At 45.8% G+C, this 127,500-nt stretch overlaps 8 protein-coding genes across 8 annotated transcripts; 2 read left to right on the plus strand and 6 right to left on the minus strand.

Moving 5' to 3' along the window:
• The first annotated feature begins 17,165 nt into the window (after positions 1 to 17,165).
• Positions 17,166 to 17,552, plus strand: LOC138352153 (immunoglobulin G-binding protein H-like). The gene has a single exon (XM_069304415.1). The coding sequence runs from the start codon at positions 17,166 to 17,168 to the stop codon at positions 17,550 to 17,552; it is 387 nt and encodes a 128-aa protein (XP_069160516.1).
• A 20,343-nt stretch (positions 17,553 to 37,895) lies between these two features.
• On the plus strand, positions 37,896 to 63,771 carry LOC138352154 (mucin-5B-like). The gene is made up of 5 exons (XM_069304416.1): positions 37,896 to 37,941; positions 38,217 to 38,497; positions 40,080 to 40,245; positions 42,890 to 43,059; positions 59,176 to 63,771. Exons 1-5 carry the CDS (start codon positions 37,896 to 37,898, stop codon positions 63,769 to 63,771), a joined length of 5,259 nt encoding a protein of 1,752 aa, XP_069160517.1.
• A 366-nt stretch (positions 63,772 to 64,137) lies between these two features.
• On the minus strand, positions 64,138 to 64,641 carry LOC138352155 (trophinin-like). Its single transcript, XM_069304417.1, has one exon. It carries the CDS (start codon positions 64,639 to 64,641, stop codon positions 64,138 to 64,140), a length of 504 nt encoding a protein of 167 aa, XP_069160518.1.
• A 285-nt stretch (positions 64,642 to 64,926) lies between these two features.
• LOC138352156 (proline-rich protein 36-like) lies at positions 64,927 to 71,778 on the minus strand. Its single transcript, XM_069304418.1, has 3 exons — positions 71,450 to 71,778; positions 65,829 to 67,580; positions 64,927 to 65,092 (listed from the first exon to the last, which is right to left on the minus strand). Exons 1-3 carry the CDS (start codon positions 71,776 to 71,778, stop codon positions 64,927 to 64,929), a joined length of 2,247 nt encoding a protein of 748 aa, XP_069160519.1.
• On the minus strand, positions 71,778 to 78,219 carry LOC138352157 (proline-rich protein 36-like). Its single transcript, XM_069304419.1, has 2 exons — positions 77,891 to 78,219; positions 71,778 to 73,995 (listed from the first exon to the last, which is right to left on the minus strand). Exons 1-2 carry the CDS (start codon positions 78,217 to 78,219, stop codon positions 71,778 to 71,780), a joined length of 2,547 nt encoding a protein of 848 aa, XP_069160520.1.
• Positions 78,220 to 78,327: 108 nt separating this feature from the next.
• On the minus strand, positions 78,328 to 86,953 carry LOC138352158 (proline-rich protein 36-like). The gene is made up of 5 exons (XM_069304420.1): positions 86,716 to 86,953; positions 85,219 to 85,376; positions 82,210 to 82,796; positions 80,238 to 81,822; positions 78,328 to 80,145 (listed from the first exon to the last, which is right to left on the minus strand). Exons 1-5 carry the CDS (start codon positions 86,951 to 86,953, stop codon positions 78,328 to 78,330), a joined length of 4,386 nt encoding a protein of 1,461 aa, XP_069160521.1.
• An 8,594-nt stretch (positions 86,954 to 95,547) lies between these two features.
• Positions 95,548 to 95,868, minus strand: LOC138352159 (uncharacterized). Its single transcript, XM_069304421.1, has one exon. It carries the CDS (start codon positions 95,866 to 95,868, stop codon positions 95,548 to 95,550), a length of 321 nt encoding a protein of 106 aa, XP_069160522.1.
• A 70-nt stretch (positions 95,869 to 95,938) lies between these two features.
• On the minus strand, positions 95,939 to 103,423 carry LOC138352160 (serine/arginine repetitive matrix protein 1-like). Its single transcript, XM_069304424.1, has 2 exons — positions 103,415 to 103,423; positions 95,939 to 96,364 (listed from the first exon to the last, which is right to left on the minus strand). Exons 1-2 carry the CDS (start codon positions 103,421 to 103,423, stop codon positions 95,939 to 95,941), a joined length of 435 nt encoding a protein of 144 aa, XP_069160525.1.
• Positions 103,424 to 127,500: the final 24,077 nt, after the last annotated feature.

A 127,500-nucleotide genomic window follows, 5' to 3' on the forward strand; every position in this document is an offset into this window, starting at 1 on the left:
TGACAAGGTACAGGCTTCATGCTGGGGCTGCATACTCCAGGATTGGTCTTATATATGCTGTGTACAAAGTTCTGAATGATTCCTTACACAGGTTCCTGAAGGTTGTTCTGATGTTAGCCAGCCTCGCATATGCCACAGATGTAATTTTTTTATGTGGACTTCAGGAGACAGGTTTGGTGTGATATCAACTCCTAGATCTTTCTCTCTGTCCCTTTCATTAAGTACATCATTTCCCATTCGGTATCCTGTATCTGGCCTCCTGTTTCCACTGCCTAGTTTCATGACCTTGCATTTACTCGGGTTGAACTTAAGTAGCCATTTGTTGGACCATTCATTCAGTCTGTCTAGGTCATCTTAGAGCCTCCTACTATCATCCACTGTTTTAATCCTCCTCATAATTTTTGCATCATCAGCAAACAATGAGAGGAACGATTCTATACCCTCTGGTAAATCATTTACATATATCAGAAATAGTATAAGTCCAAGGACTGAACCCTACGGGACTCCACTAGTGACGTGTCGCCAATCTGAGGTCTCACCCCCCTCACCCCTCACAGTGACTCGCTGTCTTCCGTTGCTTAGGTACTCCCTTATCCAAAGGAGTACCTTCCCTTTCACTCCTGCCTGAATCTCCAGCTTTTTCACTAGCCTCTTGTGTGATACTGTGCCAAAGGCTTTCTGGCAATCTAAAAATATGCAGTCTGCCCATCCCTCTCTTCCTTGCCTGATTTTTGTTGCCTGGTCAAAAAATTCAATTAATCCTGTGAAGCAGGACTTGCCATCCCTGAACCCATGTTGATGCTGTGTTACAAGGTTCTTTCGCTCCAGATGTTCCACAAGCTTTTTTTTTGCACAATCTTCTCCATCAGCTTGCATGGTGTGCAAGTAAGGGACACTGGCCTGTAGTTAAGTGCTTCCTATCTATCCCCCCTTCTTGTATATCGGGACTACATTAACAGTCTTCCAAATGTTTGGCAATTCCCCTGTTACCAGTGATTTGTTATACATTATGGAGAGTGGCAGGCTCAGTGCTTCTGCTCCTTCCCTTAGTATCCAAGGGCAGATTCCATCCGGATCTATAGCCTTTGTCACATTAAACCCTAACAAGAGCTTCCTTACATCCCCACTGGTAATCTCAAACTCTGCTAGTGGTTCCTGGTTACCTATTCCCTCTCTTGTCTCTGGAACTTCCCCTTGCTCTAATTTGGAGAACTCCTGGAATTTCTTATTCAGTGTGTGTGTGTGTGTACTCACCTATTTGTGCTTGCAGGGGTTGAGCTTTGGCTCTTTGGTCCCGCCTCTCAACCGTCAATCAACAGGTGTACAGGTTCCTGAGCCTACTGGGCTCTATTATATGTATGTGGGGACTGTGTGTGTGTGTGTGTGTGTGTGTGTGTGTGTGTGTGTGTGTGTGTGTGTGTGTGTGTGTGTGTGTGTGTGTGTGTGTGTGTGTGTGTGTGTGTGTGTGTGTGTGTGTGTGTGTGTGTGTGTGTGTGTGTGTGTGTGTGTGTGTGTGTGTGTGTGTGTGTGTACTCACCTAGTTGTGCTTGCGAGGGTTGAGCTCTGGCTCTTTGGTCCCGCCTCTCAACCGTCAATCAACAGGTGTACAGGTTCCTGAGCCTATTGGGCTCTATCATATCTACACTTGAAACTGTGTATGGAGTCAGCCTCCACCACATCACTTCCTAATGTATTCCATTTGTCAACCACTCTGACACTAAAAAAGTTCTTTCTAATATCTCTGTGGCTCATTTTGGCACTCAGTTTCCACCTGTGTCCCCTAGTGCGTGTGCCCCTTGTGTTAAATAGCCTGTCTTTATCAACCCTGTCGATTCCCTTGAGAATCTTGAATGTGGTGATCATGTCCCCCCTAACTCTTCTGTCTTCCAACGAAGTAAGGTTTAATTCCCGTAGTCTCTCCTCGTAGCTCATACCTCTCAGCTCGGGTACTAGTCTGGTGGCAAACCTTTGAACCTTTTCCAGTTTAGTCTTATGCTTGACTAGATATGGACTCCATGCTGGAGCCGCATACTCCAGGATTGGTCTGACATATGTGGTATATAATGTTCTGAAAGATTCCTTACACAAGTTTCTAAAGGCTGTTCTTATGTTAGCCAACCTGGCATATGCTGCTGATGTTATCCTCTTGATATGAGCTTCAGGGAACAGGTCTGGCGTGATATCAACCCCCAAGTCTTTCTCTCTCTCTCTGACTCTTGAAGTATTTCATCTCCCAAATGATACCTTGTATCTGGTCTCCTGCTTCCTACCCCTATCTTCATTACATTACATTTGCTTGGGTTAAACCCTAACAGCCATTTGTTCGACCATTCCTGCAGCTTGTCCAGGTCTTCTTGAAGCCTCAAGCTGTCCTCCTTTGTCTTAATCCTTCTCATAATTTTGGCGTCGTCAGCAAACATTGAGAGGAATGAGTCTATACCCTCTGGGAGATCATTTACGTATATCAGAAACAGGATAGGTCCAAGCACAGAGCCCTGTGGGACTCCACTGGTGACTTCACACCATTCTGAGGTTTCACCCCTCACTGTAATTTTCTGCTTCCTATTGCTTAGGTACTCCCTTATCCACTGGAGCGCCCTACCAGTTACTCCTGCCTGTTTCTCCAGCTTATGCATCAACCTTTTATGGGGTACTGTGTCAAAGGCTTTCCGACAGTCCAAAAAAATGCATCCTTCTCTTTCTTGCTTAATCTTTGTCACGTGATCGTAGAAGTCTATCAAGCCTGTAAGGCAAGATTTTTCCCCTCCCTGAACCCATGTTGATGGGTTGTCACGAAGTCTTTTCTCTCCAGATGTGTTACTAGATTTTTTCTCACAATCTTCTCCATCACCTTGCATGGTATAAAAGTTAAGGATACTGGCCTGTAGTTCAGTGCCTCTTGTCTGTCACCCTTTTTGTATATTGGTACTACATTAGCAGTCTTCCATATTTCTGGTAGGTGTCCCGTTTCCAGTGACCTACTATACACTATGGAGAGTGGCAAGCAAAGTGCTCCTGCACACTCTTTCAATACCCATGGTGAGATTCCGTCCGGCCCAACAGCTTTTCTCACATCCAGCTCCAATAGGTGCTTCTTGACCTCATCTCTTGTAATTTCGAACCTTTCCAAGGTCACCTGGTGTGCTGCCACCTCTCCTAGCTCCGAGACTTCTCCCTGTTCTATTGTAAAGACCTCCTGGAACCTTTTGTTGAGTTCTTCACACACCTCTTTGTCATTCTCTGTGTACCTGTCCTCGCCCACCCTAAGTTTCATCACCTGTTCCTTCACGGTTGTCTTCCTCCTGATGTGACTGTGTAGTAGCTTTGGTTCGGTCTTGGCTTTATTAGCTATATCATTTACATACCTTTTCTCAGCTGCTCTTCTCACACTAACATACTCGTTTTAGGTTCTTTGGTATCTCTCTCTACTTTCTGGTGTTCTGTTATTACAGAAGTTCCTCCATGCCCTTTTATTCAGCTCCTTTGCTTTCATACATTCCCTATTAAACCACGGATTCTTCCTTTGCTTCTCTGTTTTCTCCTGTCGGGCTGGGACAAACCTGCTTACAGCCTCCTGACATTTTTGGGTGACATAGTCCATCATGTCTTGTACGGACTTGGTTCCGAGTTCTGTGTCCCAATGTATATCCCATAGGAATTTATTCATCTCCTCATAGTTTCCCTTTCGGTACGCCAGCCCTTTGTTTCCCAGTTCTTTTTGGGGGGTGATAATTCCTAGCTCAACCAGGTACTCAAAGCTCAATACACTATGATCACTCATTCCCAAGGGGGCCGTCCAACTTAACTTCCCTTATATCCGACTCATTTAGGGTAAATATCAGATCAAGCAAGGCAGGTTCATCCCCTCCTCTCATTCTTGTCGGTCCCTTGACGTGTTAACTTAGAAAGATTCTTGTTGCCACATCCAGCAGCTTAGCTCTCCATGTGTCTGGGCCTCCATGTGGGTCTCTGTTCCCCCAATCTATCTTCCCATGGTTGAAGTCTCCCATGATTAGTAGTCTGGATCCGTTCCTGCTAGCCACAGAAGCTACTCTCTCTATTATATTGATGGTGGCCATGTTGTTTCTATCATATTCCTGTCTGGGTCTTCTGTCATTTGGTGGGGGGTTATATATGACTACGACTATAATTTTTTGTCCTCCAGTTGCTATGGTGCCTGATATGTAGTCACTGAAAACTTCACAGTTCTGAATTACCATCTCTTCGAAACTCCAACCTTCTCTTAGTAGCAAAGCTACACCACCTCCTCCTCTCCCTTCTCTCTCTTTCCTCACTACATAGTAGCCCTGTGGAAACACTGTGGTTGTTATAGTTTTCGTTAGCTTTGTTTCTATGAGTGCTATTATGTCTGGGTTTTCTTCTGGTGCCCATTCTCCGAGTTCACTTGTTTTATTTGACAAACAGTTTGACAGTTTAGTTATTTGACAGTTATTTGACAGTTTTATTTATTTCACTTGTTTATATCACTTGTGTGTTTGAACAGTCTCCGTGGTGTAGTGGTAAGACACTCGCCTGGCGTTCCGCGAGTGCTATGTCATGGGTTCGTATCCTGGCCGGGGAGGATTTACTGGGCGCAATTCCTTAACTGTAGCCTCTGTTTAACGCAACAGTAAAATGTGTACTTGGATGAAAAAACGACTCTTTGCGGCAGGGGATCGTATTCCAGGGACCTGCTCGAAACGCTACGCATACTAGTGGCTGTACAAGAATGTAACAACTCTTGTATATATCTCAAAAAAAAAAAAATTGTAATCCCATCTATGTTAGAGTACATTGCCATGAAGCTCACTTTCTTCTGTTCATTTTCTTGTCCCTTTCTTGGTGAGCATTCTACTGGTGTGGGAAGCTGTTCCGTGGGTGAGAAGATCTGTGAGGTGGTTTGCAGGGTTTCAGAGGATTTTGGGGTGGGGGGTTCAAGGGAAGGGGGGACAGGTAGGGTGTGAGTTAAGGAAATAGGGGGGACATGGAGGATACGGGGTGAGGGGGGAGGAGGGATAGGGAGGATATGGGATGAAGAGGGAGGGGAGACACGGGGGGAAAGGTGGGAGGGGGGACATGACAGGAATTGGGAAGGGGTGGTAGGGTCAGAATGGGAGTGGGGGGGGTTTGGGTGGGAGCAGGTAGGGTGAGGGGAAGGGAGGGTTTCTATGCAGAGGGGGGTGGTGGTGTTGCCCTCCCCTCTGGTGTTTCTGGGATGCTGGTCTTGGGTTCCCCTCTTGTCTCTAGGACTGTTGTGTTGGGGGCTGTGATTTCCGGGTTTGCTCCTCTCTCCCTGCGCTTCCTCCTTGCCTCTGCTGCTCTGGCTCTCTCCTCCTTCGTCCTGTCCCTCTGCAGGAATACTTTTTTGTATCCCTCCACATGCTGCAGACGACTCTTCCTTTCGAGAATATCCTCCTTCGTGGTTTCGTTTGTAAACACCACCTTTACAAGTCGGTTTCTGTTCTTGTTGTACCAGCCCAACCTGAAAACCTTTAACTTAAAAAACCTGTGTGTGTGTGTGTGTGTGTGTGTGTGTGTGTGTGTGTGTGTGTGTATGTGTGTGTGTGTGTGTGTGTGTGTGTGTGTGTGTGTGTGTGTGTGTGTGTGTGTGTGTGTGTGTGTGTGTGTGTGTGTGTGTGTGTGTGTGTGTGTGTGTGTGTGTGTGTGTGTATGTGTGTGTGTGTGTGTGTGTGTGTGTGTGTACTCACCTAGTTGTGTTTGCGGGGGTTGAGCTCTGGCTCTTTGGTCCCGCCTCTCAACCGTCAATCAACAGGTGTACAGATTCCTGAGCCTATTGGGCTCTATCATATCTACACTTGAAACTGTGTATGGAGTCAACCTCCACCACATCACTTCCTAATGCATTCCATTTGTCAACCACTCTGACACTAAAAAAGTTCTTTCTAATATCTCTGTGGCTCATTTGGGCGCTCAGTTTCCACATGTGTCCCCTTGTGCGTGTGCCCCTTGTGTTAAATAGCCTGTCTTTATGTACCCTATCAATTCCCTTAAGAATCTTGAATGTAGTGATCATGTCCCCCCTAACTCTTCTGTCTTCCAGCGAAGTGAGGTTCAATTCCTGCAGTCTCTCCTCGTAGCTAATACCTCTCAGCTCGGGTACTAGTCTGGTGGCAAATCTTTCAACCTTTTCCAGTTTAGTCTTATCCTTGACTAGATATGGACACCATGCTGGGGCTGCATACTCCAGAATTGGCCTGACATATGTGGTATACAAAGTTCTGAATGATTCTTTACACAAATTTCTGAATGCCGTTCGTATGTTGGCCAGCCTGGCATATGCCGCTGATGTTATCCTCTTGATATGTGCTGCAGGAGACAGGTCTGGCATGATATCAACTCCCAAGTCTTTTTCTTTCTCTGACTCCTGAAGGATTTCCTCTCCCAGATGATACCTTGTATTTGGCCTCCTGCTCCCTACACCTATCTTCATTACATTACATTTGGTTGGGTTGAACTCTAACAACCACTTGTTCGACCATTCCTTCAGTTTGTCTAGGTCTTCTTGAAGCCTCAAACAGTCCTCTTCTGTTTTAATCCTTCTCATAATTTTGGCATCATCCGCAAACATTGAGAGAAATGAATCTATATCCTCCGGGAGATCATTTACATATATCAGAAACAAGATAGGACCGAGTACAGAGCCCTGTGGGACTCCACTGGTGACTTCACGCCAATCAGAGGTCTCACCCCTCACCGTAACTCTCTGCTTCCTATTGCTTAGGTACTCCCTTATCCACTGGATAAGGGAGTACCACTTACCAGCTACACCTGCCTGTCTCTTCAGCTTATGTACCAGCCTCTTATGCGGTACTGTGTCAAAGGATTTCCGACAATCCAAGAAAATGCAGTCCGCCACGCCCTCTCTTTCTTCCTTAATCTGTGTCACCTGGTCATAGAATTCTATTAAGCCAGTCAGGCAAGATTTACCCTCCCTGAACCCATGTTGTCGATTTGTCACGAAGTCCCTTCTCTCCAGATGTGCTACCAGGTTTTTTCTCACGATCTTCTCCATCACCTTGCATGGTATACAAGTCAAGGATACTGGCCTGTAGTTCAGTGCCTCTTGCCTGTCGCCCTTTTTGTATATTGGGACCACATTCGCCGTCTTCCATATTTCTGGTAGGTCTCCCGTCTCCAGTGACCTACTATACACTATGGAGAGTGGCAAGCAAAGTGCCTCTGTATACTCTTTCAGTACCCATGGTGAGATCCCGTCTGGACCAACAGCCTTTCTAACATCCAGATCCAGCAGGTGTCTCTTGACCTCCTCTCTCGTAATTTCAAACTCTTCCAAGGCCGCCTGGTTTACGTCCCTTTCTCCTAGCACAGTGACCTCACCTTGTTCTGTTGTGAAGACCTCTTGGAACCTCTTGTTGAGTTCATGACACACCTCTTTGTCATTCTCTGTATACCTGTCCTCGCCTGTTCTAAGTTTCACTACCTGTTCTTTCACTGTTGTTTTCCTTTTGATGTGACTGTGGAGTAGCTTTGGTTCGGTCTTGGCTTTGTTTGCTATATCATTTTTATAACTTTTCTCTGCTTCTCTTCTCACCCTGACATACTCATCCCTGGTTCTCTGGTATCTCTCTCTGCTTTCTGGTGTTCTGTTATTCCGGAAGTTCCTCCATGCCCTTTTGTTCAGTTTCTTTGCTTCCATACATGCCCTATTATACCATGGATTCTTCTTTTGTTTCTCGGATTTTTCCTTTTGGGCCGGGATGTATCTGCTTACTGCCTCCTGACACTTTTGGGTGACATAGTCCATCATATCTTGTACAGACTTAGCTCTGAGGACTGTGTCCCAAGGTATTTCCTTTAGGAAGCTTCTCATCTCCTCATAATTTCCCTTTCGGTATGCCAGCCTTTTGTTTCCTAGTTCTTTTTCGGTGGGGATAATTCCGAGCTCTACCAGGTACTCAAAGTTCAATACACTGTGATCACTCATTCCCATGGGTGCTTCCATCTTGACTTCCTTTATATCCCACTCATTTAGGGTAAATATCAGATCAAGCATTGCTGGTTCATCCTCTCCTCTCATTCTTGTTGGATCCCTGATGTGCTGGCTTAGAAAGTTTCTTGTTGTCACGTCCAGCAGCTTAGCTCTCCATGTTTCTGGTCCTCCATGCGGGTCTCTGTTCTCCCAATCAATCTTCCCACGGTTGAAGTCTCCCATGATTAGTAGTCCAGGTCCATTCCTGCTAGCAACTGAAGCTGCTCTCTCTATTATGTTAATGGTGGCCATATTGTTTCTATCATATTCCTGTCTGGGTCTTCTGTCATTTGGTGGTGGATTATATATGACTACGACTATAAATTTTTGCCCTCCAGTTGTTATTGTTCCTATTATGTAGTCACTGAAACCTTCACATCCCTGAACAACCAACTCCTCAAAATCCCAGCCTTGTGTGTGTGTGTGCGTGTGTGTGTGTGTGTGTGTGTGTGTGGGGGGGGGGTGTATGTGTGTGTGTCTGTGTATTTGTTCATTGATATATATATCACAATAATGTGATTTCTCTGTGTAATAATAGTAATTTTATACCACTCCAAACCCAACTTTATACCACTCCACACAGTTTTATACAACTTCACACATCATTTTATGCCACTTCACACATAAATTGTGAATCATTTTATGCCACTTCACACATAAATTGTGAATCAATTTATGCCACTTCACACATAAATTGTAATAATCAAATGCCTGAAATCGTATGTTGAAAAATTAAATAAAATTAAGATGTGACACCATAATACATAACAATTGTACAAATAATAGTTGCATAATCATGAAAGTAAATAAAACAGCATGCGGAAAGTGAGTCAATGTTAAACAACATTCACCAGGGTCTCATTAAGACCTTTTGTACCGCTGGAATCCTTTCGTGCAAGAGCTTCCAGGATTACCTGGGAGCCTGACGACTGAGTGGACAGTGCTTGGGACTCGTAGTCCTAAGGTTTTGGGTTCGATCCCCGGGCCACGGGGACGTTAAGCACCGAAATCATCTCAAGAAGATAGGATGAAAATTGAGTGTGCAATAAACTAATCTCTGTCAGCGGCAACAATTTACCTGACGGTCGCCGGGTAAATTGCCAGGTCACTAGAGGCTTCGACGAGGACAGGAAGCCGGTGGCTTGTCAAAGTTTCTCTCGTTATTCCTGAGGATTTTTTTCAGATGAATATTAAATTTAATTACTGTTTTGACATTTACGGCTTCAGCGGATTGCCGGTTCTATGGATTTATTGATCTGTTGGTGAAAAAGTCCTCCTGTTTTCCGTTCTCTATTGTGGCTTGTTGAGTAATATGTTGTTGCTCCTGTCTGAGTTATAATGGACCTTTTAAACAAGTGGTCTTATGTTTGACCTTCTAAAAAAGTGAGCTGGGTTTATATCTTCCAATGTGTTAAGCATTGTAAAAGTAGCCACATAATAACTGATTTGCCACAAAAAATAGTGCAACATAATGTCTGAGGTGACCACTCAATTTCAGTGTGGATTGATGGTGCGTGTGTGATGATACGTGTGGTACTGTGGAGGATTACATATTACATGAGCGGAACGTTGGGGGGGGGGGGGTGGGTAACTCACTTCTCTGAACGATCTTCCTGCAGTAGATGGCTTCGGCACCTATTAGATGGTTCTGTTTTAGCTGGTTACAGTCGACCGTGTCGAGGGTGCTGGGGTCGAAGTGGGTCTCACCACAGCGGGGGTCGAAGGAACTATTACACTCCCAGCACCGGATCCCCAAACCTGCAATTAAATTGTATTATTAATATGTTAAACTTATATAATAATAGCATTCAGTGTCATGATTCTGAAGGCCTATTATATGGGATTGAAGGTCATTGTCCTTAAACCGTTACCTCCATTTTACTCTACATCAACAAGTTAGTCTATAATTATCGTATATTTTTGGTATCAAAGGACAATAAATTGGTGTATTAAACGTAGACGCGTTGATACCGTATCGAGATAAGAATGTAATTCCCTCAGACACATCAGTATGATAAAATATTTACCTGTATCTAACAAGGAAACGTTGGTATCTGAAAAGGTTGATTTTCCATTAGCCAAAACAAGAAATGATTTTTAAGTTAAAAACATAAGGTTAAAAATGTGAGATTTTTCGTCATGATTATTCTAGAATTACATCCGTCAACTTAAAACTGAAAGTCTAAATGGGCCTCCTGAGAAAGGACCTGCTTAGCTAACACGCTAGGTGTAGTAAACAGTTAATCCCTTACTCTAGAGACCTTAGAACAAATGACTAGGCGCGAGCAAACGCCGAGACCTCAAAAAGTTTGAGATCCTATTCACTGAGCCGTCGACCTTCGCAAATCGCCGGAGCGAATCTAACGAGTAGGTCAAGGGTTCTCACAACGTATTATTTTGTTGTGTGGTGCTATGAATTCAGCTCTAAGCTCATGAAGCAGTCTGAAATGAATAGCAATAATAATTTCAGGCAACATGGCAGAACAAATGTAAATCAATAAAGTGCAGGGGGTGAAACGAAAAGACAGCGTTTAACATAACAACATAGTTTATTCAACAAAGTACTAACTACTACAGCAACGAAAATTATCTCTAACGTTACTCGAAATCCTTCCTGTGACACCTTTACGAAAGCTAGACACAAGCCACAAATAAAACTACAGGATTCTTTCTGCAATCGCATATTGTGCAGCATAAATGAAATAACTTGAACATAATGAGTGTTCACAGGGGATACAATCAAGCAAAACATACTAATCTATAATCACTAATGCAACAACAAGGTAGGTTAGGAGACAAGTCTCCTGTAACCTTCTATATGTTACTTTACACTCTTTGCAGCTCTCCCCTGCAGTGGCAGTTGCAATGCAATTAAACTAGTAGCCTATCAATAACATTACAATGACTAATGGAGTTACTGGCAACTCCAGCAACCCTTCTTAATTAAATCCTTACGTTAACACTTCGCCTCTCGGACGATCAGCAATCAATGACTAATTGATTACGTTAATATTAAAGTAACACTTACGTTAACTTAATCTTGTCTCCCACAGACAAGTCAAACTGTACAATTGTCACTCGTAACTCGGAATTACACAAACACTTTACGCATCAAACGTTCAGTGAGAAATACCTATTAATCCCTGTACTACGGATAGCCAATTAATCCCAGCGCGAGTTACGTTATCGGTTACTATCGTCCACTCGATAGTTTACTACAATTTCTTATGTCAAACGTGCTAAGAGATCGGCAATCACCCTTGACTACTTCGAGCAATTAATTATTATCTCGAAGATCAATAATCCATTATACACAAATATGTTACCTTTCATACTGGCTCATCAATTATGACATCAACAAAATGAATTTCCTCTGGGGTCCTCCATACCCCCAGTGAACTCAGTTGACTAGATCACTATCCAACGGACCGATAACAAATCACCACGTCTATGATACTTAACAATGATTTTGCTCTCGCAAGAGTCAATCAAATTACCTGTCCAACTGACATATATTAATAACCGACGTTACATTTTTCTTTTTTGAGATATATACAAGAATTGTTACATTCTTGTACAGCCACTAGTACGCGTAGCGTTTCGGGCAGGTCCCTGGAATACGATCCCCGCCGCGAAGAATCGTTTTTACAACCAAGTATACATTTTACTGTTGAGTTAAACAGAGGCTACAGTTAAGGATTTGCGCCCAGTAAATCCTCCCCGGCCAGGATATGAACCCATGACAAAGCGCTCGCGGAATGCCAGGCGAGTGTCTTACCACTACACCTCAGAGACGTAATGCGGAGACAACGTTAATGCAACAATGCAGCCTTCGCGTGAGTCGATCAACTCTGATCGGAGTTAACTACCTTGACTTCCGTGAACCCTTAATTACCTGTCCAACTGACAGATAATATGCAACAGACAGTACTTAAATGCAAGCTTTCAGCCCTCTCGGAATTCCTACAACACTGTCTGACTTCGCCTGAAGTGGCTGCTTGGCTAGGCTCCCTGACCGACCAAAACAGCTGTTCCTTGGAAAAAAGTTAACCCAAACGTATCTTACGTTAACTCAAATTGTCTTATGGACAATTCCTTTTAAGCAATGGGTGTTCCCTTGGTTACTTTACGTTACTTTCCCTCTCAATCAACGTTCACTGAATACTGGACTTCGATGACAACCAAATATACAGAATAATAACACTAAGTACTCGGCCTACTGACGAGTTCACCCACGACACAATAAATCAACACTCGATGACCTAACACAATTACAATCCGTTTGCAATTGACAATTACTGCAGAACACCAGTAAATAACACACTTGGTGCTCTAAACCATTAGAACACAGCCCAACAGTTTATTGAACTACAGCAATAACACCCACGGTGATCTAATAACACTATTAATAATCACGGCCCAACAATCCAGTTGCAATGTCAAATTACTGAAACCACAGTAATAACACACTAGGCTTCGTGACACTATAATTATATATCGTACCTGCTGACCTCACCTGTAGTTCTCAGTTATTAAACGCTAATGTGGAACTCTAGGGAGATAACATACTCCTGATCAACTATAATTATATATCGTACCTGCTGACCTCACCTGTAGCTCTCAGTTATTAAACGCTAATGTGGAACTCTAGGGAGATAACACACTCCTGATCAACTTAGGCGATGATTAGCGATCCCAAGGATCGATAATTACATCCGTGAATTTCGTTACTCCACTGAGCTGTCAGCTGTCACTCCCGACAGCGACGTTACTCACGCTCCACCATAAATCCACCAAATTATGTTAAACAGGTCAGCCATATATATATATATATATATATATATATATATATATATATATATATATATATATATATATATATATATATATACATATATATATATACATATATATATATATATATATATATATATATATATATATATATATATATATATATATATATATACATATATATATATACATATATATATATATATATATATATATATATATATATATATATATATATATATATATATATATATATATATATATACATATATATATATACATATATATATATATATATATATATATATATATATATATATATATATATATATATATATAATTACATTTATCGCAGCCTTGGAAAACACAACACTTGTACAAAAAACAGACTGGTATCGCACCACAAAATCAAGTGCCAGGAAGTCTCCCGGTTTCCTGGCGTAAGTCACACTACCATAAAATGATGACGACCGGCTTTGGTTCTCCTCTCCTGCAAAAGACTACACAAGTGAACATGGAGCATGACATGCACAATTCACCTAGAAATGTAACAACACAAAATACCATCAGAATATAGTATAAACTCTCTAGGACGGCCCTTATGGTCCTAATTTAATACACTCTGTATGCGTTCTCGTGTGTTCACACACACACACACACACACACACATACATACGTCTGCACACAACAGTTGAAGTACTCTCCTTGACTAACAAGATGTTAAATAGGTGTGAGAATCTCACGTGCTCTGCGCTTCCCTTCACCTTGCAGGTGTTCAAGGGACAATGCGGGAGGATCACCTGACCTCGAATTCAAGCTTAGAGATATAAATCACTAAATACAGCACAGGGGGTACTTACTCAATTATACGGCTGGCCCATTCGCACAGCCTACCATGCACACACATTGCTGTAATCTCTTAGAACGGCGATGACTAGGCTAGAGTAGCCTGTGTGGAGTCTCATGCGACTTGGCTCGGTTCGTATCCCCCTCCTCACTAGGCGGCTTCGCACCTGACTCAGGGTGAAGTGTGGCGCTCGTACAAAATGGCAGCAAACACGGTGAGCATCTCTGTCACTCCCTGGGACGGAAATTTCCACGAATTTCTTTCGGAAAACTGCCCTGAACACTGGCAAAATATTTTCAGATTTCTCCACTGCTAAGTGACATTAGCAGATTCAGATGAAGTCTGATTGATGACTGGAGATAGGGACTTACGACAATCTGTTGCACTCTGCTCGTATGGCTTACCCACTTCTAACTTCCGGTTAATGCACTTCCTTGACTACGGACACACGTCGATGTTGCAAGTATATGAAGATGTACTAGAAGCCACTAGAGACAGTAGTTTCACTTGGCTGGCTGACTGAGTGAAACTACGTCTGACCAGCTCAGTGACTATGGCAGAATCACATCAGGATGCCCCGGGCGGCAAGGTGCCGGCTCTACCGGTCCTTCTCAAACTAGCGAATCAGAGAGAAGCGCATCTCGCCCTATACCTCTTGGCCAATCACAATCCAATCCTTGCTTGGCGTGCAAGGTGGCGTCCCCCAAGACGTCTGCCTTGGGTTGCCATGGGAACTGCTCGGCGTCAGCTGGTGGTACCTCACACCTTCCCTGCCGCTCGCTCTGTCTTCCTCAATCTTACAGTTATAAATGGCTACACGCTCTAACTCTTTCCATAAATGCGCTACACCGGCCATTATAACATTGTTACGAACCTGACATCCTCATCGGAGCAGGGAGTACTGACTTCAGCGCCATATGTGAGTCTGCTCCCTAATCCCCACAGTATCTGCCTCGTCATATGGACGAGACCATCTAGTGGAGACAGCCTGATTACTGTAAAATGGCTCAAGATTCCTGCCTTAGTCAATCAGTGAGGTCATAGTGAGTGACCTCTGGTGAGGTGGCGATTCACGACCAGCGTTGTCGCTGGTCACTACTGAGTGAGCTAGTGTTACTTCTTGGTTTCACCAGTACCCTATAACTGATAACGTGTCTGTATCCACAGAGGTGACGTGGGGCAGCAGTGGTACTGAGGAACGCAGTCTACCTTGGGCAACCTGAACGCTACCAATTTAGTCCCGCCTGCAGTCCTCCGACTAAGTGAGCCGCCGCCGATCAGAAGAAGTGTTGTTTCTGCTAATGGAGTAGCAGTGGAAGAATTTGGCATATCCCAGGACTGGCGAAGGGGAGAGACGACCGACCGTAAAGTGCCTGTTGAGGAGCGTTACTACCCGTCGCTAGAGGCTCCTGCCAGGGGTGCGACACCTCTGTACTTGTCTATGTAGTGGCCCCAATCAGCACGTGGCTGAGGTTCTCTGCCAGCACTTGGCTGGAGAGTGGTTGTGGGGCAGAGAGGCACTTCGTGATATTGTCGGTAGGCTGGCCCACGGCAGAGGTAGACTCGTGGGTATTTCCTAGTACTGTGGCCAGTAAGGTCGGGAGCGGTACTGTGTGGTGGGAAACCCGAAGATTGATGAAGGCTATGTTAGATTGACGTGTTAGCGTCGTGGAGTACCCGAAGATTGACGAAGGCTACAATGTGTTAGCGTCGTGGAGTGCTCGGTGTCCTATATGAGAGCAGCACTTGTATATATTTCCCCAATGTAGTAATATTTCTGCTTTTATGTTTATATTTATGGTGATGAATATATTGAGAAAAGAATAAGTTTCGTTCAGCTCCCCCTTTTTATTTTTTATTACACTACCTAATCAACTCTTTGAAAGTCACTACCGACTTGGGGTCGTATACTATGATTTTGGTTCCACCACATAAGAACCTGGTTGCGACCCATAGTGGTCTTAACAAACATATTAGGAATGCTGATGACTTGGGCTTTCCAACGAGCCTAAACACAGGATGTTTGTTACGAATTCCTATTCAAGGAATACTCGCATTAATTTACCCAGTATAAATTATTTTATTTTTCTTCATGTATACCGTTTTATATATATAATATATATATATATATATATATAAATTATTTTTAAAGTTGTCATATACTTTGGCAACACAGTTCATACAGGAGCGGGCTTGCTCTAAGTCACACGTCCAGGACCTGAGAGGTTCGTGATTATAAATTTTGATCTTGTTCAGTTGTGTAGCTGCCAGCAGTTTCCTCTTTATTATATATAAATATATGTTTTATATAAAATACGTTACCTCTGATGCATGTCAACCTGATCATTCATATTCAAGTTATTTTAATGTTTGCCTTAACCCAGTTATATTGCTCATTTAAGTAAGATAATTTTATGTAAATTCAACATTCGCTATGTTGTGAGGGAGCGAGAGCTTCAACGCCAGTTGAGTTAGTATCTGAGAGCTGGCCATAGAGGCAACTTTTCCGATAAGTTTTGTCTGTTTTTATATTCTGTATTGTCTTGGTAATTACAATTATCTGGCGAGCATACTTTATTATATTATAATACTCTAGTAGGCCATCTGATTACTGTTATAGCTGAAGGATAATATTATTTTGATTATATATATATATATATATATATATATATATATATATATATATATATATATATATATATATATATTATATATATATATATATATATATTATATATATATATATTATATATATATATTATATATATATATATATATATATATATATATATATATATATATATAATATATATATATATATATATATATATATATATATATATATATATATATATATATATATATATATATATATATATATATATATATTTTATATTACACAAGTAGTTTTATATGCATGTTTTATTTGTATAACCTGATAACCATTATTATGTATGTGACGTACTGATGAGGCACCCTGGTTGAGCGCTTTTGATACAGGGTTTACACTCGCATACCCCTAGACAACAACGTATTTTATTGTCCCTGCAGTCCAACGAGCGGTGTGAACCAGACGTAACACATACAGTGGGTGACATGTCCGGGATATTGTTTCCCACATATTATTAAAACTGTTAATCTAACCATGCCTTAAAGTGTGCTCTAAGAAACTTTGTGCAGTATTACATGCCAGTGAACTGTCCTTGTGTAACTATCAACCTACGCTACACAATTTTGGAAGCAAGTCATCATATTTTGTTAGTGTAGTGAGGCCAAGCAAATTTTCAGTACCGTGTCCATATAAAGTGAAGTGTGTAATGCAGTGCCATTCTGTTTAATTTTTTAGGTTAAGTGCCAAATGTTAGTTAACAACGAAGGATCGGGTTGAATCATTGTTGGCTAATCCTGACTTTGAGGGAATTAAGGCAGACTTTTTTAGACTTTTAAGTATGGCAAATAAGTTAGAATTAACAGCCAACAATAAAATGAATAAGGCACAAATTGTGAGTAATAATGACCCATCTTGTAGAAAATGGTGAACTAGGGGAAGAATTTCTGGATGAGGTACGTGAGGAGACAAGTGAGCAGATTGCTTTAAGGCGTCTTGAGTTGGAAACGCAAGTAGCATATGCTAAGCTTGAGGCTCGAGAGAATGTGAATTTGAAAGGTAACAGAAAATATTTGAGTGAAGCTCAAAACCAACAGAAAATATTAGAGGCTGAAGCTCAACAGAAAGAAATTGAGGCTAAGGCTAGACAACAACAGTTAGAAATTGAGGCACAAAATAGACTTGTAGCTCGGCTGCAATTAGAGGCAACAAAGAAACAGCAGTTAGAAATTCAAAAACAAATGGCTGAGGCTAATAATAGAATAAACATAGAGACTGGCAGCTGGATATGAAAATACTAGTAATATTTCTAATAGTAATGATAGTAGTCAAATTAAAGTAAATAAGTATGTCGAGTTACCAAAGTTTAATGAGTAGGACCCTGACGTTTTCTTTTCACATTTCTCTAAAATTGCAGTCAGTATGAACTGGTCAATGGACCAATGGGTAGCGATCATGCAGAGTCAACTCAGGGGGAGAAGCCAGGAAGTTTTCGCATCTTTGCCTGATGCAAACAGTTTTGATTACAATTGTTAAGAACAGCATCCTAAATGCTTACCAGTTGAACCCTGAAGCACACCGACAAAAGTTCAGAAATTTAAAGAGGGCAAGTGAACAAACAATTGCAGATTTCACCAGGTTAAAAACTAATTACTGTAATAGATGGCATAAGTTTCTTTCAATCACAGAGTTTGATGCTCTTAATCTTCTTATCACAGAAGTAGTGTTGTCATGTCTCTCAGATAAATTGTCTACTTTTATGGCAGAACAGAAGAACAACAGACATTTATGAGCTGTCTAAGCTCGCTGAAGAGCATGAGTTGTTAACTAAGGCCCAATCACCTAAGTTTAACCGTAGAGTAAATTAATTTGCTCACAGAACTACTTATTAGTATAAATCCAGCACTAGTGCTCCAGTTACTCCCATGAACTCTTCTACAAAAACTAATCCTGCTATTTCATTGTCAGGAATATCAAATCATAGTAATGTTAATTCTAAACCTACAGTTGGTTCCACAGGTGTGTCCACTTTAAGGTACTGTACCCATTGTAAGAGAAAAGGCCATGTGATTAATTCTTGTTTTAGTTTGCACCCTGAGTTACGACCAACTGGTCTCATTTATTGTAGAGGTGCAGAATAAATTTACTAATGAACATTGTCACTGTAGACCCTAATTGGGTTAAACAGTATTGTCCATATGTCTTCAGGCAAAGTTTTGTATGTAAATAGTAAGTGGAAGCCAGTGGTTCTTCGTGATACTGGTGCTTCCCAAACATTAATTTCTGCCCGTATACTCTCTAATGTTGCAAAGAGATACTGGAAAATCTATAGTTCTTCAGTGTGTTGCAGGATGTAAAACTGTACCTCTGATAGATGTTAATTTGAGATCCACCATTACCCCAGGTTTATGCACTGTTGGTGTTAGTACACAGTTGCCCATCACAGGTGTGGATGTTATTTTTGGTAATGATGTGGCAATAAATCATGTTGTGGGGGAGATTGATCCCAGTTTGTTTAAACAGCCAGTTGCAGACCCTGTTGTCTATTCTGCCTGTGCTATGTTCAGTTCTATGAATGAACGACCTGTTGTAATAGATGGGTTTGTCCACCCTACCTGTGCTGATGTCAGTACTATTATTGATCCAGTTGTTAGTTCTGATATTACTCAAGTATCCAGTACCCCTTCAGAGGAGAATTGGGATGTGGTTGTTAAAGATTCATGTGTGGCCAACCTAGTTGTTGAGAGTAAGCCTGGTACTATGACCCCGCTTTATTCCAATCCAGTAGATGATTTGGGAAAGGACGTCCATGTACCATTGTCTTGCCCGCTCACTACGAACGTTGTGCCAGAGAAAGTTGAGAGAAACTTAAAAGCCACGACTCTATTTTATTCTAGCCAAGTGTTATTTTGGACAGATGTCAAAGTTAGGACAAGATGTCGGGTTGGCAGAAGTCTTCCCGCTCACTCCAAGTTTAGAATCAGTTGACCAGTTAGGATCAGTTGTCGAGAGTAAGTCTGTTGTAGGGGCCTCGCCTCACCCTAGTCAAGGTGATAGAAAAGGGGAGGTCAAACTACCTGTTACTTGCCCGCTCGCTTCAGATTCAGACTTTTAGTTTATGTAAGTTGAGTAGAACTGACCCCAAGATTTCAGAGAGAAGCAAGGAGACAGTATGTACTGTAGTTCCAGTATTGGAGAGTGTGGGAGAGCAGCCAGAGGATCAGCTTCTGAAGAGTAGATGGAGACCCATTGAGCCTCCCTCTGCAGTTGTCTGTGAGGATGTGACCCAGCTTGGTAGTGTTATTGATTGTGAGCAGACAGTACTCCAAGCAGCTCAAAGTGTCATGGAAGGAAATTTTGGTAAATTGTGTATAACCATTAAGGATGGTAAAGTTTTTTTTGGATCTAAGTTGCCGAGTTTTGTGGCTTGTGATTCATATTCCATGGGGAGTAAGTATTTGTCATTGTGTCAATTGAGTCAGTGTTCTGTCTGCAAACTCTTTGAACGTATGGTTAACGTTCGTCTGATGTGGTTCCTGGAACACCATCACCTCCTCTCCCCTTCTCAATTTGGTTTCCGCAAGTGCCGCAGCACAACAGATGTCCTGGTGAACTTGGAGGTCTATATTCGTACTGCTTTTGCTGCGAAGACCTCCGTTGTTGCCGTCGTTTTTGACCTGGAAAAGGCTTACGACACCACTTGGAGATATCATATTCTATCTCAATTTCATTCTTTTGGCCTTCGTGGTCATCTCCCTCTCTTTCTCCGCAGCTTCCTCTCCTGTCGTTCCTTTCGGGTGCGCCTTGGTACCGCGCTCTCTGCCTCTTTTCAGCAATACGAAGGTGTGCCCCAGGGTAGCACTACTCTTTTTTCTGGTTGCCCTCAATGGTCTTCTTTCTTCTCTTCCTTCTGGTGTCTTCTCTGCTCTCTATATCGATGATCTTACCCTTTGCTGTCAGGGGTGATGATTCGCCTCTCCTTCAGCGCCGGCTTAAACTTGCAATTGATGCCGTGTCGTCTTGGGCCACCGATCATGGCTTCAAGTTCTCTACTTCTAAGACTTGTGCAATGACTTTTACGCGGAAACGGGTTGTTCTTCGTCCCTCTTTGTCACTTTATGGTCGTCCCCTTGAATACAAAGATTCCGCAAAGCTTTTGGGGTTATTCCTTGACACTCGTTTGTCTTGGTCTCCCCATATCTCTTACCTCCGTGTTGAGTGCTCTAAGGCCCTTACCCTCCTTCGGGTCTTGTCCCATACTTCTTGGGGAGCAGATAGGCGCACTCTCCTTGCTTTACATTCCTCTCTTGTCCTGTCTAAGCTCGATTATGGTTGCCCTGCTTACTCGTCTGCTTCTCCTTCTACTCTTCGCCGTCTTGATGCTTTGCACCATACTGGGTTGCGCCTCAGTTCTGGTGCCTTTCGTTCGACTCCCGTCCTTAGCTTGTATGTTGACACTGGCTTCCTGTCTCTCCAGGACCGCCGTGATCGCTACTGTCTTCGCTATCTTGCGCGGTCCTTACAACATCCTTCCTCTCGCCTCTGTCGTGCTTTAACTTTTACCCCTCCTGCGCTTCCTGTTCCTCTTCACCACCTCCCTCTTTCTGTCCGGTTATCTCGCCTCCGGGATTCTCTTTCCGTTCGTATTTCTAATGTTTCTCCTCGTGTTGTTCCTTCTTTGCCCCCGTGGAGAGTCCCTCTTCCGCGGTTTTGTACTTCCTTGACCCGTATCACTAAAGCTTTTACCCCTCCTATGGTTCTAAAACGCCTTTTCCTTGAGCACTTTTCTTCTCACTCCCGCTCTGTTTCTGTCTTCACCGATGGGTCTAAGTCGGCGGACGGTGTTGGCTACTCTGTTGTTTTTCCTGATCGCACTTATATGTGTCGCTTACCTCCGGAGACTAGCATCTTTACAGCGGAACTTTATGCTATTCTCTATGCTCTTCGTCTCCTGCTTTCTCGTTGTCAGTCCTCCTTTGTAGTTGTTGTTGACTCTCGTAGTGCCCTCATGGCTCTCGGGTCCTTTAATCTGGTTCATCCAGTAGTTGTCGAGATCCAGCATTGGCTGTTTCTTGTTCACAGTAAATTTAAGTCGGTTGAGTTTTGTTGGGTTCCCAGCCATATTGGTGTGTCTTTAAATGAGCGTGCGGATGCTGCTGCCAAGGAAGCTGTCCGCTCTTGTCCCATCTCTCGTAAAGGCATTCCGTATTCCGACTTTTACCCTGTTATCCATTCCTCAGTCCTTACCCGTTGGCAGGCTTCTTGGTTGTCTCTTACTGGTAACAAGCTACGTACTCTTAAATGTTGTGTTTCCTCGTGGCCATCCTCCTTCCACCGTAACCGGCAGTGGGAAACAGCTCTGGCGAGATTGCGTATTGGCCATACTCGCTTAACCCATGGTCTCTTGATGGAGCGCTGCCCTGCTCCTTATTGTCCTAGTTGCATTGTCCCTCTTACGGTCGTGCATGTCCTTCTTGAATGTCCTGACTTCCAGGCCGAGCGTGTGTCTTGCTTTCCGACCGCCCCTCGTGGTCACCTGTCCCTCAATAGAATTCTTGGTGACTCGGATACTTTTGATATCGTTCGCCTTATGCGTTTTTGTTCTCGTATTGGCATCCTTGGTGATATTTAGCGCCCTCTGATTATATTGCGCATTTGATGGTGCTACATAGCCTTCCCGGTTTGGTGCCTTCTTTTGATAATTACTTACTTACTGAGTCCTCTTCCCCTGGTCCACGCTGTGGCATTGATCTCATTAGTTCGTTTGACAGGTTTGTCAATTCTAACTCTAGCACTCTTTCGGACCTGTCTGCCTTTAGAGGGGCCCTTATCCCCGTTCTTGACAGCTTGTTTTCTAAAAATAACCACCTTCCTCGTCGCTTCCAGCTTGCCCTTGCCTCCCTGAAATCTAACAACTCTATTCTTATCCTTCCTTCCGACAAAAACAATTCGGTGGTTGTCCTTGACCGTGAGGACTACCTCCGAAAAGCAGATGTCTTGCTCTCTGACTCTCGCACTTATGCTCCTCTGACTTCTAACCCTTTGGATCGCCTCAAAACTTCCTTTAACCGCAAACTAAGACAGCTCTCTAGTCTTTGCCCTCCTGACTTTGATCTCATTAAACGTTTCCGTGTCATCTGCCCTTCTCTTCCTTATTTCTATGGTCTTCCTAAGACTCATAAACCTGGTGTTCCTCTTCGTCCTATCATTTCTTCACGGAGCTCTGTCAGCTATCCTCTTGCCTCCTGGCTCGCTAAAAGCCTGACACCTTACCTTGGCACTTTTTCCCCTGCCCACCTTCGTCACTCTCAGGACTTCATAGAAAGACTGCGCCTGCAACCCTCTTGTAAGATGCTTAGTCTTGATGTCGACTCTCTGTTCACTAATGTTCCGCTCGATGACGTTCTCTCTTTCCTCAGACAGAAGGCGTCAGAGGGCCTCCTTCCTCTCCCACTTCCCACTGACGTTTTCCTCGATCTCATTAGACTCTGTGTTGAATCTAACTCTTTCTCTTTCAACGGTAAATATTACACTCAAACTTTCGGCGTCGCTATGGGTTCCCCTCTCTCCCCTGTTCTTGCTAATTTCTACATGGAATACTTCGAAACTGTTCATCTTCCTTCTATTGATACTCGTCCCTCTCTCTGGCTTCGATATGTTGATGACATTTTTGCTTTATGGCCTCATGACCTTAATCTTTTCCAGCCTTTCCTCGCCTCTCTTAACAATCTGGCTCCTTCTATCCATTTCAAAGTTGAGTGGGAATCTAATTCCCTCCTTCCTTTTCTTGATGTTCATGTTCACAGCTCTGTGTCTGGGTTCTCTTTCTCTGTCTACCGTAAACCCATGCATAGTGGCATGTACATTCACTTCTTTTCCTACCATCCTCCTTCTGTTAAGAAAAGTGTCCTCGTCTCTCTCTTCCTCCGCGCTCTACGCATCAGCGACCCTCAGTTTCTTGATTCTGAAATTGCCTTTATCTACAAATCATTCTCTCGCCTTGGTTATCCTTTGCATTTCATCAACTGTGCCCACTCTCAAGCTAAACGAAATTTCTTTCATCCTAAACCTGCTTCCAACACTAGTAGCACTGTACTATGCCTTCCCTTCATATCTGAACTCAAAACTTTTACCAATACTTTTCGTCCTCTTGACATTAAACTCGCCTTTCGACAAACTAACACACTTCGTAGCAATCTAGTTCACACTGCTCCTCCTGCTTCTAATGCTGCTGGTGTCTACTCTATTTCCTGTTCATCTTGTCCTCTCCAATACTTTGGCGAAACTGGCCGTACACTGAATGACAGACTTAAAGAACACAAGAGAAGTGTTAAGTCTGCAGACACTAACAATGCTCTCTTCTGCCATGTGAGGGATTCTAATCATCCCATTGATTGGTCTTCCTCCAAAATAATCTTTCCTGCCTCTACTCTACACAGACGCCGTCTTGTAGAATCGGCTCTTATAAACAATGTACCCAACATGAACTTGAGTCCTGGCTTTGTTGCTGTGGACTCTTCCCTTTCACAGTATATACTCAAATGCTCTAATCTTTCTAACAAACGTGACTTAACATAAGCTTTCCCCCTTCCATTTCTTTCTTTCTCTTTCCTTTTCTTTCTCTCTCCTCCCTTTTTCTGTTCATTGTCTTCTCCTACGCTCCCTTGCTATCCTCTTCTTTTTCCTATTACTATCTCCTTCGGTGGTTATAATAGGAGCTGCCTCGTATGGGCCAATAGGCCTGCTGCAGTTCTCAGTACTACTATCCCCTACACCTGACTTTCCTCCTCAGCTCTCTCTTGCCTATTTATTGCCTGTCCCTACCTCCTCATCACAATCGACTTGAGAATGGTCCAGGACGGACCGAAACGTCGTCGTCCCTTCAAATTCTAGTGTGTGGTCTGGTCAACTTACTGAGTCAGTGTTCGTAGGTTGTTCTTGCAATCTATTTTTTATTCCATTCTCCCTTGAAGTAATGGACTGTGGAACATTTTTGTCCAGCCTTTTTGGTTGAGCAGAGAGAGTTTACTCAAGTAGGTTGTGCATCCAGTTGTTCTGAGGAAGTGGTGAGTCATACTAGAGCAGTGTCTCTACTGTCAGATCCAGGTTATTTTGATGTACGAGTAGTGAACAACTTGTATGTTCCACTCAAGGGTTGTGTTGACTTTCAGAAACAAATTGGTGTTGCAGGTTTTAATCAGACTTGCGAGCAGATGTTCGAGGCTCCAGGTGTGTTTTTCAAGTTGGGGGACAAGGTTATTCCACCTAGTTGTTTTTAATAAGTGTGAAGGGTTACAGATTGTCCTTGGGTTGTTCCCAGGTAATCTGCTGTGCATATTCAAGATGATAAGACCCTTAAACCTCTTGATTGTCACCAGAAGGAAATCACTTACGGAGTGAAATTCATGGTAAGGGTTGTCAAGTTTTCAGCATGTTTTTGTTATCTTTTTGGAAGGCTAGAATGTTTATGAAAGTGTGGGTTGTATTCGTGTCCACCATCAGAGGGTGTGAGCTTGTTTTTGGAGTTACGATTGCGCTATGGTGCATAGGCATAATCCTGTTTTCTTTCGCTGATTGGCATGACAAAGTTATGAGGAAATTGACTTACGTGTTCCTTGAGGGTCATCTGAGTCAGTTCGATCAGGCAGTCGTTGCACTAACCTTTGTGAGTTGTATTTATTGGATTGGAGATCAAAGATTTGCTAAGTCATTGTGTTGTGCTTCTGAAGGTTCTGCGAGTGAAGAAGTTTTATATGTAATTGTGAGGTTTAACGCTTAATTTCTTTATTTTTAGTATCAATGAGGCGAGGGTATGTGTTCCACAGAGGATCATGTGTGATGGGAAGCAGATGTCCTTGTCAGGGCATACCCAAGAGAAGTCCCTAAACAACCTTACATCCAGTCAGCTTCAGTTAAGCAGTTCAGCTCCAGAAATAGGGAGTAATGGAAAATGGAGTCTGTCTTTAACAATTTCACCATATACAAAATGGATAATATGAACATATGGAACTTATGTAAGTTTGATAGTAGAAACAGATGGAAAGATAATTTGCGGTATTGACTTTGTGAAAGCAGCTACATTTATTGACAGTTCTATTCATGAATATAATAATATTGTTGATAGGAGTGTGAAACATGATCTGAAACTAAGTGAAATAAATGAGATAGTACCCTGGAGAGATAAATTTGCATAATCCAGAGGAACAAGTGTGGAATTCCTGATATGTAGAAACAGTGATGTAGAATAAGATCACAAGACTGAACTTCTAAATTTTCATGTAAGAATATATTGTAAGTCTTATCATTTTTGTTCAGAAATATCCACATTAATTTAAGAACATAAGAACAAAGGCAACTGCAGAAGGCCTGTTGGCCCATACGAGGCAGCTCCTATTTATAACCACCCAATCCCACTCATATACTTGTGGGAAAGTTACTCGAATCTATAATAGCAAATAAAATTCGTCTTCATCTTGAAAAACATAAATTAATAATTGAGTCGCAACATGGTTTTATAAATGGCCGTTCATGTTTAACAAATTTGTTATCTTTTTATTCTAGCATTGTTGAGGCAGTTGATAGTGGTAAGGATTGCGATGTTGTATACCTTGACTTTAGCAAAGCTTTTGATACAGTGCCACATGAAAGACTGATTAAAAAAATAGAGTCTCATGGTATTGGGGGTGCTATATTAAGCTGGATTAGGGCATGGCTATACCAAAGGAAACAGAGAGTTAGTATAAATGGAATCAAGTCAGAGTGGGAAAATGTTGTAAGTGGAGTGCCTCAAGGCTCTGTCCTGGGACCTCTGTTGTTTATAATATATATAAATGATTTAGATTCAGGTTTGAGTAGCAACATTTGCAAATTTGCCGATGATACGAAAATCGGTAGGGAAATTAATTCGGAGGAGGACTCACTATCACTTCAAGTTGATCTAGATAGGGTTTTGAAATGGTCAAAGGATTGGCAGATGCAGTTTAATGCTGATAAATGTAAAGTTCTGAGGTTAGGTAATGATGATAGAGTTACAAGATACGAGCTAGATGGTGTTGTGATTGCGAAGTCGGATTGCGAAAGGGATCTGGGAGTTGTGATTAGTAAGAATTTAAAACAAAAGGATCAATGCATAAATGTTCGTAATAAGGCAAATCGGACACTTGGATTTATTAATCGCAGCGTTAGTAACAAGACACCTGGTGTGGTTCTCAAGCTATATCTTGCTCTAGTTAGGCCCCATTTAGATTATGCAGTTCAGTTTTGGTCGCCATATTATAGAATGGATATAAATTCACTTGAACGTGTCCAGCGAAGGATGACTAAGTTAATTCCCCAAATTAGAAATCTTTCATATGAAGAAAGATTAACAAAGCTTAAGTTGCATTCACTGGAAAGGCGAAGAGTTAGGGGTGACATGATAGAGGTTTACAAGTGGATGAATGGACATAACCGGGGGGATATTAATAGGGTATTAAAAGTATCAACACAGGACAGAACACGAAACAATGGATATAAATTGGATAAGTTTAGATTTAGGAAAGACTTGGGTAAATACTGGTTCAGTAACAGGGTTGTTGATTTGTGGAACCAATTGCCGCGTAACATTGTGGAGGTGGGGTCCCTCGATTGTTTCAAGCACGGGTTGGACAAGTATATGAGTGGGATTGGGTGGTTATAGAATAGGAGCTGCCTCGTATGGGCCAATAGGCCTTCTGCAGTTACCTTTGTTCTTATGTTCTTATGTTCTTATACATGTCCAACCCATGCTTGAAACAATCCAGGGACCCCACCTCCACAATGTTACGCGGCAATTGGTTCCACAAAACAACAACCCTGTTACTGAACCAGTATTTACCCAAGTCTTTCCTAAATCTAAACTTATCCAATTTATACCCATTGTTTCGTGTTCTGTCTTGTGTTGATACTTTTAATACCCTATTAATATCCCCTTTGTTATGTCCATTCACCCACTTGTAAACCTCTATCATGTCACCCCTAACTCTTCGCCTTTCCAGTGAATGCAACTTAAGCTTTGTTAATCTTTCTTCATATGAAAGATTTCTAATTTGGGGAATTAACTTAGTCATCCTACGCTGGACACGTTCAAATGAATTTAAATCCATTCTATAATATGGCGACCAAAACTGAACTGCATAATCTAAATGGGGCCTAACTAGAGCAAGATATAGATTGAGAACCACACCAGGTGTCTTGTTACTAACGCTGCGATTAATAAATCCAAGGGTCCGATTTGCCTTATTACGAACATTTATGCATTGATTCTTTTGTTTTAAATTCTTACTAATCATAACTCCCAGATCCCTTTCGCAATTCGACTTCGCAATCTCAACACCATCTAGCTCGTATCTTGTAACCCTATCATCATTACCTAACCTCAGAACTTTACATTTATCAGCATTAAACTGCATCTGCCAATCCTTTGACCATTTCAAAACCCTATCTAGATCAACTTGAAGTGATAGTGAGTCCTCCTCCGAATTAATTTCCCTACCGATTTTCGTATCATCGGCAAATTTGCAAATGTTGCTACTCAAACCTGAATCTAAATCATTTATATATATTATAAACAACAGAGGTCCCCGGACAGAGCCCTGAGGCACCCCACTTACAACATTTTCCCACTCTGACTTGACTCCATTTATACTAACTCTCTGTTTCCTTGGTATAGCCATGCCCTAATCCAGCTTAATATAGCACCCCCAATACCATGAGACTCTATCTTTTTAATCAGTCTTTCATGTGGCACTGTATCAAAAGCTTTGCTATTGGAAACGGGAAAATAATATTTTACATTTAGTGTTAACTAACAGGGAAACACAAATTAATGACATTGAAATAGGGAGTGAGCTAGGGAACAGTGATCACAAAGAAATCAGATTTAGCAAAGAATGGAATAGACCTGTAGGAGAAAATTCTGTTAAAGTGCCAGATTTTCGAAAAGCTGATTTTAATAGCCTAAGAAATTTTTTGGGTCAAATTGATTGGAAAGTCTTGGGTATGGGGTGGGGGCCGGTCTTGGAGCGAGACATGAACCCAGCGATAGGTGACTTAAATGGGGATTTCGATGTGGATTCAATATATAACTTATTTAAGAATATTCTAAACAAAGCACAGGAACGTATTATACCATACAAATTGAATAGATCGAATACTAATGACCCAAAGTGGGTAACAAAGAATTTGAAGAACCTTATAGGTAAAAAGAGAGATTGGTACAAAAGGATTAAAAATGGGGAGGTCACTTTAGAACAGGAATTCGTACAACTGGTTAGAAATGTTAAAAACGAGATTAGGAAAGCAAAAAGAAACTATGAAGTTCGCATAGCAGGGCAAGCAAAGACAAATCCTAAAGGGTTTTTTCAGTTATATCGTACTAAAACTTGGGAAAGGATAGGTCCATTAAAAACTGAGACAGGTCAAATAACAGATAGTGATGAATCCCAGTCAGTCAGGTGCAGTCACAGTGAGAGGTTGTGGTAGCTGGAGCTCCGATTCAAATAACATTATTATTCCAATAATGGAGGGATTAGTAAAGGATTTGGTGAGTCTGGTTGGCTGCTATGCGAACTTCATAGTTTCTTTTTGCTTTCCTAATCTCTTTTTTAACATTTCTAACCAGTTGTATGAATTCCTGTTCTAAACTGACTTCCCCATTCTTAATCCTTTTGTACCAAGCTCTCTTTTTACCTATAAGGTTCTTTAAATTATTTGTTATCCACTTTGGGTCATTAGTATTCGATCTATTCAATTTGTATGGTATACAACGTTCCCGTGCTTTGTTTAGAATATTCTTAAATAAGTTATTTATTAAATCCACATCGAAATCCCCTTTTACATCACCTATCGCTGGGTTCATGTCTCGCTCCAAGACCGGCCCACACCCCATACCCAAGACTTTCCAATCTATTTGACCCAAAAAATTTCTTAGGCTATTAAAATCAGCTTTTTGAAAATCTGGCACTTTAATAGAATTTTCTCCTACAGGTCTATTCCATTCTATGCTAAATCTGATTTCTTTGTGATCACTGTTCCCTAGCTCACTCCCTATTTCGATGTCATTAATTTGTGTTTCCCTGTTAGTTAACACTAAATCTAAAATATTATTTTCTCGCGTTGGTTCCTTAATGTGTTGCGTAAGAAAGCAATCGTCAATTAATTCTAGAAAATCTTCTGCTTCACTATTCCCTGTTTTGTTCAACCAGTTTATTCCACTAAAATTAAAGTCACCCATGACGTAAATACTGTTAGATCTAGATGCCCTAGATATTTCATCCCATAGATGCTTTGCTTCCATTCTGTCTAAATTTGGTGGCCTATATAAAACTCCTATTATAATATTATTTGCTTTTTCGTATAATTCTATCCAAATAGTTTCTGTGTGTGGCTCAGTTTTGATTCCCTCTTTGAGACTACATTTCAAATTGTCCCTAACATATATGACTACTCCTCCTCCTCGTCTAATATATCTATCTGTGTGAAATAGTTTAAATCCATTTATTTGATATTCAGCTAATAGTTCTCTATTTTCTACATTCATCCACGTTTCGGTAAGTGCAATAATATCTATTTTTTCTGTGCAGACAAGAGCATTTAATTCGTTAATTTTATTTCTTAGACTTCTACTGTTAGTGTAATATACCCTAAGTGAATTGTTATTTTGAGGCCCTTCTCTTTCCCTGATCATTTTGCCAATTCCTTTCTCCCACAAACACATACTTTTATTATCTCCTTCCTCCAAATCAATTCACCTCTATCTACTAACAGTTTAAACCCAAACAAACACCTCTAACCACTTCTTCCAACGAGTTGGCAACAGCAACAACCCCAGCTCTCGATAGATGCACCCCATCACGAGCATACATTTCATTTCTTCCATAGAAGTAAGTAAGTAATTATCAAAAGAAGGCACCAAACCGGGAAGGCTATGTAGCACCATCAAATGCGCAAAATAATCAGAGGGCGCTAAATATCACCAAGGAATGTCAATAGAGAACAAAAACGCATAAGGCGAACGATATCAAAAGTATCTGAGTCACCAAGAATTCTATTGAGGGACAGGTGACCGCGAGGGGCGGTCGGAAAGCAAGACACACGCTCGGCCTGGAAGTCAGGACATTCAAGAAGGACATGCACGACCGTAAGAGGGACAATGCAACTAGGACAATAAGGAGCAGGGCAGCGCTCCATCAAGTGACCATGGGTTAAGCGAGTATGGCCAATACGCAACCTCGCCAGAGCTGTTTCCCACCGCCGGTTACGGTGGAAGGAGGACGGCCACGAGGAAACACAACATTTAAGAGTACGTAGCTTGTTACCAGTAACAGACAACCAAGAAGCCTGCCAACGGGTAAGGACAGAGGAATGGATAACCGGGTAAAAGTCAGAATACGGAATGCCTTTACGAGAGATGGAACAAGAGCGGACAGCTTCCTTGGCGGCAGCATCCGCACGCTCATTTAAAGACACACCAATATGGCTGGGAACCCAACAAAACTCAACCGACTTAAATTTACTGTGAACAAGAAACAGCCAATGCTGGATCTAGACAACTACTGGATGAACCGGATTAAAGGACCCAAGAGCCATGAGGGCACTACGAGAGTCAACAACAACTACAAAGAAAGACTGACAACGAGAAAGCAGGAGACGAAGAGCATAGAGAATAGCATAAAGTTACGCTGTAAAGATGCTAGTCTCCGGAGGTAAGCGACACATATAAGTGCGATCAGGAAAAACAACAGAGTAGCCAACACCGTCCGCCGACTTTGACCCATCGGTGAAGACAGAAACGGAGCGGGAGTGAGAAGAAAAGTGCTCAAGGAAAAGGCGTTTTAGAATTGTAGGAGGGGTAAAAGCTTTAGTGATACGGGTCAAGGAAGTACAAAACCGCGGAAGAGGGACTCTCCACGGGGGCAAAGAAGGAACAACACGAGGAGAAACATTAGAAATACGAACGGAAAGAGAATCCCGGAGGCGAGATAACCGGACAGAAAGAGGGAGGCGGTGAAGAGGAACAGGAAGCGCAGGAGGGGCAAAAGTTGAAGCACGACAGAGGCGAGAGGAAGGATGTTGTAAGGACAGCGCAAGATAGCGAAGACAGTAGCGATCACGGTGGCCCTGGAGAGACAGGAAGCCAGTGTCAACATACAAGCTAAGGACGGGAGTCGAACGAAAGGCACCAGTACTGAGGCGCAACCCAGTATGGTGCAAAGCATCAAGACGGCGAAGAGTAGAAGGAGAAGCAGACGAGTAAGCAGGGCAACCATAATCGAGCTTAGACAGGACGAGAGAGGAATGTAAAGCAAGGAGAGTGCGCCTATCTGCCCCCCAAGAAGTATGGGACAAGACCCGAAGGAGGGTAAGGGCCTTAGAGCACTCAACACGGAGGTAAGAGATATGGGGAGACCAAGACAAACGAGTGTCAAGGAATAACCCCAAAAGCTTCGCGAAATCTTTGTATTCAAGGGGACGACCATAAAGTGACAAAGAGGGACGAAGAACAACCCGTTTCCGCGTAAAAGTCATTGCACAGGTCTTAGAAGTAGAGAACTTGAAGCCATGATCGGTGGCCCTTCTTCCATAGAAGTGTTCCCAGTTGTCTATGAAAGATATTGCATTTGATTTGCAATATCTTTCCAGCCGGCAATTGACACCAATTGCCCTCGACATCCATTCATTTCCCACTCCCTTTCTTGGAAGAATGCCACATATGATCGGGATTCCTCCCTTGTGCCTAACTAATTCATTGGCTGTCCTGAATCTCTGTATTAGTTCCTCACTCCTAACTCGTCCAACATCATTACCCCCTGCACTAATACAAATAATGAGTTTGTTCCCATTTCCTGTCATAATATCATTCATGCTTCCAACAATATCACCAATTCCAGCTCCCGGATAGCAAACCCTTAATCTGTTCCCCCTATCTCTGGCACAAAACGTTCTGTCTAAATACCTCACCTGGGAATCTCCCACAACCAAAATTCGCTTCGATTCTCCCTTTTCCTTTCGAACAGTTTGAGGGGCCTGCGCTTCAATGCTCCTCATTACTTTGTCTTTGCCTCCTCGTTGAACAACAGGTTCAACACAGCACTCGTCCTCTAATACGTCAAATGCGTTAAAAGTCCTTAGGTGTAGGCTATTAGTAGTCGGTTTTGCCAAGGTCTTCTTAAGACCCCTGTCTTTCACAACTTGCTAAGACGAGGACTTCTTAATACTGGTCCCGTCAGTCCTTCTTAATGAGGTCCCGTCAACACTGGCCTCCTCCTTCGTTTCCTCCCGAAGTCTCAGCCGTCGTACCTCCTCCCGCAGGGAATCCATCTCTGCTCTCAGAGCTCCAACCAGACTCACCAAATCCTTCACTAATCCTTCCATTATTGCAATAATAATGTTATTAGAATCGGAGCTCCAGCTAACACAACCTCTCACTGTGACTGCAATATATAACTTATTTGTCTGTTTTATATTCTGTATTTTGCTTAGTAATTACAATTATCTGGCGAGCATACTTTTATATTATAATACTTTAGTAGGCCATCTGATTACTGTTATAATGTATTTTATTATCTTATATTTTATTATATACGTATTTTATAGTCCCTGTAGTCCAACGAGCAGTGTGAACCCAACCCGTTCTCGTAAATTTAATAAGTCAATATTGACTTATTAAATATGAACCAGACGTAACAGTTTCGAGTACGGGTTATCAAATCTAGACAGAGTGCACGACCATTGACGTGCCTGGTGCATGGAGAGCCGCACGTGCACCTCTCACTAGTAGGTGTAGCTGGTGAAAACCCATACTTCACAAAAAATGCCATTTATGTTATCTGTGGTATATTTAAGAAATTACATGCGAACAAAAATATAAAATTAAATGAATAATTTAATCTGAAGATTTCCTTAAGGATTCAGTTTCAATAATTAGACTTATCAATAAAAATTTTAGTATGCCAATTTATATCATTAACACGATACAGCAACTCACATCGACCACACAAATATATATATTTGCACGTGCTAAATTGATAATTATGTGAGTGGATCGCAAACGCTAATTCCAATACACAATTGTTGCAGCTGTTGATATTAGAGAGGACCACCTTCCGTTGCCAGTGTCCTTAGTAAAATTGAATCACAATCCGTTATCAGTATTGTTACGAATCTTACTAGGATTCTAACATTACTCTTGATGCTTATATACTTTGTATTGTTCTATAATTAGTATAGTATCCAGTTGGATGATATTAGACTATTGTATGTTATATATTCTAGCATGCTGTAGTGTGCCTGAGTTGCATTATATTGTATGAGGCTTTTTTGTGCAAGTATTTTCATGTTGGTTTCTCCGTGTGGGGGGATGATCATATTTGGATGTGGCCAGTGTATGAACTTGATGTCAAGCGAGTGGTTTAGTTCAACCTTGATTAATTCTTATTATTGTTTGCCAGTAAATTATATTGATCAATGTAACAGTATTAAATACTATTAAGATTAATAATGATTTGAATATTAGTACTACATTTTGTTAGTAGAATTTCCACAATAGTTTATGTGGATGTTTAGTTGATATTGTGGTAGGACGCCTGCCCTGGGAACCAACGCTTGGGCAGAGGCGTGGCAGCTTTGGTCAAGAGGAGACATGTTTTAAGTTAAGTCCGTGGTTATTGTTATTTTAGCTAAATACTCGGTTAATTCTCTGGTTAGATTGTCTATTATCCCAATTAATAATTCATGTGCTGGTGATATTGCTCATTGCTCAATAAGGATTTTTATTTATATTATTGCATGCTAAAGAATATTTCTGGCTATTATATTTACCATTTAATTGTTATGTTTGTCACCCTTAGCATGGATACATTGTTTTCCCAATTTATGCAGTTTCTTTTCACCCCCTAGACACCTGTTGGCAAGGCCGATATAATATATTGTGATCACTGCAGGAAAAGAACTGTACTAAGTCTCAAGGGTTGTAACAAGTATCGTTAGTGAGGAACCTACCCTATGTTCCCAATGTCATTAGTGAGAGAATCACCCAACGTTCTCAATGTCGTTAATGAAAGTGAGAGACTCACCATCTGTTGTTATTGAGAGACCCACCCTTCGTTGCCATGGTCGTTAGTAAGATAACCAACCTCCGTTGTAAGAGTTGACGAAAACAGTGTGAGAATCAACCGGAATCAGTGACGTGGGTCACAGCTAGCCTCAAGCATCACTGTCGGTAGTGACAATGGTCCCTTTTACTTCCTCTACTCAGTTTTGGAAATTTCCAACACCCAAATACTAAACCCTAGTACAATAATAGGACTTTATTTAGTGTTAGAAAATTAAATTAACTAACTCTACTAACCTGTAGCGTTATACAGTCAAATTCTCACTAATATTGATACCGGTATTGCATCAGCCGTCCCGGCTTCTATGTAAATAAACTATGTATATATATATATATATATATATATATATATATATATAAATATATAAATTCAATATTCAATAATATATAAATTCAATATGTATTCCTTAATAAATTCAACCTTGTTGAATTTATTAAGGAATACAGATTGGCAATTGATTTAATTTAATTTAGTAAATTATATTGCTGTTTATCGGTAAAGTTTCCACAGCTACAATCAGCTGATCATTAAACAAAACTAATGAACTGGGATATCACCTATGTATATATGTAATTTATTTAGCGTCGCTTAGGTTCAATGATATTCACAATGGAAAATTGTTTGTTATCTAGAGTGCATTATTATGCCGTAAAATAACGTTCGGCAATGTTTCCATCAAATACGAAATAAAAATAAAATATTGTGAATTATATACCAAGTTTACACCATTCGGCGCTAGGTGGCGCACGGAACAGTTGAAAGAGACTTTGCTAGAGAAGCCATGTTTGATCGGTGTCCCTGAGTTGGCTATCAACATCGTCTGTTATATGGATCATCCGAGCATTACTGGACCTTAGACTGTGCAATCAGCTTCATCCTTATTGAGGACATCGCGTTCGGTGGGCTAAGTATCCCATAATTACCTTGTTGTGGCCATAATATCGTATTTGTTTGGGTGCCCTTACCGTTACGCTAAATGAAGATCAAAAACACCAGGAAATGTGTTTTCTTTATTCAGACAACTCTGCTTTCAATGAGTATTTGAGTAAACACTCACAATTAGGTAGAAATTACTTAATATTAATTTTGCAGCGTGGAGTTATCTACGAGAGAAGCGTATTCTGTTCTGGTGAATCACTTGTCTGCCGAGACAACGCGGACAAACAGGATTAGACGGGTTACTGAGAGCTGTCTGACGTATTCTACATTTACAATTAGACAGCTAAGATATTAATGTCGTTAATAACATAGTTGGTAGTGTACTAACCCGCTTATTGGAACTTATTACTGATTTATTGATGAAATAATTTTCATACTTATGTTATTGGTAGTCTCAGCATTACTGATTCTACCCCACAAAAGATGTGTAAGGGAAACACTGCAAATTATATTTAGAAATTTTACAGTCCAATTCTCTAATATTTATTTTAAATCAATAATTTATTTATTATTATATGATATTATATGCTGGAGTAAATTTCCCCCACATTTTTTATGGTCCCTCGAACCTAATTAATATAGAACCGGTTCCTACCCATAAAACTATTTTTTATGGTCCTTCAGAACCGGATAGATCAGTTCATCAAATTTAAATTACTGGTTTACATATGATCAGTATAACAAATAAACTAACAAATTACTAACACTGATAATATTATATCTCTTGATTAAGAGTATTACAGGAGTTAGGCTATCTACAAATTAATTAATATTTACAGCTGTCAGTAGACCGCCTCATATCATACCCTAACTCAAGTAATTTACAGTCACAATTCAATTAAACATCTCTATCTCTGCTAGGCGAAAGCCTGATGTATGAAGTGGCCATAGTCAGGCCCACAACACCGAGTCACATACCTAACACTGAAATGAGAATATTTAGGTCTCCTGGAGGAACAGCTCGTAATTTTTAAAATAAGTGTTAACATGAGCATTAGACTGGCCACACCATCTAACAATTATTTATCTTGGTGGCAATGATACTCGACATCCAACTCGACACCCCAACCGAAATAATTAATAATCTTAGACACATAATAAATTCCTTTAAGGAAAATAACTGCACAGTTGCTTTTACAATCGTGCAGCCAATTATATAAATTTTCGGCTAAGAAGGGTGAGATTGGAAGCTACCTACATACATTTTTCTGCTAGACCATTTCGTGAAAACATTGCTCAAGACGAAGTACACTTGTCACGAGAGTCTAGAACACACGTGGCCAACAAATTAATCACAGGAGATTGTGACAAGAAAGCCAACATTAACTTCTATATATTTCAAAGTTCTTTGTGTATTTTCTATAACTATATATTCTGTATAAACATATTCTATATAAACAAAAAACTACAAAATCCAAAAACGTATGTGAGTCAAAACACCCATTTCACTTATGGTAAAAGGAGAAATGTTTGGAGTGACTCTGTGTACATGCGGCTCAGGCTTGGGTACAAATATTACTGGGAATATGGGATAGGTGTTCATGATAATGACACGAAGTGTAAACTATGTGGTATGTTAAGGTCTCACACCCTTGCCCATTATGTTCTTGATTGTCCGTTGATTAATGTATATAGAAACACTGGGATAAGGACTGTTCCTGAGCAAATAGCCTGGATGTGTCACAAAGGAAAGGTTGATGATATTCTTGAGAGATATAAGAATTTTGCACCAAGACTGTAATATTTTGTTGAATTATCTGCATGTCTCTTGCAAATTGTCTATACAGTATAACTAGGTCATAAATGTATTTGTGTGTACGTCTGATACCATACTACTTGTGAAGGAGGAAATGTATATGTTTATCTCTCAGAATGTTTGGTAATATGTTTATTGTTTGTGATGTGTGTCTATGTATGTACTAACACGTTGTACTGAACAGGGTGAGAATAGCTTGAGCTACCTCATCCCTTTGTGTGTATTTTACCTCAATAAACTTATTTCAATTTCAATACACTACTATAACAATTTGCACATTATTATTATTGTTTCATATGCCAACCCACATAGGGTAGGATTTCTTAGACTGGAATTGTACTGAATCATGTACAACTCTAGCCTAACCTATTATTAGCTAATTTTGTTAGGTAGAATTATTATCAGACTAGTACTGTATCAGACAGTACTAGTTAAGCAACATTTAATATTTTGTAGGCCCTAAGCAGGGTGGGATTCACTCTTTTTCACGAATTGTGTACTTATATCTTATTATATATTTTATTGTGTTCATCTTTGAGTGTTACTAGGTGTCACTATACCAACCGAAGGTGAAATAGATGGACTAGCTCTAGGTGCTACCGTAGTGATACCAAAGTACCACTCAAATCTTATATATCTCATGTTTAGGTAGGAAACTAACTTCTACATGAGGTAAGATAACATCGCTTAACCAAGAAAATTACATATTAGGCTATTATAACAATACTTACATCAACCAAACGAACAAGTATCCTAGTTATATAAGTAATAGCTGTACAAGCCCTACAAGGCTTGAAATTAAAGCCACCATGGCTACTCCAGAAAAATTGAAGAGATCCCTGATAAGCCTTAAAGGTAATCTCACGAGATTGCTCAATAAGTCAGAGAACGTATCTAAAGCCTCACCAGTTGACTAATCAATAGAAATATCTCTAGAGTAGCCGATCACAAATTTGAACAAGTTAAGCCTATGATTGAGCATATGTCAGTTTGTGAACAATAGTGACACTGATCCTGATGAAATAGACCAGATCATAGCAGAAACATCTCAGTATTAAGATGATACTCAAGATAAGTTCAATCTTCTACTTAATGTATTAAAACACATAAAGTAACACCTAACATAACAGTATCTCAACACAGTACAGCTCAAGCAGAGGCACGTTTACCTTCTTTAGACTTGCCCACCTTTGCTGGACTGGATGAAGAAAATTGGGTTACCTTTTGGACTTCATTTAATGTTCATATACATTCTAAAACCTCCATAAATAATTTAACTAAATTTTCTTACCTTCAAAGTCTCCTCAAAGGGGAAGCTAAGAAGGTTATAGCTGATTTGTCCATTGAAGACAATAACTATGATATAGCTATACAACTGTTGGAAGTTAATTACTGCAACAAGGAATTAAGTGTAGCTAATCTTTTTTTTACCAATTAGTGGATATAAATCTACCTAGTAATCTACGGGCTCACCATAGCCCTTGCTACTTGGAACTTTGTTCCAAGTAGCAAATCTTTAACAACAACCTAATAATCGACCAGACTCTCTTCAAGACTTTAGGTTGGAAGTAGAATCCCTTGTGAAAGCATTTGGTGCAAAGGTAAATGTATCAGCTTCAGAATGGTCATTAAAACTACTCCTACAAAGGAAACTTTCTTGAAACATCTTAGCAGAAATCTGCTCCCATTACAAGACAGATCCTTTCCCTTGACCAGAATTTCGAGAGACTGAGAATCACTTTTAACAGGATGAAGGCTCATGATAAAATAAAATCTGAACCTAAGCAGCCTATTACTGATAAATTAGTACCCGCAAAATTTTCCCCAAACATAAATCTAAATCAACTACCCCCATATCAAGAGGGAAAGGTAGCAATGTAGGTACTATACAGTAAATCCTTCTGAACCAGGAGTTAATGTGCTTCCTAAGACTACTACTACTACTACTGCAGAAGAAAGGAGTTGTTTGTTCTGCCAAGGAGAGCTTATAACATTTAAATGTAGTACCTACCCAGATCGCATTGCAAGAATTAAACGTCTCAAAGAGTTACATCGATGTACAAGATGCACGGGATCACATGATCATAGCACTTGTACGGTTGTCTTGCATGTGTGCAACAAGTGCCATAAAGACCAACATCACTCAACACTGTGTGGAGAAACACGAACGAGGTCATCAAAACCTCAAGTGGAACTGAGTACATCCACCACTGTACAATACTGTAAGTTACATCAAGAGATTAATGTACTTGCTACTAAATCAGATAATACTACAACGTTACCTGCAGCTCAACTACGGTTAACTAATAAGAAATCTAGGATCACCACACGGTCTTTTTGACCAAGTGTCCCAGAAAACATTCACTGCCCAACAATTAGCTGGTCAATTAAAGCTCAAACCCTTGCATCAAGTAAAGTTAAACATTTCTGGATTTTTAACAAACACCGGACCTTGCGATTATAAGATCGTGAGAGCTTTAGTACGCCTAGAAGGCTATGCCAGGCCAGTACAGGCTACTATTGTATATATAATCCCAACTGACCTGTATGTTTATGGTCTAGGGAACGCAGCCAAACTTCTCAAAGGTAAAGGAGTTAAGTTGGCTGATCATAAAATAAAATCTGACCACCTCACCGATGTTAGTATATTGGTAGGGGCAGATTATTACTATAAATTTATCACTGGATGCACCAAGCCACAGGAAATATATCTGTTGTTATCAGCCAGAGGCAAATTGCTTACTGGATCGGTGCTACCTCAAAAAAATTCCACATCAGTAAACAAAGTAACTCAATTATAGTTGTGTAACTAGGCTTGGAAAAGTGCACCACTCAAGTTCAGAGACTTGGCTGAAGATACCTCTGATCCCTCTGTACATAAATTATGGGATCTAGATACTTTAGGCATCGTCCCAGAGTAACCAAGTCCAGATGACACTTGGACTTATCAGGAATATCTTAACTCAGTTATTTACCAAAATAATCAATACTAGGTTAAATTGCCATGGAAATTAAATCATCCACAATTACCAGTAAATCACTTCAAGGCATTAAGTCAGCTAAAATCCCAGGTAGCTCGTTTGAATAAGCAACCTGACAAATTACAACTGCTTCATAACTTGATACAACAACTTGACAACAAGTTTATTGAAGTTGTTGGTAATGATAACTAAAGAGGGTCATTATTTGCTTCACCACACCATGTTGAAAGATTCAATTACTACACCCATCAGAATTGTATTCAACTGTAGTGCCAAGGTGAAAGCAAATAGTGTCTCTCTAAACAATTGTCTACAAACTGGCCAAAGTCTGAGACAAAGACTGAATGATATATTGTTACGGTTTCGCCTTGGAACTTATGCCTATACGGCCGATATAAGTAAGGTAAGTCCGATATAAGTCTAAAATTTCACAATGTTCCTCTGGGTAAAGGATCCTAATGATCCCCATAGTGAAATAGTAACTTATAGATTTGCATCAAACTTATTTGGGGCTACCTCTTCTCAGTTTCTGCTTCAAGCAACATTGGATACGCATTTGAAGAAATCTGACAGTTCTCACAAGACCGAAATTAGAAATAATTTATATGTAGACAATTTCCAGGGAACTACAAGTGATAAATCAAAATGAACTAAAATACATCATGATGCTAATTGTGAATTACTGGGAGTTAATATGCCTCAACAGTCATGGGCTTCCAATGATGAACAATTAAATCAGATAATAGAAAATGAATTTCCAGGGTACCAAGTACCCCATATTTTGAAAGTCTGGTATGGAATGGAATACTTCTTCTGATGAGCTAAATATTAAATCAGTGGAAACTATTAATTCTCATTTAACTATGCTATAAGGAAGTTATTATCCTTTCTCAGTAAACCATTTCACCCTTTAGGTTTAACCCCTTAACTGTGCGGCCTCCAAATATGACCCCCCCCCCCCCCCAGTGCACAGGCAATACAATTATGGAAAAATTCATTTCTGTTTTTAAAGTGTCAAAACCCCTTCCCTGAGTAAGGGTATAGTAACAGAAGGTCGAAATTGTAAGTACTTTAGCTGCTATAGGGTCCGTAAGTTTATGCGTGACGTCATCATTCCCTGGTCGCCCTGTGGTATACACCCCCGGGGCTGGTAGGGCGCTCAGGGCAGGATGAGCGAGTTGCCGCGAATATATTTTTGTTCATTTTCTGCGCACAGTTCCAAATACATTTTATATGCTTTTACGTGCCAATCCTATGTATAATGAACACGTACACTATAATATGGCAGTAGAACATCCGTACTGTCTGAAGACACTGTGTTACGTGCATGACACATGTGTACACATATTTTCATTGTATTATGCTAATTTATGTATACATGCGCGATTGCCTAGTGACTTATGTATACATATACAGTCTATTTACACACTATATACATTCACCATGAACACACTCAGAACTCCGCGAGTGTCAGCTGCCACACCCTCACTCCTCCAACATCCAGTCTCTCCCTCACTCCTCCAACATCTTACTCGCCAACATTGCTCCTCTCACCATACTCTTATTGTTTGTATTACACTATTTACACATGTTATGTATACCTATCTACATGTTTTATTCACCAGAACTATGCAAGTAAGTCGGTATTGTGTCTTTACAGTGGCCACCATACACTGCATGAGAAATCACACAGCAGCCAGTAGACGACGCTACGATTACGTCACCTCCCTCACCAAAATAGTTCCTCCCAACATACTCCTGTTGCTGTTACTACACTATATACACACATTGTATATACCCATGTACAAATGTGTTCACCATAGAGAACCACTGAGCTAGTATGATAAGCAAAACAAGAGTGGCTGCCACACGGTGAGGCTACCTCGATTCTCTCCCTCTCTCCTTCACCACAATACTACGCACATATGTACATGGGCATATACACACATTGTATATATTCATGTACATATGTGTTCACCATAGCGAATCACTAAGCTAGTATGATTAGTAAAAGAAGAGTGGCTGCCATACTGTGAAGCTACCTCGATTCTCTCCCTCGCTCCCTCACCATAATTACTCCTCCCACAATACTATGCACAGTGCTTATTATCACCACAATCCTGCTGTTATCACAATACTGGTCACTATATCCTGTAAATACATAATTGACCACACGTTTATTTTGTAAAGGAACCTAAGAAGTCGTTTGAAGATTCCTAGATGGACGAAATAATGCTGTGGTGCTGTGGCTAGCACTGTGAACATCGTGAACAGCATTGAATCACTAATATTTGAACATTGTACACAGTCATTATCACACTCAGGCTCGTCTATACTATCATGGCTAAATAATACAAGTTATATATATATTTTGACATTATTAGGCGATGCTGTGGTCACAAGCAGAACAGCAGTGCTGTGAGCTCATGCTGCATGCGCAGGCCTTGGTTGCTCCCTCACTACTGAGGGCTCTCACACCCGGGAATGTGGACCACAATTTTTTTAAAGATGGCGTCTGTTTACAAGAGCACTGAGGAAGCTGACGTGAACCCCATGTAGCCGCGGGAGTTTTAAATGGAACGTGAAAAATACAAATACCAAGAGGCACATAGCGCACCCCAGACGTGGGCCTGCAGGCGTGTTGCGCAGTTAAAGAGTTTTTAGCCCCATTTTGATTAAGGGCAAACTCCTCATGCAGGAGTGCTGGCAAACAAAAATGGGTTGGGTTGATCTGTTGCCTAGTGATTTGCAAGACAAATTGCAGCAGATGACAGCGGATTTAAATATTCTCAGTACCCTTAAATTTCCTCGTAACGCCATAGGACTAAAACAACCCACAAATTTGCAAGTGTTTTGCAACGCCTCAGGCAAGGCATATGGCACAGTAGCCTACTTAGTGAACACAGAGCAATCAATATTACCTACTTCTAAAGCCAGAGTGGCCCCACTAAAGAAGAGGTCATTTCCACAAATGGAATTAACGGCTTTGTTGGTAGGTGTCCGATTGGCTCATTACCTGACCACGACACTAAACAATATTCACTTCTCTGAGATAGTAGTGTGGTGAGAAAATGAGGCAATCTTTCAATGGGTAAAAAACATTCACAACAAAACTCCATATGTCAGTAACCGAGTTAGGGAGATTAGAGATTTGTCAGCTGAATTTAAATTGAGACATGTTCCTACAAACAAACCCAGCTGACTATCTCTCCCGAGGATTGACACTAAGGCAATAAATCAAAACCGAGATGTGGTTTAAAGGACCTCAGTGGTTGGTCAGTGGCCTAAACAAAAGCCCCAAGTCATAATGACCAATATCACTACCCCCACTGAGGCCCCAGAACCCCCTCGATCTTTGGCTATTGATCCTAATCATTATTCTAGTTTAGGTAAATTACTAGGAGTTACTCAGGTAGTGTTTAGATTTCTTAACAAGATAGGAATCAAATACCAATTCCCTAGTCCAATCAAATATTGGGTCAAACAAGCACAGATGGAAACCTATGGGAGAAATTATGAGAATCTCCCTGATAAATTGGTAAGATCTTTAGGCATTTGGTATGACTCAGACAATAATGACATTTTGCAATGTGGAGGACGTTTATAACATCCAGAAGTCGATTTTGAAATAAAGCATCCTATCCTTCTTCCTCATCACCACATCATTAGTAAATTAATAGTATTACAATGTCATGAATACGGCACTTTACATGGGGGGAGTGTTAGACACTCTCACTGATTTTAGGCAGAAGTTTTGGCTTCCCCAGGGTCGTCAAACTGTTAAATCAATAATCAAATATTGTGTGACCTGCCAGAGGTATGACGCTCATGGGGTGTCTTTAACCACGACCTCCACCATTACCTAGAAAACGAGTTGCACTCCTCCGTCTCTTTGAGACCACTGGGGTAGATTACACAGAAACCCTTATTTTAACAGGCACTCTGGACAAAATTCCAGTGAAAGCCAATATATGTCTTTTTACGTGCGCCAATACAAGAGGTGTACATTTAGAAAAAACTTCTGACATGAGTGCAGAAGCCTTCTTACAAGCCTTTCGAAGGTTTGCAGCACATCGATCCTGCCCCAAGTAGATGATTTCGGATAATGGATCCAATTTTGTGGCAGGAGAAGCTTCCCTAAGGGAGATATGGAATCATCCAGAGGTATGAGCAGTATTAAAACAAAGACAGTGCCACTCGAAATTTATACCTCCCAGAGCACCGTGGCAAAGGGGATTCTATGAACGAGTGGTAGGCACTGTAAAACGATGCTTAAGAAAATCCCTACATCATCATAAAATTAGCCTTACCGAGCTCAAACCATTGTCACTTAAAAAGAAGCACGAGTCAGCAACAGACCACTAACCTATCTCTCAGATGATTTCTCACAAAGAGAGCCACTGAGTCCCTCTCATCTGATAAATAGTAGTCTTAATAGTCCTCTAATATCTCTAGAAGATGAGGATCCGGAAAACCCATCATATGGCGGAAGGAACGACTTGGTGGAAAGTTATCAACATCTTTCCAGGGTGATAGGCAGGTGGCATGAAGTGTGGACTCGTGAGTATCTAACTGCTCTTAGAGAATTCCATCATGGAGCTGCAAGCCTCTATAATAATATCAGTTTAAAACCAGGTGATCTTGTTTTAGTGGACAGTGCCAGACCAAGATCAGAGTGGCCTATAGGATAAACTGTTGCTGTACATCCAGATCACCAAGGAGTACTAAGAATAGTTAGGGTCCAGTGTCGAGGCACGATCACCCTAAAAACTTTAGAGAAATTAGTTCCTCTGGAATTAACCGAACAGGAATGTTCTCCAAGTAGGAACTTACCTAAGGTTTCAGAAGAAAATAATTCTACAAATACTAGCACTCGTCCATCAAGGATTGCAGCGCAGCAATGTAAACTCAAACTTAAACAGTACTTTAATTCTGCATAAATGCAGAATAGTCATCTGAGGTTAAGATGATTTCATTAGTCTGCAGGAATATTCAGTGCCTAAGTAACGTAACCATTACAAGTCATTACGACCCTAGCCATTGATCTTGCTGTAGAACTGAGAGACTCCTTGATCTTGGCTAACATCATAATTAATATTTAAAAATCTTTAACTGATGTTCACATGATCACAGACTTAGTTTCATACCTGTTCCACAGATACGGGATATCTGTCACGGACATACTAACGTACTTACTAATATGTAATGAATTTATCTCTTTGGGGAAGAGCATCAGGTACGTCAGTACAAAAACATGAACTGCAACCCGTGTTTTCGCGCCTCCGGAGTTATGTTGGAAATTTCCAACACTCACATACTAAACCCTAGTATGATAATATGAATTTATTGTGCTAGGAAATTATATTAACTAACTCTACTAACCCGTAGCATAGTACAGTCAAATTCTCACTAATATTGATACCAGTATTGCATCAGCTATCCAGCTTCTATGAGAATAACCTATGTATATATATATTAATCGAATTAAACCCAGTCTAACCTCGTTGAATTTATTAAGGAATACAGATTGGCAATTGCTTTAATTCAATTTAGTAAATTATATCACTGTTTATCGGTAAAGTTTCCACAGCTACGATCAACTGATCTAATAAACAAGTCATGAACTGGATATCACCTTTGTAATTTATCTAATGTAACTTAGGTTCAATGATATACTCAATGGAAAATCGTCTGTTGTTACCTAGAGTACGTTATTATGCCATAAAATAACGTCGGCAATGTTCCATCAAATAGGAAATAAAAATAAAATATTGTGAATTATATATCAAGTTTACACCATCTGGCGCTAGGTGGCGCGCGGAGCAGTTGGAAGAGACTTGGCTAGAGGAGAAGCCATGTTTGATCAGTGCCCCTGAGCTGGTTATCAACATCGTCTATTATATAGATCATCCGAGCATTATCGGACCTCAGACTGTGCTACCAGCTTCATCCTTATTGAGGACACCGCGATCGGTCGGCTAAGTATCCCATAATTACCTTGTTGTGGCCATAATATCCTATTTGTTTGGGTGCCCATACCATTACGCTGAGTGAAGGAAAAAAAACACCAGTGTGTTTTCTATATTCAGACAAATCTGCTTTCAATGTGTATTTGTGTAAACACAGACAATTAGGTAGAAATGACTTAATATTAATTTTGCAGCATGGAGTTATCTACGAGAGAAGCGTATCCTATTCTGGTGAATCACGTGTCTGCCGAGACAACGCGGACAAACAGGATTAGACGGGTTACTGAGAGCTGTCTGACGTATTCTACGTTCACAATTAGACAGCTCAGATATTAATGTCGTTAATAACATAGTAGTTAGTGTACTAACCCCCTGATTGGAATTTATTACTGATTTATTGATGAAATAATTGTTATAGTTATGTTATAGGTAGTCTCAGCATTATTGATTTTACCCCCCCCCCCAAAAAGATGTGTAAGGTAAGGTAAGAGAAGTATGAGGAGAAAGAGCCAAGCTATTATGACTATATAGCACTGGGAAGGAGTCAGGATAAGGATTTGGGATGGGACAGGGGGAGGGGAGGAATGGTGCCCAACCACTTGGATGGTCGGGGATTGAACGCCAACCTGCATGAAGCGAGACCGTCGCTCTACCGTCCAGCCCCAAGTGGTTGGGTAACATTCCAAATAATCTTTAGAAGTTTTACGGTCAACTTCTCTAATATTTATTTTGAATAAATAATTTATTTATTATTATATAATATTATATACTGGAGTAAATTTCCCCCACACACAGGACCCAAAACAGCCAAGGAGGTCAAGAAGCATGCCTGTGTGAGGCGGCAGAGTTCTGCAGGATGACGCCAAGAAACACTACAGGTGGCAACACACACAGAGGCTGTGTAGGTAGGAAATAGTTCAGCCGACGTTCCCCTCAACACACACACACACTCTTTCGCCCTGAGGGAAAAATACAAACCTAAAGCAGTGTCTCGAGACGATAAACTCAGTGGCACTCGAAATATGCTCAAGCCTCAAACCTCTAAGAAAATAGAGAAAGAGATGCAGGCTGGAACGAGAAAGACGTTCTCTCTATTGACGAAGAGAACGAATCTCAGTACAACTTGAACGCCCCTACTTGTCAAAAGAGCGTCAAAGAAGGCTACGTAGAGAAATAGAAACGATTGAACTAAAGCTACTGCAATCTTATAAAATCCAGAAGCAGCAGAGAGAGCAAAGGGCCATCAGCGAAATAGAGAGAAATCTGAAATACTTTTTCTTCTGAGGATGGTATCACTTATGACATGTTGCGTTTGCTCTCTTTGTACCAGGAAATCCCCTTCTTGAGCTGCATAATATGAGCCATATTACTAGAGAACTTCCTATCTCATGGACCAAGAGTATAATCATTCCAATTCCCGAGACAACTCAAGATAATGCGTTCTGCCCAATTTCCCTTACTAGCTGCATTTGCAAAACATTCGAGAGAATGGTCCTAAACTGTCTCCTCCATAGAATAAGAACCATGCTATCCCCCCAGATATATGGCTTTATGCATGGAAGGAGTGTGCATCATTGCATCACCACCTTTCTTACCCTGCACACTGAAAAGTCATATTCCACCTTCCTAGATATCAAGTCTGTCTTTGATATTGCAAACCGACATGTTATCTTGAGTGAGCTTGCAAGAATGAATATTGGTAGTCGGCTTCTTTGTTGGATCAGAGGTTACTTATCCAACAGGAAGTCATCTGTATTTTTTTAAGGGCATAGTAGTGTAACAAGAGACTTCGAAGTTCGACCCACAGGGAGGTGTCCTCACTTCTACCTTATTTAATATCTTAATAAACACGCTATTAAACTCTGTACCGAGCAAACTCAACGTGACCATCATTAGCTATGCAGATGATATAATGATACACAACATTGGGTATGCTAACACGCAGAACACTCTTAACTCTGTATTAGACTCAAATCAGGATCTAGATTTAATAGTCTCAGCAGAAAAAACAAAGATACTAAATCGGCGCCCACCCAGGCAGGGAGGAGCTGTTCGCAAGATGCAACTGCATGAAGGCTCCCAGCTAGACTATGTTAACAGATTCAAATACATAGGCCTTGAGGTGCCACTGTATGGTCTTGTTGTACACAGACTATCGTCAGTATAAAGAGAGGCTCAGAGCTCTCAAGACTTGCAGGTTATCACTCAGGCTATGGTGCCAATGTCAGAATTGTCAAAATGGTGTACCTTGCATACATCATATCTTTAGTGGATTATGCTGCACCTCTGCTTGCCTTGATGCCTGAAAGAAAGCTTGGAGGGCTTGAAAAATTGAAGAAGGAAGCCTTGAAAATAATCCTTGGGTGCCCTCGTACCACAAAGATACTTAACTAGAAAACAGAACTTAATATTCCGAGCGTCGTTGATTGTGTTATTTGAATTAACTGTCAAATTTATATAAAAATGCTTAGGCTAACTCATCCTAACCCCTGCACAAAAGCCCTCCAGATTTTCTTTATTGAAAGTCAACATTGTTCCAAATAGATAACTAGACCTAGAACTGAACTCAGAATGTATCAGATTTATCATTTGTACCAAGGAAGAGAACAGCGGCACTTTCCAGCACCGTGGGAGATTACACCCTTTCCAATTTTAATCCCTCCCTTTCCACCCAACAAGATGCAAATTAGAGATCAGCCCAAGCTTCGTCTTGAGGCAAAGCTCAACCCCTTAAGCCATATTGATGCTCTGTCCACAGAGCATTCTCTCTCTCAAATCATATACACAGATGGTTCCCTACAGCGCCCCACGGGTGCAGCTGGAAGTGCAGTTGTCCTGACAATGGGCGATGGTTTATATTTTGAGTGGGGAGTCCGTCTAAACAACTGGGCCTCTACCATTCAGACTGAACTATTTACCTTGCTTCTTGCACTGAAATGTATAAATGTGTCCACAATTGATACACTTATTGTAAGTGACTCTTTATCATCCTTAATTGCTTTAAACTCCTTACGACATATCTGTAACATGCTCGTGTCTGAAACTTGACACAAATACAACAAAATTATTAATGATCTTATCTTGAGATGATTTCGGGGCTTTTTAGTGTCCCCGCGGCCCGGTCCTCGACCAGGCCTCCACCCCCAAGAAGCAGCCCGTAACAGCTGACTAACACCCAGGTACCTATTTTAAAGCTAGGTAACAGGGGCATAGGGTGAAAGAAACTCTGCCCATTGTTTCTCGCCGGCGCCCGGGATCGAACCCGGGACCACAGGATCACAAGTCCAGCGTGCTGTCCGCTCGGCCGACCGGCTCCCATGATGGTAACAGAGTTCATTTTATGTGGACTCCATCTCATGTTGGCCTACAAATGCATGATAGAGCTGATGAATTAGCCAAAGAATCTGCCTTTAAAGGAGAAATTGAGTATAACCTTGGATTGTCAATAAGCATTCTGAGAGCAATAGTTATCTTCTTGAGGTTATCTTGAGATGATTTCGGGGCTTAGCTTCCCGGCGACCCGATCCTCGATTCTTTTTTGTTACCCCCAACCCAGGAAACAGCCCGTAGCAGCTGTCTAACTTCCAAGTACCTATTTACTGTTAGGTAACAGGGGCATCAGGGTGAAAGAAACATTTTGCCCCATTTGTCTCCGCCTCCACCGGGGATCGAACCCGGAACCTCAGGACTACGAATCCGAAACACTGTCCTTTCAGCTGTCAGGCGCTGAGACCAAGTACACCAAGACCAAGTCTTATCAGTACACCAAGAACTTCAACAAAATTTTGTACATCTGAGGCAAAGTGAAATTGACACCAGTAATTCCATCTATCATCATACTATCATGCAAGAGGAGCCACACATTTATGGATCATCCAAAAAATCAGCAGACTTCTAGATGTTACTACTGCTCGGCTTAGACTCGGTTACAAGTATCTCTGGGAATTCTCATTATCTGCTGATGTAGACCTGACCATATGTAAACTGTGTCAACAAAATTATTCGCACACCCTCCGTCACTATGTGATGGAGTGCAAAAAGATAAGTGAATTCAGAGACAACTATAACAAATGTTCCAGAGATGTGTAAATATTTCTTTAAAAATTATATGCTGCCAGAAGTCTTGGCCAAATATTCCCAGGGTGCTAACTGTAGGTAGTAATTAAGTGACTGTAACCTATCCACCGCTGCCCACTGGATGGGGGCGGTGTGCAGGACAAACATATCAATTATGACACTAGTTCTTCACGTATGTCAGTTGCTTAAATTAATAACTGTACTTGTGGTTGGGCTCGAGCCCGATGTTGATGTGACGATGTGCATTGAATTTTGTAACTAGTTCATCATGATTGAAATTTTCTTAGCTATATGAATTGTGGGGTTAAGTCCCTGGGCCCATTATGTGCCTCTGTAACACTTTCTAGTACCGTCCACAAGATGGGTATGGGTGCATAATATATGAACTAAACTAACTCCTATGCAAAAAAAAAACAAATAAAAGAACAAAAACTACATCCAGTATTGAGCCCCTGCAAGAGGGAGATGGAACTTGTACAGATGACAAAAAGAAACGGGCAAAATACAGAAGCAACAGTACGATTCCGTTTTCAGTGACCCATTAAACAAACTGAAGATTGATAACCCAAACGAATTTTTGACGAATGTGATACAAACATCAAATCATATATTACATGTCACCCTAACTCCACTTGATTCTGAAGAAGACATAGACAGACCACACACTAGAAAATGAAGGGACGACAACGTTTCGTCGTTGGGCGTGGACGACGATGACAATCGACTTGAGAATGGTCCAGGACGGACCATAACGTCGTCGTCCCTTCATTTTCTAGTGTGTGCCCCTCCCCGCTCAGCTCGTTGCTGCCGTGTGGGGGCTTAGTGGGCGGCTGCCGGAGTGTGATGCTCCTTGGGACAGTCCTCTGTCCTTTTCTAGCCTTGTGCTCCTGCTGCCGTCCTCTCCAATTCTGCTGGGCACCTTTTCCTTTTCCTTCTGTTTCGTTTTTCTCCCCCCTCTTCTCCTATCTGCTTGCCGTTTCCTGCCGACCTTTTGCTTGTTCTGGTTCTTCCCTTGGACTTCTTCTATTTTGACGCCCGGGTGCTTGAGGAGGCATACTCTTGCACCCGTAGAACTGTAGTACCCAACGTCGAGAGCGAGGGGAACCTTTTATTGTCAATCCCCCTTTCGTCACTGAACCCGATCTCGACGGACTGTCGGTTTCTTAAGGTGGCGTTTGTGGGGCGTACACTCACGACGCACCCCTAGGAGGCCCCGGCAAGATTGGCGATAGCTTCTTGTTGGGTGTCCTGCCTCTAATTGTGGCTCCATGGTGGGTGTGGGGGCACATTCATGAATGAATTTTTCTTTTCGTAATGATGATGACCCCTGTTTCGGCTGTTTCTGATTTACCTTCTCAGGCTCGTGGGGTGGGCGACCAAGCCCCCGAGTCAGTCTGTGTTGGAAGACCGGGCTCTGTAGCCTCCGCTGCATTGGGCCCCGACCTTGTTCGTCCTTTGGCCTCTCTGACTCCTTCCCCTGGCTCCCCTCCCTCCTCTGTGGTTGGGTCGAGCCCCAAGCCCCCAGTGGTGACTACCTCATCCCCTGGCGCGGCTCCTTCTCTAGTTGTAACTACTGCGCCTTTTAACCCCTCTCTCTCTGGGGGTTTTCACCGCTGTCCTCGTTACGGCCGCTCTCGCTCAATTCCTTCCAGTTCTGCTATCTATCAAGCCTTGTTTGGTCCTGCTTCGTGGGCCAAATATTTTGATCTCCTCCCTCTTGATTCTGCACCTCCTGACGATTTCTCCCTCCATCGACACCTCGTTGATTGCGTGGATGCCTCCATTACTTTCAACCCCACTCGTCTCGGTACACGTGTCGTTGCTGCTCCTTCTCAGGATGCTGCTTCTCGCTTGGCTGCCTTATCCTGCCTTGGCGAGACCCCTGTTCGGGTCTCGAAGAACGCTCAGTTGAATGCCAGTGTTGGCACTATTCTGCTCCCGCCCCATGTTGCGACCGGTGTTCGGGACCTGCGCGACTGCCACGACGATATTCGACATATCCTTGATGCCCAGGGCCATTCTATTCTCCAGGTGGACACGTTTACTCGTCCCCCTCGTGGTAGTCGCCGTCAACCCCTCCGGGTTGTGAAGATTACCTTTGATGGTAGGACCCTTCCACCCTCTGTCATTCTTGCTGGTGCCAGGTGCTCTGTCCAGGAGTACATTCCTTCTCCTCGGCTCTGTAACAAGTGCTGGAGGTTTGGGCATGGTGCCCTCTGCTGCTCCGGGACTGTCTCTCTCTGTCCTTTGTGTGGTGGCGAAGGTCACTCTAAGTCGAAGTGCACTTCTCCCCAGGCTCGTTGCCTCAACTGCGGTGAGACCCATCCTACCTTCTCCCGTGCGTGTGTCCATTACAAGCTTGAGGCAGCCGTCCTCAACTTGAAGCACCGGGAGCGTTTATCTTTTCCTGAGGCGAGACGCCAGGTTCGCCGGCTCCCGCCTTATGCTAATATCTCTTATGCTCACGTGTTGTGCTCTTCCTCTCCTCGTCCTTCCCGCTTTCCTCAGACTCACAAACGTTTCCAGGCCTTGGACCCTGATACGCCCACTGCCCCCCTTCTCTGTTCCTTTGGGTTCTCTCCCAAAGGATCCACCTCCTGGTCCTCTGTCTGGGGTTCCCCTTCTTTCTACCCGGTCTGTCGTGTCTCCTGTGTCTTCTTTCTCGTCTCCCTCCATTCCTCCTTCCCATCCTTCCCCTCCGTCTCTTGACTCTCCCCGCCGCCTGTCGGTGCGGGCTGATGTCCATCGCTCTCCAAACGGCCGTCATGTGTGCTCTCGTTCAGCTTCTCCTGTTGAGACGCTAGAATCCATTGCCCAGTACGTGGTTGCTGGGACACCTGTCTCTTTAAGTCAGAAGCGTAAACCTGGCTCCTCTCCTTCCTCCTCCCCGGTGGGTAAGAAGGTTTCACTTTCTTCCTCGGCCCCTACTTCTGCCTCTCTCGCTCCTTCCCCTCCCATTTCGGTGGTTGCGCCCCCTGTTCCTGCTATGGAGGTTTCTTTAGCCCCCGCTTCCCTCTCGGTTGCTGCCCTTGCAGAGGTACGCTCCCCTCTTTCTACCCCCCCTCTTCCTGCTGCTGTCCTTGACTGCTCCTCTCCGTTGTCTCCTCCTCTTCCTCCTCCTCCTCCTCCTCCTCCTCCGGACCCCGCCCGCCCACCTCTGATCTGTTCTCCCGTTTCCTTCCCTCCATCTTTGCTCAGTTTACCCATGCCCCCTAACCCTGACTTTGCTGATCCTGATCCCGACCCTGATATTCTTTAACGTGCTCCGTTGCTCTTTCGCCTTTGTTTCTTCCTTGTTCTCTGTTTTTGTCCTTTCTCTTCTCATCGTTGTCCATTCTTCAATGGAACGTTCGAGGTTATTACGCCAATTTCCTCGAACTCTAACTTCTGATTTCGCGGTTTTCGCCCCTTTGTGTCTGTCTCCAGGAGCCGATGCTTGGTGCTCGTCCTGGTCGTTTTCGTGGCTATTCCTTCTTTCTCTCCCCCCCCCCCCCCCCGTAGCCATTGCTGGGACTTCTAATTCTTCTGCTCTTTTGATTCGTGCTGATGTTCCCTTTGTTCCTTTACTTTTTCCTTCGCCTCTCCATTGTTCTGCTGCTCGTACCTTTGTGGGGAAATGGTACACAGTTTGTTCCATTTATCTTCCCCTGAGTGTCCCGCTTTCTCTTCCTGATTTGAAACACCTCCTAGACTCCTTGCCGGAGCCTGTGCTCCTGGATGACTTCAATTGTCGTCATTCTCTTTGGGGTGACGTTCTGACGAATACCCGGGGTCGCCTTCTTGAGCCGTTTCTCCTCTCTTCTTCTGTCTTTTCTGAATTCTGGTGAGTCCACTCATTTGGACTCTCGGACTCGCACCCTTTCTTGTCTTGATCTTTCTCTCTGCTCTTCTTCTCTTTACTTGGATTTCACGTGGCAGGTTCTTGATGACCTCCATGGAAGTGATCATTTCCCCATCCTTGTTTCCTTTTTCTCTTTTCGCCCTTCCCTCTCTTTCCCTAGGTGGCAGTTTGCTAAGGCGGACTGGACCCTATTTACCCTCAGTGCTACTCTCTCTGACCTCTCCCTTCTGCCTCTCTCGCGCTCTCCTCCTTTTTCATGACACTGTCTTCAACGCTGCCCTCCGCTCTATCCCTCGCTCTTCCTCTCGGGGTCCACGGAAGTGCATTCCCTGGTGGAATGCGGACTGTGCTCGGGCTGTCCGCTGTAAGCGTGCAGCCTGGAAGAGGCACCGCCGTAGGCAGACGACCGATTCTTTTCTTTTCTTTCGGAAAGCGAGTGCGGTGGCCCGTAGGGCCATCCGTACGGCTAAACGTGAATGTTGGGCATCTTATGTCTCAACAATTACGTCCGAAACTCCTCTGGCCCAGATCTGGAAGCGTATCTGCAAGATAGCGGGTAAGTTCGTTCCTGATGTTTCACCGGTCCTTCACCTCCATGATACTCTTGTGGCGGACACGTTGCAGGTCGCTTCCGTACTGGGTTCCCACTTTTCTTCTGTTAGCTCTGGTCTTCATCTTCCCCAATCTTTTGTTCTTCGTAAACCTGTCCTTGAGTCTCGTCCTTTAGATTTCTGCACTCGTCTTCAACTTCCCTATAATGATCCCTTCTCTCTCTCTGAACTTCGTTCTGCTCTGGCCCTCTGCAGTTCTACGGCGGCGGGCCCCGATGGTATTCATTATGAGATGCTTCGCCATCTCCCTCCGTGCACGTCTCAGTATTTACTGAGTCTGTATAATCGGATCTGGGAGTCGTCGTCAGTCCCTGAGGACTGGCTCGATACCGTTGTCCTCCCTGTTCGCAAGCCGGGGTCTCTGGGTACTTTCCCTAAGAACTTTCGCCCTATTGCTCTCACAAGTTGTCTGCAAACTCTTTGAACGTATGGTTAACGTTCGTCTGATGTGGTTCCTGGAACACCATCACCTCCTCTTCCCTTCTCAATTTGGTTTCCGCAAGTGCTGCAGTACGACAGATGTCCTGGTGAACTTGGAGGTCTATACTCGTACTGCTTTTGCTGCGAAGACCTTCGTTGTTGCCGTCCTTTTTGACCCGGAAAAGGCTTACGACACCACTTGGCGATATCATATTCTATCTCAACTTCATTCTTTTGGCCTTCGTGGTCATCTCCCTCTCTTTCTCCGCAGCTTCCTCTCCCGTCGTTCCTTTCGGGTGCGCCTTGGTACCGCTCTCTCTGCTCTGCCTCTTTTCGGCAATACGAAGGTGTGCCCCAGGGTAGTGTTCTGAGCACTACTCTTTTTCTGGTTGCCCTCAATGGTCTTCTTTCCTCTCTTCCTTCTGGTGTCTTCTCCGCTCTCTATGTCGATGATCTTACCCTTTGCTGTCCGGGTGATGATTCGCCTCTCCTTCAACGCCGGCTTCAACTTGCAATTGATGCCGTGTCGTCTTGGGCCACCGATCATGGCTTCAAGTTCTCTACTTCTAAGACTTGTGCCATGACTTTTACGCGGAAACGGGTTGTTCTTCGTCCCTCTTTGTCACTTTATGGTCATCCCCTTGAATACAAAGATTCCGCGAAGCTTTTGGGGTTATTCCTTGACACTCGTTTGTCTTGGTTTCCCCATATCTCTTACCTCCGTGTTGAGTGCTTTAAGGCCCTTACCATCCTTCGGGTCTTGTCCCATACTTCTTGGGGGGCAGATAGGCGCACTCTCCTTGCTTTACATTCCTCTCTTGCTCTGTCTAAGCTCGATTATGGTTGCCCTGCTTACTCGTCTGCTTCTCCTTCTACTCTTCGCCGTCTTGATGCTTTGCACCATACTGGATTGCGCCTCAGTTCTGGTGCCTTTCGTTCGACTCCCGTCCTTAGCTTGTATGTTGACACTGGCTTCCTGTCTCTCCAGGGCCACCGTGATCGCTACTGTCTTAGCTATCTTGCGCTGTCCTTACAACATCCTTCCTCTCGTCTCTGTCGTGCTTTAACTTTTACCCCTCCTGCGGTTCCTGTTCCTCTTCACCACCTCCCTCTTTCTGTCCGGTTATCTCGCCTCCAGGATTCTCTTTCCGTTCGTATTTCTAATGTTTCTCCTCGTGTCGTTCCTTCTTTGCCCCCATGGAGAGTCCCTCTTCCGCAGTTTTGTACTTCCTTGACCCATATCACTAAAGCTTTTACCCCTCCTACGGTTCTAAAACGCCTTTTCCTTGAGCACTTTTCTTCTCACTCCTGCTCCGTTTCTGTCTTCACCGATGAGTCTAAGTCAGCGGACGGTGTTGGCTACTCTATTGTTTTTCCTGATCGCACTTATATGTGTCGCTTACCTCCGGAGACTAGCATCTTTACAGCGGAACTTTATGCTATTCTCTATGCTCTTCGTCTCCTGCTTTCTCGTTGTCAGTCTTCCTTTGTAGTTGTTGTTGACTCTCGTAGTGCCCTCATGGCTCTCGGGTCCTTTAATCCGGTTCATCCAGTAGTTGTCGAAGTCCAGCATTGGCTGTTTCTTGTTCACAGTAAATTTAAGTCGGTTGAGTTTTGTTGGGTTCCCAGCCATATTGGTGTGTCTTTAAATGAGCGTGCGGATGCTGCCGCCAAGGAAGCTGTCCGCTCTTGTCCCATCTCTCGTAAAGGCATTCCGTATTCCAACTTTTACCCGGTTATCCATTCCTCAGTCCTTACCCGTTGGCAGGCTTCTTGGTTGTCTGTTACTGGTAACAAGCTATGTACTCTTAAATGTTGTGTTTCCTCGTGGCCGTCCTCCTTCCACCGTATCCGGCGGTGGGAAACAGCTCTGGCGAGGTTGCGTATTGGCCATACTCGCTTAACCCATGGTCACTTGATGGAGCGCCGCCTTGCTCCTTATTGTCCTAGTTGCATTGTCCCTCTTACGGTCGTGCATGTCCTTCTTGAATGTCCTGACTTCCAGGACGAGCGTGTGTCTTGCTTTCTGACCGCCCCTAGCGGTCACCTGTCCCTCAATAGAATTCTTGGTGACTCGGATACTTTTGATATCGTTCGCCTTATGCGTTTTTGTTCTCGTATTGGCATCCTTGGTGATATTTAGCGCCCTCTGATTATTTTGCGCATTTGATGGTGCTACATAGCCTTCCCGGTTTGGTACCTTCTTTTGATAATTACTTACTTACTTTCTAGTGTGTGGTCTGGTCAACATATTTCAGCCACGTTATTGTGACTTATCATCTGCAAGACATAGACAGTATGCCTATGCACTCTGCACCAGGACCTGATTCCTGGAACTCCATGTTCATCAAGAACTGTAGCACAAAAAACTATCGCAGGCACTAAACATATTTTGGAGCCGGATCTTAGATACTGGTGTTATTCCTGATATACTAAAACAGCAGAAATAGCACCACTCCATCAAGAAGGGAATAAAGTAGAGGTTAAAAACATATATAGACCGATAGCACTAATTAGCATCACACGTCAAATAAATCTTTGAAAGAGTGATAAGAAGTAAGATCACAAAAACATCACAGTCTACATTATGTAGACGAATCACAGCGTCTACATAACCCTGGTCAACACGGTTATGAACCCTTGTTGTTTCCTCGAACAATCCTCTATATGTGATATTTGGGTGACAGTTTTTTTTTGTCCAGAACCACCCCCCCCCCCCTCCCAAGATCTGTTTCTTTATCAGAATTCTTTAACGATTTTTCACATAATATGTAGGCTGTGTTTGGCATGTTTTCTCTTATTCCACATTCCTTAATGTGTATGTATTCACATTAAATTCCACTTGCCAAGTGTTGCTCCATACACTGATTTTGTCCAGGACTTCTTGAAGGGCGTGATAATTGTCTAAGTTTCGTATCTTCCGTAGCATCTTGACAGCATCAGGCAGTCTGTATGGTTTACGATCAGGAATAGTCCAACCACTTGGGCTGATGAGTAGAGCGACGGTCTTGCTCGGCGCAGGTCGGCGTACAATCCCCCGACCCTCCAAGTGGTTGGACACCATTCCTTCCCCCCATCTCATCCCAAATCCTTATCCTGACCCCTTCCAAGTGCTAAATAGTCGCAATGACTTGGCGCTTTTCCCTCCCCCTGTACACAGAGAAATCACATTATCGTGATGTATCAATGAGAAAATCCACTGGAGCCGTGATGAGGTTTCGAACCTATGTGATGGGTATTCCCAGATGCACGCCCTAGCCGACTCCGCCATGACATGGTCAAAAGAATTGCAACCTGGTGTACTACTGCACCCTCGAGGTGCCATTCTTTGACCATGTCGTGGCATACTGGTCTAGAGCGTGCATCTGGGAATAGCCAGCGCATAGGTTCGAATTCTCATCACGGCTCCTATGGATTTCCTCAGTAATATACTCAGTAACAAATCTACTTTAGTTTCAACTGTAGTCACTGAGATTTTACAGGAAAGAGATGGTTGGGTTGATTGCATTTACCTGGACCTAATTATTAAAGGGCTCTCGGTAGAGTCTTGCATAAGTGGCAGTTCTGGAAACTGAAACATGGTGGGGGACTGACCGGGAGACTTCTGACATGGATGAACATTTTTCTAACAGACAGAGAAATAAGAGCAGTAATCAGAGGTAATGGGTCAGAGTGGGGAAGTGTTACCACTGGAGTATCTCAGGGTTCTGTTCTAGCACCAGTTATGTGTATGCAGCCCAAAAGGTTCTATTATCAATGCTTGTAAAGGAAACACGAATGTTGGCCCGTGTTTGTGCGTGTCCGCGTGTCCATGTGCGTGTCCGCGTGTCCATGTGCGTGTCCGCGTGTCCATGTGCGTGTGAGTGCTTACCTAAATGTGTCTGCGAGAAGCGAGATATAACGTCCTAACTGTTAAATACTTGATGCAATTATATCTACCGATTTTGAAATATTCAATGAAATATCCTATTAAATTTGTGACTGGCGGCAGCCTCCATGACCTGTGCTGTCAGGTCACCTCCTTAACACTGCCCGCAGAGTCTCCATGTACTCATGTATTTGTATAACTTATGTATTTGTATTAAAGGCTATTAAATACATGAGTACTTATTACGGGCATAATTACTCATGTATTTGTATTATGGGTTATTCATGCCCGTGCACTTCTTGGATGGCATACTCTTCACCAGTCATCTGCACGCACCATAGACACTCATACCTTAACCTCCGGTGTGGCGTTAAGACCTTCATCCCCGCCCCATACTCTTCACCAGTCATCTGCACGCACCATAGACACTCATACCTTAACCTTTGGTGTGGCGTTAAGACCTTCATCCCCGCCCCATACTCTTCACCAGTCATCTGCACGCACCATAGACACTCATACCTTAACCTTTGGTGTGGCGTTAAGACCTTCATCCCCGCCCCATACTCTTCACCAGTCATCTGCACGCACCATAGACACTCATACCTTAACCTCTGGTGTGGCGTTAAGACGTTCATCCCCGCCCCATACTCTTCACCAGTCATCTGCACGCACCATAGACACTCATACCTTAACCTCTGGTGTGGCGTTAAGACCTTCATCCCCGCCCCATACTCTTCACCAGTCATCTGCACGCACCATAGACACTCATACCTTAACCTCTGGTGTGGCGTTAAGACGTTCATCCCCGCCCCATACTCTTCACCAGTCATCTGCACGCACCATAGACACTCATACCTTAACCTTTGGTGTGGCGTTAAGACCTTCATCCCCGCCCCATACTCTTCACCAGTCATCTGCACGCACCATAGACACTCATACCTTAACCTCTGGTGTGGCGTTAAGACCTTCATCCCCGCCCCATACTCTTCACCAGTCATCTGCACGCACCATAAACACTCATACCTTAACCTCTGGTGTGGCGTTAAGACCTTCATCCCCGCCCCATACTCTTCACCAGTCATCTGCACGCACCATAGACACTCATACCTTAACCTTTGGTGTGGCGTTAAGACCTTCATCCCCGCCCCATACTCTTCACCAGTCATCTGCACGCACCATAGACACTCATACCTTAACCTCTGGTGTGGCGTTAAGACCTTCATCCCCGCCCCATACTCTTCACCAGTCATCTGCACGCACCATAAACACTCATACCTTAACCTCTGGTGTGGCGTTAAGACCTTCATCCCCGCCCCATACTCTTCACCAGTCATCTGCACGCACCATAGACACTCATACCTTAACCTCTGGTGTGGCGTTAAGACGTTCATCCCCGCCCCATACTCTTCACCAGTCATCTGCACGCACCATAGACACTCATACCTTAACCTCTGGTGTGGCGTTAAGACCTTCATCCCCGCCCCATACTCTTCACCAGTCATCTGCACGCACCATAGACACTCATACCTTAACCTCTGGTGTGGCGTTAAGACGTTCATCCCCGCCCCATACTCTTCACCAGTCATCTGCACGCACCATAGACACTCATACCTTAACCTCTGGTGTGGCGTTAAGACCTTCATCCCCGCCCCATACTCTTCACCAGTCATCTGCACGCACCATAGACACTCATACCTTAACCTCTGGTGTGGCGTTAAGACGTTCATCCCCGCCCCATACTCTTCACCAGTCATCTGCACGCACCATAGACACTCATACCTTAACCTCTGGTGTGGCGTTAAGACGTTCATCCCCGCCCCATACTCTTCACCAGTCATCTGCACGCACCATAGACACTCATACCTTAACCTCTGGTGTGGCGTTAAGACGTTCATCCCCGCCCCATACTCTTCACCAGTCATCTGCACGCACCATAGACACTCATACCTTAACCTCTGGTGTGGCGTTAAGACGTTCATCCCCGCCCCATACTCTTCACCAGTCATCTGCACGCACCATAGACACTCATACCTTAACCTCTGGTGTGGCGTTAAGACCTTCATCCCCGCCCCATACTCTTCACCAGTCATCTGCACGCACCATAGACACTCATACCTTAACCTCTGGTGTGGCGTTAAGACCTTCATCCCCGCCCCATACTCTTCACCAGTCATCTGCACGCACCATAGACACTCATACCTTAACCTCTGGTGTGGCGTTAAGACCTTCATCCCCGCCCCATACTCTTCACCAGTCATCTGCACGCACCATAGACACTCATACCTTAACCTCTGGTGTGGCGTTAAGACCTTCATCCCCGCCCCATACTCTTCACCAGTCATCTGCACGCACCATAGACACTCACACCTTAACCTCTGGTGTGGCGTTAAGACCTTCATCCCCGCCCCATACTCTTCACCAGTCATCTGCACGCACCATAGACACTTACACCTTAACCTCTGGTGTGGCGTTAAGACCTTCATCCCCGCCCCATACTCTTCACCAGTCATCTGCACGCACCATAGACACTCACACCTTAACCTCTGGTGTGGCGTTAAGACCTTCATCCCCGCCCCATACTCTTCACCAGTCATCTGCACGCACCATAGACACTCATACCTTAACCTCTGGTGTGGCGTTAAGACCTTCATCCCCGCCCCATACTCTTCACCAGTCATCTGCACGCACCATAGACACTCATACCTTAACCTCTGGTGTGGCGTTAAGACCTTCATCCCCGCCCCATACTCTTCACCAGTCATCTGCACGCACCATAGACACTCATACCTTAACCTCTGGTGTGGCGTTAAGACCTTCATCCCCGCCCCATACTCTTCACCAGTCATCTGCACGCACCATAGACACTCATACCTTAACCTCTGGTGTGGCGTTAAGACCTTCATCCCCGCCCCATACTCTTCACCAGTCATCTGCACGCACCATAAACACTCATACCTTAACCTCTGGTGTGGCGTTAAGACGTTCATCCCCGCCCCATACTCTTCACCAGTCATCTGCACGCACCATAGACACTCATACCTTAACCTCTGGTGTGGCGTTAAGACCTTCATCCCCGCCCCATACTCTTCACCAGTCATCTGCACGCACCATAGACACTCACACCTTAACCTCTGGTGTGGCGTTAAGACCTTCATCCCCGCCCCATACTCTTCACCAGTCATCTGCACGCACCATAGACACTCACACCTTAACCTCTGGTGTGGCGTTAAGACCTTCATCCCCGCCCCATACTCTTCACCAGTCATCTGCACGCACCATAGACACTCATACCTTAACCTCTGGTGTGGCGTTAAGACCTTCATCCCCGCCCCATACTCTTCACCAGTCATCTGCACGCACCATAGACACTCATACCTTAACCTCTGGTGTGGCGTTAAGACCTTCATCCCCGCCCCATACTCTTCACCAGTCATCTGCACGCACCATAGACACTCACACCTTAACCTCTGGTGTGGCGTTAAGACCTTCATCCCCGCCCCATACTCTTCACCAGTCATCTGCACGCACCATAGACACTCACACCTTAACCTCTGGTGTGGCGTTAAGACCTTCAGCCCCGCCCCATACTCTTCACCAGTCATCTGCACGCACCATAGACACTCATACCTTAACCTCTGGTGTGGCGTTAAGACCTTCAGCCCCGCCCCATACTCTTCACCAGTCATCTGCACGCACCATAGACACTCATACCTTAACCTCTGGTGGGGCGTTAAGACCTTCATCCCCGCCCCATACTCTTCACCAGTCATCTGCACGCACCATAGACACTCACACCTTAACCTCTGGTGTGGCGTTAAGACCTTCATCCCCGCCCCATACTCTTCACCAGTCATCTGCACGCACCATAGACACTCATACCTTAACCTCTGGTGGGGCGTTAAGACCTTCATCCCCGCCCCATACTCTTCACCAGTCATCTGCACGCACCATAGACACTCATACCTTAACCTCTGGTGGGGCGTTAAGACCTTCATCCCCGCCCCATACTCTTCACCAGTCATCTGCACGCACCATAGACACTCATACCTTAACCTCTGGTGTGGCGTTAAGACCTTCATCCCCGCCCCATACTCTTCACCAGTCATCTGCACGCACCATAAACACTCATACCTTAACCTCTGGTGTGGCGTTAAGACGTTCATCCCCGCCCCATACTCTTCACCAGTCATCTGCACGCACCATAAACACTCATACCTTAACCTTTGGTGTGGCGTTAAGACCTTCATCCCCGCCCCATACTCTTCACCAGTCATCTGCACGCACCATAGACACTCATACCTTAACCTCTGGTGTGGCGTTAAGACGTTCATCCCCGCCCCATACTCTTCACCAGTCATCTGCACGCACCATAGACACTCATACCTTAACCTCTGGTGTGGCGTTAAGACCTTCATCCCCGCCCCATACTCTTCACCAGTCATCTGCACGCACCATAGACACTCATACCTTAACCTCTGGTGGGGCGTTAAGACCTTCATCCCCGCCCCATACTCTTCACCAGTCATCTGCACGCACCATAGACACTCATACCTTAACCTCTGGTGTGGCGTTAAGACCTTCATCCCCGCCCCATACTCTTCACCAGTCATCTGCACGCACCATAGACACTCATACCTTAACCTCTGGTGTGGCGTTAAGACCTTCATCCCCGCCCCATACTCTTCACCAGTCATCTGCACGCACCATAGACACTCATACCTTAACCTCTGGTGTGGCGTTAAGACCTTCATCCCCGCCCCATACTCTTCACCAGTCATCTGCACGCACCATAGACACTCATACCTTAACCTCTGGTGTGGCGTTAAGACCTTCATCCCCGCCCACAAGTAGTCTACAAATCTTAAATGATTTTCAAAACTTTTTTTTATGTATCTATCTTGAGGTTATCGTGAAATGATTACGGGGCTTAGTGTCCCCGCGGCCCGGTCCTCGACCAGCCCTCCACCCCCAGAAAGCAGCCCGTGACAGCTGACTATCTCCCAGGTACCTATTTACTGCTAGGTAACAGGGGCATCAGGGTGAAAGAAACTCTGCCCATTGTTTTTCGCCGGCACCCGGGATCTAACTCGGGACCACAGGATCACGAGTCCAGTGTTCTGTCCGCTCAGCAACCGGCTCCCTTGTACACTACATGTAGTGTATATATAGTGTACAATTATGTGTGGGAGAGCACTGTATTGCGTGTTGTTGTTGTTGCTGTGTTATCTTGGACATGCAAGATAACATGACCTTCAGCAGGGCTAGCTGAAGGTCTTAATGTTGGCTAATTTATTGTATATGAATCACTGCTCGGGGCATTAGTGACCACATGGCCACTGCTCGGGGCATTAGTGACCACATGGCCACTGCTCGGGGCATTAGTGACCACATGGCCACTGCTCGGGGCATTAGTGACCACATGACCACTGCTCGGGGCATTATAGTGACCACATGAGCCATTGCTCGGGGCATTAGTGACCACATGGCCACTGCTTGGGGCATTAGTGACCACATGGCCACTGCTTGGGGCATTAGTGACCTCATGGCCACTGCTCGGGGCATTAGTGACCACATGGCCACTGCTCGGGGCATTATAGTGACCACATGAGCCATTGCTCGGGGCATTAGTGACCACATGGCCACTGCTTGGGGCATTAGTGACCACATGGCCACTGCTTGGGGCATTAGTGACCACATGACCACTGCTCGGGGCATTAGTGACCACATGGCCACTGCTCGGGGCATTAGTGACCACATGGGCCACTGATCGGGGCATTAGTGACCACATGGGCCATGCTCGGGGCATTAGTGACCACATGAGCCATTGCTCGGGGCATTATAGTGACCACATGAGCCATTGCCCGGGGCATTAGTGACCACATGGGCCACTGCTCGGGGCATTAGTGACCACATGGGCCACTGCTCGGGGCATTAGTGACCACATGAGCCATTGCTCGGGGCATTAGTGACCACATGGGCCACTGCTCGGGGCATTAGTGACCACATGGGCCACTGCTCGGGGCATTAGTGACCACATGGGCCACTGCTCGGGGCATTAGTGACCACATGGTCACTAATGCGTCCCAGTATTAATGACGTGTCTGATTGCAGAGTCGACCTGGGACTGCTGTGTTGGACGATGGGACAGTCTACCCAAGGCAGCCAAGGTCTCCTCATCAGTCTGCTTTGAAGAAGCTGCGAGCCATCCCTGGACAACTCTGTTGAGAGTAATAGCCTGCCTGAGGAGTGGCAGTGTTGGGAATCGCCTTATCCGGGGTTGGCTGGTGGAGGAGACCACCCACTGGGATGCTGTATGAGGAGAGTGACCAGCGAGTCACACGAGGCTCCTGGCTAGGGCACGCAACCCTAAGTATCGGTCGTGGAGTGGCCTACACAGCGGAGCTGATCGGTACCTGCCAGCTACAGGCTGGATTGTGGTTGAAGGCTTCCACGACGAAGCACCCAGTGGGACTGTGATTTGGCTGGCCTGTGGCCAGGGTAGATTCGTCGTAGAGTTATCGTGGATGCATCGTGAACCACGGAAGCAGAGACCAGGGCTACCTAGAAGAAGCATCGCCGAGTGTTGAGCGTCTTCAGAGAGGGAGACCTCATTGTACATTGTGTAGTTATAATTCCCTTTTATGACCTTAAATTACGGTGGTGGAAATATATATCGGAAAATTGAAATATTTGTATCCCTCCCCCTTTAGTTTTACTTGCATTACGGAACACACCCCTTGAAAGCCTCTACTAACTTGAGGCCGGATTCCCAAACTCTACTACCATCAGAAAAGAACCCGGTTGCGTCCCAGTAGGGCCGTAACACCCTGAACCTTCTATGTCGTGGGCGGCAGCAGGAAGGTGGGTGGCAGCAGGAGGGTGGGCGGCAGCAGGAGGGTGGGTGGCAGCAGGAGGGTGGGTGGCAGCAGGAGGGTGGGCGGCAGCAGGAGGGTGGGTGGCAGCAGGAGGGTGGGCAGCAGCAAGAGGGTGGGCGGCAGCAGGAGGGTGGGTGGCAGCAGGAGGGTGGGCGGCAGCAGGAGGGAAGGCGGCAGCAGGATGTGGGCAATAGCATGAGATGGGCGGCAGGAGGAGGTGGGCGGCAGCAGAAGGGTGGGCGGCAGCAGAAGGAAGGGCGGCAGCAAGAGGGTGGATGGCAGCAGGAGGTGGGCGACAGCAGGAGGGTGGGCGGCAGCATGAGATGGGCGGCAGCAGGATGTGGGCAGCAGCATGAGATGGGCGGCAGCAGGTGGGCGGCAGCAGAAGGGTGGGCGGCAGCAGAAGGGTGGGCGGCAGAAGGAGGTGGGCGGCAGCAGGAGGGTGGGCGGCAGCATGAGATGGGCGGCAGCAGGATGTGGGCAGCAGCATGAGATGGGCGGCAGCAGAAGGGTGGGCGGCAGCATGAGATGGGCGGCAGCAGGAGGTGGGCGGCAGCAGAAGGGTGGGCGGCAGCAGAAGGGTGGGCGGCAGGAGGTGGGCGGCAGCAGGAGGGTGGGCGGCAGCAGGAGGGTGGGCGGCAGCAGGAGGGTGGGCGGCAGCAAGAGGGTGGATGGCAGCAGAAGGGTGGGCGGCAGCAGAAGGGTGGGCAGCAGGAGGTGGGCGGCAGCAGGAGGATAGGCGGCAGAAGGAGGGTGGGTGACAGCAGGAAGATGGGCAGCAGCCGGAGGGTGGGCGGCAGAAGGAGGGTGGGCGGCAGCATGAGGGTGGGCAGCAGCTGGAGGTGGGCGGCAGCAGGAAGTGGGCGGCAGCAGGAGGGTGGGCGGCAGCAGGAGGGTGAACAACAGCAGGAAGTGGGCAGCAGCATGAGGGTGAGCGGCAGCAGGAGGGAGGGCAGCAGCTGGAGGTGGGCGGCAGCAGCTGGAGGTGGAGGGCAGCAGCTGGAGGTGGGCGGCAGCAGGAAGATGGGCAGCAACAGGAGGGTGGGCTGCAGCATGAGGGTGGGCGGCAGCATGAGGGTGGGCAGCAGCTGGATGTGGGCGGCAGCAGGAAGTGGAAGGCAGCAGGAGGGTGGGCGGCAGAATGAGGGTGGGCAGCAGCTGGAGGTGGGCGGCAGCAAGAAAATGGGTGGCAGTAGGAGGGTGGGCGGCAGCAGGAGGGTGGGTGGCAGCAGGAAGATGGGCAGCAACAGGAGGGTGAGCTGCAGCATGAGGGTGGGCGGCAGCATGAGGGTGGGCAGCAGCTGGATGTGGGCGGCAGCAGGAAGTGGAAGGCAGCAGGAGGGTGGGCGGCAGAATGAGGGTGGGCAGCAGCTGGAGGTGGGCGGCAGCAAGAAAATGGGCGGCAGTAGGAGGGTGGGCGGCAGCAGGAGGGTGGGCGGCAGCAGGAAGATGGGCAGCAACAGGAGGGTGGGCTGCAGCATGAGGGTGGGCGGCAGCATGAGGGTGGGCAGCAGCTGGATGTGGGCGGCAGCAGGAAGTGGAAGGCAGCAGGAGGGTGGGCGGCAGCAGGAAGTGGAAGGCAGCAGGAGGGTGGGCGGCAGAATGAGGGTGGGTAGCAGCTGGAGGTGGGCGGCAGCAAGAAAATGGGCGGCAGTAGGAGGGTGGGCGGCAGCAGGAGGGTGGGCGGCAGCAGCAGGAGGTGGGCGGCAGCAGCAGGATGTGGGCGGAAGCAGGAGGATGGGTGGCAGCAGGAGGGTGGGTGGCAGCAGGAGGGTGGGCGGCAGCAGGAGGGTGGGCGGCAGCAGTGTAACACGGGATGTACTGTATTGGCTCTCTCTCGCCCAACACTCCGCTCGTGAATATGTTTACTTAAACTTAATTCCAAGGTCCCCAGAAGTAACTCTCAGCCGAGTCCCACGCCACGTGGCCTTACCCGCTCGATTGGCTAAGATTCTACAGCCACGTGACGTCGTACTATAAACTCAAGGATCTCTTTTCGCCGCCACCACCAGACCAGTAACCAAAGCTGTCAATTAATCGGTGTCTGGACCAATTAATCAATCATTTAACCCTTGGGGCTTAATCCCCAAATTACTTGGAAAAGGGGGATGAATTTACGTTAAGTGTGGGAATTACTCAAACAAAACAAAGGGATATAATAAACTCTTGAACTGGGCTAGGCTTGCGACCCAAATAAACCCCGACTCGAGGAGACCAAATGGCAAGGACCATCACATGTAAAATCATTCATGGAAATACTCAAAAATACGAACCGAGAAAATCTTAAGAGTTTATTACCAAAAGCTAAGAAATATAAAATAATTGGAAACACTCCCTAGCTATCACTCCCTAAATGATCTTTCCTATAGAGGCAGACATGAGATTACTCTACTAACTCCGCTCCAACTTTTACCTTAACTATGAAGACCAGCCGTCAGGGTTGCCAGATTGGGCTACAAGTAGCGAATTGGGCTACTTTTGAGAGCCCCACGCTCCCAAATTTTTAATTTCGCTACTTGCGACTTTTTGGGCTAGTTTAAACGCAAGTTGGGCTACTTTGGGCTATTAATATTAAGAAACTCAATGATGATTATTTATGCTTTAATAATATAATCTGTACAAATCACAGCCGAGTCCAACAGCCTGATTGACTAGACCACTTACCGCAGGAGAGCCCTAGTCAGAGACCGGCCCCTGGGGACGTTCATCCTAGGAACCTTTGAAAGAAAAAGTAACCGCAAGGCAAGGTAATCCTCCCCAGGGGGCAATAGATATCCCAACCTTAATTGTCATTAATACTTCATCCCAAAAGCCTGGTTAAACAGATCTTCATTAAGGAGAGAACGTTATTTAGAAATTTCCAGATTGATAAAGGATTGGAAAGATCCCTTACAGTTAATACCTTTGTCAGGAAGACGATGGTTGGCAAGGAGCGGTAGTGTAAAGCGGCCGTTTGATCAGTGGGGTTCTCTAACAACTCATTACCAAATAGCTTTTTCCTCTTGTGATAAATATGTTGCAAGGCAACTATTTTCAATGTACGCTGATCCCTCCAATAAGCTATATTTCACATTTCTCAAACCAATCCTAAATGATTTTGAAATGATGAATTTACTTTATCAAAAGATGAAGCAGATCAGTATAGCCTTCACACTGTCTTAGAAAACTTCACTCTTGGAATACTCAGAAGAATTTTTCGTCCTCATCATGCAAACCTTCATGTTAATTTGGACTACATTTGGACTTCATGTTAATTTGGACTACATTTGGACTTGTGGGGCCTCGTAGCCTGGTGGATAGCGCGCAGGATTCGTAATTCTGTGGCGCGGGTTCGATTCCCGCACGAGGCAGAAACAAATGGGCAAAGTTTCTCTCACCCTGAATGCCCCTGTTACCTAGCAGTAAATAGGTACCTGGGAGTTAGTCAGCTGTCACGGGCTGCTTCCTGGGGTGTGTGTGTGTGTGGTGTGGGAAAAAAAAAATAAATAGTAGTTAGTAAACAGTTGATTGATAGTTGAGAGGCGGGCCGAAAGAGCAGAGCTCAACCCCCGTAAAAACACAACTAGTAAACACAATTCTATGTATCTGCCCCTGGAGAAAGTTGACTTTGGTTACCCAATTTCGGTCCGTCTAATTACCACAAGCTACACAAGCTTCAGAAAGCTTCCTGGCAATACGTTAGTAATGAATAAATATAATATATTTACTCATTATAATGTTGGTGCTGAATGTACAACACGAAAAAACATAATTTTAATCTGAAAAAGTATCTTTTTTTAAAGAAATTAGACGAAAATAAAAAGCTGGTGACGCCAATTCAAGTCGACGATCCAAGCTTCGGTTAGGTTAGGTTAGGTTTGGTTTAGTTAAGTTAGGTTAGGTTAGGTTAGGTTAGGTTAGGTTAGGTTAGGTCAGCCTAACTTAACATCATATTTATTCATTACTAACGTATTGCCAGGAAGCTTTCTGAAGCTTGTGTTGCTTGTGGTAGCTTGTGGTAATTAGACGGACCCACGAATTTTCAACACTTCTGGCCACTAACAGACAAAACAATTTTACAACCCAGGAAAAGTTTCAAAATGTTCAAGAAAGATGAGATAATTTTTTAATGAAAGCTTGCAAATAGCTTCTTTCTCGTATTCTAAGTAATGTTGAAACTATAAAAAAAGGTGAAAAATCTGTTACCTATCATATGCCTTAGCTTACATGGCCACCATTTTCAGAACTTCCGTTAGTATTAGCTGACCAATCTAAGCTTAGTGAAATTGAAAGTCAGTGGCGCCTACTGTTAACCATTGACTAGTCCAACATTTGTAAGGGACAAATTCCGACATCTGAATCGTCATTTTAGACCAAGACAATAACTGTCAAGAACACTGCTGGCGATCCCATACTGATTGACCTCGCTGAGTTTGTGTTGAAAATATTCAGCTTGCCAATCAGTAATGCCCTGGTTGAACGGATATTTTCGAGAGTAACGTCTGTGAAAACTAAACTGAGAAATCTTGAATGGGAATGGGACTTGAGCTTTTGACATCAGTCTTGAGAATCAAAACATATCTTGAAGAAAATGTAACTTGTTGCTCTTCACTTGAACCACTCATGTCAATGCTTAAATATGAGTCTGCAATATACAAGAACGAGGTTGTGGATGCAGATCAAGATCTTGGTAATCTTCAACTGTAAAGACGTGGAAGGACTCCACACCCATTATGCTTCAAACAGTAAATATTGGTAAGTTATCCTATTATCATATTGGTTAAATATATATATGCAGAGATAATGTTAATAAAACAATTAAAATCGTTTAATGTACTCTATATATCATAATAGATTACTTTGAAACCCGTATCAGGCACTAAACAAAAAATTGGGATACTCTTATTACAAATTCGCTACTTTTAGACCGTCAGTTCGCTACTTTTAGCAATTTGGATCTGGCACCCCTGGATGGAGTACTGATCTCTGGAGAGGTGAGAATGGTTGACTTCCTCAGTTGTTGCCCAAATCCACACTGCTCCCGCCTAGCCCTCCTCACAACTAAGGCTAGTGAATATTACTCCGCCAGGTTTAATCAATTTACTAAGCAGAGTTTAAGTTGAACAACTAATCTCAATTGTACTGAACAACCCAGATGGTTGAACTCTTATTAAACTGATGATAATTGTACAGGCATCTTAGGGAAAGGCTATTTCCAGTTGCAAGATTGGCTAGTGATCTGAATTTGAACTTTGTGAATTACTAATGTGGTCACTCTCTTGGGCCGCGTGACCTTGACATGGTGAGTCATCCGGAACCCAAACTAGTCCCTCCACATGCCGTCATTTCTCTGCCTGTATACAACCCTAATCTCAATCTTCATTCTACATACATGTAAACCTAACCACACATACATGAGCCAAATTAGTTATTACTGTATTTTGTTGAAATATTCATTATATGTAGCTTTAATACAGTGAACCAGCCATCTTGTAATCTTAAACGCTAATCCCTGGAGGGATGACCTTTCTCTGCCGAGTCAGGTCGAGTACCGTCTTACTTCAAACTTTCAAGACTATGCGGTCCCCATGTCTATGAGAATCTATACTGAATAATTTCTTACAACAAACCTAGTTTGTTACAGCAGGAGGTGGGCGGCAGCAGGAGGTGGGTGGCAGCAGGAGATGGGCGGCAGCAGGAGGGTGGGCGGCAGCAGGAGGTGGGTGGCAGCAGGAGATGGGCGGCAGCAGGAGGGTGGGCGGCAGCAGGAGGTCTGCGGCAGCAGGAGGGAGGGCGGCAGCAGGAGGGTGGGCGGCAACAAGAGGTTGGGTGGCAGCAGGAGGGTGGGCGGCAGCAAGAGGGTGAGCGGCAGCAAGAGGGTGGGTGGCAACAGGAGGGTGGGCGACAGCAGGAGGGTGGGCGGCAACAAGAGGGTGGGTGGCAGCAAGAGGGTGGGTGGCAGCAGGAGGATTGGCTGCATCAGGAGGGTGGGGTCGCAGCAGGAGGGTGGGCGGCAGCAGGAGGGTGGGCGGCAGCAAGAGGGTGGGTGGCAGCAGGAAGATTGGCTGCATCAGGAGGGTGGGGTGGCAGCAGGAGGGTGGGCGACAGCAAGAGGGTGGGCGGCAGCAAGAGGGTGGGCGGCAGCAAGAGGGTGGGTGGCAGCAGGAGGATTGGCTGCATCAGGAGGGTGGGGTGCCAGCAGGAGGGTGGGCGACAGCAGGAGGGTGGGCGGCAGCAGGTGGGTGGGCGGTAACAAGAGGGTGGGTGGCAGCAAAAGGGTGGGAGGCAGCAAGAGGGTGGATGGCAGCAGGAGGGTGTGCGGCAGCAGGAGGGTGGGCGGCATCAAGAAGGTGGGCGGCAGCAATAGGGTGGGTGGCAGCAGGAGGAAGGGCGGCAGCAGGAGGGTGGATGGCAGCAAGAGGGTGGGTGGCAGCAGAAGGGTGGGCGGCTGCAGGATGGTGGGCAGGAGCAAGAGGGTGGGTGGCAGCAGGAGGGTGGGCGGCAGCGAGAGGATGGGCGGCAGCAGTAGGGTGGGCGGCAGCAGGAGGGTGGGCTGCAGCAGGAGGGTGGGCTGCAGCAGAAGCGTGGGCGGCAGCAGGAGGTGGGCGGCAGCAGGAGGGTGGGCGGCAGCAAAAGGGTGGGCAACAGCAGGAGGATGGGCGGCAGCAAGATGGTGGGCGGCAGCAAGAGGGTGGGTGGCAGCAGGAGGGTGGGCGACAGCAGGAGGGTGGGCGGCAGCAGGAGGGTGGGCGGCAACAAGAGGGTGGGAGGCAGCAAGAGGGTGGACGACAAAAAGAGGGTGGGTGGCAGCAGGAGGGTGGGCGACAGCAGGAGGTTGGGCGGCAGCAGGAGAGTGGGCGGCAACAAGAGGGTGGGTGGCAGCAGGAGGGTGGGCGGCAGCAAGGAGGTGGGCGGCAGCAAGAGGGTGGGTAGCAGCAGGAGGGTGGGTGGCAGCAGGAAGGTGGGGCGGCAGCAGGAGGGTGGGCGGCAGCAGGAGGATGATCGGCAGCAGAAGGGTGGGAGGCAGCAGGAGGGTGGGCGGCAAAAAGAGGGTGGGTGGCAGCAGGAGGGTGGGAGACAGCAGGAGGTTGGGCGGCAGCAGGAGAGTGGGCGGCAACAAGAGGGTGGGTGGCAGCAGGAGGGTGGGCGGCAGCAAGGAGGTGGGCGGCAGCAAGAGGGTGGGTAGCAGCAGGAGGGTGGGTGGCAGCAGGAAGGTGGGGCGGCAGCAGGAGGGTGGGCGGCAGCAGGAGGGTGGGCGGCAGCAGGAGGGTGGGCGGCAGCAGGAGGGTGGGCGGCAGCAGGAGGGTGGGCGGCATCTAGAGGGTGGGCGGCAGCAAGAGGGTGGGTGGCAGCAGGAGGATAGGCGGCAGCAGGAGGGTGGGTGGCAGCAAGAGGGTGAGTGGCAGCAGGAGAATGGACGGCAGCAGGAGGGTGGGTGGCAGCAAGAGGGTGGGTGGCAGCAGGAGGGTGGGCGGCAGCAGGAGGGTGGGCGGCAGCGAGAGGGTGGGCGGCGGCAGGAGGGTGGGCTGCAGCAGGAGGGTGGGCTGCAGCAGGAGGGTGGGCTGCAGCAGGAGGGGTGGGCTGCAGCAGGAGGGTGGGTGGCAGCAGGAGGGTGGGCGGCAGCGAGAGGGTGGGCGGCAGCAGGAGGGTGTGCGGCAGCAGGAATGTGGGCTGCAGCAGGAGGGTGGGTGGCAGCAGGAGGGTGGGCTGCAGCAGGAGGGTGGGTGGCAGCAGGAGGGTGGGCGGCAGCGAGAGGGTGGGCGGCAGCAGGAGGGTGGGCGGCAGCGAGAGGGTGGGCGGCAGCAGGAGGGTGGGCTGCAGCAGGACGTGTGGGCTGCAGCAGGAGGGTGGGCGGCAGCAAGAGGGTGGGCGGCAGCAGGAGGGTGGGCGGCAGCAGGAGGGTGGGCGGCAACAGGAGGGTGGGCGGCAGCAAGAGGGTGGGCGGCAGCTGGAGGGTGGTCGGCAGCAAGAGGGTGGGCGGCAGCAGGAGGGTGGGCGGCAGCAGAAGGGTGGGCGACAGCAGGAGGGTGGGCTTCAGCAAGAGGGTGGGCGGCAGCAGGAAGGTTAGGGGCTGCAGGAGGGTGGGCGGCAGCAGGAGGGTGGGCGGCAGCAGGAGGGTGGGCTTCAGCAAGAAGGTGGGCGGCAGCAGGAAGGTTAGGGGCAGCAGGAGGGTGGGCGACAGCAGGAGGGTGGGCGGCAGCAGGAGGGTGGGCGGCAGCAGGAGGGTGGGCGGCAGCAAGAGGGTGGGCGGCAGCCGTGTAACACGGGATGTACTGTATTGGCTCTCTCTCGCCCAACACTCCGCTCGTGAATATGTTTACTTAAACTTAATTCCAACGTCCCCAGAAGTAACTCTCAGCCGAGTCCCACGCCACGTGGCCTTACCCGCTCGATTGGCTAAGATTCTACAGCCACGTGACGTCGTACTATAAACTCAAGGATCTCTTTTCGCCGCCACCACCAGACCAGTAACCAAAGCTGTCAATTAATCGGTGTCTGGACCAATTAATCAATCATTTAACCCTTGGGGCTTAATCCCCAAATTACTTGGAAAAGGGGGATGAATTTACGTTAAGTGTGGGAATTACTCAAACAAAACAAAGGGATATAATAAACTCTTGAACTGGGCTAGGCTTGCGACCCAAATAAACCCCGACTCGAGGAGACCAAATGGCAAGGACCATCACATGTAAAATCATTCATGGAAATACTCAAAAATACGAACCGAGAAAATCTTAAGAGTTTATTACCAAAAGCTAAGAAATATAAAATAATTGGAAACACTCCCTAGCTATCACTCCCTAAATGATCTTTCCTATAGAGGCAGACATGAGATTACTCTACTAACTCCGCTCCAACTTTTACCTTAACTATGAAGACCAGCCGTCAGGGTTGCCAGATTGGGCTACAAGTAGCGAATTGGGCTACTTTTGAGAGCCCCACGCTCCCAAATTTTTAATTTCGCTACTTGCGACTTTTTGGGCTAGTTTAAACGCAAGTTGGGCTACTTTGGGCTATTAATATTAAGAAACTCAATGATGATTATTTATGCTTTAATAATATAATCTGTACAAATCACAGCCGAGTCCAACAGCCTGATTGACTAGACCACTTACCGCAGGAGAGCCCTAGTCAGAGACCGGCCCCTGGGGACGTTCATCCTAGGAACCTTTGAAAGAAAAAGTAACCGCAAGGCAAGGTAATCCTCCCCAGGGGGCAATAGATATCCCAACCTTAATTGTCATTAATACTTCATCCCAAAAGCCTGGTTAAACAGATCTTCATTAAGGAGAGAACGTTATTTAGAAATTTCCAGATTGATAAAGGATTGGAAAGATCCCTTACAGTTAATACCTTTGTCAGGAAGACGATGGTTGGCAAGGAGCGGTAGTGTAAAGCGGCCGTTTGATCAGTGGGGTTCTCTAACAACTCATTACCAAATAGCTTTTTCCTCTTGTGATAAATATGTTGCAAGGCAACTATTTTCAATGTACGCTGATCCCTCCAATAAGCTATATTTCACATTTCTCAAACCAATCCTAAATGATTTTGAAATGATGAATTTACTTTATCAAAAGATGAAGCAGATCAGTATAGCCTTCACACTGTCTTAGAAAACTTCACTCTTGGAATACTCAGAAGAATCTTTCGTCCTCATCATGCAAAGCTTCATGTTAATTTGGACTACATTTGGACTTCATGTTAATTTGGACTACATTTGGACTTGTGGGGCCTCGTAGCCTGGTGGATAGCGCGCAGGATTCGTAATTCTGTGGCGCGGGTTCGATTCCCGCACGAGGCAGAAACAAATGGGCAAAGTTTCTCTCACCCTGAATGCCCCTGTTACCTAGCAGTAAATAGGTACCTGGGAGTTAGTCAGCTGTCACGGGCTGCTTCCTGGGGTGTGTGTGTGTGTGGTGTGGGAAAAAAAAAATAAATAGTAGTTAGTAAACAGTTGATTGATAGTTGAGAGGCGGGCCGAAAGAGCAGAGCTCAACCCCCGTAAAAACACAACTAGTAAACACAATTCTATGTATCTGCCCCTGGAGAAAGTTGACTTTGGTTACCCAATTTCGGTCCGTCTAATTACCACAAGCTACACAAGCTTCAGAAAGCTTCCTGGCAATACGTTAGTAATGAATAAATATAATATATTTACTCATTATAATGTTGGTGCTGAATGTACAACACGAAAAAACATAATTTTAATCTGAAAAAGTATCTTTTTTTAAAGAAATTAGACGAAAATAAAAAGCTGGTGACGCCAATTCAAGTCGACGATCCAAGCTTCGGTTAGGTTAGGTTAGGTTTGGTTTAGTTAAGTTAGGTTAGGTTAGGTTAGGTTAGGTTAGGTTAGGTTAGGTTAGGTTAGGTCAGCCTAACTTAACATCATATTTATTCATTACTAACGTATTGCCAGGAAGCTTTCTGAAGCTTGTGTTGCTTGTGGTAGCTTGTGGTAATTAGACGGACCCACGAATTTTCAACACTTCTGGCCACTAACAGACAAAACAATTTTACAACCCAGGAAAAGTTTCAAAATGTTCAAGAAAGATGCGATAATTTTTTAATGAAATCTTGCAAATAGCTTCTTTCTCGTATTCTAAGTAATGTTGAAACTATAAAAAAAGGTGAAAAATCTGTTACCTATCATATGCCTTAGCTTACATGGCCACCATTTTCAGAACTTCCGTTAGTATTAGCTGACCAATCTAAGCTTAGTGAAATTGAAAGTCAGTGGCGCCTACTGTTAACCATTGACTGGTCCAACATTTGTAAGGGACAAATTCCGACATCTGAATCGTCATTTTAGACCAAGACAATAACTGTCAAGAACACTGCTGGCGATCCCATACTGATTGACCTCGCTGAGTTTGTGTTGAAAATATACAGCTTGCCAATCAGTAATGCCCTGGTTGAACGGATATTTTCGAGAGTAACGTCTGTGAAAACTAAACTGAGAAATCTTGAATGGGAATGGGACTTGAGCTTTTGACATCAGTCTTGAGAATCAAAACATATCTTGAAGAAAATGTAACTTGTTGCTCTTCACTTGAACCACTCATGTCAATGCTTAAATATGAGTCTGCAATATACAAGAACGAGGTTGTGGATGCAGATCAAGATCTTGGTAATCTTCAACTGTAAAGACGTGGAAGGACTCCACACCCATTATGCTTCAAACAGTAAATATTGGTAAGTTATCCTATTATCATATTGGTTAAATATATATATGCAGAGATAATGTTAATAAAACAATTAAAATCGTTTAATGTACTCTATATATCATAATAGATTACTTTGAAACACGTATCAGTCACTAAACAAAAAATTGGGATACTCTTATTACAAATTCGCTACTTTTAGACCGTCAGTTCGCTACTTTTAGCAATTTGGATCTGGCACCCCTGGATGGAGTACTGATCTCTGGAGAGGTGAGAATGGTTGACTTCCTCAGTTGTTGCCCAAATCCACACTGCTCCCGCCTAGCCCTCCTCACAACTAAGGCTAGTGAGTATTACTCCGCCAGGTTTAATCAATTTACTAAGCAGGGTTTAAGTTGAACAACTAATCTCAATTGTACTGAACAACCCAGATGGTTGAACTCTTATTAAACTGATGATAATTGTACAGGCATCTTAGGGAAAGGCTATTTCCAGTTGCAAGATTGGCTAGTGATCTGAATTTGAACTTTGTGAATTACTAATGTGGTCACTCTCTTGGGCCGCGTGACCTTGACATGGTGAGTCATCCGGAACCCAAACTAGTCCCTCCACATGCCGTCATTTCTCTGCCTGTATACAACCCTAATCTCAATCTTCATTCTACATACATGTAAACCTAACCACACATACATGAGCCAAATTAGTTATTACTGTATTTTGTTGAAATATTCATTATATGTAGCTTTAATACAGTGAACCAGCCATCTTGTAATCTTAAACGCTAATCCCTGGAGGGATGACCTTTCTCTGCCGAGTCAGGTCGAGTACCGTCTTACTTCAAACTTTCAAGACTATGCGGTCCCCATGTCTATGAGAATCTATACTGAATAATTTCTTACAACAAACCTAGTTTGTTACAGCAGGAGGTGGGCGGCAGCAGGAGGTGGGTGGCAGCAGGAGATGGGCGGCAGCAGGAGGGTGGGCGGCAGCAGGAGGTGGGTGGCAGCAGGAGATGGGCGGCAGCAGGAGGGTGGGCGGCAGCAGGAGGTCTGCGGCAGCAGGAGGGAGGGCGGCAGCAGGAGGGTGGGCGGCAACAAGAGGTTGGGTGGCAGCAGGAGGGTGGGCGGCAGCAAGAGGGTGAGCGGCAGCAAGAGGGTGGGTGGCAACAGGAGGGTGGGCGACAGCAGGAGGGTGGGCGGCAACAAGAGGGTGGGTGGCAGCAAGAGGGTGGGTGGCAGCAGGAGGATTGGCTGCATCAGGAGGGTGGGGTCGCAGCAGGAGGGTGGGCGGCAGCAGGAGGGTGGGCGGCAGCAAGAGGGTGGGTGGCAGCAGGAGGATTGGCTGCATCAGGAGGGTGGGGTGGCAGCAGGAGGGTGGGCGACAGCAAGAGGGTGGGCGGCAGCAAGAGGGTGGGCGGCAGCAAGAGGGTGGGTGGCAGCAGGAGGATTGGCTGCATCAGGAGGGTGGGGTGCCAGCAGGAGGGTGGGCGACAGCAGGAGGGTGGGCGGCAGCAGGTGGGTGGGCGGTAACAAGAGGGTGGGTGGCAGCAAAAGGGTGGGAGGCAGCAAGAGGGTGGATGGCAGCAGGAGGGTGTGCGGCAGCAGGAGGGTGGGCGGCATCAAGAAGGTGGGCGGCAGCAATAGGGTGGGTGGCAGCAGGAGGAAGGGCGGCAGCAGGAGGGTGGATGGCAGCAAGAGGGTGGGTGGCAGCAGAAGGGTGGGCGGCTGCAGGATGGTGGGCAGGAGCAAGAGGGTGCATGAGCGGCAGCAAGAGGGTGGGTGGCAGCAGGAGGGTGGGCGGCAGCGAGAGGATGGGCGGCAGCAGTAGGGTGGGCGGCAGCAGAAGGGTGGGCTGCAGCAGGAGGGTGGGCTGCAGCAGAAGCGTGGGCGGCAGCAGGAGGTGGGCGGCAGCAGGAGGGTGGGCGGCAGCAAAAGGGTGGGCAACAGCAGGAGGATGGGCGGCAGCAAGATGGTGGGCGGCAGCAAGAGGGTGGGTGGCAGCAGGAGGGTGGGCGACAGCAGGAGGGTGGGCGGCAGCAGGAGGGTGGGCGGCAACAAGAGGGTGGGAGGCAGCAAGAGGGTGGACGACAAAAAGAGGGTGGGTGGCAGCAGGAGGGTGGGCGACAGCAGGAGGTTGGGCGGCAGCAGGAGAGTGGTCGGCAACAAGAGGGTGGGTGGCAGCAGGAGGGTGGGCGGCAGCAAGGAGGTGGGCGGCAGCAAGAGGGTGGGTAGCAGCAGGAGGGTGGGTGGCAGCAGGAAGGTGGGGCGGCAGCAGGAGGGTGGGCGGCAGCAGGAGGATGATCGGCAGCAGAAGGGTGGGAGGCAGCAGGAGGGTGGGCGGCAAAAAGAGGGTGGGTGGCAGCAGGAGGGTGGGCGACAGCAGGAGGTTGGGCGGCAGCAGGAGAGTGGGCGGCAACAAGAGGGTGGGTGGCAGCAGGAGGTGGGCGGCAGCAGGAGGGTGGGCGGCAGCAAAAGGGTGGGCAACAGCAGGAGGATGGGCGGCAGCAAGATGGTGGGCGGCAGCAAGAGGGTGGGTGGCAGCAGGAGGGTGGGCGACAGCAGGAGGGTGGGCAGCAGCAGGAGGGTGGGCGGCAACAAGAGGGTGGGAGGCAGCAAGAGGGTGGACGACAAAAAGAGGGTGGGTGGCAGCAGGAGGGTGGGCGGCAGCAGGAGGATGATCGGCAGCAGAAGGGTGGGAGGCAGCAGGAGGGTGGGCGGCTAAAAGAGGGTGGGTGGCAGCAGGAGGGTGGGCGACAGCAGGAGGTTGGGCGGCAGCAGGAGAGTGGGCGGCAACAAGAGGGTGGGTGGCAGCAGGAGGGTGGGCGGCAGCAAGGAGGTGGGCGGTAGCAAGAGGGTGGGTAGCAGCAGGAGGGTGGGTGGCAGCAGGAAGGTGGGGCGGCAGCAGGAGGGTGGGCGGCAGCAGGAGGGTGGGCGGCAGCAGGAGGGTGGGCGGCAGCAGGAGGGTGGGCGGCAGCAGGAGGGTGGGCGGCAGCAGGAGGGTGGGCGGCAGCAGGAGGGTGGGCGGCATGAAGAGGGTGGGCGGCAGCAAGAGGGTGGGTGGCAGCAGGAGGATAGGCGGCAGCAGGAGGGTGGGTGGCAGCAAGAGGGTGAGTGGCAGCAGGAGAATGGACGGCAGCAGGAGGGTGGATGGCAGCAAGAGGGTGGGTGGCAGCAGGAGGGTGGGCGGCAGCAGGAGGGTGGGCGGCAGCGAGAGGGTGGGCGGCGGCAGGAGGGTGGGCTGCAGCAGGAGGGTGGGCTGCAGCAGGAGGGTGGGCTGCAGCAGGAGGGGTGGGCTCCAGCAGGAGGGTGGGTGGCAGCAGGAGGGTGGGCGGCAGCGAGAGGGTGGGCGGCAGCAGGAGGGTGTGCGGCAGCAGGAATGTGGGCTGCAGCAGGAGGGTGGGTGGCAGCAGGAGGGTGGGCTGCAGCAGGAGGGTGGGTGGCAGCAGGAGGGTGGGCGGCAGCGAGAGGGTGGGCGGCAGCAGGAGGGTGGGCGGCAGCGAGAGGGTGGGCGGCAGCAGGAGGGTGGGCTGCAGCAAGACGTGTGGGCTGCAGCAGGAGGGTGGGCGGCGGCAAGAGGGTGGGCGGCAGCAGGAGGGTGGGCGGCAGCAGGAGGGTGGGCGGCAACAGGAGGGTGGGCGGCAGCAAGAGGGTGGGCGGCAGCTGGAGGGTGGCCGGCAGCAAGAGTGTGGGCGGCAGCAGGAGGGTGGGCGGCAGCAGAAGGGTGGGCGACAGCAGGAGGGTGGGCTTCAGCAAGAGGGTGGGCGGCAGCAGGAAGGTTAGGGGCTGCAGGAGGGTGGGCGGCAGCAGGAGGGTGGGCGGCAGCAGGAGGGTGGGCTTCAGCAAGAAGGTGGGCGGCAGCAGGAAGGTTAGGGGCAGCAGGAGGGTGGGCGACAGCAGGAGGGTGGGCGGCAGCAGGAGGGTGGGCGGCAGCAGGAGGGTGGGCGGCAGCAAGAGGGTGGGCGGCAGCAGGAAGGTGGCCGGCAGCAAGAGGGTGGGCGGCAGCAGGAGGGTGGGCGGCAGCAGAAGGGTGGGCGACAGCAGGAGGGTGGGCTTCAGCAAGAGGGTGGGCGGCAGCAGGAAGGTTAGGGGCAGCAGGAGGGTGGGCGGCAGCAGGAGGGTGGGCGGCAGCAGGAGGGTGGGCGGCAGCAGGAGGGTGGGCGGCAGCATGAGGGTGGGCGGCAGCAGGAGGGTGGCCGGCAGCAAGAGGGTGGGCGGCAGCAGGAGGGTGGGCGGCAGCAGGAGGGTGGGCGGCAGCAAGAGGGTGGGCGGCAGCAGGAGGGTGGGCGGCAGCAGGAGAGTGGGCGGCAACAAGAGGGTGGATGGCAGCAGGAGGGTGGGCGGCAGCAAGGAGGTGGGCGGCAGCAAGAGGGTGGGTAGCAGCAGGAGGGTGGGTGGCAGCAGGAAGGTGGGGCGGCAGCAGGAGGGTGGGCGGCAGCAGGAGGATGATCGGCAGCAGGAGGGTGGGAGGCAGCAGGAGGGTGGGCGGCAAAAAGAGGGTGGGTGGCAGCAGGAGGGTGGGCGACAGCAGGAGGTTGGGCGGCAGCAGGAGAGTGGGCGGCAACAAGAGGGTGGGTGGCAGCAGGAGGGTGGGCGGCAGCAAGGAGGTGGGCGGCAGCAAGAGGGTGGGTAGAAGCAGGAGGGTGGGTGCCAGCAGGAAGGTGGGGCGGCAGCAGGAGGGTGGGCGGCAGCAGGAGGGTGGGCGGCAGCAGGAGGGTGGGCGGCAGCAGGAGGGTGGGCGGCATCAAGAGGGTGGGCGGCAGCAAGAGGGTGGGTGGCAGCAGGAGGATAGGCGGCAGCAGGAGGGTGGGTGGCAGCAAGAGGGTGAGTGGCAGCAGGAGAATGGACGGCAGCAGAGGGTGGGTGGCAGCAAGAGGGTGGGTGGCAGCAGGAGGGTGGGCGGCAGCAGGAGGGTGGGCGGCAGCGAGAGGGTGGGCGGCGGCAGGAGGGTGGGCTGCAGCAGGAGGGTGGGCTGCAGCAGGAGGGTGGGCTGCAGCAGGAGGGGTGGGCTGCAGCAGGAGGGTGGGTGGCAGCAGGAGGGTGGGCGGCAGCGAGAGGGTGGGCGGCAGCAGGAGGGTGGGCGGCAGCAGAAATGTGGGCTGCAGCAGGAGGGTGGGTGGCAGCAGGAGGGTGGGCTGCAGCAGGAGGGTGGGTGGCAGCAGGAGGGTGGGCGGCAGCGAGAGGGTGGGCGGCAGCAGGAGGGTGGGCGGCAGCGAGAGGGTGGGCGGCAGCAGGAGGGTGGGCTGCAGCAGGAGGTGTGGGCTGCAGCAGGAGGGTGGGCGGCAGCAAGAGGGTGGGCGGCAGCAGGAGGGTGGGCGGTAGCAGGAGGGTGGGCGGCAACAGGAGGGTGGGCGGCAGCAAGAGGGTGGGCGGCAGCTGGAGGGTGGCCGGCAGCAAGAGGGTGGGCGGCAGCAGGAGGGTGGGCGGCAGCAGAAGGGTGGGCGACAGCAGGAGGGTGGGCTTCAGCAGGAGGGTGGGCGGCAGCAGGAGGGTGGGCTTCAGCAAGAAGGTGGGCAGCAGCAGGAAGGTTACGGGCAGCAGGAGGGTGGGCGACAGCAGGAGGATGGGCGGCAGCAGGAGGGTGGGCGGCAGCAAGAGGGTGGGCGGCAGCAGGAAGGTGGCCGGCAGCAAGAGGGTGGGCGGCAGCAGGAGGGTGGGCGGCAGCAGAAGGGTGGGCGACAGCAGGAGGGTGGGCTTCAGCAAGAGGGTGGGCGGCAGCAGGAAGGTTAGGGACAGCAGGAGGGTGGGCGGCAGCAGGAGGGTGGGCGGCAGCAGGAGGGTGGGCGGCAGCATGAGGGTGGGCGGCAGCAGGAGGGTGGCCGGCAGCAAGAGGGTGGGCGGCAGCAGGAGGGTGGGCGGCAGCAGGAGGGTGGGCGGCAGCAAGAGGGTGGGCGGCAGCAGGAGGGTGGGCGGCAGCAGGAGTGTGGACTTCAGCAAGAGGGTGGGCGGCAGCAGGAGGGTTAAGGGCAGCAGGAGGGTTAGGGGCAGCAGGAGGGTGAGTGGCAGCAGGAGGGTGGGCGCCAGCAGGAGGGTGAGTGGCAGCAGGAGGGTGGGCGGCAGCAGGAGGGTGGGCGCCAGCAGGAGGGAGGGTGGCAGCAGGACGGTGGGCGGCAGCAGGAGGGTGGGCGGCAGCAGGAGGGTGGGCGGCAGCAGGAGGGTGGGCGGCAGCAGGAGGGTGGGAGGCAGCAGGAGTGTGGGCGGCAGCAGGAGGGTGGGCGGCAGCAGGAGGGAGGGTGGCAGCAGGAACGTGGGCGGCAGCAGGAGGGTGGGCGGCAGCAGGAGGGTGGGCGGCAGCAGGAGGGTGGGAGGCAGCAGGAGTGTGGGCGGCAGCAGGAGGGTGGGCGGCAGCAGGAGGGTGGGCGGCAGCAGGAGGGTGGGTGGCAGCAGGAGGGTGGGTGGCAGCAGGAGGGTGGGCGGCAGCAGGAGGGAGCGTGGCAGCAGGAGGGTGGGCGGCAGCAGGAGGGAGGGTGGCAGCAGGAGGGTGGGAGGCAGCAGGAGGGTGGGCGGCAGCAGGAGGGTGAGCGGCAGCAGGAGGGTGGGCGGCAGCAGGAGGGTGGGCGGCAGCAGGAGGGAGCGTGGCAGCAGGAGGGTGGGCGGCAGCAGGAGGGAGGGTGGCAGCAGGAGGGTGGGAGGCAGCAGGAGGGTGGGCGGCAGCAGGAGGGAGGGTGGCAGCAGGAGGGTGGGAGGCAGCAGGAGGGTGGGAGGCAGCAGGAGGGTGGGCGGCAGCAGGAGGGAGGGTGGCAGCAGGAGGGAGGGCGGCAGCAGGAGGGTGGGCGGCAGCAGGAGGGTGGGCGGCAGCAGGAGGGTGGGCGGCAGCAGGAGGGTGGGCGGCAGCAGGAGGGTGGGAGGCAGCAGGAGTGTGGGCGGCAGCAGGAGGGTGGGCGGCAGCAGGAGTGTGGGCGGCAGCAGGAGGGTGGGTGGCAGGAGGAGGGTGGGAGGCAGCAGGAGTGTGGGCGGCAGCAGGAGGGTGGGCGGCAGCAGGAGGGAGGGTGGCAGCAGGAGGGTGGGAGGCAGCAGGAGGGTGGGCGGCAGCAGGAGGGTGGGTGGCAGCAGGAGGGAGGGTGGCAGCAGGAGGGTGGGCGGCAGCAGGAGGGAGGGTGGCAGCAGGAGGGTGGGCGGCAGCAGGAGGGAGGGTGGCAGCAGGAGGGTGGGCGGCAGCAGGAGGGTGGGCGGCAGCATGAGGGTGGGCGGCAGCAGGAGGGTGGGAGGCAGCAGGAGGGTGGTCGGCAGCAGGAGGGAGGGTGGCAGCAGGAGGGTGGGTGGCAGTAGGAGGGTAGTGTGGACCATGGCTGCGGTGGGCGGCGCCACCCCCTCCCCCCCCTCACCCCCAAACTTGTGGCCCACGTGTTAAAGGGAAGCGACACTCCCATCCCCTCTGTGACGTCATCACGACTGCAATGACGTCATCATGGATTACGTGACGACATTCCGGTTCAAGTGACGTCATCACGGCTGTAGTGACGTCATCAAGGCTGACGTGACGTCACTCCAGAGGATTAGCTGGGAAATGTTTATAGTTATCCAGGTAGGGAGGGTGAGGGGGGGAGGGGGGGGGGTAGGAGGGGTCGATGGAGTGCCACCGCAGGAGGAGGGTACTCATCTAGTTGTGCTTGCGGGGCTGGAGCTCTGGCTCTTTGGTCCCGCCTCTCAACTGTCAATCAACTGGTATACAGATTCCTGAGCCTACTGGGCTCTATCATATCTACATTTGAAACTGTGTATGGAGTCAGCCTCCACCACATCACTGCCTAATGCATTACATCTGTTAACTACTCTGACACTGAAAAAGTTCTATATAACGTCCCTGTGGCTCATTTGGGTACTCAGGTTCCACCTGTGTCCCCGTGTTCGCGTTCCACCCATATTAAACAGTTTATCATTATCTACCCTGTCAATGCCTCTGAGAATTTTGTAGGGAGTGATCATGTCTCCCCTTACTCTTCTGTCTTCCTGTGTCGTGAGTTGCATTTCACGCAGCCTTTCTTTGTAACTCATGCTTCTTATTTCTGGGACTACCCAAGAGACATACCTCAGAACTTTTTCCAGCTTCGTCTTGTGCTTGACAAGGTACGGGCTCCATGCTGGGACCACATACTCCAGGATTGGTCTTACATATGTGGTGTACAAGGTTCTGAATGATTCCTTACACAGGTTCCTGAAGGCTGTTCTGATGTTAGCCAGCCTCGCATATGCCGCAGATGTTATTATTTTTATGTGAGCGTCAGGAGACAGGTTTGGTGTGATATCAACTCCTAGATCTTTCTCTCTGTCCGTTTCATGAAGGACTTCATCTCCCATTCCATTCGATATCCTAGTATGGCCTCCTGTTTCTACCGCCTGGTTTCATTACCTTACATTTACTCGGGTTGAACTTTAGTAGCCATTTGTTCGACCATTCATTCAGTTTGTCTAGGTCATCCTGAAGCCTCATACTCTCTTCCTCTGTCTTGATCCTCCTCATAATTTTTGCATCATCAGCAAACATTGAGAGGAACGATTCTGTACCCTCTGGTAAATCATTTACATGCAGCAAAAACAGTATAGGTCCAAGTACTGAACCCTGAGGGATTCCACTGGTGACGCCACTCCAATCTGAGACCTCACCCCTGTGAGGTCTGTGAGGAGACCTCACCTCTTGTATGGTACTGTGTCAAAGGCTTCATGGCAATCAAAAAATATGCAGTCTGCCAACCCCTCTCTTTCTTGTTGCCTGGTGAGCTCGCAGGAGGTCGTAGAAACCAAATCCCGTGAGGTAAAACTGTGAGGGTGTAGGTAATAGTATGATGATCTTATCTGGGGTTTTAATAATTGTAATAATAATGGAGGCATTAGTTCGGGCACTAGAGCAAGGTTCGAGTGTCCAAGTGAATGAACTGTATATTTTCACAATAGTGTAGTTTATATATATATATATATATATATATATATATATATATATATATATATATATATATATATATATATATATATATATATATATATTATATATATATATATATATATATACATATATATATATATATATATGTATATATATATACATATATATACATATATATATTGCTGCCAGTATGCTTGCTGCCAGTATATATATATATATATATATATATATATATATATATATATATATATATATATATATATATATACATACTGGCAGCAAGTTTTCTTTTAAACATGTCTCATTGAATATAACAGCATATTCTGTATTTACTATCTTCTGGTTTAGGGCTTCTATCCCTCTAACTATTATTCTTGCATCAGGGTTTAGTTGAAAGAGGAGTTCTCCATAACTCATGTTCGTTTTTCAAGATGAAGAAAAAAGTGAAGTACTATAGAGTGTATTACACTTATTATACTATTGCACAACGTTTCGAACCTACATGGTTCATTCTTAAGTGATAAGAAATTACAGATCTCGTTAGATTTATACCAGTACGGGGTCAGGTGAGAAAACAAGTAGAATAAAGGAAAAGGCAAGGGGATAAATAGTTGATAATAGGGGGACGAAGCACATACAAGGATTAATCGAGTGTAATAGGCCTATTATGTTGAGCAGTGTCTTCTGTGTTGGTATCGTTATGTTCTGGTCTTGTCCTTACTCTCATGGTGGCTAGAGTAAATAGTTCCGTGATTTGGGTATTAACAGTAGGTTGTTCTATTCATATGTAGATTGCTTCAAGAATTTGTAATCTTCTTACATCTTGGGTTTTGTTTATAACACAAGTGTTTTTATTCAGCATTTCTCTTGTTAGGGTGATGTCATGGGCTTGTCTCATGTGATTCCTGGGGGCACCGGAATAAAGATGACAGGTCAAACGCCTCGTCAGCTTGGTCGACGTCATACCTATGTACTTGGATTGAAGGTCACATCCTTCGTGGGGGCAAGTGCACATGTATACAACGCTTGACTTCTGTAAAGGGTTCTCCGTCGGCTTCAGGCTGTTTTTAATAAGGAGGTCGGTAGTCTTCTTTGTTTTATAGAATATGATCAGGTCTATGTTTTGGTCAGGAATAGTGCTTTTTAGTCCTTTACGGATTATTTCCTTCATTATTCTTTTTTCTTTCTTATGTTCACTGTGCATAGTTGATTTGTAATATAATTTTATTGGAGGTGTTGTGGTTTCTGCTCTAGGTTCAGGATTGTACCATTGGTCCAGGTGTCTTCTTAAAGCGTTGTTTATTTCCGTGTTACTATATCCATTGTTCACCAATACCTGAGTTATTCTTTCAAACTCTCTAGTTACATTGCTGCATTCGGAGCAGTGTGTAAGCACACAATCATAACTACACAGCCCGATGGAATCATTGCTTCCCTGGACGTCGAATCATTATTTACCAACGTCCCAGTCGACACAACCATAGGATAATACTGGACAGAGTATACAGAGACGAGAGCACCCCCAAATTAGACATAACCGAGCCACACTTGAAGCCATACTGATCAGCCACACTCATCAGTCCGCAAGGAGACATGTATCTACAAATAGACGGAGTAACAATGGGCTTCCCCTTAGGAGTGTTATTCGCTAATTTTTACATGGGAACCATCGAAGATAGAGTCTTCAGTAGTAGACAAAAACCAACTGTATACTGCCGGTATGTAGATGACATATTCGTCATAGTAAAAGACTCAGATGAACTAATTGATCTAAAAATCCATCTAGAGAGAGAGTCAGTACTCCGATTTACACATGAAAATAGTGAAAATAACAGTCTGCCATTCTTGGATGTACTAATAACAAAAACAGGAACCTCTTTAAGCACCAGCGTATATACAAAACCTACCAACATTGGATTATGCCTGAACGGTAAGAGTGAGTGCCCCTAAAGATACAAAACCAGTGTTATCAGTGCTTATATTCGTCGAGCGCTTACACACTGCTCCGAATGGAGCAACGTGAATAGAGAATTTGAAAGAATAACTCAGGTATTGGTGAGCAACGGATATAGCAACACGGAAATAAACACCGCTATAAGAAGACACCTGGACCGATGGTACAATCCTGAACCTAGAACGGAAACCACAACACCTCCAATAAAATTATATTACAAATCAACTATGCACAGTGAACATAAGAAAGAAAAAAGAATAATGAAGGAAATAATCCGTAAAGGAGTAAAAAGCACTATTCCTGACCAAAACATAGACCTGATCATATTCTATAAAACAAAGAAGACTACCGACCTCCTTATTAAAAACAGTCTGAAGCCGACGGAGAACCCTTTACAGAAGTCAAGCGTTGTATACATGTACACTTACCCCCACGAAGGATGTAACCTTCAATCTAAGAAACCAGAAATAAAGGATGAATTTTGGAGAGTTAAATTATCAATTACCGTCGACAGTGAAGAAGAACGTAAGAAATATTGAAAAGATTCGTGTTAGAATTATTAATCTTACCCTTTCGGTCATATTCAACAACATATGTTTACAAGAAAGACTTCTACCAAAATATAATAATATATATAATATATGGAAAAACCACATGTGAAAAATAAAGACTGCAAAACGCATTTTCGGCTTAATTAGCCTTCATCAGAGCAAATAAGAATCAACTTTGCTCTGATGAAGGCTAATTAAGTCGAAAATGCGTTTTGCATTCTCTCTCAAAACCAATGTACTTTTTTGTATATCTAAATAAATAAAAATGTAAATGTTCGTTTGTTCAAAATCGCTAATCTCCGAAAGTTCCTCAGCGATTGCCTTGAAATTTTCACACAACGTTCCATTCACGTCCGGGGAGGTTTTTATATACATACTATATAGACGTCTGTGACGGGAAAAACATGCTTTTTTTGAAAAACTGTGTTTTTCATGTGAGGGAAATCTTCGAAACCTTTTTACCGATTGCCTTGAAATTTTAAAACAACGTTGCATTCGAATAGGCGCGTGTTTTTATATACCCACTATATACATGCCTCACCTGTGACAGGAAAAAATCATGCTTTCTTGAAAAACAGCGCCATCTGTAGGATGTAAAAGCAACACACACTGTAATCTCCGAAAGTTCTTCACTGATTGCTTTGAAATTTTGACACAACGTTCCAATCAAATAGGTGCGTGTTTTTATATACCTACTATTTAGATGCCACACCTGTGACAGGTAAAAAAATTATTTTTTTGAAAACAGTGCCATCTGTTGCACGTAAGAACAATACACACTATACAAAATATGTAACGATTCCATTTCAATGTTTCCGATTGGATTGATAAACTGAATTTTCATAGATTTTTATTTATTTTCATTTTTATTTAATTATTTTCTGTGACATTGCATTGGAACTGAGCTGTGTTGTTTACCATACCCTTCATTTCATGGATATAGTTTATTTGTTTCTTTATTTCATTTCGTTGTTTTAACTGTTCTGCTTATTTTTCAGTGCAATTGGTGGAGAAATTGAGCTGTGTCGATTGATCTGCATTTGAATATAAATATTTCGATAGTATTTCTTGTTTTTGTTTTGAAAACAAGAAAATAGACAACACGTTTATTTCACAGCTGCAAATGTGCAACAAACAGTTATGAATCCACCTGCTACAACGTTAACTGCTTTCGTCACGTTATGTCAAAATGACGCGTTTGTCAAAACACTGCTGTATTCGGAAGTGCCTACGTATTACACATGGAATGCCAGTAGAAAACCATTTGAACGACGCACACGAGGAGAGCGAGTCGACGGACAACCTGGTATATTCAAATAAACAACGATAGGTAGACTGTACATCGTGCATCCCTACCAGGATGAATGCTTCTTTCTTCGCATGCTGTTGGTAAATGTGCCCGGTCCAACGTCTTTCCAGCAATTGAGATTTGTCAACGGCGTTACACATGCCTCTTTTTGTAGTGCATGTCAAGCTCTGAATTTATTGGAGAACGACCGACACTGGGATGTATGCATTAATTTTGGTTCAACACGTCACATCCAAATAAAATTCGTGCATTGTTTGCAGTCATATTGACCGCCTGCTCTCCTTCATCTCCAACAGAGTTATGGGAGAAATATAAATCGCACATGGCTGTAGATATTATCTGTCGAATACGCAAGGAAAATTCAAATATGAACATGGATTTCACAGCAAAAATCTACAACGAAGTGTTGATAATGATTGAAGATTTGTGCTTAGAAATCGTAAACAAAATTCTCAATCAATTGGAACTGCCATCACCGAATCGATCTGCTGCTGCTTCGTTCGATGTAGAATTGCGTCGTGAACAAAATTACAACATGGGTCGTATTGTCGTATGTGCAATCAAATATTCCTAAGCTAACGCTTGAGCGAAAAGGCATTTACAATCAAATAATTCAAACTGTCAATAACGGGCTTGAAGAAATCTTCCTAGATGCGCCAGGAGGAACTGGTAAAACCTTCCTAATTAGATTAATTCTGGCAGCATTTCGATCCAAAAATGACATAACCTTAGCTCTTGCATAGTCCGGAATAGCTGCGGCATTGCTACCAGGTGGAAGAACTGCTACTTGGGCTTTGAAATTGTCATTGAACATGCAATTCATTGTAACTCCCACGTGCAACATTTTCAAAGGATCCCACATGGGAAAAGTATTGTAGAAATGCAAACTTATTGTTTGGGATGAATGCACAATGGCCCACAAAAAAAACGCTCGAGGCTCTTGATCGATCATTGCAAGATTTGCGTGGAAACATCAGACCATTTGGGCACGCATTAATATTGCTTGCAGGAGATTTCAGGCAAACATTACCTGTAATTCCTCGATTGACACCAGCTGACGAAATAAATGCTTGCCTGAAATACTTTACTTTGTGGCGCCACGTAAAGACGTTAAAATTAACTACAAATATGCGTGTCCAGCTGCAAAACGATCCATCAGCTGAGATATTCTCATATCAATTTATGGAAATTGGGAACGGAAACGTGCCGGTTGATCTGACCTCAGGACGAATTTCATTGTCTCATAACTTCTATAATTTAGTGACGTCAAAAGAAGAATTGGTTGAAAAAGTTTTTCCCAATATTCAAACCAATTATAAGACTCATGATTGGCTGAGTGAACGAGCTATTCTTGCGGCCAAGAACAAAGACGTCTACGAACTTAACAATATTATTCAGTCTAACATTCAAAGCGAGGCAGTCACATACAAGTCTGTTGGCACTGTTGTGGAAGCAGATGAAGGGGTTTATTATCCAACAGAATTATTGAATTCACTTGATCTGCCAGGGATACCATCATACGTACGTCAGTTGAAAATCGGGTTACCAATTATTATGTTGCGAAATATCAACCAGCCAAAACTTTGCAAGGCCACGTGTCTTGCAGTAAAAAAAATAATCAGCAACGTCGCAGAAGCAACAATCTTGACAGAATCTTTCCAAGGTGAAGATGTCTTCATTCCTCGCATTCCTATTATTCCAACAGATATCCCATTTCAATTTAAGAGATTGTAATTTCCAGTTCGATTGGCGTTTGCAATCACCATCAGCAAAGCTCAGGGCCAATCTTTAGAATTGTACAGTTTATATCTAGACACGGATTGCTTCTCTCGTGGACAATTATATGTTGTGTGTTCTAGAGTCGGCAAACCAGACAATCTCTATATCTCCACAGACAATAGAACAACAACAAAAATTGTATAGCTACAAGCATTGTGAAATTAAACATATTAGAAACGTGCACTTTCTCTTTTCTTTCTCTTTTCTTTCTTTCCTATTTAACCAGATTGAACCACAGCAACGCGTGGTCGGTACAGCTAGTTTATTATAAAACCCAAAAAACGGCCAATATACTCATGAAAAACTCCCCAGACACCAAGCAGAACGCTTTGAAGGAGACCAACGTCGTCTATGCCTTTAAATGCCCACTTGGGGACTGTAAGCCCCAAAGAACTCAGTATATAGGCAAGACAACAACGTCTCTTTCCAGGCGACTAACAATGCATAAGCAACAGGGAGCCTTCGAGGAACACATAATCTCTTCTCACAACCAGACCATCATCAGAGAAATCTTAACAAACAACAAAGAAATCATCAATAGGTACAGCGATAGCAGGCGGCTTGACATCAGCGAGGTACTACACATCAAAAACTCAACACCGGCAATCAAGAGCCAATTAATGCACAACTATATGCTACCCACTTCAAGACCCCGAACCAATATGGAAGCAGCAAGAGGAAGTATGAGCTAATAGGCCTTCTGCACTTACTTCCATTCATATGTTCACTTATCCAATTTATACCCATTGTTTCGTGTTCTGTCTAGTGTTTGTCACCTCACCCAAAACTTTTGTACCATATCACCTCATCCAATAGAGTATAAGTACGAAGAATTTGTGTGTAAATTAAGTCTTTGAAAATGTAATACGAATTACAAAACATGTTCAGGCATCAGACAATTAAAAAATGAATTTCGGAGAATTTATATATTTATTACCACCGACAGTGAAGACGAACATAAGAAATATTGAGAAGATTCGTGTTAGAATTATTAATCTTACCTTTTCGGTCATATTCAACAACATATGTTTACAAGAAAGACTGCTACCAATGTGTATATATATTTTATATATATATATATATATATATATATATATATATATATATATATATATATATATATATATATATATATATATATATATATATATATATTGTGACGATAATCTCTTTCAAGAGAGATTGAGCCTGCTCTTCCCTACATCATTACGTCGTTCAAGTACAAGATACTATATAGAAGATACGTCCACCAGTATCGCCAAACATTTTGCCCAGGAAGCAAATCGTACCATGCACACCCCGACACCGGCTACAGCCGCTGTAACCAGCAAACTGCTCATACTCCGCCTGCCTGTTGCTGATTGGCTGGTGTCTCGCCGCACCTGCACTCACGCCACCACCAAGAGTTGTCGTCTGGGCAGCAGCACGCCGTACTCGTCAGAATATTTCTGTGCTCCATGGAGTTGACATCTCTCGCTAGTAGACTAAGCCTTGGCTTTCGTGTACTAAGGGAGGTGGCAGCTTGAAGCCAGTATTCCAGCACCTCACTTATTTAATTTATATTGCTATCACTATAACGGGCATTCTGGTCTTAGAGTAACTTTTCATTGCCAGTTATTATTCATGTTATTTTGTTTGTTGACTTGTCCTGAATTTTATGAGATTGTCTTTATTCATGTCTTGTTTTCTAGAGTAATTAAAATTTCATTGTTTATATACTTGTGTTTTGTGTGTCTTCCCATTACCTTACCACAGACGAAAGGACAAACTTCTCTTTTTTATTTTGTTATGTGACGAGGCCCTGCCCCCAGCTTTTGAAACAGCCGAACACCAACGCTTTACCGTCACAATATATATATATATATATATATATGACTGAAAACTCACACCCCAGAAGTGACTTGAACCCATACTGCCAGAAGCAACGCAACTGGTATCTACAGGACGCCTTAATCCACTTGACCATCATGACCGGACAAAAGGAAGTGATAGCTGAAGCTATTTGAACCACTTCTCCGCCGGCACTCGGATGGTAATCTTGGGCATAGCATTTTATCAAATCATCTCATTCTTTGGGGCACACGTGAGGAACACAAATGCGAACAAGCTTGAATGGTCCCCAGGACTATATGCGACTGAAAACTCACCCCAGAAGTGTCTCAAACCCATACTGCCAGGAGCAACGCAACTGGTATCTGCAGGACGCCTTAATCCACTTGACCATCACGACCGGACTAAGGAAGTGATAGCTGAAGCTATTTGAACCACTTCCCCGCCAGCACTCGGATGGTAATCATGAGCATAGCATTTTATCAAATCACCTCATTCTTTGGGGCATACGTGAGGAACACAAATGTGAACAAGCTCAAGATTACCATCCGAGTGCCAGCGGAGAAGTGATTCAAATAACTTCGGCTATCACTTCCTTAGTCCGGTCGTGATGGTCAAGCAGATTAAGGCGTCCTGTAGATACCAGTTGCGTTTCTCCTGGCAGTATGGGTTCGAGTCACTTCTGGGGTGTGAGTTTTCAGTCGCATATACTCCTGGGGACCATTCAGGCTTGTTCGCATTTGTGTTCCTCACGTGTGCCCCAAAGAATGAGATGATTTGATAAAATGCTATGCCCAAGATTACCATCCGAGTGCCGGCAGAGAAGTGGTTCAAATAGCTTCGGCTATCACTTCCTTTTGTCCGGTCATGATGGTCAAGCGGATTAAGGCGTCCTGTAGATACCAGTTGCGTTGCTCCTGGCAGTATGGGTTCGAGTCACTTCTGGGGTGTGAATTTTCAGTCATATAAATATATATATATATATATATATATATATATATATATATATATATATATATATATATATATGCAAACAAGCCTGAATGGTCCCCAGGACTATATACAACTGAAAACTCACACCCCAGAAGTGACTCGAACCCATACTGCCAGGAGCAACGCAACTGGTATGTACAGGGACGCCTTAATCCGCTTGACCATCACGACCGGACATAAGGAAGTGATAGCCGAAGCTATATGAACCACTTCCCCGCCGGCACTCGGATGGTAATCTTGGGCATAGCATTTTATCAAATCACCTCATTCTTTGGGGCACACGTGAGGAACACAAATGCAAACAAGCTTGAATGGTCCCCAGGACTATATACAACTGAAAACTCACACCCCAGAAGTGACTCGAACCCATACTGCCAGGAGCAACGCAACTGGTATGTACAGGGACGCCTTAATCCGCTTGACCATCACGGCCGGACATAAGGAAGTTATAGCCGAAGCTATTTGAACCACTTCCCCGCCGGGGTGTGAGTTTTCAGTTGTATATAGTCCTGGGGACCATTCAGGCTTGTTTGCATTTGTGTTCCTCACGTGTGCCCCAAAGAATGAGGTGATTTGATAAATTGCTATGCCCAAGATTACCATCCGAGTGCCGGCGGGGAAGTGGTTCATATAGCTTCGGCTATCACTTCCTTATGTCCGGTCGTGATGGTCAAGCGGATTAAGGCGTCCCTGTACATACCAGTTGCGTTGCTCCTGGCAGTATGGGTTCGAGTCACTTCTGGGGTGTGAGTTTTCAGTTGTATATAGTCCTGGGGACCATTCAAGCTTGTTTGCATTTGTGTTCCTCACGTGTGCCCCAAAGAATGAGGTGATTTGATAAAATGCTATGCCCAAGATTACCATCCGAGTGCCGGCGGGGAAGTGGTTCATATAGCTTCGGCTATCACTTCCTTATGTCCGGTCGTGATGGTCAAGCGGATTAAGGCGTCCCTGTACATACCAGTTGCGTTGCTCCTGGCAGTATGGGTTCGAGTCACTTCTGGGGTGTGAGTTTTCAGTTATATATATATATATATATATATATATATATATATATATATATATATATATATATATATATATATATATATAATGTCAATAGATATACTAGGCTTAGGAAAAGGTTGGTGTGTGGTTGTTGTTTTCTTCATGAAATTTTTTACACAATTAGTAGTACAGAAGACAGGCGTCTGTGTGTACAGCAGTTTGTACTTCTCTCTAAAGTTCAGGTTCTATCACATTAGAATGGAAGCTTGGCGAGGCAGCCGAGTGGTGTCAAGACTGAGGGAAGGCAGCCGAGGTGAGGTGTGTCAAGACCCAGCGGAAGGCAGCCGAGGTGAGGTGTGTCAAGACCCAGCGGAAGGCAGCCGAGGTGAGGTGTGTCAAGACCCAGCGGAAGGCAGCCGAGGAGTGTCGAGACTTAGGGAAGGCAGCCGAGGAGTGTCGAGACTTAGGGAAGGCAGCCGAGGTGTGTCAAGACTGAGGGAAGGCAGCCGAGGAGTGTCAAGACTGAGGGAAGGCAGCTGAGGAGTGTCGAGACTGAGGGAAGGCAGCCGAGGAGTGTCGAGACTGAGGGAAGGCAGCTGAGGAGTGTCAAGACTGAGGGAAGGCAGCCGAGGTATGTCAAGACTGAGGGAAGGCAGCCGAGGTGTGTCGAGACTGAAGGAAGGCAGCTGAGGAGTGTCAAGACTGAGGGAAGGCATCCGAGGAGTGTCGAGACTGAGGGAAGGCAGCCGAGGAGTGTCGAGACTGAGGGAAGGCAGCCGAGGAGTGTCAAGACTGAGGGAAGGCAGCTGAGGAGTGTCGAGACTGAGGGAAGGCAGCCGAGGAGTGTCGAGACTGAGGGAAGGCAGCCGAGGAGTGTCGAGACTGAGGGAAGGCAGCCGAGGAGTGTCGAGACTGAGGGAAGGCAGTCGAGGAGTGTCGAGACTGAGGGAAGGCAGCCGAGGAGTGTCGAGACTGAGGGAAGGCAGCCGAGGAGTGTCGAGACTGAGGGAAGGCAGCCGAGGAGTGTCGAGACTGAGGGAAGGCAGCCGAGGAGTGTCGAGACTGAGGGAAGGCAGCCGAGGAGTGTCGAGACTGAGGGAAGGCAGCCGAGGAGTGTCGAGACTGAGGGAAGGCAGCCGAGGAGTATCGAGACTGAGGGAAGGCAGCCGAGGAGTGTCGAGACTGAGGGAAGGCAGCCGAGGAGTGTCGAGACTGAGGGAAGGCAGCCGAAGAGTGTCAAGACTGAGGGAAGGCAGCCGAGGAGTGTCGAGACTGAGGGAAGGCAGCCGAGGAGTGCCAAGAGTGAGGGAAGGCAGACGAGGAGTGTCAAGACTGGGGGAAGGCAGCCGAGGAGTGTCGAGACTGAGGGAAGGCAGCCGAGGAGTGCCAAGAGTGAGGGGAAGGCAGACGAGGAGTGTCAAGACTTAGGGAAGGCAGCCGAGGAGTGTCGAGACTGAGGGAAGGCTGCCGAGGAGTGTCGAGACTGAGGGAAGGCAGCCGAAGAGTGTCAAGACTGAGGGAAGGCAGCCGAGGAGTGTCGAGACTGAGGGAAGGCAGCCGAGGAGTGTCGAGACTGAGGGAAGGCAGCCGAGGAGTGTCGAGACTGAGGGAAGGCAGCCGAGGAGTATCGAGACTGAGGGAAGGCAGCCGAGGAGTGTCGAGACTGAGGGAAGGCAGCCGAGGAGTGTCGAGACTGAGGGAAGGCAGCCGAAGAGTGTCAAGACTGAGGGAAGGCTGCCGAGGAGTGTCGAGACTGAGGGAAGGCAGCCGAGGAGTGCCAAGAGTGAGGGAAGGCAGACGAGGAGTGTTAAGACTGGGGGAAGGCATCCGAGGAGTGTCGAGACTGAGGGAAGGCAGCCGAGGAGTGCCAAGAGTGAGGGGAAGGCAGACGAGGAGTGTCAAGACTGAGGGAAGGCAGCCGAGGAGTGTCGAGACTGAGGGAAGGCTGCCGAGGAGTGTCGAGACTGAGGGAAGGCAGCCGAGGAGTGTCAAGACTGAGGGAAGGCAGCCGAGGAGTGTCGAGACTGAGGGAAGGCAGCCGAGGAGTGTCAAAACTGAGGGAAGGCAGACGAGGAGTTTCGAGACTGAGGGAAGGCAGCCGAGGAGTGTCGAGACTGAGGGAAGGCAGCCGAGGAGTGTCGGTACTGAGGGAAGGCAGGAGGAGGAGGAGGAGGTAAGCTGCCCTCCCTCACCGTGACTGCGGCTCGGGGCTGCCTACACCCGGGTTCTTATTGATTTCTGGTTTCGGCAGCATGGAAGCAGCTCTCTTAGCTATTGTTTCAAAACGGGTGTTTGTTTTTTTTACATCATAAAATAAGCTTATCGTGAGAAATCACAACTAATAGCGCGCACTCAAACTATATTTTAAAATTAAAAAAAAAAAAAATATATATATATATATATATATATATATATATATATATATATATATATATATATATATATATATATATATATATATATATATATATATATATATATATATATAATATTTTTTGAGTGTTGAACACCACGACAAGCTTTGTGTAGGCATCATAAGACAGGACACTCAATGCATCGTAAAATTGACACCAATTTTGTGGCGCACTTTTAGCATGTAATAAGATCACAGCCTAAAAATTTTCTGGTGCTTAAGTAAAATTAAAAGCAAAGTAGGTTCTTCTGGTTAGGCAACATCCGCTTGAAATGTGACTCAATTGTCAAATAGTGAGAATTAAGAGGCTAGTGTAAGATCGGTTTGACAAGTCTTTTTCTCCCATTACAACTGTTCAGAGACTGTATGCTTCTCTAACTGTCATCAGCGTACAACTGGTGGAAGACTGTGTTGGGAGGTGCGGGGCGGCGGGGATAAACACGGACCTTATTGAGGGCTTGGACCCTGACACACACCTCTCAGGCATTACAGGTCCGGCGCCACAGTGAGTCGATGTGTCTAGCCAACCCGCGCTGAGGCCGCGGCTCCTGCCCCGCCTCACCGGACAGTCATACACACGGGGCTATACAACAGTCACCCGTGGGGGGAGGGAGGGAGGGAGGGGACAGTCATACACACGGGGCTATACAACAGTCACCCGTGGGGGGAGGGAGGGGACAGTCATACACACGGGGCTATACAACAGTCACCCGTGGGGGGAGGGAGGGAGGGGACAGTCATACACACGGGGCTATACAACAGTCACCCGTGGGGGGGAGGGAGGGAGGGGACAGTCATACACACGGGGCTATACAACAGTCACCCGTGGGGGGAGGGAGGGAGGGGACAGTCATACACACGGGGCTATACAACAGTCACCCGTGGGGGGAGGGAGGGAGGGGACAGTCATACACACGGGGCTATACAACAGTCACCCGTGGGGGGAGGGAGGGGACAGTCATACACACGGGGCTATACAACAGTCACCCGTGGGGGGAGGGAGGGGACAGTCATACACACGGGGCTATACAACAGTCACCCGTGGGGGGAGGGAGGGGACAGTCATACACACGAGGCTATACAACAGTCACCCGTGGGGGGAGGGAGGGGACAGTCATACACACGAGGCTATACAACAGTCACCCGTGGGGGGAGGGAGGGAGGGGACAGTCATACACACGGGGCTATACAACAGTCACCCGTGGGGGGAGGGAGGGAGGGGACAGTCATACACACGGGGCTATACAACAGTCACCCGTGGGGGGAGGGAGGGGACAGTCATACACACGGGGCTATACAACAGTCACCCGTGGGGGGAGGGAGGGGACAGTCATACACACGAGGCTATACAACAGTCACCCGTGGGGAGCGACAGTCTGGAATTATGGTTCAGAAACGGAAAGTGTGAATAACAACAGTCTGCTAAGGAGATAGTCTGGTCAAACGACTATAAACGGGGCGAAGGATGGCAACAAATCATGCTAAAAAGACTAGCAACCTGCTGTTTGGCAGCCTTTGGTTTCAGAAATCAGTGTTTGGTAATCTGGTCAACCAGGCTATTAGCCGCCGCTGCTCGCAGTCTGCCGTATGTCACCACTGTTCGGTTGATCATATATCCAGTCTAATACTAATGGCACACAAGCAGTCACTTACAGGATGCAATGTGACCTCAGCGTGGTGCGGCAAATTAACAAAAAAATGCATATTGATTTAGTTATTTATTATGCACCTCATACCCATCACGCGGCCGACGGTGGAATGGGTTACAGAGGCACACATGGGTTCAGAAACTGAACCCGATTGTTCATTTAGCTAAGCAAGTCTTATGAAGCTAGTTACACAATTTTATTCTGTAAACAATATATATATATATATATATATATATATATATATATATATATATATATATATATATATATATATATATATACATATATATATATACATATATATATATATATATATATATATATATATATATATATATACATATATATACATATATATATATATATATATATATATATATATATATATATATATATATATATATATATACACACACACACCTAAGAGACTCCATTCGGATTCATGATCCCAAATTCGCGGAAGGAGCCGGTCAGTGGGACACTCTCGTCAACTCTCATCCTCGACCGACTTTTCCAAATGACTGCAAACAGTCCAAATGGGATAGCCCCATAGTGGAGAACATCGCCACATCATTGCTGGAGGCAGCTTCCAGGAAGGACAAAGCGCGTCTTCTAGCTGTGCAAGCGCCCCATGCCGAGGACTTCCTGTTGGCAGTCCCTAATTCCGCCTTGGGCACCCGCCTGGACCATCGGACCCTAAGTATTGGTGTTGCTCTGCGCCTTGCCGCCCCTATCTCCACCGAGCACCGGTGTATTTGCGGCCATGCACGGGCAGACCAATACGGCAGCCATGGTCTCATCTGTCGTAAGACACAGGGAAAGATTGCCAGACATGAAGCAGTCAATGACATCATCAAGAGAAGTTTGGCTTCAGCTGGGTGCCCAGCACAAAGGGAACCTCAGTTGTGCAGGCCTGACAACAGCCAAAAACGCCCAGATGGAGTCACCCTGCAGCCGTGGAGGGAAGGTAAACAGGTCGTGTGGGACTACACGTGTGCATCCACATTGGCTGATACCTATCTACCTTACAGCGCAGCTGAGGGAGGCGGGGCGGCCACCTTCAGGGAGACCCAGAAAACTAACAAGTACAGGGACCTAGAACGTTGTTACAGGTTCGTGCCAATAACTCTGAGACTCCGGGCGCCTGGGGTAAATGTGCACTTAAGTTCCTGAAGGAGCTGGGCGAGGAACTCATTGGGAAGACTAGAGACCCAAGAGCGGCCAGTTTTATGTTCCAGCGCCTCAGTGTCGCTGTTCAGAGGGGTAATGCGTGCTGTATCTTGGGTATGCACCCGACCCCCGAGGAGCTGGACGAGGTCTTCGAACACTGATTGGTATATTGTTATATAAGTGTGTGTTTTCTGTAAACTGTAGCATTGCAATAAAATCAAATAAAAAAAAAATAATAGGGGTGGTAGGAGAGGAAAAGATTAAAGTATTCAGTGAGAATCCACAAGGTCTTCTCTGAACACTATTTATTTTCTTCTTCGAGGATGTGGGTCCCTTTAATTAAACCAGTGGTGGTACCCCTAAAAATATATATATATATATATATATATATATATATATATATATATATATATATATATATATATATATATATATATATATATATATATATATATATATATATATATATATACACATATATACACACACACAAGAGTTCTCACATTCTTGTAAAGCCAGTATCACGCGTAGCGTTTCGGGCAGGTCCTTATAATCCTTAGTTTCCCCGGAATACGACCCGTCAATCATTTAACAACCAGGTAGTACCCATTCACTGCTGGGTAAACAGAGGCTACAGTCAAGGATTAGCGCCTAGTCAATCCTCCCCGGCCAAGATACGAACCCAGACCAAATCGAGCCTCACGAAGCGCCGCGCACTTAGCGAGCGATGCGATTTAATATTAATGGATTTAATAATATCGCGAGCGATTTATTAAAGCTGACGCTCAAATTAAATCAATAAATCATTTATCAATATAGTAAAGTAAGATTCGGACATTTTGGATGAAAACATTATAATATCCGGCATACACGAGCTCTGCCAAGCTCACTGTTGTTGTTGTTGTTGAAGGTTAAGCCACCACAATTATGATCGAGGTACCTGTAGCAGCACAGGCAGGAGTAGCCCGGAGGTGGTAGATGCTTGGAGTGAAGGAGGTCTTTGGTGGTGTAACATCTTGAAGTGTGTCTGGGTCTCTGACTGGCTGCTGTGTGTGGTGTGTATGTAAGCCTTCCCTCCCTCCTTCCTTCCCTCTCTCTCTCCCTCCCTCCCTCCCTCCCTCTCGCCAGTTATACGGCATCAGCAGCTGGGCGACCACACTGGTGCTCAGTTCACGGACCACCTGAAGTGTTGGGAACATCCTAACCTGTCACTGACATGATAAAAGATAACTTGACATGACGCTAGGGGGAGGGGGGTAGCTGCTATGTGCACCACCCGTGCTCTGTAGCTCTAGGCAACATCCTTTGTTACAGAAACTGGACTGACAGACAAGTAGATATTAATAATGGGAAGGCAACGTTGGTGAAGGGGAGTCTAAACAGGCTGAGGGATACCGCTATACCTTCCATCTACCAAGCCATGGTATTTATCAGACTACCAAGACATTCCACTCTATATTTATAATCAATAAGAACATATTTATTGGTAATGATACGTATTGGTAAGACGCTCGCCTGGCGTTCCGCGAGAGCTTTGTCCTGGGTTCGTATCCTTGCCGGGGAGGATTTACTGGGCGCAAATCTTTAACAGTAGCCTCTGTTTAACTCAACAGTAAAATGGGTACTTGGTTGTAAAAACGATTCTTCGCGGAGGTCGTATTCCAGGGAACATAGGATTAAGGACTTGCCCGAAACGCTTCGCGTACTAGTGGCTGTACAAGAATGTAACAACTCTTGTATATATCAATAAAAAAAATACATTTATGGGTTTCGGTAGTACAGTCGGGTTCGGTCTCGACGCACAATCGAGAATTCCAGGTTCGAATCCCGGGCGGGACAGAAATGGTTGGGCACATTTCCTTTCACCTAATATAGCTGTTCACCTAGCAGCACGTTGGTACTCGGGAGTTAGTCAGCTTGTTGTTGGGTTGTATCCTGGGCGGGGTCAGTAATTCACCTTTGGGAGAGGGGGGGAGGGACCTCGCTCAAAAGCCTAAGGTGTATGAATACACTCTGGCTTCCTGTCCCCCGACACAGTGATATATATATAACGAAATAAACTACAGAAAGCATATTAACCGCCGCGAAGCAGAACATATTTATTCCTAATCAAGCTATTTTGCTACTTTTTCTTTCCAAGACTTGATAATGGTCCGGGACAGACTGAAGCCGTCCCTTCCCTTATTTGTCCCTTCCCTTATTTTCGGAAGTGTGGCTTGGGTGTCCAGACGCGTTCCAGTTTACGCAAACCTTTCCTAGATAAGACCAGCTCATACGTCACATGCAGTTTGTGGATAAAGAAAAGCCCGTGGGTGACAGGCATTCCTTAAGAAAGGACCACCTTGTTAGTGAAGTGTAAAGAAATTTATTTTAGAATGACCAATATTGGAAAGTGTCATGAGAGACTTAGTGAAGCTGGGTGGTGGTCTGAGGAGTAAAGACGAGGGCGGCCTTAGGAAATATTCTTTTTGAAGTGTTTCTATAGACATCGGCCTTAAGAAATCAGCAACGAGGCCTGCCACCTTTCGTAAAGACTACCAACGCATTCTCAGCACTGGAGGATGAGTGCTGTAGTGCAGCTCACCCGAAAGGTAAGACGACAAGAGAAGCGCAAAATGGAGCAAGAAATTCTTGTCAGAGATGACATCTCTGACAACCAAGACTTGGATATGCCAAGGTTGGAACATCCTTACAAATGAGATCCTAGCATTCCAAGCAAACGTGAGTGACTACCTCACAGGCCGAGTGAATATCTGTCCGCAGCTAGCTCCTCAGGTATTATTGGTAATATCTTCTCACTTACAGCTAAATCCGGTAACATTTCTGAGATACCAACCCTAAAATATATAAAAAAGGTCTCAATGTTCTTAGCTTCTGCAATAGCATTGCTCTACAACAAATCACTAGAGCTCAGACCCTTCCCAGATGCTCTTAACTAGCCAACCATGTCCAATTTTTTTTAGAAACTCATTTACAAACAGTAAATGAAGTAAATCAAGTCCATTTGTGGTTGGCTGCCAACAAACTTACCATTGACATCGACAAACGTTTTACATTTTGTTAGGCAACAAATCCAACAATCAAATTAATCTACGAATTAACAATTCCTAAATTTCGAGCAGAGTAGAAGGAAAGTTCCTTGGTGTTCACAGTGACAAACTCAATTTACATTGCCATATACAAAATATTACTAAAACGTTTCTAAAACAGTTGACATTCTCTCCAAAGTCAGATACTATGTTCCTCTCCCTGCCTTAATTACTCTATATTATTCACTCATTTACCCGTATCTCACCTATGGTATCTGTGCTTGGAGGTCCACCACTTTAATTACCTCCGACCCCTAATTACTCAACAGAAATCAGCAATTAGAACAATCACAAATTCCAGTCCCAGACACCACTCTGCTCCCTTACTGAAATCGTTGAACAAGTTAAATATCGTCTCTGCACCAATTCTCAAGTGTTCTCTATATCCATTACACTGTACTGCAATGCCAATCCTGACCTTAAGCGCTTCCTAGAAGGCTGTAATAGAACTCACAGTCACCACACCAGAAACAAGTGTATATTTTCCTTGAGTGAGACTCAACCAAAGCAGAAATGCTATGCATATCAAGGGTTTCAGATTGTGGAATGCCGCCCAAATGCAGTTAAAAGCTGTACATCTCCAACCAGTTTAATAGAAAGACAGAAATATTTACTCAATATCATATAATTGGTTTCTGTCACATTTTCCTCAGTTTTAAGTTATTATTGTGTAAATCTTTTCTTCAACTTTACTTACTAATTAATATGTTCTTTCGTCATTGTCATCTAATTTTTGCATTTCATTTATAGTGTTTACACAAGTCCTTTGTAATATATGTTGATGTTTAAATGTTAACCCCGTTAAACCTGAATTATATTTAATTACTCCTTGTTATGTTCCACTTGTTTTTCTAAATTACTCTTTAGTAATTAATGTAAATAAATTACTGCACTGTTGCTAGGACTACCAATTCCAGAATGTAACCGTCTGTCTGTCATCATTAAGTATCACTATTTAATTGTATTCATCTGGTACTTTTCTTGACCTTTTTAAATTTGTTGTTAACTTACTTCTCTTGTAGTATTAAGAGTTTACTCCTTCACAACTTTAAGTACTTTTGTTCTCCAAATTATTGCAAGTTTAGCGGGAAACGATTTGATTAACAGTGGCTTCATTAGTATGTGTAACTCCTGTCCTATGTTAACATTACTTTAATTTTATTTTACTGTTATTACTGGGTTATTACTGGGTTATTACTGGGTTATTACTGGGTTATTACTGGGTTATTCTAAGTTTAAACTGTTAGATGACAGAGGTATGAGAAAGTCTTTGGGGGAAAGGAGGCAATAATTTGAGTTGTAAATTAAAAAAAAAGGGTAAAAATGGCGTAGGCGGACACGAGCTTAAACTTAGCACTACAAAAGGGGGCCTTCACAAATAGCAGGAGGAATAGAATTAAAAAAATGAATCATTCAAAAAATGAATCATTCAAAAAATGAATCATTCAAAAAATGAATCAAGAACAAAAACATTCTGCTATATACATTTATCTATAACAACATATATAATTCAATAAAGAACATAAGAATCATGGAAACTGCAGAAGGTCAGATGGCCCACATGTAGCAGCTCCCATTTATATCCAAACTCATTCATATATTTCATTCACTTGGACCATCGGAGCTTCGAGCACGGGATCACAAAAGCAGAAGACCGTAGTTGTATCAACCTGGCTACTGAGCTACCCACAAAAAGGAAGCACACAACTGGTATCCAACTTGGATTTTAAGCCTTTCCTGAGGTGTTGCTTGTGTCTGGAGGTGTTAGGTGACTTGTGTGACTCTGGGAGCCTTCCTTATTGTGGATAGTTCAGTAGCCTGGTTGGAAGAACTAGCTACGCCTCTTCCAGGTACACGCTTTCAGTGTACAGCCCGAGCAAAGTCTGAATTCCACTTAGGAACTTCCGCATACCTTCGAAGGCATAGTGGGAAACAGAGTGGAGAGCAGCAGCCAACTAAGATAATCTAAAAAAAAAGAAAGAAAGGAGGCGAGTGAGAGAGACAAAGATGGGCAGGGGAGTGAAAAGATTCCAGTCTGCCTTATCAAACCAGAGAGAGAGAGAGCGCGAAGAGAGAGGAGGGCGGAGGGAAAAAGAGGAAAGCAAGAATGAGGAGATGGTCACTGCTAAGGAGGAGGTCATCAAAGACTTGCTATGCCAGGTCAATATAAATGAAAGAGGAGGAAGAGAAAGATTTATAGAGGAAAGAGTACACGTGCAGGAGTTGACAGTCAGTCAGTTTGCCGGAACTCAGGACACGAAGGAGAAGAGAGGATCAAAGGTTCAAGAAGATGGTCTAGGATATTTTTAAGGACATTGTTCAAGAGGTCGTGTCTATAGTTAAAATCACCTAAGAGGAACACAGACTGCAGCAACGAGTCTAAACATCGGGAGGAGCAATCAGAACACATGGAGGAAGATACATGAAACAGATGGTATACCACAAGGATACATGCAGTGGTGGAATCAACATTTGATTGAAGAAAAGAACCAAGAAAAGGAACATAATTCCAGATCAAGTGAGCAGTAGAGTTAGGGTTATGAGAAGACGCCGAGTGAAGGAGAGAATCACCACTAAGCACTGACTCCTGGACACAAACACAAAGTGGTGAAAACTGTCAGATTAAAAGTTGCAGTTCCTCAAAAGTGTCATATAAAAAGACAGTTATTAAATTGAAGAACAATCATGGTGAAGAACAGTTAAGACAATAAAAGAAAAGAAATTAAAGATACGAGGCAAAGAAAAGAGCAAAGAACTAAGTAAAATCACGATCAGAGAAATCAAGTTTGGGGGGAATAGGTAAAGTCAGCAAAGATGGTTGGGAGGAGAGGACTGTGGCAAGGAGTGAAGGTGAGTCGACAGGGTCCGGCGAGGAAGGAGGCGCTGGGGTGGCGTGACACAGGAAGTAGGTCTGAGTAGGGACAGAAACGATGGGGTGCTCCGAATCACGGGCAACATCAAAAGTTAGAACAAGAGTAATAGGAAATTTTACTGCAAGGTCAGATGGCTGTGCTACCGAGACGGGAGGAGGTGTAGGGGCGAGAACAGAGGGAAGGGGGAGTGGGTGGGAGGACTATTGCCTTCTTACCTACTGAGAAGGGAGGGACAGACGAACTAGGTTTACGTTTCTGAGAGAGACATAGGTACGGTAGCATCAAGGTATTGCTAGATTGCTGCTATCGTCTCAGGTGACACGAGAAATGTTGGGTGGATGGTGGATATCGGCCCGGACGGTCACATGATGGGGCGTGGGGGGGGGGGGACTGAGGAGGGGCTCACAGTAGATAAAGAAGGACTAAGAGGTGAAGGCGCGGTGCGACAGGCAGGGGAAGCTAGAAAAAGCAGGGCGAAAATGCCAGCCAGTGACACCAGAGGAACATCCATGGTCTAATAAATTGTCATCCACACTTCTGTGGAAATAAACATTCCATTCACCTGGGCTCTAGGAGACTGGAACCGTGGACCGAAGCGTGTGAGGCCGAGGCTTTATCGACCGAGCTACCGATCAATAGCTCTATCGACCGACCTACTCAATAGCTCGGTCGATAGAGCTTCGGCTTCACAAGCATGGGGTCCACGGTTCGAGTCTCCTAGAGCTCAGGTCAATAAAATCCATGGTCTCGGATCACAGGGAAGGGAAGATAGTGGAGGTGCAGGGTGTTTCGACACGGCTGTTGAACTGAGGGAGGGAAGGAAGGTGGGGTACAGACGTGCACGTAATACACAAGCATAAGTCATGCCTCGGGGAAAGCTGTGTGATCTCTGTGTTTAAGATGAAGAATGGCTTTCTCAGTGACGTGTAGCAAAGAATATAAAAATACAGGGTGGACACTGCTTCACTGCCGTTGAAGCAGTGAGTACGAGGAGAACAACATTCCGACCTACAACGGTTTTGAGCTACCACACAAGAGGCATAAAAGACACTTCACCACTACACTTCGAGGTTTCATGCCGAATTTCCAGCTCCTATTGCAGAATCGTGAAGAGAACATTCTTGTTGACCCGAACTGGGGCCTCACTAATGCGAGATTGAGCACCTAGACGAGTGGCCTGCCTCTGTACAAGGGATTTCAACGATGTGGGTGCCAGTCCCACATCGTTGAAATTAAATTAATGATTAAACTTGGGATTAGATTAAACTACGCAGTGGGATTAAACGTGACACGAGCATCCAGAGAATTTACAAGGTCTCTGTATATGTGCAAATCGTCAGGGCGGGTTCAGTCATTATGGCAGACATCAAAATATTTAGACCATGTAGTTGGGCCAAACAGATCATCGTATGCAGAAGTGGTCGTGATAATTATGGGTTCGATTGCGAGAATGTCACCTTGGACCTCCCGGAAGGAAGGGGCCACAAGGAGTTATAGTAAACATCAGAGATTGCGTCACCCCAGGTGATACAGGAGTTACCATTCGGGACTCAGAGGATGACTTTATCAGGGAAGAGGCTGAGAAACGGAGAGGATCAGTAGGTGGTAGCCAAAGATTCGCAGAGGACAACATGGACTCATTCCTCTCAATGTGTGCTGACGATGCAAAAATTATGAGGAGGATTAAGACAGAAGAAGATAGTATAAAGCTATAAGATGACCTCGACAAACTGAGGGAATGGTCCAACAAATGGCTACTAAAGCTCAACCTGAGTAAATGTAAGGTAATGAACGTAGGCGGAGGAAATAGAAGGCCAGACACTGGTTACCGAAAGGAAGATGAAGTCCTTCACGAAACGGACAGAGAGAAAGATCTAGGAGTTGATATCACACCAAACTTCTCTACTGAAGCCCACATCAAAAGAATAACATCGGAGGCGTATGCGAAGCTTGCTACCATCTGAACTGCCTTCAGGAACCTGTGTAAAGAACCCTTCAGAACCTTGAATACCACATTTGTAAGGCCAATCCTGGAGTATGCGGCCCCAGCATGGCGCTCATATCTTGTCAAGCACAAGACGAAGCTGGAAACAGTTCAGAGGTATACCACTAGGCTAGTCTTAGAACTAAGAGTTATGAGGAAAGGCTGCGTGAACTGCACCTCACGTCGCTGGAAGACAGAAGAGCTCGGGGAGACATGATCACCACACACAAAATTCTCATGGGAATTGACAGGGTAGACAAGGATGGATTATTTAATATGGGTGGTACACGCACAAGGTGGATACAGGTGGACGTTGAGTACCCAAATGAGCCATAGAGACATTAGAAAAAACGTTCTCAGTGTCAGAGTAGTTAGTAAATGGAATGCACTAGTAAGTGATGTAATGGAGGCTGACTCCATACACAGTTTCAGATATAGATATGATGGAGCTTGAGAATCTCAAGAATTTGTACACCAGTAGATTGCCGGTTGAGAGGCGGGACCAAAGAGCCAAAGCTCAACCCCCGCAAGCACAACTAGGTGAGTAAAGATGTAACCTGGCCTAGACCCACCATAACTAGAGATAAGAGGAACCATCTTCCATCAGTCCGACTTGGGGGTCTGATCGCCCTCCAAACAAGTCTGGGAAGGAGAGATCCATTCAGAAAACGACACAAAAGAAAGCTAAATTGGACTTCACTGCCTGCACCTTCCTCCCCCCCCCCCCACACCACGGAGCTCAACAAGGGGAGTCACATGAGCAACCTCAGGGACAGTATACGTGGGTCACCACTGAAGAACCTGATCCTGAATCCCAGGGACCGATAAGGATACCAACCCTACAATGCCCATTTGACCTGATGTCTAACTAGGCGAGCTAACTAGACAAGCCTATTGATTCTGGAAGCCACACTGATCATTGATCCTCCAGTTTACCCGTTCCCTCACCAAAGAAGCACGTTGCCCCTCCAGGGGCCCAGCCACTGTGAAGGCTCAACAAACATCTAATAAGTTGATCAAGCATGATTTTCCTTCGCTGAATCCTAGTTGATGCTGGGGGGGGGGGAATCATATGTTCTAAGTGTTCTATGAACTTTCTTTGATTCAGTGTCAAATATCTTACACAGAATACTTGTTGGTGATACCGGTCTCTAGGTCAGTGACTTTTGTCTTCCTCCTTTCTTGTAAACAGGAACAACATTAGCAACTTTACAAATTTCACGAAGTTCCCCATTTCTAGTGAGGAGTTTTGTGGACTGTAGAGTTTAACACAATAGTCCACACAATGGTGCCGCTGCTTCTTTTAGGACCCACGGTGAGTGTTTGTCCGGGCCTTTGCCTTTCACTATATTCAGCTCGTCTAATTATTTCCTTACTTCCTCTGGTATCATTATTGCGTTCAGTCTTTCTTCTGGAAATGTCTGTTCCCATTAGGACTCGTAGATCTGGAGGCAGCTCTGGTTCTATCTTAAAACTTCCAGGGAACTTTAATCAAGTTCTTTGCACACTTTCTTATCATTCTATGTGTAGCCTTTCTTCTCTTTTGTGTAGCCTCATCACCTGCTCATTTACCGGCATCGTTCTTCCAGTGTGACTGTAGTAGTTGAAGCTGATCCTTGGCCTTGGGTGCTATGTCGTTCACATATTGCTTATCATCTGTTCTCTCAATTATTGTGTGTTCATTCCTTTCCCTTGTATATGTGTTGTGGTTCTCTGTTTTGTGGTTCCTGTACTTGTTCAATGCTCTTTTAGTGTTTTTTGTTTATTCTAAGAATTGTCTGTTAAACCATGGGTAATATTTTATCTTGGCTCCTTTATTTCTTAGCGACTGTTTAACCTTATTTGTATATGTGAGTTATTAAGTCCATCATGACTTGTGGTGTGTTTACCCTTAGTTCTGTTTATAAGGTATTCTCTTTAAGAATTCTCTGACCTTCTGGTACTGGCCTTTAAGGAGAGCTAGTGTCTCACTCTCCTCTTCTCCTTTTCTCTTCCTCTTGCCACAGCATTCATAACTACATAATCAAAGACCAATACATAAAGGTCCCTGACCCCCCCCCCATTGACATTTTATGCTCAATGTCCATTTTGCTTTGTGTGAAGTCTAGCTAGATCTGTTCTTACTGGTTGGTCATTCTGCAACTTCTACCAGTTTTGGTCTCCTTGTCTCTACTTCCCGTCTCAGATACATTGATTCCTAGTCAATTTGCTCATGATTGAAATCTATTAATAGCAGCTTTGTTCTCAATCTACCTTGCCATGATTTCGGGGCTTAGCGTCCCGGCGGCCCGGTCCTCGACCAGGCCTCTTTATCTAAGGGATAATTATCCGCACTTTGGATGATAATTATGCAAGCGCTATTTCTACTAATGGCTGAGGTACGCTGCAGCTTTGCTAGTGATGCAGTGACCCATTTAACTTTCCGGCCTCGGGGTTAAAAGGTCAAGGTCAATAAACCAAGACCTCTGCAAAACTCAAACGCTCTCGTTTTCTAAGCTACAGTTTGGTGGGGATGAGCAACTATAGATCCGCGCCGGCTACCACTACCCTTTACACATCTCTCATATTGAAATAGGATGGAATGGTTTGTGTGTTGTACTATACAGGAAAGAAAAGGAACTCTGATCCAATGTGTCGAGTCCTGTTACCCTCCACCGTCTCTTGTCACCTCAGGTACTACAGGTAAAGGGACTACAGGTACTGTAGACCCTCCCGGGCTACAGGTACTGTAGGCCCTCCCCGGGCTACAGGTACTGTAGGCCCTCCCCCCCGGGCTACAGGTACTGTAGGCCCTCCCCCCCGGGCTACAGGTACTGTAGGCCCTCCCCCCCGGGCTACAGGTACTGTAGGCCCTCCCCGGGCTACAGGTACTGTAGGCCCTCCCCGGGCTACAGGTACTGTAGGCCCTCCCCCCCGGGCTACAGGTACTGTAGGCCCTCCCCCCCGGGCTACAGGTACTGTAGGCCCTCCCCGGGCTACAGGTACTGTAGGCCCCTCCCCCGGGCTACAGGTACTGTAGGCCCTCCCCCCGGGCTACAGGTACTGTAGGCCCTCCCCCGGGCTACAGGTACTGTAGGCCCCCTCCCCCCCGGGCTACAGGTACTGTAGGCCCTCCCCCCGGGCTACAGGTACTGTAGGCCCTCCCCCCCGGGCTACAGGTACTGTAGGCCCTCCCCCCCGGGCTACAGGTATTGTAGGCCCTCCCCCCCCGGGCTACAGGTATTGTAGGCCCTCCCCTCCGGGCTACAGGTACTGTAGGCCCTCCCCCCCGGGCTACAGGTATTGTAGGCCCTCCCCCCCCGGGCTACAGGTATTGTAGGCCCTCCCCCCCGGGGCTACAGGTATTGTAGGCCCTCCCCCCCGGGCTACAGGTACTGTAGGCCCTCCCCCCGGGCTACAGGTATTGTAGGCCCTCCCCCCCGGGCTACAGGTATTGTAGGCCCTCCCCCCCGGGCTACAGGTACTGTAGGCCCTCCCCCCGGGCTACAGGTACTGTAGGCCCTCCCCGGGCTACAGGTACTGTAGGCCCTCCCCCCCGGGCTACAGGTACTGTAGGCCCCCTCCCCCCCGGGCTACAGATACTGTAGGCCCCCCCCCGGGCTACAGGTACTGTAGGCCCTCCCCGGGCTACAGGTACTGTAGGCCCTCCCTCCGGGCTACAGGTACTGTAGGCCCTCCCCCCGGGCTACAGGTACTGTAGGCCCTCCCCCCCGGGCTATAGGTACTGTTGGCCCCCTCCCCCGGGCTACAGGTACTGTAGGCCCCCTCTCCCGGGCTACAGGTACTGTATGCCCTCCCCCCCGGGCTACAGGTACTGTAGGCCCTCCCCCCCGGGCTATAGGTACTGTTGGCCCCCTCCCCCGGGCTACAGGTACTGTAGGCCCTCCCCGGGCTACAGGTACTGTAGGCCTCAAGATGTTTCAACTTGGAGAAACTGCTCTCTCCAGTCGCATTAGTTATCATTAAATAAAAGTAAATTAGGATTTGAAGTTAATCCATTGTTTACTTGAAGGGTGTAGGCATGAGAAGGCTGTATAGTCATGTCATGGGTATGTCTCACGTCATCAAACTTCTAAACAACGTTAATGAAATGAAGAATTTGTGACACAAATTCAGGCTGAGTAAGTCTTCAGAAACGTGGCTGCTGCTGCGTTTCTTCGTGATTAAATGTCTTCGTGATTCATTGTTGGAAATTCAACCAGGAAACTGTAATATGGACATTTTTATGTGCTTCAATGCTTCAGTGAGAAAATGCTGAGCATAATTGGTCTATGGTAGCTATGTTTACACCTTAAACTTGCCTGGTCCTCGCAACACAGCATCTTCAGTATTACCAGCACTCATTCGTTTTATTTCTCCAGTGTTCTCGTTGTGTTCGTTACAATATTCCGTAGGTTCTCCTTTGTCACTTTGCTTTATATTTCAGACACTTCAAAACGCTCTAGTGGTTCATGGTGACGTGATTTGCTGACATGCGTGAAGCTCTCAAGTCTGACAGCCCACTGGTCTGTCAGGAGAATAGTTTTCAACGGTGATAGCTTCTTGTGTATAATGTTTGCTAAACATCCATCCTATGCAAATTACAGCTATTTTACTGTCGGAGCCCCCTACGTCGCAGCCCATAAAGCTTTTTATAAAGCCTTAATCCGGCCCTGCCGGAGTCCCCCCTTTCCCCCTCTATCCCTATCCCCCCCTTTCTTCACCTCTCTCTCATCTTTCCCTCTCCTGCCCTCACTCCCAACATCCCTCCCTCTTTCTCCCCCCACTCCCGTCAGTCTCTCTCAAAATGTAATACTGAATTCACGTTCATCGTTATCGAGTTAAGAAATCTATGGACTAGGCCATCCACCTTTTACCGATTACGTAGAGTAGGTGGGTAGTGATCAACCCGACCAACTCTTAATAAGACCAATAACAACGACAACAACCAGACTATGCCCGTCACGTACCCCAGACCATTCACCTTGCAAGGTAGGGCTAGCTCCAAGCGACTGACCTTCAGTCTTGAACAGACACACAAACATTCTATAATTAAGATACAGTTAGCCGACCTGGGCCAAAATTTATCAAACCATTACAGGACCATATATAAAGCCGATACATCATTCCTCAATCATGGCGATATACATTGAGTTTGTCATTGAGACATGGCATTGCTGCGAAGCACAATGAGAATGTTTATAATAATAATCTTAGGCTGTGACGTATTGAAGTTCGTACGCTGGTTAACCCGTCCTCTTACAAGTAATGTCACTTTTCGCCTGTATGTGCTACGGCCAAAAATTGCCGTAATAGAATATGAAAATTTCTTTTCCAAGTGAAATGGTAGATTAGGAGGGCAGCAAGTTCTCCAAGAAACGCTGCTGTAGCATGTTTTCAAAACGTTATGGAAACCCTTAATTTAAAGTGTCCTCTCCTAACCTAACAATCTAAGCCAGGGGACCCAAAAGAGAAACCGGGACAGTACGTCACTTTCGCGAGCCGCTTCCATTTTATATAATGGCCATTTTTAGCCTTAGTGCTAATACGAGCGAAAAGCGACGTTATTTGCAAGAGGACGGGTCGGTTTATTAAAGGTGAACAAGGCCGCCATGATAGAGATAAGATGTACAGGTGTTTTTGAGGGGATGCGCAGTGCTTGATGAATCCCGCCCTTGGTCACCAACACCTCACAGCTGTAAGCTAACGGGCCACACACAACCATGGGCCTTAATATCCTACTAAATAACTTGTTGATACAAGTTATTTCTGCTATTTATATTATTTACTACAATTAATATAGATTTATAGATAAAGTGATCATCCGAACTGGATCTTAACAAATCTTAACGAAACAACACCATACACATCACAGTCGTAGGACTGTTATGCAACAAACAGCATACAAACATGGCCGAATAATTTTACGTTTTTTATAAGTTTAATTTATTGCTACAAACCTTCCGCCTGGATAATGCCCCGCAGACCCACCTTAACAAGACAAGAGAGCGCAGTCTTGGTCCATACATACATATATGAGCCCACACCCGCCCTCAGCACCAGGCTCCCTGTATAATCAATATTGCTGTTTGCAGCTGCAGGGGATATCACGCTACCGCTACCTTACCTGCACTCCTGTCGCTGCTTCACCATGGGTGTCACTGCTTCACCAGGGGTGTCGCTGCTTCACCTGTGGTGTCACTGCTTCACCAGGGGTGTTGCTGCTTCACCTGTGGTGTCGCTGCATCACCAGTGGTGTCGCTGCTTCACCAGTGGTGTCGCTGCTTCACCAGTGGTGTCGTTGCTTCACCGTTGCTACTTATAGTAAGAACAAGACCGAAACGTGAAGATGCCAACAAAGAAGACACTGCTCAACATGCCACGCCCACTACACTTGATTAATCTTTGTATGTGCTTCGTCCCCTATTTTCGCCTCTTTCCATTTTGTTTTGCCCGATATTTGATAAATTTCCAATAGCCTAATGTATAACAAAACTGGTTATTGCTTCCGTTACCTTTTCCTTCTTGTTAACCTAATTTTAAGTAATTATACATCTTGTAGCCCAAACACCAGTAAAAAATAATGTAGCTTATTATTTTTAAAATTGATGTAGCCATTCTTTATCATAACATGAAATACACTAATGCATCAGAGACTAACCTCTCGAAGCCTAATATATCGTAGCCTTAATTTACGCAGCCAACATGTAGCCAATTTCAAATTATTAAAGTTGATCAATCCTCATCTCTGGTTGTGTAAGCAGACGTAGCTTGACTTCCAGTTACCCACATTTGAATACATCCCTTACCACAACCCACATTTGAATACATCCCTTACCACAACCCACATTTGAATACATCCCTTACCACAACCCACATTTGAATACATCCCTTACCACAACCCACACTTGAATACATCCCTTACCACAACCCACACTTGAATACATCCCTTACCACAACCCACACTTGAATACATCCCTTACCACAACCCACACTTGAGTACATCCCTTACCACAACCCACACTTGAATACATCCCTTACCACAACCCACACTTGAATACATCCCTTACCACAACCCACACTTGAGTACATCCCTTACCATAACCCACACTTGAGTACATCCCTTACCACAACCCACACTTGAATACATCCCTTACCACAACCCACACTTGAGTACATCCCTTACCATAACCCACACTTGAGTACATCCCTTACCACAACCCACACTTGAATACATCCCTTACCACAACCCACACTTGAATACATCCCTTACCACAACCCACACTTGAGTACATCCCTTACCATAACCCACACTTGAGTACATCCCTTACCACAACCCACACTTGAATACATCCCTTACCACAACCCACACTTGAATACATCCCTTACCACAACCCACACTTGAATACATCCCTTACTACAACCCACACTTGAGTACATCCCTTACCACAACCCACACTTGAATACATCCCTTACCACAACCCACACTTGAATACATCCCTTACCACAACCCACACTTGAATACATCCCTTACTACAACCCACACTTGAATACATCCCTTACCACAACCCACACTTGAATACATCCCTTACCACAACCCACACTTGAATACATCCCTTACCACAACCCACACTTGAATACATCCCTTACCACAACCCAAACTTGAATACATCCCTTACCACAACCCACACTTGAGTACACCCCTATACTGACAACCCACACTTGAGTACACCCCTATACTCACAACCCACACTTGAATACACCCCTACTCACAACCCACACTTGGGTACACCCCTACTCACAACCCACACTTGAGCACACCCCTATATTCACAACCCACACTTGGGTACACCCCTACTCACAACCCACACTTGAGCACACCCCTACTCACAACCCACACTTGGGTACACCCCTACTCACAACCCACACTTGGGTACACCCCTACTCACAACCCACACTTGGGTACACCCCTACTCACAACCCACACTTGAGCACACCCCTATATTCACAACCCACACTTGGGTACACCCCTACTCACAACCCACACTTGGGTACACCCCTACTCACAACCCACACTTGGGTACACCCCTACTCACAACCCACACTTGAGCACACCCCTACTCACAACCCACACTTGGGTACACCCCTACTCACAAACCACACTTGGGTACACCCCTACTCACAACCCACACTTGGGTACACCCCTATTCACAACCCACACTTGGGTACACCCCTACTCACAACCCACACTTGGGTACACCCCTACTCACAACCCACACTTGGGTACACCCCTACTCACAACCCACACTTGGGTACACCCCTACTCACAACCCACACTTGAGCACACCCCTACTCACAACCCACACTTCGGTACACCCCTACTCACAACCCACACTTGGGTACACCCCTACTCACAACCCACACTTGGGTACACCCCTACTCACAACCCACACTTGGGTACACCCCTACTCACAACCCACACTTGAGCACACCCCTACTCACAACCCACACTTGGGTACACCCCTATTCACAACCCACACTTGGGTACACCCCTACTCACAACCCACACTTGGGTACACCCCTACTCACAACCCACACTTGGGTACACCCCTATTCACAACCCACACTTGGGTACACCCCTATTCACAACCCACACTTGGGTACACCCCTACTCACAACCCACACCTGAGCACACCCCCACTCACAACCCACACTTGGGTACACCCCTACTCACAACCCACACTTGGGTACACCCCTACTCACAACCCACACTTGAGCACACCCCTACTCACAACCCACACTTGGGTACACCCCTACTCACAACCCACACTTGAGCACACCCCTATTCACAACCCACACTTGGGTACACCCCTTCTCACAACTTGCCATAACCAAACATCCGTGGCCAACTTACCCGCCTTTACAGTTTACTCTAATCACAGTGCTATAATGAACATATATGCTAAGGGGAAGTTTGTAGTCTCCTTGATATATCCCACTTGTGAGGATATAGATGTTTCTTGTCTTATCTTCTCAGTGGGCGTCGGCTAGTCTGGACAAGCAGTGCTCTAACTACCGCCACACTGCAACTACCATAGTAATCCACTCGACTTACTAAATTACTTTAATTCTCCTTATCTAATAATAGTTTGTACTAAACGTAAATAACTGAAACAATTGGAATAAGTATAATAGAGACAGCCTATCATTTGGAGAGTGAGGCAGCACTTTCAAGGCTAGAGTGGCGTAAATGCACGAGGGAAGATATCAGACTATAAACACGAAACTAACCCTTGAACGAGCGACAACTCAACCCGTTCTCGCACTTTTGTATAGTCAATATTGACTTATTAAATAAGTGCATATGTGACATACTTAACATACTAGTTTACCTTGAAAAGCTTCATAGAAAACACCGACGTTACCTAACCTTCTTAGGATGTTAAGATAAGCATCTTATTGTTTCGTAATTACAATTATTACTTAACCTATTATAGGTATAGGTTAAGTAATAATTGTAATTACGGAGCAATAAGATGCTTATCTTAACATACTAAGAAGGTTAGGCAAGGTCGGTGTTTTCTATGAAGCTTTTCAAGGTAAACTAGTATGTTAAGTATGTAACATATGCACGTATTTAATAAGTCAATATTGACTGTAAGAAAGTGCGAGAACGGGTTGGACAACTATGATACTCACTACAGTACACTTAAACTTATGACCATTTACAACTGTTTTTCATTGTATCAATTACCTGTGAATTCAATAATACCCATCACAACTAATTCTTTAGCTACAAAACCAAGAAATACAACATGTAACTATACAATGCCCATTCATATATATATATATATATATATATATATATATATATATATATATATATATATATATATATATATAATGCACTTCTGCATTATATATATATAATGCAGCCAGAATGCACTTCTCGGCCTACTATGCAAGGCCCGATTTGCCTAATAAGCCAAGTTTTGATGAATTAATATATTTTCTCTATTTTTTTCTTATGAAATGATAAAGCTACCCATTTTATTTATATATATATATATATATACAATATTCGTTTTTAAATTTGAAAAATGTGTGTTCTTACAAAATTGAAAGTTTAAAATTGTAACTAAGAATAGGCTGTATGGTGTATTACCTCTACTGGGCTGAATGTTAGTGTTGGTGTATAGCTATAATTTCTTAACAATAGGCCTATCGTATATTACCAGAGACAAGCTGTCTCGGCATCCACTGTACATCAACTGCTTTAGGTACGTGTAGAGTATCGCGTGTTAGGAATATGTTTGAAGTATATGAAAGACAAGTGCCACTAGTTACAATGTTCCGGGCTGTTTGTGTGGAGTTTTCCATAATGAGCAGTGTGGGCCATATCCAGATTTTCCCTACCTGTGCTGGTAGTGTAAGTTACACATTCAGGTGTAAATTACATGAGCAGCCGCCTTGACCGGCACATTCAGTAGGGCCTCACAAAATTTCAGATTTTGTTTCTTTTAAAATTTAATGTGTTTTATGTTATGTAACTTTTAATTAAAATATATTGGCTTTAAAATCGTTTTATTTGTAATTAACTTAACTAATAAATATAAATATGCAATCAGTAAATGCACTCATCTGAAAATAATTTGTATTTTTCCCTTTAAATACCTTGCTATTAAATAATTAATAGGCATATGTATGTTTTTAATGCCTTTATAGCGACCTAAGGTTCTGCCTTGGTCCGCACCTTTGTGGGACCTTCTGGGGTAAGTCTTTAACAAGGGGCCTCCAGGCTTTATATAGCTATAGGCGCCCCACCAAGTCTAAATCCGGCACTGTCAATACCTAACCCGGCCATCAGTCCCGCAGCCTGTGTCGTGTTCCCTCCCGGGTCAACCCTCTTGCTCTTGGGTGTCTTCTCTTCTCACGTGATGGTCATATATGTGGCAGGATCTAACAGTGATCTTGCATGTAGAATTTTTGGGAAAGACAATGTGGTGCCTTTAAAGTCGATGTTTAGGTGATCATCGTTGGAGTTCAAGCTCTGCATTCACACATTTACATAAACCATTATACAGAGTATGTAAATCTGTCGTATCAACATCGTGGATGCATAGGGAGTACTTCCTGCACTCGGTTATGCATGTCCAGCAAAACTCATTAAAACACCGCCCATTCTCATAGTTATCGGACCAAGATATAAGTCCCTACTAAGTTATACAGATTACGAGGAGCGATGGCTAGAGTCTTACCTTGTCGGATGAAAAGACCCAGAAAGGTCACCAGGACCGCAGAGCCCAGGAGTGTCTTATTCATTGTTATATATTTGGAAATTTCAGGTCGGAACCCCAAGACCCACTGTTCACAGCGCGTCCAACACCGTCTATCTGCACCAACTCTGCCACAGATCGATGAAACACCGGCTCGCCTGCGTCCTCTCTAGCGTCTCTTTCACAGCTGACATTTGAAAAGAAATAGATGCATGAACGTGAAAATTCCTCGCCGTTTGCGGTGCTCGTGTAGTTAAATTATATTTCAAATATTCCATGAGTGTTTGAACAGTAGGCAGCAAAAGACTGAATAGATGGTTAAATGCTGCTAGGATGCATCGCGAGGGTGCGCGCGCAGACTTCGTGGCAGGAGACTGACCATAAGTTCACCTACAAACTTAAGAAAATTGTAGTCCGTCTGTTTATTTATTCATAATTACTATCTGCTCTGCTGCAATTGCTGCTGATAATTCAACATGTAATTATTGTCATTCTAATTCAGTTCAATTTATCTATTATATATATATATATATATATATATATATATATATATATATATATATATATATATATATATATATATATATATATATGTCGTACCTAGTAGCCAGAACTCACTTCTCAGCCTACTATGCAAGGCCCGATTTGCCTAATAAGCCTAGTTTTCATGAATTAATGTTTTTTAGACTACCTAACCTACCTAACCTAACCTAACCTAACGTTTTCGGCTACCTAACCTAACCTAACCTATAAAGATAGGTTAGGTTAGGTTAGGTAGGGTTGGTTAGGTTCGGTCATATATCTACGTTAATTTTAACTCTAATAAAAAAAAATTGACCTCATACATAATGAAATGGGTAGCTTTATCATTTAATAAGAAAAAAATTAGAGAAAATATATTAATTCAGTAAAACTTGGCTTATTAGGCAAATCGGGCCATGCATAGTAGGCTGAGAAGTGAGTTCTGGCTACTAGGTACGACATATATATATATATATATATATATATATATATATATATATATATATATATATATATATAATTCTAACACGAATTTTCTCAATCTTTCGTACATTACGCTTCACTGTTGGAGGTAAATCAAAAATCACTTCTCCAAAATTCATTTTTATTTCTAGTCTGACGCGACACGGGCGCGTTTCGTAAAACTTATTACATTTTCAAAGACTTCACAAATACACAACTGATTAGAACGTATCTCTGATTTTATATCTACATTTGAGTGAGGTGGGAAGGGTGATGTGGCATTAACACAAGACAGAACAGGAGGGGATATTAATAGGGTATTAAAAGTATCAACACAAGACAGAACAGAAACAATGGGTATTGAATAGAAGTGTTTGTAGAAAGCCTATTGGTCCATATTTCTTGATGCTTCTATATTGGAGCGGAGTCTTGAGGTGGGTAGAATATAGTTGTGCAATAATTGGCTGTTGATTGCTGGTGTTGACTTCTTGATGTGTAGTGCCTCGCAAACGTCAAGCCGCCTGCTATCGCTGTATCTATCGATGATTTCTGTGTTGTTTACTAGGATTTCTCTGGCGATGGTTTGGTTATGGGAAGAGATTATATGTTCCTTAATGGAGCCCTGTTGCTTATGCATCGTTAAACGCCTAGAAAGAGATGTTGTTGTCTTGCCTATATACTGGGTTTTTTGGAGCTTACAGTCCCCAAGTGGGCATTTGAAGGCATAGACGACATTAGTCTCTTTTAAAGCGTTCTGTTTTGTGTCTGGAGAGTTTCTCATGAGTAGGCTGGCCGTTTTTCTGGTTTTATAGTAAATCGTCAGTTGAATCCTCTGATTTTTGTCTGTAGGGATAACGTTTCTATTAACAATATCTTTCAGGACCCTTTCCTCCGTTTTATGAGCTGTGGAAAAGAAGTTCCTGTAAAATAGTCTAATAGGGGGTATAGGTGTTGTGTTAGTTGTCTCTTCAGAGGTTGCATGGCTTTTCACTTTCCTTCTTATGATGTCTTCGATGAAACCATTGGAGAAGCCGTTATTGACTAGGACCTGCCTTACCCTACAGAGTTCTTCGTCGACTTGCTTCCATTCTGAGCTGTGGCTGCTGAGAGCACGGTCGACGTATGCGTTAACAACACTCCTCTTGTACCTGTCAGGGCAGTCGCTGTTGGCATTTAGGCACATTCCTATGTTTGTTTCCTTAGTGTAGACTGCAGTGTGGAAACCTCCGCCCTTTTCCATGACTGTTACATCTAGAAAAGGCAGCTTCCCATCCTTTTCCGTCTCGTAAGTGAACCGCAGCACGGAACTCTGCTCAAATGCCTCCTTCAGCTTCTGCAGATGTCTGACATCAGGTACCTGTGTAAAAATGTCGTCAACATACCTGCAGTATATGGCCGGTTTCAAGTTCATGTCGACTAAGACTTTTTGCTCGATGGTACCCATGTAGAAGTTTGCAAACAGGACACCTAGGGGAGAACCCATGGCGACCCCATCTACTTGCTTATACATGTGCCCATCCGGGCTCAAGAAGGGTGCCTCTTTAGTACAAGCTTGGAGTAGTTTCCTCAGAATACTTTCTGGCATGTCAAGAGGAGTACAGGCTGGATCACGATACACTCTGTCGGCTATCATTCCGATTGTCTCGTCCACAGGTACGTTGGTAAACAGCGATTCTACGTCCAACGAGGCTCTTATCCCTGTGGCCCGTGTGCCCCGCAGTAAGTCCACAAATTCCTTTGGAGACTTCAGGCTGAAGGCGCAAGGAACATAAGGAGTCAGCAGGCCGTTGAGTCGCTTTGCCAGTCTGTACGTGGGTGTGGGTATCTGGCTAATGATTGGCCGAAGTGGGTTTCCAGGCTTGTGCGTCTTGACATTTCCATACGCATATCCAGGTTTATATTCCCCAATGATCTTTGGCAGGTGGAGTCCGGATTTCTTGGCGTTTACAGTTTCGATCAGTTTGTTGACCTTTGCTTTTAATTCGGCTGTAGTGTCCTTCGTTACCCTTTGGAACTTAGTTTGGTCAGAGAGTATGATGTTCATTTTCGCCAGATATTCTGGCGAAAATTATATAATATATATATATATAAATATATATATATATATATATATATATATATATATATATATATATATATATATATATATATATATATATATATATATATATTGTTATGATCTCAGCCTACAGGAGAAACGAGTCTCCCTCCTTGAGAGTTATTCATCAAGCCTGACCTGATTAGAAGGTCTAGCAAATATTGAGGTGATAACGCATATGTAAAATAGTTGCTTGGATATGTATAACAGTTTGAGATTATGGGCAATGAAGGAGAAAACAGATAAATGACTGGCTAGGAGATGTGGACATTTTGCTGGAGGCGTGAGGCTCGCTTCCGGAGGACCTTGACCTCACTTGAGTGCCAGACATCGCAGGGGGTAGCCGCGCTCCGTTGAGCTCCCATCAGAAGGGAACCCCTAGTGATATATCTCGAAGAGAAGAGAAGTGTGTAGACGTGCCAGCTGTGGAACCGAGCTGGGAACGTTGTGGTCTCAAGTCCTGGTCGAAGAAGAGAGTATCAAGCCGACCAGAGACATTATTGTGGGCGGTGTAAGCGCCGTGACCAGACGCCGTCAGAGGGAAAGCGCCCTCGGCCAGTTAATCTGTGGTAAGCACGATATACGCCAGTTCATAGTGATTGCTTGTAGTTGGTCGTGTGCCCAGCGACAGTAGCAATGTTTATTTATAAGTTAGACATGTTTTAATAAGGCAGAAAGCCTGAAATAGGAGAGTGAAGAGGGAGGAACACGGAGCGACGTCCGCCCCCTCTGAGCGCTGGCGGAGAGGACAGATAGAGGTTTGAGGCAAGCATATTGTGTGGTTATTTTTGTTTATGTGTTAAAGGGGAACATTTTATTGGAACGTCGATGGGTTGCAGGTTTGTCTTTTGGGGAAGAAGTTGCTGAGAACTTCGAAGCCAGCAGATGAAGTAATTGATGAGACTCCAAAGGTAGTGGAGCAGAGGACCTCGAGCTGTGAGGAGAAGCAGCAGTGAAGAGGAGTGTCACGTGCTTCTGTAGAGGTGGAGAAGCACCATAGTGGCTCGAGGAAACTTCATGGTGTAGCAGCCAAGAGAGCTGTGGAGGACCCTAGCAGAAGGGGAAGCACCGTAGTTGCTCAAGGAAACTTCATGATAGCAGCCTGGAGGAGCTGCAGAGGATCCTGGTAGTGAAGCCCGGAAGAACCTAAGGATATTAGGGTAGTGAACTTCCAGAGGTGGAAGGGGAAGTTCTGGTGGATTACTTATAGGGAGTTGATAGTGTTTGGTTGTCATTAGCGTGCAAGACGCAGTGAGAGGTGAGTGACTGTTGGCATTCTTACGCCAAGGAGTTTTTTATACTGAAGTATCAATGAACATTTATACTGGTATATGTTATTGCATTCAAATGCTGATTTTCTGTATATATATGTTATCTTGCTGATGGTGCAACAGTGTATGTAGACTTGATCAACTTGAGGAGGTTGATAGTATCAGGTGGTGAACCATGAGATAGGATACCACTTGATAAGCTGATAATAGAGTTCTGATGGTGTTGGAGTGCAACCTGATTGTGATATTATAGAGTATAGGATTCATTATTATTATATGTGTGTATGTATCGTGTATGTGCTTTGTCCAGTAAATGTATCCCAATTTGCTGGTGTTTGCCCTCGTCCTAGTGAGGCTTCCCAGGAGGTAGTAAAGAAGGAGAGAGAGAGAGAAAGAACCAAGAACCACTGCCGTGGACAGGGTAAAAGGTAATACTAATAAGTCAAAAAGGGGATTGAGGAGATCATATCACCTAGGGAGAGAGTGGGGAGTCACAGCGGCTCGAGTGGGTGTGTGCACGTGACAACGAGGCTAAATGTTGGAGCCGCATCCCCTAAACGTGTGACGTTGAGCCCCTCTCCAAGAGCCAGAAGCGCCAAGGGTGATCTCCTAGTATAAGCACTCTACCGAGTTGTGGGTTGGGTTGTCCGTAGAGAAGGATCAACGAAGACAACACCAACCAACCCACAGTCTATAATAAATTGGGGGCCTGTCCGGGAGAGTGAACTGACACACCCACACCCTGTCCAAGAGTGGATTTGTACACCCCTGCTGAGATAAACTGTGTGACCGCAGGTGTATACTCTCTCTCTTGGGAAGACTCACAGGACAAAGATGGATAAGGTGCAAGCGTTTGTGGAGTCAGGCAAGCCTGAGGACTTGGAAGGTTGCACGAGGGATCAATTGAAACAAATAGCAGAAAAATGTGGCATTAGGTTGAAAGCATCTAAAGTAGCTGGGATGAAGGATGAGATCCTGAGGCAGTTAAGAGCCAAAAATGAAGCGGCAGAGCAAGGAGCCCAAAAAGGAGCTGAAAGTGGAAAGGAGGATGATGGGCAGGATGAAGTGAGATCCCAGGGATCGAGTAGGAGCAGCAAGAGTAGCCGCAGTAGCAGGAGTAGCCGAAATAGGAGCTTGGAGAGATTCCAGTTAGAGCTCCAGATGCAGCAACAACGAGAGGACAAGGAGAGACAGTTCCAGCTGGAAAAGATGAAATTAGAACTCCAGATGAAAAATGAAGCAGAGAAGGAAAAAGAAAAAACCAGGCTGTAAGTAGAAAAAGAAAAAACCAGACTGGAAATAGAAAAAGAGAAAGCAAGACTAGAGGTGGAGAAAGAAAAAGAGAAAACCAGAGTAAGAGAACTGGAGTTGGAACAGGAGAAAGAAAAAGAGAAAGCAAGGCTAGAGGTGGAAAAAGAAAAAGAGAGAACAAAACAAATGCAGATAGAAGCGAACAGAACCTTGGCTGAGCAAAGGATTGAACATGGGTTGCCAGAGAGCACCACCCAGGTATCACACCCAACAGATGTTAGGGTTAGGGAGAAGGACATTCCCTTGTTTGTGCCCGAAGAGGCAGAGAGCTTCTTCGAGCATTTTGAGAAAGTAGCCAGTATCAAGGAGTGGCCACAGGAGGAATGGGCCCAGCTGGTCCAGTTAAGATTGACCGGTGCAGCCAGGGAGGCATACACCCAATTGTCACTGGAAGAGTGCCAGGATTATGCCACAGTAAAGAGCAGCATATTGCGCTCGTTTCAGTTAACCCCAGAAGCTTATAGGAAGCGCTTCAGAGAGATGATCAAAGTTGGAGCGTGTACGTTTGCTGAGACAGCAAGAGATCTGGAAAGACGATTCCAGAAGTGGATTGAGGCTGCTGGAGTTGGATCTTACGCTGACCTGAAGCAACTGATGGTCATGGAGAAGTTCTTGGAGATGATGCATCCCGAAACAAAGTTCAAGATCCAAGAAGCAGGGATAAAGGAGGTGAAAGATGCCGCAGATAGGGCGGATATGATTACTGAAGCGTACAAGAGCTTAAGGGAGAACAGAGTGAGAAGCGAGGTGAGACGCAGCAATGGCAGATCCAATGGAGTCTGGGGAGGAAGAAATTATGAAAGACCCAGAAGAGTCTGGGGTGAGAAAAATTTTGATAAATGGGCAGATAAAAGTAAGTACCCTAAAACTCAGACGAGTAGGTCGCGCACTTCGTCTGAAAGTGAAGATGGAGGAGCTAAACAAGAAACTAATCGTTATCCTGGAAATCAAGAGTCCAGTAGAACCCCACAGAGTGCAAGTAGTGTACCTGGCCCGAGGAATTCTCATGTGAGTGGGCAGAGTCAGAGCTACTCTGGTACATATAGAAGAGACTTTACCCAGATGAGATGTTACAATTGTAACGGATTGGGTCACGTGATGCGAGATTGTCGGCAGGGCAAGAGAGTTGTGACCCTGGCCATGTGTGACCCCCGAGGTAAATATACTAATGTGTTCCGAGACAAACCACAGAGAGCGAACTTAGTGAACGAGAGGTATAGGCCGTTCATGAGTAAAGGTTGGATCAGTATAGGAGGCCAACCTGAGGTAGAAGTTGGTATCTTAAGAGATACCGGAGCTAATCAGAGCTTGATTACGAGAAGCCTGATTGGGAATGATCGACGGTTAGCTGGCAGGAGTAAGATGAAAGTATATGGGTTATTGTCTGAGAGTGACATGCCCGTTTGTACTGTCCAGCTAAGGTCGGAATATGTGTCGGCGGAGGTGATGTTGGGAGTGTGCCCCGACATACCTGTTCCAGGAGTCCAAGTGATCCTGGGAAATGACTTGTGTGGGACAAAGGTGTTGCCAAGAGTCATAGCGGAGACTGTGCCAGAGGAGTGCCCAGAAGGCCACGGCACGGGTGGGACACCTGAGAGTGTGAACCTGACTGACATCCGAGGAGATGCGTCAGGAGACCGCCAAGCCATTGAGTACCCTGTCTCGGTAGTGACGAAGGCAGAAGTGGCCGACGAGGAAGACACTGGAGAAGGTGAGACAGTGTCGATTCAGCCGGTGGAAGAGATCGATGTAGATATAGCACGGCTATTTGATGAAGGTCCAGCCCAGGAAAATGAAGTCTTGGTGAGGTCAAAAGTGAGGATGACCCAGCCGAAGAAGAATCATGTGAAGAGAGCGGACCTGAGTAGAGCCCAGACTGCTGAAATTAAGAGTCGGAAGGTGAATGCAACTGTGCTGAGTAGGAATGAGGAAAGATGTGGACATACAGAGGACGAGAGTAGAGCGTCAAGTGGTCCACGAGCACAGAGGCATAGGGATAGTGGAGTTAAGTTGTTTGAGATGTCAAGAGTTGACATGTTTCACAGACAACGTGGAGGAGAGATAGTGAAGAAGAGTAATAACCGAGAAAATGAAAGGAGAAGAGACAGTATGTGTGGAGAGATGCTTACGAGCACTCTGGGAGAGGCAAGGCGACGTGTACGGTCGAGTGCTGTTGGATGTAATACAGGGCCCGAAGAAACTTTTAGGGAACGAAGAAGAGTTGAAGGAGAAGAAATGGAGTTGTATAGAG

Source organism: Procambarus clarkii, chromosome 52 (genome assembly GCF_040958095.1).
Source record: "Procambarus clarkii isolate CNS0578487 chromosome 52, FALCON_Pclarkii_2.0, whole genome shotgun sequence".
NCBI lineage: Eukaryota > Metazoa > Arthropoda > Malacostraca > Decapoda > Cambaridae > Procambarus > Procambarus clarkii.

Excerpts from the sequence above, each read along its gene's own strand:
- LOC138352153 (XM_069304415.1), top strand. The coding sequence starts at position 17,166 with ATGACCCATCTTGTAGAAAATGGTGAACTAGGGGAAGAATTTCTGGAT.
- LOC138352154 (XM_069304416.1), top strand. The coding sequence starts at position 37,896 with ATGGCTACTCCAGAAAAATTGAAGAGATCCCTGATAAGCCTTAAAG. Across the intron at positions 38,498-40,079 it reads ACTGCAACAAGGAATTAAGT|GTTAAATTGCCATGGAAATT; the intron begins GTAGCTAATCTT and ends AATCAATACTAG. Across the intron at positions 43,060-59,175 it reads TGGAATTAACGGCTTTGTTG|TCATCTGCACGCACCATAGA; the intron begins GTAGGTGTCCGA and ends ACTCTTCACCAG.
- LOC138352155 (XM_069304417.1), bottom strand. The coding sequence starts at position 64,641 with ATGTGGTCACTAATGCCCCGATCAGTGGCCCATGTGGTCACTAATGCC.
- LOC138352156 (XM_069304418.1), bottom strand. The coding sequence starts at position 71,778 with ATGCAGCCAATCTTCCTGCTGCCACCCACCCTCTTGCTGCCGCCCACC. Across the intron at positions 67,581-71,449 it reads CCGCCCACCCTCCTGCTGCC|CGGAGTGTTGGGCGAGAGAG; the intron begins GCCCATCTCCTG and ends CATATTCACGAG. Across the intron at positions 65,093-65,828 it reads CCGCCCACCCTCTTGCTGCT|GCAGGCTATTACTCTCAACA; the intron begins GCCCACCCTCCT and ends GCCACTCCTCAG.
- LOC138352157 (XM_069304419.1), bottom strand. The coding sequence starts at position 78,219 with ATGCAGCCAATCCTCCTGCTGCCACCCACCCTCTTGCTGCCGCCCACC. Across the intron at positions 73,996-77,890 it reads CCGCCCACCCTCCTGCTGCC|AGAGAGCCAATACAGTACAT; the intron begins GCCCATCTCCTG and ends GTGTTGGGCGAG.
- LOC138352158 (XM_069304420.1), bottom strand. The coding sequence starts at position 86,953 with ATGCACAGTGAACATAAGAAAGAAAAAAGAATAATGAAGGAAATAATC. Across the intron at positions 81,823-82,209 it reads TTGCTGCCGCCCACCCTCCT|CCCACCCTCCTGCCGCCGCC; the intron begins GTTGCCGCCCAC and ends CTCCTGCTGCAG. Across the intron at positions 80,146-80,237 it reads CAGCCCACATTCCTGCTGCC|CCCACCCTCCTGCTGCAGCC; the intron begins GCACACCCTCCT and ends CTCCTGCTGCAG.
- LOC138352159 (XM_069304421.1), bottom strand. The coding sequence starts at position 95,868 with ATGCCTTCCCTCAGTCTTGACACTCCTCAGCTGCCTTCCTTCAGTCTC.